Source organism: Trichoplusia ni, chromosome 3 (assembly GCF_003590095.1).
Source record: "Trichoplusia ni isolate ovarian cell line Hi5 chromosome 3, tn1, whole genome shotgun sequence".
Lineage (NCBI taxonomy): Eukaryota > Metazoa > Arthropoda > Insecta > Lepidoptera > Noctuidae > Trichoplusia > Trichoplusia ni.
The window spans coordinates 20315771-20456601 of record NC_039480.1 but is presented as its reverse complement, the minus strand read 5'-3'; the positions used below and the strand labels follow the sequence as shown (position 1 = coordinate 20456601).

At 36.7% G+C, this 140831-nt stretch overlaps 16 protein-coding genes across 24 annotated transcripts in view; 11 read left to right on the top strand and 5 right to left on the bottom strand.

Moving 5' to 3' along the window:
• The first annotated feature begins 8384 nt into the window (after positions 1–8384).
• Positions 8385–18672, top strand: LOC113492372 (homeobox protein Hox-A4). Its single transcript, XM_026869853.1, has 4 exons — positions 8385–9818; positions 17451–17529; positions 17994–18135; positions 18543–18672. Exons 1-4 carry the CDS (start codon positions 9362–9364, stop codon positions 18660–18662), a joined length of 798 nt encoding a protein of 265 aa, XP_026725654.1. The 5' UTR covers positions 8385–9361; the 3' UTR covers positions 18663–18672.
• Positions 18673–23039: 4367 nt separating this feature from the next.
• LOC113492371 lies at positions 23040–27398 on the top strand. The gene is made up of 3 exons (XM_026869852.1): positions 23040–23222; positions 25974–26064; positions 26585–27398. Exons 1-3 carry the CDS (start codon positions 23204–23206, stop codon positions 26844–26846), a joined length of 372 nt encoding a protein of 123 aa, XP_026725653.1. The 5' UTR covers positions 23040–23203; the 3' UTR covers positions 26847–27398.
• A 3672-nt stretch (positions 27399–31070) lies between these two features.
• Positions 31071–33775, top strand: LOC113492370 (serine hydrolase-like protein 2). Its single transcript, XM_026869851.1, has 6 exons — positions 31071–31358; positions 31804–31935; positions 32038–32175; positions 32480–32630; positions 33082–33219; positions 33442–33775. Exons 1-6 carry the CDS (start codon positions 31307–31309, stop codon positions 33755–33757), a joined length of 927 nt encoding a protein of 308 aa, XP_026725652.1. The 5' UTR covers positions 31071–31306; the 3' UTR covers positions 33758–33775.
• A 399-nt stretch (positions 33776–34174) lies between these two features.
• LOC113492369 (serine hydrolase-like protein 2) lies at positions 34175–42903 on the top strand. Of its 2 annotated transcripts, XR_003400492.1 has the most exons (8): positions 34175–34729; positions 35336–35497; positions 37674–37781; positions 38553–38716; positions 39342–39457; positions 39988–40089; positions 40665–41540; positions 42268–42903. XR_003400492.1 is itself a non-coding variant. In XM_026869850.1 (7 exons), the coding sequence occupies exons 1-7, from the start codon at positions 34666–34668 to the stop codon at positions 40969–40971; spliced, it is 1023 nt and encodes a 340-aa protein (XP_026725651.1). In that variant the 5' UTR covers positions 34175–34665; the 3' UTR covers positions 40972–41877. The 2 variants fall into 2 exon arrangements, 1 of the variants encoding a protein (XP_026725651.1); XM_026869850.1 differs by lacking the exon at positions 42268–42903 and having other exon boundaries at positions 40665–41877.
• Positions 42904–44575: 1672 nt separating this feature from the next.
• On the bottom strand, positions 44576–49541 carry LOC113492367 (serine hydrolase-like protein). 2 transcript variants are annotated; one of them, XM_026869848.1, is made up of 7 exons: positions 49460–49541; positions 48896–48949; positions 48279–48349; positions 47640–47909; positions 46777–46976; positions 45382–45479; positions 44576–44984 (listed from the first exon to the last, which is right to left on the bottom strand). In XM_026869848.1, the coding sequence occupies exons 2-7, from the start codon at positions 48928–48930 to the stop codon at positions 44690–44692; spliced, it is 969 nt and encodes a 322-aa protein (XP_026725649.1). In that variant the 5' UTR covers positions 48931–48949; positions 49460–49541; the 3' UTR covers positions 44576–44689. The 2 variants fall into 2 exon arrangements, with proteins under 2 accessions (XP_026725649.1, XP_026725647.1); XM_026869846.1 differs by lacking the exon at positions 49460–49541 and having other exon boundaries at positions 48896–49074.
• A 464-nt stretch (positions 49542–50005) lies between these two features.
• Positions 50006–55040, top strand: LOC113492368 (serine hydrolase-like protein 2). Its single transcript, XM_026869849.1, has 8 exons — positions 50006–50125; positions 50215–50294; positions 51405–51521; positions 51729–51881; positions 52476–52575; positions 53230–53317; positions 53966–54066; positions 54435–55040. The coding sequence occupies exons 2-8, from the start codon at positions 50240–50242 to the stop codon at positions 54742–54744; spliced, it is 924 nt and encodes a 307-aa protein (XP_026725650.1). The 5' UTR covers positions 50006–50125; positions 50215–50239; the 3' UTR covers positions 54745–55040.
• Positions 55041–57034: 1994 nt separating this feature from the next.
• On the bottom strand, positions 57035–63096 carry LOC113492364. 2 transcript variants are annotated; one of them, XM_026869841.1, is made up of 7 exons: positions 62821–63096; positions 62161–62358; positions 61309–61452; positions 59554–59617; positions 58479–58565; positions 57778–57852; positions 57035–57289 (listed from the first exon to the last, which is right to left on the bottom strand). In XM_026869841.1, the coding sequence occupies exons 2-7, from the start codon at positions 62350–62352 to the stop codon at positions 57075–57077; spliced, it is 777 nt and encodes a 258-aa protein (XP_026725642.1). In that variant the 5' UTR covers positions 62353–62358; positions 62821–63096; the 3' UTR covers positions 57035–57074. The 2 variants fall into 2 exon arrangements, with proteins under 2 accessions (XP_026725642.1, XP_026725641.1); XM_026869840.1 differs by having other exon boundaries at positions 62829–63095.
• A 166-nt stretch (positions 63097–63262) lies between these two features.
• Positions 63263–74564, top strand: LOC113492362. Its single transcript, XM_026869837.1, has 6 exons — positions 63263–63526; positions 64802–64882; positions 66333–66541; positions 71060–71245; positions 72118–72289; positions 73034–74564. The coding sequence occupies exons 2-6, from the start codon at positions 64802–64804 to the stop codon at positions 74543–74545; spliced, it is 2160 nt and encodes a 719-aa protein (XP_026725638.1). The 5' UTR covers positions 63263–63526; the 3' UTR covers positions 74546–74564.
• A 3444-nt stretch (positions 74565–78008) lies between these two features.
• Positions 78009–84163, top strand: LOC113492365. 2 transcript variants are annotated; one of them, XM_026869842.1, is made up of 4 exons: positions 78009–78163; positions 78968–79080; positions 79414–79546; positions 83973–84163. In XM_026869842.1, the coding sequence occupies exons 1-4, from the start codon at positions 78141–78143 to the stop codon at positions 84100–84102; spliced, it is 399 nt and encodes a 132-aa protein (XP_026725643.1). In that variant the 5' UTR covers positions 78009–78140; the 3' UTR covers positions 84103–84163. The 2 variants fall into 2 exon arrangements, with proteins under 2 accessions (XP_026725643.1, XP_026725644.1); XM_026869843.1 differs by lacking the exon at positions 78009–78163 and adding an exon at positions 78467–78666.
• Positions 81678–85404, bottom strand: LOC113492363. Its single transcript, XM_026869839.1, has 3 exons — positions 84939–85404; positions 83558–83650; positions 81678–83014 (listed from the first exon to the last, which is right to left on the bottom strand). The coding sequence occupies exons 1-3, from the start codon at positions 84952–84954 to the stop codon at positions 81804–81806; spliced, it is 1320 nt and encodes a 439-aa protein (XP_026725640.1). The 5' UTR covers positions 84955–85404; the 3' UTR covers positions 81678–81803.
• Positions 85405–85473: 69 nt separating this feature from the next.
• On the bottom strand, positions 85474–89352 carry LOC113492366. Of its 2 annotated transcripts, none has more exons than XM_026869845.1 (3): positions 89091–89352; positions 86710–86837; positions 85474–86103 (listed from the first exon to the last, which is right to left on the bottom strand). In XM_026869845.1, exons 1-3 carry the CDS (start codon positions 89148–89150, stop codon positions 85983–85985), a joined length of 309 nt encoding a protein of 102 aa, XP_026725646.1. In that variant the 5' UTR covers positions 89151–89352; the 3' UTR covers positions 85474–85982. The 2 variants fall into 2 exon arrangements, with proteins under 2 accessions (XP_026725646.1, XP_026725645.1); XM_026869844.1 differs by having other exon boundaries at positions 85474–86115; positions 89091–89347.
• A 452-nt stretch (positions 89353–89804) lies between these two features.
• Positions 89805–95208, top strand: LOC113492361. The gene is made up of 7 exons (XM_026869836.1): positions 89805–89926; positions 90947–91075; positions 91836–92052; positions 92391–92564; positions 93164–93256; positions 94160–94255; positions 95000–95208. Exons 2-7 carry the CDS (start codon positions 90975–90977, stop codon positions 95123–95125), a joined length of 807 nt encoding a protein of 268 aa, XP_026725637.1. The 5' UTR covers positions 89805–89926; positions 90947–90974; the 3' UTR covers positions 95126–95208.
• A 400-nt stretch (positions 95209–95608) lies between these two features.
• LOC113492359 (glycerophosphodiester phosphodiesterase 1) lies at positions 95609–109327 on the top strand. Of its 3 annotated transcripts, none has more exons than XM_026869833.1 (9): positions 95609–95921; positions 99133–99347; positions 101451–101629; positions 102681–102786; positions 103366–103458; positions 104202–104302; positions 104950–105078; positions 105598–105733; positions 106408–109327. In XM_026869833.1, exons 1-9 carry the CDS (start codon positions 95771–95773, stop codon positions 106513–106515), a joined length of 1218 nt encoding a protein of 405 aa, XP_026725634.1. In that variant the 5' UTR covers positions 95609–95770; the 3' UTR covers positions 106516–109327. The 3 variants fall into 3 exon arrangements, with proteins under 3 accessions (XP_026725634.1, XP_026725635.1, XP_026725636.1); XM_026869834.1 differs by having other exon boundaries at positions 95610–95921; positions 107712–109327; XM_026869835.1 differs by lacking the exon at positions 95609–95921 and adding an exon at positions 98737–98877.
• Positions 109328–112584: 3257 nt separating this feature from the next.
• LOC113492358 (dihydrolipoyllysine-residue succinyltransferase component of 2-oxoglutarate dehydrogenase complex, mitochondrial-like) lies at positions 112585–120839 on the top strand. 2 transcript variants are annotated; one of them, XM_026869832.1, is made up of 2 exons: positions 112585–112691; positions 118995–120839. In XM_026869832.1, exon 2 carries the CDS (start codon positions 119027–119029, stop codon positions 120440–120442), a length of 1416 nt encoding a protein of 471 aa, XP_026725633.1. In that variant the 5' UTR covers positions 112585–112691; positions 118995–119026; the 3' UTR covers positions 120443–120839. The 2 variants fall into 2 exon arrangements, with proteins under 2 accessions (XP_026725633.1, XP_026725632.1); XM_026869831.1 differs by having other exon boundaries at positions 112602–112892.
• Positions 120840–121126: 287 nt separating this feature from the next.
• On the top strand, positions 121127–132343 carry LOC113492357. Its single transcript, XM_026869830.1, has 13 exons — positions 121127–122035; positions 122476–123295; positions 123704–123926; positions 124422–124602; positions 125093–126031; positions 126643–126805; positions 127284–127433; positions 128278–128791; positions 129217–129349; positions 129640–129742; positions 130619–130717; positions 131355–131519; positions 132179–132343. Exons 2-13 carry the CDS (start codon positions 122498–122500, stop codon positions 132281–132283), a joined length of 3573 nt encoding a protein of 1190 aa, XP_026725631.1. The 5' UTR covers positions 121127–122035; positions 122476–122497; the 3' UTR covers positions 132284–132343.
• A 1337-nt stretch (positions 132344–133680) lies between these two features.
• The window catches only part of LOC113492356 (UDP-glucuronosyltransferase 2B2-like), an 8500-nt gene continuing 1349 nt past the window's right edge, over positions 133681–140831 (bottom strand). Inside the window, exons 3-10 of the mRNA XM_026869829.1 lie at positions 140345–140435; positions 139492–139657; positions 138151–138345; positions 137523–137742; positions 136762–136981; positions 136095–136314; positions 134484–134587; positions 133681–133935 (exon numbers count right to left, since the gene is read on the bottom strand). Of these exons, the coding sequence (XP_026725630.1) occupies positions 133757–133935; positions 134484–134587; positions 136095–136314; positions 136762–136981; positions 137523–137742; positions 138151–138345; positions 139492–139657; positions 140345–140435 (1395 nt within the window). The 3' untranslated portion in view covers positions 133681–133756. The remainder of the gene's footprint in view (positions 133936–134483; positions 134588–136094; positions 136315–136761; positions 136982–137522; positions 137743–138150; positions 138346–139491; positions 139658–140344; positions 140436–140831) is intronic.

The following is a 140831-nucleotide window of genomic DNA, read 5'->3' as shown; positions in this document are numbered from 1 at the left end:
AATTATGACCTTCAATGCACATACACTTATTGTCGCTATCGTTATTGATTCAAGTAGTTATTTGGAAGTTTTCCGACTTTAAATAGGAGGAGGTTTTCAATTCTGTTGTTTGCTTGTACTTCGGGCTGGATGACTAGTCTCACGTCCCATCAATTTGGCTCAGTAGTTTTCATTTCAAGACGGTTGTGGGTTTTGTTGATACGAAAGAAATATCATTAATTCATTAAATAAATCTACATCTTTGACAGTCGTTACGAGTAGTCAGAAGCTAGAAAGTCTGACAATCAGTCCAACTAAGGGGTATCGTGTTAGACTGGAAGCCGACGCCAACATCGTTCGGCAAGGGCTAGAATGATGATAAATCAATATGACCTATCGTTGTCTACTTCTGGACATAGGCCTCCCTTAATTTTCGCCACGACACCCATTCGTTCACCTTTCGCATCCAGTTCGAGCTAGCTACCTTTTCGAATATAGGTATACTCGTATTATCATCCCAAATTCTAGAATTCAAGTCAATCGATTTGATGGCAGTTTCAATTATCCAGAATACCTATGTTATCAAATCATGGCTGCATCGTATATATGGATTTGTCCTCAAAACTAAAAATTATTAGAAAAATACACAACGAAAGCAAAAATACCATGCCATACGAAGAATTACAAAGATCTCTTATATTCTGAGTACCGATTACTGTATCTATATCTACAGATGGACAGAAAAGAAGATAATTTGTTAAACATAATAAATGTACTAGAAATTGAGATTTTATCACCCAATACTTGATAAAAAGCCGTCGGTTACGATCCAGACCGAATTCGGAAAATATCATCAGCCTAGGTTTTTCCCTGTTTGTTGGGCTCCAGCTACCGATCTCCTTATTAGGAGAATGCAATTCAGATTGTCAGAAAACAATATTAAGGTCTAGGTAGCATAGTTATATTATAGTTAATTCAGTTTAATGATAGTTTGGTTTCATATTCTATTCAAAATCAAAATTCACATATTCAAGATAGGCCACAATGTGCCACTTTTTAAACGTCAAGTATTATTTTCCACAGACAGCTCCCCGTATCACCCACCCTTCACCGTTTCCTAAGTGTAGAGGACTTAGAAAACTGCGAAGAAAAAGCGGCACAGCACTCCACGGCATATTGTCTTTGTTAAACAATCCGATTATGGATTGAGAGACCTCCAGGTGCCTCTGTGGTGGGATAGACCCCACAACAGAGGTGTCTACAAACAATTGTTGAGTTTATGAGACAATAAAATATATTTATTTATACTCATCATAGAAGTTATATCCCCTCCGTGGTCGAGTGGCGTACGCACCGGTTTCAAGGTGTCGCTAGCTCTGAGGTACCGGGTTCGATCACCGGTCGGGTCAATATAAAAATTCACATTTCTACATTGTCTCGGGTCTGGGTGTTTGTGTTACCTTCGTTGTATCTGCATTCCATAACACAAGTGCTTTAGCAACTTACTTTCGGTTCAGAACAATATATGTGATGTTGTCCGCATTTATTTATATTTATACTAGCTGACCCAGCAAACGTTGTTTTGCCTAGTAAATTATTTCTAGTTGTATGTACTTTTTAGAGACACATTATAAAAAATAAAACAAAATATATTTTTTTAGTGTGGGCAACCCTTGTACACTGACGGGTATAAAAAATAGATGTTGTTCTATTCCCAGACCTACCCAATATGTATACAAAATTTCATAAAAATCGCTCGAACCGTTTCGGAGGAGTACGGTAACTAACATCGTGACACGGGATTTTTATATATTAGATAAAAAAAACCAACTCAATAATGTTTAAAACACCAGTGATAAAGCAATATTATACCACTTGAATAGATCAATAGTCAAACGTCCTGCCTACTCCAAGCTCAAACGCCGTGAAGATGTCAGACGCTACAGATAACAGATAAAATCAAATATTCACAATGAAAAGCAATATACCAGGGCTGTCAGATACGCCGATTACGCCACTTAATATATGATCACAAATATTAGCAAGTGGAATTTTAATCACCGCGCAGCACAACCCTAAGTGTGCTGGTTGACAAGAATCGTAAGTTAGGGGTGGCACATACAAGATACGTTTTTTTTTATACACAAAAATGTTGATTAGAAAATATCTTTTAAATTTAAATGGTTTAATAAAATTTAGTAAATGTTTTGTTGTCCCTTTTCAGTTAAATATAAACCATCCGTATGTAACTCTGCAATAAATTACTCATAAAGTATTTAAAAGACGGATTACTAAGATAATGTCTACCTATAAGATGACAAATTAAATTGTAATTAAATAACTTAGAATATAAGGTCTTAGCATTAAATAACATCAGAAATACATTCACACTTTTAACCCGTATAAAACATTTCTTACAGTGCCAACCCTAATACAGGGGTGCCACAATCAAAAAGCACATCATCCGATTGCGGGGCTACTTTTTGTGCGGAACCCCTGCACTCACAGATTCATTATATCAAACAGAGGGTACCGTTTTAATATTGTTGGCCTCTTCCGAATCGAGGACTAGGGATGTTCTGATACGTGACCGAAACTTGCCGATGCTTGCCGATGCTTATCTATATCTATACTAATATATAAACCTGAAGAGTTTGTTTGTTTGTTTGTTTGTTTGTTTGAACGCGCTAATCTCAGGAACTACTGGTCCAAATTGAAAAATTCTTTTTGTGTTGAGTAGACAATTAATCGAGGAAGGCTTTAGGCTATAAACCATCACGCTGCGACTAATAGGAGCGAAGATACAATGGAAAATGTGAAAGAAAAACAGGACGGGTATAAATCATAACTTACATCTTCTTCTACCCACGGGAACGAAGTCGCGGGCAACAGCTAGTCTTAAATAAAAAGGTATGGGATTTGTTGCTAACTTCTTTTCGTATATATACGTATTCTTCTCTGAAATAAAAAAAACAATGTTTGGATACAAATGTCACAATAACACACATTACCTAGTTATAAAGCAAAATTCAGTGGGTGTTCAATTTAGTTGGGAGGATATTGCCTACAGAATATATGAAAATGTGCAAATATACGAAATTTTCTCAGACAAAGTCGCGGGTAGGTAATTTTAGATACAATAACAATTTAAGTATTTTCCGCTCTCTTATTCTGAAAAACTTGAAAACCCTAGCTGTTCATAATTACACAAAACAACCAAATTACCCAAAAAGGACTGTTGGAAGAATTGATATATGTGAGTTTATCACATATAAAAATTTTCGTATAATATCCGAAATATCCGCACCCCATCCCTAGTGGGCACCCTAGTCATTGACTTTGACAATTGTTTCGTTTCTCCGTCAGCGTCAGGACGGACAGACAGACAACAATTGATGCACGTTACGTTATTATTGTCAAAGCTATGGTTGTAATAAAATAAGGGGTTACAAGTGGCTTGCTCTTGTAATTATATGATATTTTATGTCATTAATATAATTTATTTTAAGGAGTTTGTTGTGTTTATTCCTTTTCTTATGCCTAGGAGCATATAAAATAGGGTGTTGCGCAAAAAACGACTGATTTCCAAAAAATATTGGACACATATTTTTTCTGTTATCTCGTAAGCAAAACATGAATGGGATACAGTGAAATAAAATCTTGTACGGCGTCTTTTAACAGTAAACTTTTCAATAGCAAGTCACATAATTCTTTAACAAAAAATAGTTCACAACGCATTTCAAATTACGTAAGTCCACCAAATATTACATAATGTCAAGTTTATTTTTTTATTAATCTTGGTCTAGAGCGCAGCGGCTTAAGAATTACACTGTTGCCCGCGACTTCGTCCGCGTGGGTACAAGATATAAGTTATGATTTTTACCTGCCCCGCTTTTTCCACATTTTCCATTGTATCTTCGCTTATATTAGTCGCAGCGTGATGGTATATAGATTAAAACCTTCCTCGATGAATCAATACAAAAAGTTTTCTCAATTTAAACCAGTAGTTCCTGAGATTAGCGCGTTCAAACAAACAAACAAACAAACTCTTCAGCTCTATATATTAGTAAAAGTATATAGATAAAAGATTACAACTATCACCGTTTTTTTGTAGCTCCTGACCGACGACGAAGGACCAAAGAAAGATGTGATTTGTTTATTTTATGTAAATTTTGATCAAGAGAGTTGTGTTCACAGGCACACTTCCCGGTTTCCGATAGAGCTGATAATTTTCATGCATAATGACTGTATGCTACTCGCTACAGTCACTACACATACATATTATTTTATGGCTATTAGCTTCAATAGAACCAAGCAAATTTAACGAGCTTAGTTCGTTTAACTAACGAGTAATACTACTTATCATCATCGGCCTAGCCTTTTCCCAACTATGTTGTGGTCAGCTACCAGTCTATCCGGATTCAGCTAAGTACCAGTGTTTTACAAGGAGCGACTGCCTATCTGACCTCCTCAGCCCAGTTACCTGGGCAACACGATACCCCTTGGTTAGACTGGCAGTCAGACTTTTTCAAGCTTCTGACTACCTGTAACGACTGTCAAAGATGTAGGAATAACAGCCGGGACCCACAATTTGACGATTATTAAATAAATACCACAATCACACTTGTTTAGTTTTTGCGGACTTAGACTTGACTTAGCAATAAAAAAAGCACAACTGCTTATCCACCTAAAATACAAAGGATTTAAGAATGCTACAATATATACTAACTAGCTGTTGCCCGCGACTTCGTCCGCGTGGTTAGAAGATATAAATTAGGAATTTTTGAACGAAAGCCCTCGAAGATTAATATTTTTCCCCGTTTTTGCCACATTTTCCATTGTATCTTCGCTCCTATTAGTTGCAGCGTGATGTTATATAGCCTAAAACCTTAATTAATGGTCTATTGAACACAAAAATATTTTTTTAATTTGAACCAGTAGTTCCTGAGATAAGCGCGTTCAAACAAACAAACAAACTCTTCAGTTTTATATATTAGTCTAGATATAGATAGTATAGATTACCCAATAGGTACAGCTAAATTTCTGTTAGCATTTGGCATCTCGTAAATCAGTTGTCATTAAAATGGCGCGGTTTTAGAATTTATTCGCGCTATCGCGCCGCCGCCATTGCGATGTTGGTGTCGCTGTTATTGGATATTATGACAGATGGGTATCTATGGGCACCATAAACTATAGACGGAATGATTCTATTGGTTTAGCGAGATTCGTTTAGCTAAGTTTTATTAATGTTTAAACTGAAATAAAATTATGAAATCGAAGAATTCGTCACAATATTTTGCCTCCAACATAATCCCTACTAATATTGTAAATGGGAAAGTAACTCTGTCTGTCTGTCTGTTACGCTTTCACGTCTAAACAACTGAACTGATTTTAATGAAATTTGATACAGAGATGGAATTGGCCTTGAGAAACGGTAGTTTTTATCCCGGACTTTTGAAGACTTCTTTTGGAAACGCGATATAACAGACCTCGACGCGGGCGAAGTTGCGGGCGAAAAGCTAGTGCTTAATAAACTCTAAAGCAATTGTGGAGAAAGAAATATCAGCCCGGTTGCTCTCAAATCTAATCGTATTTTTAAACATTTTATTGTTCCTACAAAAAATCATAAGTTCATTATCTATCTACCCATTATAATAATAATAATTAATTAGGTGTCAATCGTATAAAAATAAGAAATCAGCGTTTCAGATAAAATTATCCTAAACCTAAACCTTTTTATAAACTACCTTTGTCTGATCCCACTACTGGGCAAAGTCCTCCCCCTTTCTCTTGCAAACCTCTCCATCTTTTGCTTTTTAGCCATCATAAACCGAAACACAATCATCTTATTTCAGTCAGACAAATTATAGTTTTGTGTAACTAAGTCATGATATTTTATATTAAAAACTTTTATTAATGTAACCTATTTTGTATTTGAAATAACAATTAAGTCATGAAAAAATATATAGGTACGAAATATTTTTTTTAATCTTCCAGACGAACTCATTAGAAACTTTTGTCATTATTACCCGATAGAAAAGGATCATAGGTATAAAATGATTTGTATTATCAAATACAAATTACAAATGGGCTTAAAAAAAATATTAACAACAACAATTCTATCAAATTGATGACTCTACATCTAACACCTTTACATCTCTACATGACTCTACATAAATTAACTTTAGGACACATCATCTGTGGAAATTACAACTCATTACCTTTAACGGTTTATGAGATACAGGTTGTATAGTGTAAGATTACGTTTGGATATAGATCCCCAAAAAACGTCCATTATTATATTATCAGTGAAATCGCGTAGCAAAGAAATCGTCATATTTTTATAATAACTATCGGTTGGGTCCGAAACTAGTCGGGCACCCCCGATAAATACGCGTGAGTAAACCGTTGCCTCATTTAATAATAATAAAAAAAGCCTTTTATTTCTTGCTTCCAGTATCACAAATTCCATAACAGTGTGCATGCAAAAAAAAAAAACAAAAAAATTAATAAAAAAAAAAATCATTTAATAAATCGTCGTTTATGAAACCTAAAAAAAAACTATTGAAAACAATTAATTATGTCATATATCTGCATGTATCTATTTCAGCCATCGCTACTTTTATATGAATCTGAGCTAAACCTAAAGGTAGATCTAGATATTGCTAGACATTGCCTACAGTGAAGATATCAAAGCAGACCACTCTGGCGTCCACACACGAGGATGTGAGAAGGGATTTTAAAATAGAGCGTAGAAATGAAAATTCTTTTTATTATATCTAAGCTCAGATATTTAATTATTTATCTAAATATATCATATTTTGCATAAGATAAAAAAATTGACAAACTGACAAAGAGTAATATATTTCTGTCGTCACAGTTGAATAATTTCAAGAAAAACAGAATTTAGTTGAAAATTATTCACCACCTGCGGGGTTCGAACCTCGACTTTGCCGTTGCTGACTATTGAATTTAACACAAAATCAAAAAAAGAGTTTGATTATTTAGGGATCAGTTTTATCCTATACTAGATGTTGCCCGCGACTTCGACCTGCCCTGTTTTTTTCACATTTTCCATTGTATCTTCGCTCCTATTAGTCGCAGCGTGTCGCAGCGTGAAGAGTTTGTTTGTTTGTTTGAACGCGCTAATCTCAAGAACTACTGGTATAAATTGAAAAAATATTTTTGTGTTGAATAGACCATTCATCGAGGAAGGCTTTAGGCTATAAACCATCACGCTGCGACTAATAGGAGCGAAGATACAATGGAAAATGTGAAAAAAACTGGACAGGTATACCTATATCATAACTTATATCTTCTCCCCACGGGGACGAAGTCGCGGGCAACAGCTAGTTGTTAATATTTAGTTTGCATATCCAATAGGCGCTTGTGAAACGTTAATTACAAATCCAATGTCTAAATGACTATAGGAGCGCGATACCAAAATATCACATCACTGGAGAAGAAGACAAGGAACGACAATGGATACCCATTTAACTTAAAATTGATTAAGTACAAAACAAAAATATAAGATTGCAACTTTACTGAGCATGAAAAGAATAACCAAGTACTAAGTCCGTCTGTAGGTCTAGTGGTTAGTGTTGTCGTGGGTTCGATTCCCACCTGAGACAAATGTCTGTGTGATGAATACAATCATTTGTTCTGTGTCTGGGTGTAATTTATTTATAATATGTTTGTATTTAGTAATATATAATTATGTTTATCAGTTGTCTAGTACTCATACAAGTACTGTTGATTAGTTTGAGTCTTGATGGCGTTGTGTAAAATTTGTGAAAAAAAAAACAGGATTCACAAAAATATTGAAAACATGTTTCAATTTATCACATCATTAAAAAGTTAGGAAGTTTAAAAGCATTTAAGATTTTGCAATATATTGTAGTGGGGGCTAGTAACATCACTTGCTAGTAAAACGCGTACTGGTAAGTGACGTCACACGACATCTTATTTCACTGTAATCCCTTCATTTTTTGTTTACGCGATAAAAGACAAAACACGTACCCAATATTTTTTGGTAATCTGCATATCGGTCTAAACAGTTTCTATTTGTCAAACAAATAAATAAATGCGGACAAACATCACATACATACATTGTTCTGAACCCAAAGTAAGTTGCTAAAGCACTTGTGTTATGGAATTCAGATACAACGAAGGTACCACAAACACCCAAACCCAGGACAATGTAGAAATGTGAATTTTTACATTGACCCGACCGGGGATCCATCCCGGGACCTCAGAGCTAGCGACACCTTGAAACCGGTGCGTACTATTAAGATCTGTGTCACCTCCATTTTGACCAGTATCTAAGTAGCTCTGTGGCGCACAAGTATTGGACACAGATTATGATATTAAATTGTTTCATGAGAGACGTTAGGGAGGGGGCGGAGGCGGCGGCGCGGGGCGGGGGGGGGCGGTGAGGGACGGACTCGGGGAAGCGAAGGTGAGAGGAGAATACAACTCTTAATGGATGTATATTGATCATTTTCAGGCTTTTGAATTTGCATTAAGGAAATTTTCAAAGAAAAATGGGGAATGATTTCTTCATTGTGGAAAATAGGTTCAGTTCAGATGCCATTTAATCATTCACTATAATTCTAGATGAACTATAGTGTATGAAATAGGATTCATACAATATTTAAAAAACAGTGACTGAAAGCAATACAGTTTTTTGAAATAAACATTCAATAAATGAATTAATTGTGATGTTAGACTAAAAAAGAATACACCGAGAATAATTATCGATAGCTCAATTAGATATTAATCGGCGAGTATAGGAAAAACTCGAGTAAAATTAACATAAAAATAAAAAATACAGCTCAGGGAAAACAGGTGTTTCGCCGCCATTTTCCTCAATGAAGAGATGTTCTCTAATTGTTTTTCTCATTAAGCTCGGCGGCTGGAGCCGTGCCTGCCTCAATCAAAGGCTTCGCCGACCGCAAATCACGGCTAAACCACACCCCTCCAATCTGCGCGCGCCCTCACCGCGCATGCGCGCACCCAGCCAATGGCAGGCCGCGCCGCGCACCCCCGGCCGCCATACTACACGCCACCCCAATTGACCGCTTACAATGTCATTTTTTGCGCGCCAAACCGATAGCTGCTGCCACGCCCTTACAAATTTAAAATGTGCCCCTTTTTAAATCAAAACCACAAGCCAATACCGTTCTGCAAGTCGCTGCGAACAGTCGCATCATATCGCACGGTTATTAACTAACTAATTAACCATTAAATAAATTAACCTAATCAAATCAACTGACTATTAACAGTGAAATGTGAAATAAATGAGTGTTAAAAAACAAATGACAATAAAATAATGATATTTAAATATTTTAATGTTAATTAAAAACGAAATTAAAATCGAACGATGATGGAACAGAGGCCGACCCCCAGTCTCTATCCGGCGAACCTGACGGATCTGCTGGCGGTGTCGGCGTACCAGCAGAACGTGGACCGTCTGTCGGCGATCTCGGACGGCGACGAGAGGTACAACGCCGACAGGTTCGCCGACAACACCGACACGTTCGCCGACAACGCCGACAGGTCCTCATCGCCAGTTTCAACCCTCGATGACGGAGACAGTCAGTCGGCTTTTGGAGTGGATTTAACGGGGAAGGGAACGAATTTGGCGGGCAAGTCGTTTACTATAGCTGCTATCTTGGGGCTGACGAATGCTGAAGAGGATGTGATGAACCTGAGCGTGCAGGAGCGGCTGCAGAGCCAGCGGCAGCTGCAGAGCTACCTGTACGCGGGGCATGACGTGCAGCGGCTGAACGAGGGCTTCTGCAGGAGTATGGGGGCCGCGCCGCCGGGGCTCCGGCAAGGTAGGCCTTATGAGCGATCAGCATACTGCCGCTGTTAGTGACCGGCTTCGATAAATTGCTCTTATTTTTAACTAACGCATAGCATTTAAAATACACGACATAATCACGAATTACAGTGAATGTGCTTTTACTAATTAATTCTTGTATAGACCGGCGCCAAAAAAGTGTGCTTGCGACCACGGCATACTTAATAAGCCATTTAAATTAAATGTTTTCATTAAAACCCGTTGGCATAATCTAACTATTCCGGGATATAATTTAATTTGCACACTGGTTGCACACATTCAGATATAACTTGAAAGATAGGATTGCACTTTATTGACGAGATATTATTTGATTACACATTTTTGACTATTTTGGAGCCACAACAGCTTTACAAAGTTATTTGTTCCTATTAAATGATTTTATCTTCTTAAACGAAAAAAATCTATGGAGACAGCTAGTAATAAAAAACCAACTCCGGGAACAGAAGTGAAAACTTCAGTATTAATATTGTGAATTTTTGCTATTTTGGAATAGTCATCATTTTACATGGATTCAATACACGGTGATTTTTTTGTCGTCTTACAAAAGCAGCCCAGTTCGTGTATCCGACGTAAAATACACCTAGGCGCGATTATTATTTTTTTATCATCAACTAAGATAATAAGTGACGGCGTGGCGATGAGTCGATAGAGCGCCTAGTAGTGGAGGGCAAAGTTGAAGGCACTCGGGCACGAGGTAGATCGCCTATGAGGTGGACGGACCAGATAAGAGCAACTGTGGACAGTTCCCTGCACGTCTGCACCAGAAAGGCGGCCATCAGACAGGAATGGCGGCGTATAGTTAGGCGAGCCACTAACAGCTGAAATGACGACCACGACCACTCTGCCAAGAGAGCAACGACTAAGAAGAAGAAGATAATAAGTACGAAGAAAATTAAACAAGAGAAATCTGAAATATACTCTTAAAAATGATAAAAACGCCGCCGCCCGCGCCCCTCACCATTGTTACAAGGCTCGGACCGCACTCGCAACAGAGCTGTGTTTCTAAAAAACTACGAATAGCATCATAATATTGAATAAAAATTGCATTGATTTTTTTTTCAAATCTCATAAATACCAATTTTTTTATCATGAACGTGTTCTAGTCATTGGATACATGAACTGGGCTACTTTTGTAAGACGACTAAAAAATCACGGTGTATAAAAGTACCTATTTATAAAATGTGGTAGGATACAATAATTATTTAAATATTGTGTACACAAAAAAAAAGATTTCAATTCAAAAATGACATTGTTTAATTGCTATTAACTTTGCCTTTTTTAAGAAAAAGGGAAGTCAAAATAAGAACGAATGTTGAATACTAGATTCAGCGACTAACAATTGATTATAACCAGAGTTACCGTCTATTTAGTTTATAGCTGTCACTGAACAACTGATAAATTAAGGTCCAGTTTCACCATACTCTGTTAAATATTTAACGGTCTGTTAAGACAGATAACGGACTGTTAAAGTTATCGAGTGTCCCACCACGACTAAACGTCTGTTAACTTCGCTTAACAAGGCATTAAATCTAATCACCTGTCAAGACGTCTGTTAGACACTAACAGATTGTCAAAGTCACGTCAAAATGGACGCTGCATATAATTTTATTTTTGCAAATAACTTTTTAGAAAATTTAGATTGCTTAGATGGAATTGTACGACGTCCCAGAATTTTTAAAGATCGTCATTGCTATTTCGAAGAATACGATGATGTCGATTTTTGTACCAGGTTTCGTTTATCAAAAGATATGACCCTTGATATTCTCCAGTTGATCGAAGATAAATTAGAATATCCATCAGATCGGTAAGTCGTCTATTAATTAATTAAGACCATCATGTACGTTATGAAATGCAAGAAATCATTGAGTAGTATTTTTATGCACTTATACAACCCATCTTATCATGTGTGATATTTTGATTATATCCACCTACAACCTTATAACTTTACGAACACAGATTTACATAATACAGGTAAGATTTATAAGGCTTATTCAATACATGAATGTTTTATAAAATTAATCATTTATTTTGTTTCAGAAACGAATCAATTTCACCCATAAATCAGCTTCTTTTGACTTTGAGATACTATGCGACTGGCTCCCAACAAATATCAGTTGGTGATTATTGCGGTATAAGTAAATCGTCATCTCACAGAATCATACACAGAGTCACTGCTGCAATAGCCTCATTAAGCCGCAATTGTATCAAGTTCCCAGACACAGTGGAAGAGATAAGGAAAACTCAGTTGAATTTTTATAATATTGCAAAATTTCCAAAAGCTTTGGGTGCTCTAGATTGTACACATGTACGGATTCGTTCCCCTGGTGGGGTAAATGCAGAATATTTTAGGAACCGGAAAGGCTACATGTCCATAAATGTGCAAGCGATTTGCAGTGCAAATTTAGAGATTTTAGATTTGGTGGCAAGATGGCCTGGCAGTAGCCAAGACCAAACTATTTGGAACGCTTCCTACAGGAATGCTTTGTTCGAAAGCGGCAAGTATAGGGATGCTGTATTATTGGCTGATAGTGGGTACATGAATCGGCCTTATATCATGATGCCACTGGACAATCCACAAACCCCAGAGGATATACTATATAATGAGGCTCAAATCAGAAGCAGAAATCCTGTTGAACGCATGTTTGGGGTGTGGAAACGAAGATTCCCTGTACTTGCCTTGGGGATGCAGATACAAGTGAAAAAATGTCTTGCTGTTATTGTTGCAACGGGAATACTGCACAATATTGCAATAAAGGGAAAGGAAGAGTTACCACCAGATGATCCTGAACTTGAGTTAATTATGCCATGGGAAGATTTGTTCCGTCAGGGCCATATCAGGGAACAAAGAAATAATGGAGTTATGAGAGATATAAATCCTAAGCGAAGAGAGCTAATAAATAATTATTTTAAAAGTTTACATTTAAATGCATCTCATAATTGATTTATAATTATTAGTTGTTATGATGTCTTTATTTTAACTGCATTAAATTTTATAGACCGAAAACAGTTAGTACCTTAAGTACAAATGAAAAAATCTTAAGTACAAATAAAAACATGATTCATAAATGTAACTAAAGAATAAAAACATAATGTGGTGTATTAGTTTAATTAAATTCGTTTGTAAAATAAAATAAAAAGTCGAAAATCATATATTTTTTTTTAACATTTCAAGTTCCATTTCCAATTTCTCCGTTCTAATTTTTTCTTGTTTTAACTGTTCTCGTAAAATTTCTTCCTTTAGGGCAGCTTCTTTTTGGGTATTTTTCAACATGTTCTCAATAAGTAATAATTTGCTTTGCAGGACTTTGTCCTGCAAAGAAGTCTTTGGCCTTCTTCGGTGCAGCCATGTTGATGTCGAAAGTTCTTTATTGCCGGAAAGTGTAGTCGACACTTTAGTTTTCAAATCTCTTGGAGTCCAACTGCTCCACTTTTTATTTTCCACTTTCTAAAAAAAAATAGAAAAATTATTGTAATTAATTATTTCATAATTATAATGGCCATAAAAGCCACTTGTCTGCCAGTACCTACATAAATATTTTTACCCACCTCAGTTGGAATAATGCCTTTGTTTTTCTGAGACATACTGGAATCTTTAAATATTGGTGAAGAAGGCGCATTGGCATTGAGTACTGTCTGTGATCCCAGAACGACCCCAGACTCGATATCATCCTGGTAAATAAATAAAAAAATTACCTCGTATAATATTATGTTAATTAAAGTTACTATAAAAATATAACACATAAATATACTTTTTTATTAAGAACTTCAATTTCAGTATTTGAATTACGAAGTTCCTGATCTGAGAAATGTATATCAGAGTCATAAGGATTATCAAGTCCATCCAAAGTTGGGCCAAGTAACATTTCCACTTGTCCTTGAAGTGGTCCTGGTGGTGGAATATCAGGCTTGCCTCCTCCTGCAAAGAAACACAATACTTAGCACGACTTCTCGGAATAAATCTATACACTTTTCTTTTTAAAAACGACTATTGCTCTAAGGAATTTAATCCCTGTGTCGTTGGGTTTCACAAACATACAATTCACATGCAAAAAGACACCCAGACTCAGAACAAGCATTTGTGAATCACTCAAAATAATGCTTGTACTACGCGGGAATCGAACCCACGACACGCGGCGCACAGTGGGTTTGGCGTGATGACCTTAACCACTCGGCTATACCGTACAAGCATTGGATGTGCCTAGCTGTAGCATATTGTGTTCTTCTTGTTTTCAGGCCTAGCTAGTTCATGTTTTAAAACAAATAGCTGTGTCACCTACCAGTTAAAAAAATATTTTTTTTGGCAGCGGTCTTTCCGTGTGGTGCGTTTGATGTTGTCCCAGCAGGTTTTTAATTGCTCAACGTGACGCACGTGAAAAGAACTTAAACAATTAAATTCTTCTGCCAGTTTCTTCCACCCTTCATTTTTCGTTGCACTGGTCACGGCATCCGTTTTTTTATTTTCCACGATATCCTTATGCCGTGAAATTAATTCTATCAGGAGTTCTTTTTCGTGTGTGGTAAAATTCGGTCCACGTGTCTTCTTCGACATTTTTTTATTTCAAAAAATCGCGAAAAAATTACACCGCAACAAACCGAACACAACTAATCAAAACGTAAACAACACCTAGATACCTTGACATTTCATTTCAAACGACGTATTATACGACTATGTAAAATGTTAAAATAAGAGCGAATGACTTGCCCGTCATTCAGTTAAATGGCAGATTTACTAATGCCTTGTTAAATTTTTGCCGTGGGACACATGACGACATAACAGACCGTTAACTATTAACAATCCATTAGTAAATGACCGATTATGATTTAACAAACAGAGTATGGTGAAACTGGACCTAAGTGTTTTTTTAATTTCATTTCTAAGTTTGGTCAATCTCCCTTAGAAATGTATTTTTTTGTATATTTGGGTGAAAATATTCTGCGGTTCATACACTTACCATGTTTCAACAGCTTAGTTGTTATAGTTTCAGATAAAAGTGTGTTGTGATATACGTATAGACAGACAGACGACGAATCCATAAGGGTTCCGCTTTTTGCCATTTGGCTACGGAACAGTAAAAATATTAATCATAATTATGTTTGATCACATTTCAAGCTACCATAACTATTTTGAGGCGATTTCATAAATAATTATTCATTAAATAATGATTTACTCACGCGTTTTTTTCGGGATAACCTCACTAGTTGCGGACCCAACCGGTGTCGACTCCCAACGCCGCCGTCGCGTCAGCTCATTATTAAGGACTCCGGTCGATACCAAATCTGTCTTTGTATCTTTTAATTTTTTCGTATCTGGGCGGCAATTCTATAAATTATGCTGAACTTAAAGCTATGAAATAGTAATTAAAAAAAATAGTTTAAAAATCTGAATGCCTACGATTTTCATTCAAATTTCATAAAAATCGGTCCAGCAGTTTTTATAATTGTAGATTGAATTGTCATCGGGTTTGAAGCTACCCTGAAAATTTCAGCCTGCTAGCTTATAGGGGAGATGCGTCAAAATTGTGTTGCAAAAATCCAACCGGACAAACAAACAAACAAGAAAAGTGAGTGTATAAAAACGTGGAAAAACTAGATAACGCTATGTCCACACACAGTATTTAGACCTCCTTAGAGAACGGTGAAGCCAAAATAATATTCAAAAAACACTGCTACAAATGCTAGTTCGCCTAAAACGAAATCAATGATTTAGCAACAGATATTACTTAATTAATTAGCAGAAACTGGTCTAAATAGAAGAAGTTCTTTCAACATGTCTTTGACATTAACGTTTTCCGACTTTGACAGGGATGGAGATGTATTTTTGACGCTATGTAAATAATTCTAATACTCATAGTTTTAAAACATAAATATTGGGTACTAAAGGTGTTTCGTGGCTCGTGGCTAAGCAATAACCGCATAAGTGAAGTAGATGGGTGACCATCTGTATCATAACGAGTTCCTCCGTGTTTCGGAAGGCACGCTAAATTGTGGGGCCTCGGCTGTTATTCCTACAGTCGTTACAGGTAGTCAGAAGCTTGAAAGTCTGACAACCAGTCTAACCAAGAAGTCTCTTGTTGTCCAGGGTTGAGGAGATCAGATAGGCAGTCGCTCCTTGTAAAACACTGGTACTTAGCTGAACCTGGTTAGACTGGAAGCCGACCCCAACATAGTTGGGAAAAGGTTAGGCCAAAGGTGTTTATCGAAGTATAATTGTAGAGACATTGGATGCAGTGCAAGGCTTGTGCAATCTCCATCTTTACACAGTGCCTATTTTAAAGTTGAAGATCCCAACTTATTAAATACTAGCTTGTTGCTGGCATCTCCGCCTGCTAGTAATCGAAAATTATCCCACGGGAACATTAAATTGGCCAAACTACCCTATATTTTAATCCTTCTTATTTATAAACTATCTGTGTACCACAAACATGGTTTACAGTTGTCTAGTACTCATAAAAGTACTGTTGCTTAGTTTGAAACTAGATGGCATGATGTGAAAGTTGTGGAATATCAGTTACTAGCTGTTGCCCGCGACTTCGTCCACGTGCTTAGAATTTTCCCCGTTTTTTTTCCACATTTTCCATTGTATCTTTGCTCCTATTAGTCGCAGCGTGATGTTATGTAGCCTATAGCCTTCCTTGATAAAAGGTCTATTCAACACAAAAAGATTTTTTCAATTCGAACCAGTAAGTATTTCCTGAGATTAGCGCGTTCAAACAAACAAACAAACGCTTCAGCTTTATATATTAGTATAGATATAGATTTTATTTTCTATTTTTCATTCAACATTTTTTTTTGTAGAACTCAATTGTATGGCAAAACAATGTTTGCTGGAACAGCTAGTTTTTCTAAATAAAAATATATAAGTACTTAAAGATAGGTAAACAATAAATAGAAAATCATCAATAAAACAAACGTGCCCAATTAAATTAAAACTGCAAGTTAAAACAATCCTAAAATTCCCATTTCACCGTTTAGGGATGTCCTCATCCCGGTCCATCTAATGGGGTTAATAAGAGGGGTTTAATTAAAGTGACGTCACGGGCTCACCCCCGGGACGCCGGGGATTAATTTTATTCAACCCTCTTTGTACAATTGATGCAGGTACAATTGTCAACCGATCGTTATGGGTGTAAAGTGCGTTTGTTTATCCGACTTCAAAAAGGTTGGGTTCTCAATTCGTCTGAATTTTTGTTTGAATAGATAAAAATAAATAAAATAAATTTATTAGCACCTTCTCGATAATTTGCAGATATAGCAGAAAAAATAATAACAGTTGTAAAACAGTGCTGCCACTGACACATTGTGGTTCGCGGGTGTTAATTAAACATCTTTGACGGTCGTTACAGCAAGTGAGAAGCTTGAAAGTCTGACAACCAGTCTAACTCGTATCGTGTTGCCCAGGTAACTGTGTTGAGGAGGTCAGATAGCTGCCCATCTGACCTCGCTCTTTGTAAAACACTGGTACAACTTAGCTCTATCCAGTTAGACTGGAAACCGACCTAATGATGATGAACTCTACCATGATGGCAGTTATTAATGTTACATATAGCTGTGGTACTGGCCGCGTGTGTGTGTAACCTGTTTGGTAAATAAGGGTGTTTTGTTACAGACAGTCCGAGAGCCGAGCCGCGACCGCAGGTGGGACAGATGAAGAGCTCCAGGAGTCATCCCATGACGTGTTCCAGCAGGTATACATATAAACATGTCACATTAAAATACTTACTCCGTAACAATGGCCGATGGATTAATTTTTAAAAGAAAATAATTGGAAATTCATTGTATTGACCGTGAGTGTTTTGCCTGGTACTGAATTTTCAATGTTGACAAATGCTTAGAATAATACGAATAGAATAGAGGTCTGATAGGCAGTCGCTCCTTGTGGAACACTGGTACTTAGCTGCATTCAGTTAGACTGGCAGTTATTGATGTTACGTATGTGTTGCCAATTTAAATTTAAATTTAAAATTTCCATTCATTCATCGGCCATTGTAAATAGCAGAATTTGGGCCCTGATAGGCACACACTTTAGCAATTTGCGAGGATTATAAGTGTATCAGTTCTCAGTTGTCTAGTAGTCATAATACAAGCTTCGCTTAGTTTGAGACTAGATGGCGTTGAGTGAAAGTTGTGGAATGTTATTATTATTCCATAGTTCTGGCAGAAGTAAGAGGATACGCACGATCTTCACGCCGGAGCAGCTGGAGCGGCTGGAGGCGGAGTTCGAGCGGCAGCAGTACATGGTGGGCCCCGAGAGGCTGTACCTCGCGCATGCGCTGCAGCTCACAGAGGCACAGGTGAGGAACAACGGCTTCCAGATACCAGCAGTGGGGTGCTTGTTAAATATGTACTTGGGATACAATGTGGACGAATATTCAATACACTTCAAAAAGCTTTTGTTTGTTGTTTGTTACTCCAGAACTTCGGATGAACCCATTTTGTTTATTTTTTTTTTTCATTTGAAGTGACAGACTTAGCTGTCATTATTTTGGTTCCATAAAATGGTCAAGTTTGGCTTATTCTAGGCTTTTATTATAAAAATGCATGTTAGAAGAGAATTTTCGAAGTCTTAACTTTCATAATAGCTTAGATTGTTTGCGAAAATTCCGATTCAAATATAAGTACATAACACTTTTATACACTCAAAAGCTCTTACTCATATTTCCTGTTAAGCTGATCTTCTAACCACATTCCCATCATTCAGGTGAAGGTGTGGTTCCAGAATCGCCGCATAAAATGGCGGAAGCACCATCTCGAAGTGACACAACAGCGGCTGGCAGTGCTGCAGCGACACCAACCCCACGACCGAGATGATGACATATAAGACAGAGAACCGTCTAGAAGACATCTAGAACGACAGAGGAAAGGAGAATGTAGGTCATAGCAAGAAGGAAGAAGTAAATAAGTGTATAACTGAAATAAGGACTAAAGTGAAGACTATATTTCGTGTAGTGGCAAAAATTATAAAACAATGTCTTTTGAAAACGAAGTGAATTTGAAATGGATATTTTAATTTGTGGATCGGGACGATTTTGAAAATTAGTTCGGTTTTGGATTGGGACTTAAAATTGATAGTGATTCAATAAAATTTGAATGGAGAAAAGCGAAAAAAAATATGAAATACTATTCAAGCCTTACAAAAAGGTGATGGAATAAACTTAGATTCGTGATCTCAGTGAAATTTAACTATGAGGTAAAAAAACATAAGTATGGAAGTTTTCTAATCGTATAAAACGACTATTGGCGAGATAAATGACTACGGCAGAGCGCGACGTGTCGCGAATACCATTCCCGTGTAAGACAAGCATTTGTATGTTCCATGGATGCTTGTCCCGAGTGTGAGTGTCTTTGTACACGTGATTCAAATGTTTGTGAAAGAAACCCCTCACGACACAAGGATTAAAATCCTTGATGATGGAGTCGTCTTTAAAAAAAAGGCTAACAGAATCATTTTACGCGAATGTTAAATAGGAAATCTAAAAGTGATTGCAAGAATAGACATGATACATAGTACCACAATAGAGACTTTAACGAGAGCAAATGATCACACGAAGTTTTATCATTGTGTTTAAAAGCTTTTGTAAATGATTACAATAATATAGAACTGAATTTCCTAAGTGTGGATCATAATTGAAGATTTTGTTGTGTATGAAATGGGCAAAAGGCTGGACTGAACTAAAATCGGGCTCATTGTATGATTTCCAGAAAAGGATAGACGGAAATAACTCACTCAAATATAGGGAAATACTCAAAGGAACGTTTTAAAACCTGTTCACAACATAACCCATATGTGTTATCCTGGTTTCTGGTTCCTCTTGAAAGAGACGGAAAGGCATTCAAGAACGTCTTAAATATAAACGGCGATTACTTAAATGTAGTCTTGAGTGATCAATTCAAATGGTTTATAAATAAAACACCTATAAAATAAGCTCCACATTTTTGTACAAACTTTTACTTTTAAGTAACACAGTCTGAGTGTAAAGTAACAAAACCGTTGCCATGGAAACACATAAACTAGTCTTTTTGCGTAGTCATTTTGAATTCTTTATTATAAGTGATTTTTATAGCAATATATCTGTTGGTGTGTATAAATGATTTTTTAGTTGCCTGTAAGAAAAATGACAAATGATTTGTTTTGATAGTTTAGTCGATGTCCCACAATCAGACATTTTAACTTCAACTTTAATTAACCTTAACGAGATTTTAACCCCTTCCCCATTTTTTGTTTAAATCGCTTGACTGAATCTTATCAAATAGAACACAATCGATGCCGGTAACTATACGTGTCTATCAACGTTTTATATTGTACAAATGTTAATTAGCGGACACAGACCATAAAGGATTGTCCATGGGCGTCGGTAATAATTCTTCTGCGATATCCCTAACTGTGGTATATTGACTTAAAATTATAGATTGGAAAAACAAACACATAACTACTTTTTATTTACACCTAATTACTTTTTTATTTTTAATCTCGTTTATTCTTGTCAATGATTGTTTCCACTCAGACTGTCTATAGAGTATGGACTATGTGTAGTCTCAGACGTTTATGTAAGTGTGTATTTTAAATATATCTCTAAGTGTACATTGTCTAGTCATTAAATAAAATCAGTTTTAAATATATTTGTGAGTTTTTTATTTAATTGTATTAAATCTCTCGTCTCGCGTCCTTTTATCCCAAACATGCAATCATGAATGTTTTATCTGATATTTAGATTAAATTAATCTTGACATCACGAATGTGATAAAATTGAATTTAACCGAGTATGGCGTGTCGCGGGTTCGATCCCCGCGTATGACAAGCATTTGTGTGATCTAGGAATGCTTGTTCTGAATCTGGGTGTCATTGTGCATGTGATATGTATGTTTGTGAAACCCCCCGCGACACAAGGATTAAATTCCTTAGGGAGACGTATTTAAAAAAAAAAAAAACTTGAATTTTTGTGAAGCAAGGCTTAAATTCCTTAATGCGATAGTCGTTAAAAAAGCCTTGACACCAGGTTATACTATAAGACATACTGAAAGAAGTAGCTAGGTCATTTCTTTTAAAATTATAATATTTATGCAGTTGTACATTGATTAAATGACACATGGCATTGCAAAAGTGGTCGACCTCCAAGAAATTGCATCAACTAAAGTTGTCTTTAAGAAATTACACTCTCTTCCGCATACGGTGTCTTTATTCTGAAAACTTATTATTGTAAAGTAGCTCTTCTCTCCTATTGCCGTGCCTGACAGAGTCCATGATTGTAACCACTCTTTATTTAAGACCAGCTGTTGCCCGCGGGCCTTTTTAATCCCACATAAACATGAAATCAGAACTAAAACTATCCTATGTGTTAATCCCGGTTATAAACTATCTGTGTGTCTAGGTTCGTCTAAATCCATTCAGTAGTTTTTGCGTGAAAGAGGAACAAACAACTATGCATACAAACTTGCGGGTTTATAATATGTATAACTAGCTGTTGCCCGCGACTTCGTCCGCGTGGTTAGAAGATATAAGTTATAATTTATACCTGCCTTCTATCTATCTATCTGCCTTCTATCTATCTTGTAGGATTCAGTCAACGTTTGCAATGTAAGCGCAAAAAATGTGTTTTTTTACGACCTCACATTAGAAACCTCAAAAATGGTAGCCTATGTGTTATTCTGATGTATAAGCTATATTGTGGTAAAGTTTCATTCAAATCCATTCAGTAGTTTTTACGTGAAAGAGTAACAAACATCCATACATCCATACTTACAAACTTTCGCCTTTATAATAGTAGTAGGATTAGGTCTGTAAAGTGTAGTAATCGATTGAGTATAGCTAGAAATACAAAATACAAAATGCTTACGAGTAAAGATTCATTTCTCGATAACCAGCCAAAGATGAAAGCTTAATCCAACCTCTTACTTAACCAAGTCCATTAGAAATAATACCATGTTAAATAACCGGCCAAGTGGGAGTCGGACACCTGACAATACGGGTTCCGTCGAAATAGGCTTAAAAAACAAATATTGACTTCACCAAAATTATGACCATTAACCAAGTTTAATTTTATAAAATAATATTTAAAGAAATTTCACTTTTCTGCCTATCATGGTTTCTTAGAGACAGCCTATACATACGGACAGACAGCGGTGTTTTAATAATTGGCTGTAGTAATCTGCTGGGGAGTTTTTTTCACCGTTTTTTTTTCTCTTATAGCAAAAGCATACAGCAGTGAAGGGTGGGTGAAACTGGGTGCGGTCCAGTGTAATGTGAGTTTTTTTTAATTGACATTCTCAAAGTTTTTTATACGTATTTTATTTTTCACACAACGCCATCTAGTCTCAAACTAAGCAAAGCTTGCACTATGAGTACTAGACAAGTGATACACATACTTTTATAAATCTAAATATATACATATGATAAATTCCACCCAGACGCAGAACAAATGATCATGCTCATCACACAAACATTTGTCTTGGGTGGGAATCGAACTTTCGGCCTCCGGTATAGCAGTCATGGCTACCAAGCACTAGACCATCAGGCCAGTAAGTGGTACTTAACTTGCCTAATTTAAATAAATGACTTTCGATTTTAATTGGGTTCCGTATATACCCTTTTGGTAAGTAATCCTAAAACCATTCCATATTCTAGTGACGAAACGGTTACAAAACGTAGCAATATGACGTAAACGTTGTGTTGCTAGTGTGGGTCTTAGCTAACAGAGAAACTGGCTGGTTGCAGAATAACCGTGTGACGTCACAGCTAGTGCTGGGATGAAACATGTCGATATATCGATAATTTTTTTATCATGGTGATTATTTTAATATTGTTTTTTTTTTTCAAAAAGGTGTCAAGAAATTTTAGTTAAAGGAAGACTAAAACTATAGTAGATGTTAATTAAACCTTCGAAGATTCGTAAATTTGGATTTAAATAGAGTGTACCTAATATTTATGTCACAATTGTAACAATATCAAATTGAAATAAGATTTAAGTTTTAAAAAAAATACGCGCAAATGTTATTATAAACTCTCTACAGAGATTATAAAATCATAAAAATTTCGAAAACGATTGTCACTTGAACAGACAAAGGAATCCCTACTAAAGATAACTTCTCTTATCACGCTGGTTTTTCTCAAAAACTTCAGCTACGTGAAGCAATCTGACATTATCTCTCGAATATTTGCGATAAGATCAATCACGGACTTTTGATGATATCGATATTGTGTCTACATCACTAGTAGTCGACCGTCGTGCCCTCTCTATCGGTGCGCGCGCACGCTGCCCAGCACTATTTGTTTACACGCCGTATCAACAATAACAAGTTATTGTTTAAATATTCTGTTTTTGTAAGATAGTGTTAATAGTGAAGTTATGAGATTCAGTTGTCAATATGGATGTTAAATATAACGGTAAGTTATATTTTTAATTATTTCTATCTATTTTAATTCACGAGAAAAATCAAGAACAGAAATGCGGTCATTTTTAATTGTTTAAATTTTTGTGTATAGAAATAAGGAGTTGATGCAAAAATCAAGTGCCATCCAAAACAAGAAACAGATGTTAGTCCTAATATAAATATATCGCTAAACCGAGTCATTGTTTAAAGGGGAAATCACTTTTTTATTGATCTAGTGTTTCATACCCAAAGGTTAGAAAAGGAACCCCGTCTGTTACCAGGCTAAATCTCATGAACCGTGATATCTAGATAGGTTAAATAGTGGTTTCTTAGGTTTACGCGAATGTTAGACATTGAAATGAAACTACTTTTACGTATTTTATCGCGTTTATAATATAAAATTAAACCGCGATAAAATCCGTAAAAGTAGTTTCATTTCAATAGATAGATATGTTAAAATTTCATAGCAAGGTCATATACTTAATGGGTGACTACCCTATTTGAGCGGAACCCTCAATCAAAGCACTAACCCAACTGTTTTATTTATCATTAGTTTGATATCGTACTGTCACACGACTGAGCAAAGTCCTCAACTCCTAGCGAGCGACAAACCACTTGTTTACAAGGTTTTACATTCAAATATTAATACTTAAAGACTTTTTATATGGAGAACAATGACAAACTTATATACCGGACAGAGCATGGGAAAAAACATACTACATCGTAAACAACTTTATATATTTACACTAGCGACCTGCCCCGGCTTCGCACGGGTGGACATTTATTTTTTAAGATTATTTTCCGGGATAAAATATAGCCTACACCGCCTACACGGATATTTCGGAAGAATCCCTCTAAGTAATGGTAAAAGAAATTTTGAAATCGGTTCAGTAGTTTTTGAGCCTATTCAATACAAAGATACAAAAATACAAAGGTTTCCTCTTTATAATATTAGTATAGAAGAAGGTATAGATTTAAACAAGTTACGATAATACTTCAAATCATCATCATCGGCCTAGCCTTTTCCCAACTATGTTGGGGTCGGCTACCAGTCCAACCGGTTTCAGCTAAGTACCAGTGTTTTACAAGGAGCGACTGCCTATCTGACCTCCTCAACCCAGTTACCTGGGAAACACGATACCCCTTGGTTAGACTGGCTGTCAGACTTTTTTCAGCTTCTGACTATCTGTAACGACTGTCAAAGATGTAGGAATAACAGCCGGGACCCACAATTTAATTAGTTAGAAAACTCCTATATAGTTAGAAAACTAAAAGTCGGTGATACTATATTCATCAATTCATCATGTGGAAAAACCGGTTTAATTAAATGCAACTTGGATTCGTAATTCTAAGAGTGTATTAGAAATAGGCTAAAGAAAAACTTTGTAATTGAAATTGTGTCAACCTTTTATTATTCTAAGATGTTTATATTGTGAATATTTTCTAGAAAATATAATCTGTAAATAAATCTACTGCCTAGCTATTACGGTGCAAGACATTTATTTGGGTAGGGCAGCCTAAAAATAATAATTAGGGACTATTTACCAAAAAGGTTTACTTACGAAAGTATTGACAGATGGAAACTTAATTCGTAAAGCCATTAGCGATAAAACCGAATTTCTTATCATGAAGTAAATTAATTAAAACCGGACCTTTGCTATAAGAACGAAAAAGGAGGTCCCATAACTTCACACAGACAGGTATATTACAAGTAGCAGAATAAGGCGAAGTCTGTAAAGTTATAGTTGATTCTTGGCAATTATGATCGCACGGATAGCCGAGTGGTATACTCGTAGGTTCCGCGCACTAACGCCAAACCCTCTGCCCGCGACGTGTCCAGGGCCAGATCTAGGGGCCCCGAGGCCTCGAGGCAACAAAGGAGTGGGGGCCTCCTTGGTTCAAGTTATTTTCTTTCAGTGGAAAATTTATCGAGCTTTTTTTAGATGCATAGTGTCAATAATGTGGGCTTCTACCGTGGTTTCACATTGGCACTGGCACTGGCCTAAAGTGTCTTATGGATAATACTGCACTGGACGTGTCGCGTTCGAACCCCTCGTAAGACAAACGTTTGCATGATCCACGAATTTTTGTTCCTGAGCTCGGGTGACTTTCTATCTGACTTGAATGTTTGTGAAACCTCCCGCGACACAAGGGTCAAATGATTTAGTACTGGACTATTTTTTTTAATATACTTGCCATGATTATTTCTTTCCTTTGCCCTGTTGGTGTAGGTGTCACCGGATAAAAGGGGTTTCAATCCGTGTGTACATAATTCATCCATAATAGAATTGGAAGAAATATGAACTGAGAACTTTAATATAAGGCTCAAGTGTGCGACAGTTTACAAAAAATCTTTGAATATTTATTTTCTTTGTTATGCACAGATTAAAAGGCATTCAAAAACAGGTTGTTTATGATAATGGCTATCATCATCAGGAACAATAAATAAAGATAAAAACACGATTACCCTTAAGAGGCGAAGTCATTTGTGTTTCGTATTGTCATCCTATTAATTGTTTACCATATTAATTTTATTATATTACTATCTCTCCCAGGAAAAGTTGTTTTGCCATACAAATGAGTTCTGGAGCAAAAGAGTGGAATGAAAAATAGATGTTCGATTCTAAGAATTACCTGAGCTCAAAATTTCATGAGAATTGGTCGAGTCGTTTCGGAAGATGGCAATGCAATTTACAACTATTATTTTTTATGATACAAATTGTAAGCAACGACCATCTAATAGTACATATCTCTTTATTTCCAGAGCCACGTGACACAAGCACGACCAGCCTGCACGGGCTATACACAGACTTCGACGGATGGGTGACCAGGTTTACCGCGCAGCATTATAAGAAGTAACTATTGTATCCTTCTTTTCCGTTTTATTACTAGGCTAATCTTTTTTTTTAAACAAACGACTTCAATATTAAGGAATTTAATCCTTGTGACGCGGGGTTTTCACAAGCACTTAAGTCACATACAAAGACACAAGATACCTACTAATATTTATAATATTTAATTATTTTTAACAACAAAACTAAACTAAATATTTACATTTTTTAAACTATATACATAATTTACAAAGCGTCAAAAAAGACATCTTCATCCGTTGTATGGCCATGCTAATTCTTTGAGCAAAGAACAGAGCAGCCTTCTGTTCATGGTTTATGAGACACAAGATTATTACATTCGAGGTTTAAACCCTTAACAAGTCAAACCAGAAGCAAAAACTTGGTGGAATTTCACATCAGACTATGACATTATCAGAATGTGTCGTCAATGCAAACCTCAACAGTTTTTCTGACTTGCCTTGACCTGTGAGGAGATCTGTCAAGAAGAAAATTTCGTTTAACTTTATTTACGTATTTTTTTCAGATCAACATGTCTCTCTCAAGAAACAAGTACGATGGATCTAATAAATACCGCTCACCAAAACGACGCCATCATTGAAAAAGATTACGTATTCAGAAACTTGCTGGCGAGGCACAGGCACACTCAACATACAGCCAGAAAGCCGTGGTTTGGCCTTTGTAAAGACCACGAAGGTTTTATTTTCTACGATCACGTATTTTATGGACTTTTAAATAAAAATGGCGACAGGCGGATAGTTTATCAAATAATTCGATCGAAATTATAATACTTTTGGAAGTCTGGACACAACATTGCCTAGACAGGTTCCGTTTTTAAAAAAAGCTAATGCTATTGAATCGTTCCAATGTTTTGAACTGACAAGTCAAAGTCACATCACTTTTCGAAAAGGAATGTCATTCTCATACATTTGATTAACTATTAACTTATTAGATGACGAATTTTCTATTCGTTAATATCTGTTAAGTTACTTTGGTGAATAACGCGAAGTCCTAGCAAATATGATGATTATTAAATCAAAAATATTTGTTTCTTGCCATGATGAATTTAAAAAATTAAAACAAAACCTTTGATTTATGTGATAATTATTTTTATGAATAATAGTTAAGATATTTTTTATTATGCCAAAAGGCTACAAAAGCCACTTAAAATTCTGAAATTATAAGTACAATCATTAAAATATAAGTTTTTATAAAACATGTTTAAAACCAAGAAAATGTAAGTACATATTTACTAGTATAATGATGAAATTGAAATACATGAAATAATATTATATTCCACAATTTTCACTTAACGCCATCTAGTATCAAACTAAGCAAAGCTTGCATTATGAGTACTAGACAACTGATAAGCATACTTCTATATTTCAAAATACATACATAATATAGAAAAATTACACCCAGACACCAGAACAAATGATCGTGCTCATCACAAAAACATTTGTCCTGGGTGGGAATCGTACCCACGACTTTAGGTATTAGGTATGGTATAGACCTGTCAAGTCATTTGACTAATTACCCGAATGCGTCAAAAGGAAGATAATGCTTATTATTATATAAGAGAAAACGTGAATTTTTAACAAATAAACTTAATAAGTTTATCTTGTTGAGGTCTTGTAAGCTCAATTAATGAATCAAAGAAATCGCTCTTACAAAGAATGAATTATTTTGTGGGAAAAACACAACTAGATTTATGTAAATAGGTAACTTAGAAATAAGATTGTAATTATAAATGTACAATTAAGTCAATTATGGTGCTAATAAATTCAGTTTTTTTTAATGAAGTACGTTGGTTTCATTTGAATCGTATTGTCCGTGGTAATTGTGGTTTTGTCCACCGTATTTTCCATTGAATTAATTAATTCCATCACAATTTCCACACAAAAAATTAATAGATTTGAAAAATCTAAATACCCACGTTTTTAAATGTCTATGATTTTCAATTTTATCAAAAGCGGTCACGCCGTTTTTTTAGTTGTAAATGGCATTGTCATCGAGTTTGAAGCTACCCCGAAAATTTCAGCCTTTGGTAACTGCCTCAAAGTTGAGTAGCAAAAATCCAACCGGGACGACAAACAAACAAATAAGAAAGTTAGTGTATAAAAACGGGGGAATAAATTAAATACTCCTTTTTGTGTCACGCATAAAAGTAAACAACACAAGCAGTAGGTAACATAAAAAAAACATTTTATAAGTCTATGTTATCAAACATTTAGGATTATTACAATCTCTACTAATATTATAAATGCGAAAGTAACTCTGTCTGTCCGTCTGTTACGCTTTCTCGTCTAAACCACTGAACTGATTTTAATGAAATTTGGTACAGAGATAGAGTTGACTTTGAGAAAGAACATAGGATAGTTTTTATCCCGGACGTTTGACGAGTTCTCTTGGAAACGCGATATAACCAACCTCGACTTGGGCGAAGCCGCGGGCGATAAGCTAGTAATATTATAATCTTTACAACATGTCAGTTGATTGTATATCATTTGACAGCTGTCCTTTAGTGCGACCCTGCGGTCGTTGCACTGATTGAGTACGAAAACAAGTGATGTTATTACTTATATCTAGTTTTATTTATTAACGAAACTGGTTTACAAAAATAAACAACAAATGTATACTAATGAATTGAATGTTTTATCGACTACTACCTACTGACTTTAAGGCCGTTGAATTATTGTACTTCTTTTAATTTGAAGTTTTATATTTTGTTCTAAATGGAACTTGGTTGCTTTAGATCGATAGTAGCGAATGAAAATGAGTACCTCGTGGCTAAACCATAACCGCATAAGTGATTCGATCACAGGTTAAGCTACGATTGACGCGGTTGGTCCGTATATGGGTGACCATCTTTGTCATAACGAGTTCCAAAGTGTTTCGGAAGGCACGTTAAATTGTGGGTCCCGGCTGTTATTCCTAGATCTTTGACAGTTGTTACAGGTAGTCAGAAGCTTGAAGTTTGACAACCACTAACCAAGGGGTATCGTGTTGCCCATGTAACTGGGTTGAGGAGGTCAGATAGACAGTCGCTCCTTGTAAAACACTGGTACTTAGCTGAAACCGGTTGGACTGGTAGCCGACCCCAACATAGTTGGGAAAAGCCAATGATGAATAGCGAATGAATAAAATCCGGATTACTGCAAGTCTAACCTCAGCACGGGATCCGCACGCAAGAAGAATCGTTCAGGAATCTTTTCACAGAATCCGGAGACAAAGGAGGCTATGTCTTTTAAAGACATTATAAACAAAATATTTTTCAATGTATACTCGAGCTCTTCTGTATCCTTTTGAACTAGAAAAAAAATATGATTTATTGTACACCATAGAATAATATAAAATAATATCAGTGAATCTAGAAACTTCAATTTGAAATATCCACACTAAATATGTTAGAAAATTGAAACACTTTAGCGTCCCAGATTTTATGTGGGGGCCACTGGAACTGGAACACTCTGGAACCGAGCAACTAGAGTCAGTAAATTAACGTTTTAAAAGTGCCTGAGAAACGGCCTATTTGAAATAAAAACTTTTTGATTTTGATTGACTTGACTCGGACTCGTTTTCTCGTTCGTTTCATTTATATGCCTAGGTATGAAGACAAATATCTATCGTAGGTAACTACCTACTTAAACGCTAAGATCAAGATAATATAATGTTTTCGACTTTGACCTGGGACAATAGAATTAAGTATTACAGATCCTGTAACACATAATCACTTCTAATTATCTCGATAATACTGCATTTTCCTCATTTAAAATATTTTTAACCGCTTGTCAGTCACAAATGTTATGAAATTGTTGCTTCGTCAAATAATTGTATGTTAATTATATATTTGACCCAATTTGTTATTCAATGATTGAGTAAGTATATTCGTGTGGAATTCTGCGCCATAGCCTTGAAGATAACAAATTTAAGAAATTAACTGTTAATGCAAATAATCTGAATTTAAGATCAAGTGAAATTTGTCTAGTAGTGACATCTAGTAACAAATTTAGAAAGCTGTTTTGTTAAGTTATGTAAAATGAACATAGATGGCGCTGTTGCTAGACGACTACAAAAAAACTATAAGCGCCATCTAGTATGTAATATTCAGAGTAATTACTTATTTGTTTATCGCGTAACCGTAGTAACAATTACTGGCTAAAACACAAATTTGTCTACGTAAAAAGTTTGTTTTTCTTTTTCACAATCTATGTACCAATAAATACAAAAAGGGATGCTGTGAATAAAGCAAAAAAAAAACATGGAGAACATGGTATAACAGTTTTTATGAAGCTAAAGTAACCTTTGTACCACCTAATCTGTGGAAAGAGTCTTAAATTGATAAAACAGTCGAGACATTTTTATGAAACATTGCTGATAAATGACGATTAAACACGCAAGGAAGACATAAGAGAGTACAAATATTACAATGACTCGCAAAAAAATATTACGACTATTATTAGATATGAATCAAGCTGGACTGGGCAAGGTTCAAGGTAGAACTTATTGGGTACAAGGAAATAAAACCTGTTACAGTAATTTTAATATGCGACAGAATAGTTTACAAAATAAAAGCGACTCTTCAATTAAAGAAAAAGCAGAAATAAATTATTCAGGAGGAATCTGTAACGCCCGTAACAAATTAACACGTTAAAATGCACTGCAAAAAATGCAAAACTAAATCGTAACTTTTTCGATTATTTTGCATGTTGTACATATATGCCAATTTTTTAACTCGATCCATTACCGCGAGCGCCCTAGAAGTCGTATAGTTGAAATTCGAATATATGCCAAGACGTCACAAAAATGATAACAATTTTGCCATGATATAGACAGAGAAACTGGAGTGTAATGTTTTATAGCACCTAAAATTAAGCAAGTTTAATATCATAGTCGGCCAAATCATGATATAGATGAGTAGGTATTTAGTTCGCCTAATGCCCTAATCATTAAGTCAGTAGGTACCTACAATACAAACACATATTATTATGGTGTGTTGCCTGTAAGTCAGTAGTTAGAAGCGCCGCGGCGCGGGCGCCCGTAAGAGAAGACAATAAACTTGTCAAACAATTCATTTTTTAATTTTTAGGCGCGAATCATTTCGAATAACTATTTTTAGGTTAGGTTCCATGTTTATTGGTTTATAAAGATAGGCTCTGATAAACCTAGTAATTACTTGATAACAATTCATGTTAAGATTATGAACTAAATTTATACGTACCTCTGCCAAAGCTGTGTTTTTACCAATATGAAGAGTAAAAAAGAATGGAATGTCAAGTCTCCGTGGGGAAATATCGCTTGTAAGTAATATTTTAGTGTTTATTTATGCTCTTAATACAAGTTTTATAATTTAAGGACCATTTTTTGTGATGATTTAGTCCTTAAAGTTTTTTAGTTGTCGTTGTTTACATTAAGCACTCTGGAGGTCGACGAATGGTATGAGAGAGTTAATTTGGGAAAAGGTAACTTGTAGTTCTGAGAAACATAAGAACCTCATTAAAATATTTTCTTTTTTATAATAGTTCAATATTTTGTATGAAACTTATTTACATTTTATGACAGCAGCTGTCAAACTATTAGACCTATAGTGATGGGACGTTTACTGAAATATGGAACACTGTTACTTAAAAAGTACTGTTACTGTTACCTTCACTATGCATTTGACAGGTACTTTCATTTTGAAAATTGGTCTCACGTAAATTTGAGGAGGCCCTTTTGTAATATCCACATTATGTAATTTTTCAGTGGTATCATGGGGTGATGCAAAGAATCCACCTGTACTATTAGTACACGGGTTCATGGATAGTGCGGCTACTTTTGCTCTTCTAGTGGAGCAACTACCTGATACATATTACTATGTAGCTTTTGACATTCCTGGTAAGAGTTAATGTAGTAAATACTAGTGTTAAGTTAGTAACAGATACATTTATCAAATAAATATAACATTTTCCTGTTTTTATGTGGGTTACTCTATTACAGGTCACGGTAAATCGGATCCCTTTCCACCCGGTTTAATAGTGTCTCAGATAACTGTTGTAGAAGTGATCCGTCTGATTGTAGAATACATGAAATGGGACAAATTTATATCCATCGAACACTCAATGGGATTTACCATAAGTAAGTATTTTTTGATTATTCAAACAGCTAAAGTGCCTTCGTCAATTTTTTCTGGGCTTGAGCAGTTTATTACATGCCAGTTTATTATTGTTGAGAAGAAAGTGGGAAGAACTCAACTTCTCTGCACCGTATTGTTCTTAAATAATTAAAGACATTAGAACGGTTTCAAAAAGAAAAATGTATCGAGGCAAAAACCTAAGGATTTTCAGTTAAATCTTAGCCTTTCTTAACCCAACTTGCCATCACTCGATGGCCCATTTTACATTGTTAGTCGGACTTAGCTAAATCTTTTTACTGTTTCCAGGTGTATTCTACAACCACTTGTTTCCTGGAAAGATAACTAGAATGGTACACTTAGACCCAGGCCCGCCTATATCTATGTTTTACTACTCTCACCATAAAGTTAGCTATTGGTACCAGTTTTTCTATGACTCCTATTACAGTGGATTTAAAAGGTAAGTTCAGAATAAAATTACTTTAGCATATAAATAAATAAATGCGGACAACATCACATACATTGTTCTGAACCCAAAGTAAGTTGCTAAAGCACTTGTGTTATGGAATTCAGATACAACGAAGGTACCACAAACACCCAGACCCGACCGGGGATCGAACCCGGGACCTCAGAGCTAGCGACACCTTGAAACCGGTGCGTACGCCACTCGACCACGGAGGTCGTCTAAATTATCTGGTTTTGTGGTCATATAATAATGTTTTCTTACCTTAATTTAATTTCTGTCAATGTCCACTAAATCGAAACATCAGTATGTCAGAAAGACTGAAATATATGTACAAATTTTTCAATTAAGCGCCATTGATCTAGGCTGAATCCTGCTCTACACACTCTACCCAGCAATGATAGGCTGACATTATGTTATAGTTTTACACATTATGATATCATTTTAGATGGAATGCAGGAAGTTCAAAGCGTTTAACTCTAGACGTGGCCGTGAACTTACTAGTAAGGAGTAGAAGTTTATCTGAGGATCAAGCTGAAGTGGTACTGTCCAGGTCATTGGTGCCTGTCGGTGATGGGAAGTTTAAGTAAGATATTTTTAAGGTTTTTTCCAAAAGATATAATGATTGCTCTATCTGTTTTGATCACTTGATGCTAATTTTTGTATAGTATTAGCTTGAGAGTGTACTATCGCAACATCAGTCCTTCTGTTGTGTTTCCCTCTGTATTTTCTTATCAATTTGCAAGCTATAGCTTATACCTATTAACCAAACTTTAAAACTCAGCTTTACAGTAGTAATATTTTGCAGATTATCTTGGGACACACGGATGAAGAAACTAGCTACAATACCAGTCTCAGAAGAAATACTATACACAATTATAACGCAACATGCACCTCCTTCGCTTATTATCGAAGCTGCAGAGAATAATTCGTCACCTCAGGGTAAAAAGTTTTCGAAAAACGTTTTGGAGAAATGTAATTTGATGGTCCCAGACTTTTATACGGTGACTGTGGCAGGAGGGCATGATGTTCATATTACAAATCCTGAAATTTTAACACCTTATATTGAGAAGTTTTTAAAATCCGACATAAAAGTTGTACAAGCATGGAAATCGAAATTGTGAAATAAACATTGTCATGAATTTGGTTGTTTGATTTTCTTCTTACTACTGTTTACATACAGTAGAGTGAAATCATGTTAACATAGAGAAAGTTTTTTACATCGTTATGAGGACTACCAAAAGTGAAATTAAATTAAATCAAACTTTATTTGTATTTATACGATGATACTCCCCCGAACCAATAAAGGTATAATGTACACTCAAATAAAATAAAACAAATAACTTTTTGTACTCTTTCCGAGTACAGTAAGATAATTACATATTTTTACAGGTCGATTGTTCAAATACTGAGCATTTGTGAGCATTACATTACACTTTCTGTACTATTTTTCATAATTCCGGTACTAGGTATCAGTAACAGTTACCAGAGCGTATTCCTAAGCCTTCCACTACTCATCAAACATCTGATTTTGACAGTCCATCTTGTCAAGATATAGAAGATCATGGAACGATAAATGTATTGAACTTTGATCGAAGTTTGTATGTTTAGCTTATTGCAAACTATGCATCTCTTTTACACCTGTACGAATGCAACAAGTATTACCCTACGTCAATATTGACAATGTTTAACATCATAAATATCGAAACAAACTGGAGACCAGGATACGAATACGATATTCTGTACTGTATATAATAAATATTAAGTGTCTTGATAACTTAATCTTTATTTATGTAAATCCAAAGGTTACGAATAATGCTAGATTAATTTGAATAAAACTAATAGACTGAATGTTTATAGGTTAAAATGTATACTTTTCGGGGTCTTTGTTAGGTTTTGGACGGTGCATATTTGAAATCAATAAAGTCGGACCGGGAGGCAATAACTAGTAAATCTAGACTTATAGGTCATTCTAGGGCGTTCCTGCGGGCCTTGCGACTAGACTGTGACTTCTGGACTATTTTGTGATAAAATGGCAAAAAAATTGAAATTTGAGACTGAATGGAAGATTCCTGTGCCTTGGGGAGAGTTAGTTTGTAAGTATTTATCCTTTTTTTCAAGTTGTTATATATTTTGATAACATAAATGAAATAATTAATAAAATCACAGAGTACCTAACTATAGTCAATGGGTAAACTATGTATTCACTCTTTGATACAGGAGTTATATATGTTTAGATAAAAGGATCCAAATAAGATGCTTATTGAGTCCACACTTATATAAAATACTAGGTTGAATTTGTCAGTCAAAATGTTTTGAATCACTTACAGTTTCTTATGACTTAAAATTGTAGCAAAGAATCAGTAGATACCTTTTAATGTATTGAGATTATGTGTATGTATTGTTGTAGTGAACATTGAAAAACAGTCAGTTTTTATGCTTGTTCTGGCTTGTGATCCATAGTCCATCTATCATCAAAAAGTCTGGTTAGGCAGTTAAAGCCAGCGGTCAGGCTAACTGCAAACTCCACTGAAATAATGATAGCAAATTCACAAAGGAAGAGATTCTTAATTTGTCTGTATTTTTTTAATGTTTTTTTTTTCATAACTTAGCCAGAAAAAATGGCTTAGTAATTTCTATTAAAAGTAGATTGTATGTATTTGTTGTTAAAAAAAAACTATTAATTCTGTTCCTCTCTTCAGTGCTTCGTTGTGGCAAGCCTGACGGTGAGCCAGTAATGCTGATTCATGGACGTCAAGACAGTTCTACTGTCTTTGCCCCGATCTTGGAGTACATGCCAGATAAATACAATTATGTAGCCCTGGACATGCCGGGGAATGGACTGTCCACACCTCTGCCAACTGGTGAGACAGAAATATATTTTATTTCATTTATTATTAGAGGTTTATTATATAAGAGATGTTGAATATATTAATTTATTATTAGAGGACTTTTATTGTGGTAGCATTATGCAGCATATCCAAAAAAAAATCTATATCAACAGACAAATCTGCATTACCGGGCAGTCATCTTCAATAACAGTAAATATCTTTAATATGTGCAATATCTACTACCTGAACATTTTCTCCTTTAGAATGAAGTCCATTTCAAGACTGCTCATTAAAGATCACTCTTAGTTTAGTTATAAGACTGAGAGATTGAAGAAACATATCGAAAACTGTTCATTTTATAGTACAGAATCAAAAATAAAAACTCCCAACATTGTTTTTTGTCTTTTGTACGCTGTGCACACTGAATACAATTGCAGGGGATAACTTTTTCCATTTCGACGATTATGGCAACACTACTGTGTTGGATGAGGCCCCTGTGGCTCAGTTACCTTACCTAGAGTTCACTAGACAGCGTCCATTATACCACCGCACTGTGGAGGACGGTGGTGAGTAAAGGAATAAAAAGCATGAAGGCCTTTTTGTACTGGCAACAGTAGCAATTTTTTTTTTGTTATGGCAACATTTATTTTTTACTACAAGGTTTTTTGATGATGCAATTAAGTTTGTATTCCAAAATTAAATTAAAAGGTTGTAATTGTTTATTTTAGGTTTTACGTCACTTTTTGCTTTTGTTGTAGTTTAATCATTTACTAGTAAAATAGATTTTTATATATAGTTACGTAATTAAGTTGGAGCTCTAAGTAGGTTGGCAATTTTTATTCCAGCAACATTGATTATGTTTTCAGAGTTACCCGTCATCCGCTTTTATTATTATGGTAGTTTTATTATTTATCTTGGTATTAGAATAAGAACTATTGTTGTTTTGTAACTTTCATGAAATTCCTTAACACTTTTATAAGAAAACGTTACTCATCGCGTCTTTATTAAATCAAACCTGATAAATACGCGTATTGCTGCGCACCGACAAATTGCGGTTGACGTAGCACGGCGGATTCCTCTCCCCAAAAAGGTGGGTGTCCATGAGGATACCCGAGCCTAACCGAAAGAAAAAAGTTCCCAGAGATATTCTGCCATCTCATAAAAAAGAATCTTGAAGATGAGGAATAGAGATCCGCTCTACGCCCTATATTGTTACGTCTCTACAACACAGTAATCTTTCTTTAAGGGGTATTGATATATAACCTTTATCAAAAAACTAGCTGTTGCCCGCGACTTCGTCTCCGTGGGTAGGAGATATAAGTTATGATTTATAACTGCCATGTTTTTTTTTTCACATTTTTAATTGTATCTTCGCTCCTATTTAACACCTTTGTATACCATGTTTAATGCAAATAAACGATTTATTATTATTATTAGTCGCAGCGTGATGGTTTATAGCCTAAAGCCTTCCTCGATGAATGGTCTATTCAACACAAAAAGATTTTTTGAATTTGGACCAGTAGTTTCTGAGATTAGCGCGTTCAAACAAACAAACTCTTCAGCTTTATATATTAGTATAGATTTAACATAAGGTATGCTAGAAAGAACCTAAAACCTTTCATCATCCGTCATCATCCAACTGTTTTCCGAACTACGTCGGGGTCGGGTTTCAGTCTAACGGGATTCAGCTAAGTACCAGTGTTTTACAAGGAGCGACTGCCTATCTGACCTCCTCAACCCAGTTACCTGGGCAACACGATACCCCTTAGTTAGACTGGTTGTCAGACTGTCAAGCATCTGACTACCTGTAACGGCAGACAGAGTTATGAATAACAGCCGGGACCCACAGTTTAACATGCCTTTTATGACAAAGATGGTCACCTATCCACAGACCAAACGCGTCAAGCAAAGCTTAACCAGTGATCCATTAACAATTAATGATGATAACTTATTACAAGTTAAGGCGTTAAGCATGGATGTGGCCATCCACATAGGGGAAGAGGACGGATATAGGGGAAGAGGACGACCAAAGAAACGATGGATGGATTGTGTGAAAGACGATATGGCTGTAAAGTGTGTTTCTTGTGAGATCACGGCCGATAGGAAGGTATGGAAGAAGATGACATGTTGCACCGACCCCAAATAAAATAATTGGGATAAGGGCAGGGGAATGATGATGAACTTATTACAAGTTTGCAATATGTTTTAGGTCCAAAGTTGACTCGGCTCCACTTCCTGAGCGCAATGGAGTTCGCTGTGAGCCACCTCGGATGGAACAAGTTCATCTTTATGGGGCATTCCATGGGTTGTGAACAGGGTAAGCTATACTTTATACAACTAACCCGGCGAAGAAGATAAATGGATCTGAAAGCAGCGCCACCTACTGTAATCCAATGCACACTTTATCCCATCCAAATCGGTTCAGCTGTTTAACAGCAGTTATGCACATACACATACACACGTATAGAAAAATTGTCTACGTATATTAACGCTTACCTGAGTAACGAAGACTCGCCATTTTGTAACGACTTCAAGAACCAGTATCTTAAGTAATTTAAGATTAATAGCATTACGTATATTCTGTTCTTCAGTCTAGCCAGAACTCGAGAGCGGCTGGACCGATTGGGCTTATTATTGTCCTGAAATATTCGTAAAAGTCCAAGAAAGGTTTAAACGGTAACAAAATATGGAAAGTTTGCAAAAAAAATGTATTTTTGTATGCATTGTTACCATCGACTGTTAGGCGGTACGTAGTTCCCCGTAACAGCTAGTAGTCAATCCTTACTAATATTATAAATGTGCAAGTGTGGATGTTTGGATGTTTGTTACTCAATCACGCAAAAACAGCTGAAGGGATTTAGATGAAATTCGGCATGCATATAATCATTGACATGGAAAAGAACATAGGCTACCTTTTATCCCGATTTTTGAAATAGTTCCCGAGGGAAAATTGAAAAGGTGTGTAAAAGCTATAAGATCACTAAGGGGATGTATTCTCATGGAAGCGGGGACCACCGAACGCTGTAAACTGAAGTCCACGCAAACTGAGTCGCGGGCAACAGCTAGTTAATAAAAAGTCCTATTCCAGGGTTATTCTACAACACAGTGTACCCTGGCCGCATCACTCGCATGATCCTGCTGGATGCAGTCCCGACCTTAATGCGAATGCAGATCACCGACCCCGCCGAGTTCCAACGGACTTACTACGACGAATACTATAAAAACTATGCTAGAGACAACTTTTTTAAGAAGGTAAATAGTTAACGGTAAGGAGGGTGAATAAAGGTGGAAAATTAAAATTAATATATAAAAACAAGTCTAAAAATCTAAGTTTTTAAATTCACTCCATTAAATTTTTGTCAAAATCGGTCCACCCGCCTTTATAATTGCAAATTGCATTGCCATCGGGTTTGAAGCTACCCTGTAAGTTTCAGCCTGCTAGCTTATCTGGAAGTGTCTCAAAATTGAGTTGCAAAAATCCGACTGCAATAAAACTGCAAACCAAACGTGTCGTCTGATTACACGCCGACTGCGATTGAACTGCAATTTTCAGTGGATTGCAGTCCCGTCTATCTAGAGCCTAATAACCGATCACAAAGCTATTATCTAGATGAAAAATGTTAAACCATTTACATAAAATTTAGACGTTTTTTTTTGTTATCAAATATTACACTTTACATTATTTTATACACTTTACTCGCATTTTAAAATTGTCTGGACTTTAAAAGAGACTGCGGCCCCTGAGTTTGTTTCGACATTTTCTCTCAGGGTAGCCAGATAGAAAATGTCGACTCCAGCGTTCTCAAAAAGACATGTAAAAGTGATGATATAATCCTATATACAGAATAAATGATTTCATTTAATTTCGCGCTCGCAGTGTCACACACGCACGTCGGCTATGAGCGCGCTGCGTCGTCTGCGAGACCTGAGCGAGGCGCAGGCGGGGCAGCTGCTCCAGAGGAACTTCCACCCGAAGACCAGCGAGGAGAAGAGGTATAAAACATTTTTTTTATCTAGCCAACTGTGTCCTACAGCTGGGCAAAGGCCTCCCCCAAATCTTTCCACGATTAACTGTCCTGGACCTCATGGAACCAGCCCGATAAAACATACACCTTAAAAATAACGACTCCCGCATTAAAGAATCGTATCGTGGGTGCTTTCAAAAACATTCAAGTCACATGCACAAAGACACCCAGATTCAGAACAAGCATTCGTGGGTCACACAAACGCTTGTCCTGCAAGTACGCGCACAGTAAGTTTGGCGTGATGATCTAAGCCACTCGGCTATCAGTGCAGTCAGGACAAGACAGACTGTACGGATAGTCGAGTGGTTTAGGTCACCACGCACACTGGGTGCAAAGTTTCCCGGGTTCAATCTCCGCCTACAAGCGGCGTACCCACGACGAATATTGGTGTAATGGATAAATGCTTGTGGCCTTCCTATCGGGCTATAAGAGTGCGGTAACAGAGAGTGCACTTGTGTGATATTATTATGAATAAATTATTTATAATAATGTTCTCAGGGAACAGGAACTTCAAGAGCAGCAGCGGCAACAGGCCACAGACGCTGGCTTCGATCGGATGATCGCGAGGATCAACCATCTGCGCGAAACTGACCCTGAGGGGTGAGTCCACATACCGATTAGGTTTACGCGCTACAACTGCAATCCAACTGCAAATTGCAGTTTGATGACACGACTCCATTAGAACTGCAAAGCAAAAGTGCAGTCCGATTGCACGCCGACTGCAATTGAACTGTAGTCGGACTGCATTCAGACTGCACTTGAGCTGACTGCAATTTGCGGTTGGATTGCAGTTGAAGTGCGATCCCTCTGTTTAGAGGCTTAACGTTCATTAGTGAATCCTAAAAGACACGTCTTTGGAGACTGAAGTAGGTTTTATTATTTAGTATTTTCCTTTTTTTTTGCTTATTTTCTTTTACGAGTATCCAACACCACGCCAATTAACTCTTTACCCGATGTACAGCGGGTCAATCCCCGTGAAGTACATATATTTGTGGTCGTAAAACAAACATTAGTCGATCATGAATGCCTTTTCTAAGGCTGAGTGACTTTTTCTTTGAAATTTGAAAGTTTCTCTCACCTCATAAAAAAACAATATTTCTTGAACTAGCTTAAAAAATATTGCAGAAGTTGCCAGATAAATAAAAGAGCCTGTCTTGTATCAAACCCTGTTACAGATACCTATCCTGGGACAATCGCTTAAAAAACCTAGCACCAACCAACTTTGGAAACGATTATTACTTCCAACTCTTTAAAACGGTGCCCCCAACACTACTAATCACAGCTAGTGATGGGGCAAAGCACGTGCCAAAGAAATGGCATAAAGGGGCATATGAGTTAGTCGATCGATTACGAACACTTAAGAATTTTCGAGAAGTGAAAGTTGTTGGTAGCCATGATGTGCATTTTACGCATCCAGAGAGGGTCGCGCCACATGTGATGAAGTTTTTGGTCGAAAATAATAACATTAGTAGTAAATTGTGAATGTGAGTTGTCAATTTTCTTGAGGTGGTGGGAATATTTTTGATATTTAAATATATTTTTGAAAGTCTGGTTAATTTATTAATGTTTAATGTTTATATGACTGCACGGATACGGTGCGAGACTCATTACGGGCTCGGTCTCGCAGGACAAGCATTTGTGTGATCCACGAATGCTTGTTCTGAGTCTAGGTGTCTTTGTACATATGACTTGAATGTTTGTAAACAAGAAAAATTAATCCCTTATCAGTATATTACTCTGATATATAATAATGTACAATTGTTGATTTAATGCCCTGAGGCATAGTCAAATAAAGTCTCTATGGACAATTGTAATTTTTTGACCACAAGTTTTGGCAAGAAATTTGACAGATTCATTTTTTATGACCAATATAACAACAACAGTGATTCTGGTTTTTATCAAAAATGAAGTAAAATGAAAAGAAATAATTTATTCTGCAAGTAGGATATATCATCACTTAAACATGTCTTCTTTGAGAACACTGGAGTCGACATTTCCTATCTGACTACCATGAGAAGAAATGAAACAAAATAGGAACGCGATACCAGTAGGTAACACTTTTTTTCTTTTGTTGCCATTTATTTATGTTAATCCTTATTTGATTATAAGTATAAAACATAACCATATTTTATCCGACAAATAATGTCTATGGTTACTGACCTATATTATAAAACGCTGGACGCTATTGCATGATAACTTATAAAATGGCGATTTATAAATACAATACAAAATTTTCTAACCATTATAATTATAATAGAGGTCACCACGCCAAACCCACTGAGCGCGACGTGTCAGAGGTTCGATCCGCCCCTTACGTAGGACAAGCATTCGTGTGATCTATAAATGCTTGTTCCAAGTCTGGGTGTCTTTGTGCATGTGATTTGAATGTTTGGGAAACCCTGCACGACATAACTAAAAAAATATACAGGGTGTCCCAAAACTCAACGATAATCTGAGACCGGATGAAAGGCCAAGTGATAACAGATCAGGGAAAAAAATGAATAAAAATCCATATCATATGCATCGTTAATGAAGGTCCCGAAATTAAAAAATCGGAGCGAAGTTGTTACATTGGTGATTACAGGATTTAAAAATGCGACGAGGGATGTCGAATTTCAACTTTTTAAATGTCTCTTATCGCTGAACTTAGTGATATGGATTTTTAATTCCCTGATCTGTTATCACTTGGCCTTTCATCCGGTCTCAGATTATCGTTGAGTTTTGGGACACCCTGTATATTGCTTTTAATGGATTTTATACTTGTTATTTATGTCTTAGGTCTCTAGAAGAACGCATGTGTCTTCTATTGGGCGAACCGGGACTCTATGAGCAGAACCTTTTTACTGATAACTTTTAAACTACTTTAGAATATTCGAAATTGTACTTAATGTCTGTACCCTTAAAGTCGTATTTCGGTAATCTGTTTTACATATTTTTTCGTTTAACTATAGGTGTTTTGACAATAACAATCTGTTTAGTCCGTCAGATTGATTTCCCAAATATATTTGATACATAATTTTAAAGACATATCTTTGTATTTTTTGGTGTTCATAAAAGGTAAAAATGCGTGTCGTTTTACCCAGCCTTCATCCCTATTCTATTTACTATAGGTACGTGTTTGTGTCACAGTACCTCCTAAAAGGCTGTTTCGATTAATATGTCTTTCTTAGGCGTTTGTGTGGCGCCCTCGATGGTTTATCACAAATCAACCCGGCCGAAACAAAATCGCCGGATTAGCTACTAATGAGTGAAAAGGATCGTAGGCAAGTCTTCCATTAAACTTTTTTATTATTTGACGTGTCATACTATTATAGTATTCCTACTTCATATTAACAGAAATTCTTATTTATTTTTAAGTGTAATTTTGAGGATCGGCGATTTTTTTTTGTTACCTCCGTGTTCGAGTGGCGTACGCACCCGGGACCTCAGAGATAGCGACACCTTGAAACCGTCAAGGTGTCGCTATCTCTGAGGTCCCGGGTTCGATCCCCTGTCGGGCCAATGTAAAAATTCACATTTCTACATTGTCTCGGGATGGGTGTTACCTTGTGTGTGTGGGTGGTACCTTCGTTGTATCTGAATTCCATAACACAAGTGCTTTAGCAACTTACTTTGGGTTCAGAAGAATGTATGTGATGTTGTCCGCATTTATTTATTTATTTATATTTATTTTATTGAATGAATTTTATTATTGGTATAGGTCAACTCCACGCTTAGAATAAGCATTTATATCAGTCATAAATGCTCGTTCTGTGCCTGGGTGTCTTTGTGTATGTGACTTGAATGTTTGTGAAAACCCCGCGGTATAAGGATTAAATATTTCAAAAGTTAATAATTTTAGGTTAATATGAATTGGTGATGGATCATTCCAATACTCTTAGATGTAATAAGATATTTATTTATTTAGCATTGTTGATAATAACATGTTTAAGTTTGTTTCGAGTAAATAATATAATTTGTGTCCGCGTGATTGAAGTCAGATTTAGACCTTGGTCTTCTTTAAACGAACGTCAAACTATATTCTGTGACAGGGCTCCAATTTTGCTATTTAGAATGGCCGATCAATGAATGGCAATTGGATTAAAGACAATTATTGGAAATTCATTGTATTGACCGAATTGAATTAAATTTCCAAGTTTTGTGTTGGAAAAATGCTCAGGTGAATAATTTATAAAATCATCGACCATTGTAAATAGCAGAATTGCGGCTCTGTCACAGAATATAGAATTGTACTTCGGCCCTGCTAATGTGACATTGAATTTGTTAAACATTGAATTTAGAATCTCTTTAACTGCAAATAATTAGAGTGGGCTTATGTACCTATATTATCAGATCGTCTATATGATTCCTAGTCTAAATATTTATGAATTTTATAAGTGTCTAATAAATGGTAGTTGTGAATTATGTTCTTTATTTTTGTTGTATTGGAAAGCTCCCTTAATTAAGCCATTTATGGTGTTACTAGCTGTTGCCCGCGACTTCGTCCCCGTGGGTAGAAGATATAACTTATGATTTATACCTGCCCTGTTTTTTTCACATTTTCCATTGTATCTTCCCTCCTATTAGTCGCAGCGTGATGCCTTATAGCCTAAAGCCTTCGTCGATGAATGGTCTATTGAACACAAAAATAATTTTTCAATTTGGACCAGTAGTTCCTGAGATTAGCGCGTTCAAACAAACAAACTCTTCAGCTTTATATATTAGTATAGAGTATAGATATAGTCATGCTCATTAAAACAAGGTAGGTACATAATACATATGAGAGACTTACCACTAAAAATCTTTTAGCTTTTGCAGATTTTGATCACTATATTCAGTGCGGGTTAACGATTCCAGATTCTAATTTTAGGAATCTGTGTTGTAATTGTTCCTTCACTGTGTGTCAGTTGTGACAAAATTAGAATTAAAATTTTGGTAGTAACTATCGTGAGAATGATTATTAAATGATGTAACTGAGTGACTTTAAAAAGAGATTTTCAATTCATCTGTATTTCATCATTTCAGAACTTTGTTCTGAACCGATTTTGTTGATTTTTTTCGTTTAACATAAAATAACTGTTATTTGGTCCCATAAAAACACATGAAGTTTGGCTCAGCACTTTTTATTTCAAATCGGTTATTATATTTTTGTTGTTAAAAAAATATATTATGCCATTTTTAATCCCTTGTCCAAATAGAACCTATACAAAAAGAAACTCCATCACAATTTAGCCTTAACATCTTCTAGAAGGAAGTTCGCTATATCCTCAGCCATGCAGTCTGGATTGTCTATGTGTACGTCATGGCCGCCGTCGACAATCTTATACCTATAGTTACCGTTGGGCCAAGCCTTTTCGTCCATCACAAACGGTACAGCAGTATACATGCCGAGGTCAATCATTTTTTGAGCGAGAACACAGAACGTCGGAGTGGTTGTTGTTGTGTATATTTTACCTAAACTCTCGCCAGAGAATGGCAACACTGGCATTTCTTTCATGCGCTGGTCGAAAGTGAATCTGTGGAAAAAATATTTATAACTATGTTTTTTAAGTGAAAGGCTATACCTTTCACTTAAAAACTGGTAGACAGAGATGTCCACATTAATTTCAGTCAGCAGCAAATCTTTTAAATGTCCGAGACCGAGATATAAAAAGAGGATGAAAGGTCTTAGACCAACAGTGGTACTGAAACGGATAGAAAAAAAGGTTTTCAAACAATTTTTTTGAGCTACTATAACGTCGGGTTGTTTCTTTATCTTATAGATAATATTTCGGCTTCGATATTTTTGTAAGTTAGGTGCTTTTACATTTTCTAACTTCGTTTTTCATATAAAATGACAAACGATGCAAATACTTGTCCTAAAAATTTGCCTATCATCAGCAAAACTTGAAGAAATATAAAAATCGCAATCACCTATAGAGTCCATCTCCGGCGGGCTCCAGACACCTCTCCAAGACATGTACTGTCGCCTCTTTAGACAACCCTCGAGTCTGCATCATCAAATGCTGAGCCTGCGAAATGTGAAGACAGGAATACAGGATCTGAAACAGCTCTTGATAACTTGACTGACCTTGACCCGACTTTGACTGCAACGATAGCCCAGTGGTTGAGGTCGCCAAGCGAAACCCGCTGAGCGCGACTTGTCGCGGGTTCGACCCGCAGAACAAGCATTTGTGTGATCCACGAATGCTTGTCCTGAGTCTGGGTAGTGACACGGTATCGAATAGAAAGTATCGATACTGTACTCATGAGTAGTATCGATAAAAAAGTATCGTACTCGTAAAAGAATCGACACAAAAGTATCGATACCTCAAAGTATCGAGTTCTTTGCTCAGGCAGGGCCTTCCTAACGTATGGACTAACGTATGGACGTTAGTTTGTCAATGTTAGTTAGTAAGTATTGTCCGTACTGTACCTTCATTCAGTAAGAGAAAATGAAAAAATAGCAAATGGTACATAAATATAAGATAAATAAAAACTATCTGTAAGTAAAGCCACAATTTTTTAGTCTAAAATATTATAAATCCCATTCCTCCTTTGTACAATCGCTCAAGAAAAGAAGTTTGTCGAGCCTTTCTGGCGATAGGCGGTTACGGGTTTTAGTAATTGTACTTCCAGCTACTCAACTTGTCAAAAGTACTTGCTAAGTAAAAGTATTGAAAACAAAGTATCGAGTACAAAAGTATCGGTATCAAATGGAAACCTACTCGATACCATAAAGTATCGATACTTTTTTCGTGTCCCTAAGTCTGGGTGTCTTTGTGCACGTGATTTGAATGTTTGTGAAAACCCCCGCGATAGCTTGATTAAATTCCTTAGTGGACTTTAAGTTGTTGGGACTAATGACGCGACAGCTTCTGATAAAGGCTGACCTACAGGAACTTTTTATTAATAATATAATATAATATTCCACAACTTTCAAACGCCAACTAGTGTCAAACTAAGCAAAGCTTGTATTAAGAGTCCTAGATAACTGATAAACATACTTATATATTTCTAAATACACCAGTACAATTGACATCACACAAACATTTCTCCTGGATAGAAATCGAACCTACGACCTCGGGTACACTTGATAGTTGATAGTATTGCCCAAAATTAAAAAGCTCTAATGAAATAGTTGTATATTTCTAAATACATACATAATATAGATAAATTACACCCAGATACAGAACAAATGATCGTGCTCATCACACAAACATTTGACCTGGGTGGGAATCGAACCCACGACCTCCGGTATAGCAGTCAGGGTCACTAACCACTAGACCAAAAATAGTGGAATTAGAATCCTCTTCGACCATAATCTACCTTTTCATAAGTATACTTCGGCGCTGTGTCCATGCCACTGTTAAACTTGACAAATTTCTCGTCATCGTACATTCTGTAGTAGCTGTGGTACCAGTCGTGCATGCCCGCACGGTCGCATGGCCACGTGTGGTGTGCTGGCACCGGGTCTATCTCCACAACGCGGGTGATATAGCCAGGGTAGGCTATGTTGAAGAACTTCCCTGGGGAAACAGGACACGTTTTTCTGTTTGTTTTGGGTATTGTCCCAAGATGATTTTGTAAACTCTGGTAACGTCTATTGTTACTGTTATTGATTTTTGGATTAACAAGGGGACACGATGAATTAATTAAAAAAAGAAGATTGAGAAAGTTGGTAAATTATTTTGGTAGGTAATAGAAAGTTAGTAAGAAACTTTTTTATGTAGAAGTAGGTAATTGTAAAGATACATAATCACACTAATAATATACATGCGAAGTGTGTGTATGTTTGGTACCTCTATATCTATTTTCACGCGAAAGAGTTTTATAATAATGTTCATATAAAGTGTAGTAAAATGCGTCAAAGTAACGAGAGTTAAAATAGCATATATTTTCAAAATGGCCCCCAGAAATTAAATATAGACGCCAGAGTTTTCCATTAATCAGCAACATGGTTATTAAATGATGCAACGGCTTACTCGCGTGTATTGATCGAGACTGCACGACTAGTTTCAGAACCAACCGGAGTCCTTTATGATGAGGTGACGCGGCGGGGTTCAACTCGCGATCCCGCTGCCACCGACCCCGATAAATACGCGTGAGTAAACAGTTGTATCATTGAATCATTCTCACTTTACTATCAAAATATAGCAACATGGTTATAAAATAAAAGTGAAACCACTCACCAATAGGCACGCCCAACGAATGTCCAATATAAATAAACTTGTCCCATTTAAAATGTTTGACTACAGTCACTACAGTTGGTACAAAGTCTATTACAGTGAACCTGACGCCCTTAGCGAAGTGGTCTGAGCGGCCATTGCCGGGCAGGTCCACGGTGACGTAAAAGAAGGTGGGAGGGAGACGGGAGACCAACGGCCTGAACCCCGTACATACGTCCAACTTCCCGTGACAGAGCAGGACAGGAGGATTCTTTGGGTCGCCCCATGTTAAGGCTGGAAGATGGAGGGTAGTGATAATATTCCGCTACATACAAACAACGCCATCTAGTGTCAAAGTATGCGAAGGTTGTATTATGAGTATTAAGCTACTGATAAATATACTTATGTAGTACTAAATACATAATCAATATAAAAATTACCACGTAATTGAATACGGAATCAGTACACGAATGTTATTCTTCTATTTTAGATGCACAGTTTGACAAGTTTGTTATGTACCACAAATTTACACATTTATATTTTAAACAAATTTTCAGATTCATGTGATTTTTATTATTTATATTTACTACCGTTTTAAAATACCAATGAGCTTGAATTAGATAAAAAAAATAAGATTAAAAATATCGTTAAAAAGTGGCTTACCAGCTAGATTACCCCATGGCGCCTTTATTGTGAGTTCCTTTTCCGGTAGTTTCATCATTGATTTTATGGCACTGAAAACATTATTATAAATATGAATTAAAATAATGTTAAGTTAATAATTAAATAAAAAATAATAATTACTCTATAAGTGATTAAATAAAATCTCATATTAAATGAAAACTGCGAAAAGTTTGCGTAAAATTCAAACATGGCGCCATCTTAGGAAGATATAGGTAACTACCAAGTACTTTTTTATAATAAACATAATAAATATTTTTTCCCACTTGCCTATTTTTGAATAAAGAATATAATTAAATAAGACCCTATTTTTTATACTAAAAACCTTGTAAACTAAACAAATAAAAAATAATAAATTTCTTTTAAATACGATTAGGTCGTGACGTCACTAGTTAACAAATGATTGAGGAACCAAAACAAGATAATAATAACGTTGTTATCTTGTAATCTCTCGTCAACAGAAACGTAACAGAACTATCAAATAAATAAACTATAAAGAGGTTAACAAAATCAATTAAGTGTTTCCAAACAAATATTATCAAACATTTTGTATCAAATACATATTTTTTATTCATAAATATTATGTTATGTCAACTCACGTGCTGAACCGCCACAGCTGTCTCGTCAATTTCATGCCGAAAACCTGTTATCAACTTGATAAAAACATAACCTTCATAAATGGCGGGAATACAGAGTGTTTAAACTGTGCAGTAAAAAGTTTTATACCACTTTAAAAACTGAACGTAATTGCAATTGTGATGTGTGTAAAACATTACACAGTCATTATATTGCTTCTTACTAGGTGGTAGTATTTTATTTAGATAAGTTTAATATTGACTTAGATTCTAATATTACGACTTTATGTTTGAAGGACGTATCAAGCATAGTGTTGTAAATTTAATTTATGCGTATACTAGGACTATGCGATTAACAATAAAGTATTAATGAGACAAGTAAAGTGACTTTTCTTAAACGATTAAGCTTTTCTTAAGCGGTTTCTGCTTATAAACTTCTAAAATATAAGTAGCTTTAACATAAAAAATAAAGGTTTATCAAACATCCTGTTTATTTTACATCTTCATAAATACTTTATTACTATGAGTGCTTAGATAAAGACGTCATAATGACGAAACAAGTTTTAAGTGCTTAGGTCCTTAAATTACCTTTAAATTTTAAGCCAACCGTTCTGTCACTTTTTTTCAGTCGATATCTTTGAATCCTTTTTGATGTTGCGGTTGGTTCAAAATTGTACAATAATTCATTCAACTGTCTGGAAACAACGAAGTTATTAATTGATTATATAATTTGTATAATAACAATCAATTTACATGTATCGCGTGTGGAAGATAAAATTCAGATAAAACTGATAAACTTTGATAATATCCCGAGTGTAAGTGTCGTATGCAATAGGTGTTTCCAAAGGATATGAAGTGACAAATACTTTGTCAACTCAAGCAAAATAATAAACTTTTTTAATAGTATATTCTTTATTCTCTCTACGAATACTACTAAATTCCATTTTATTATTATTTTTGGTGTATCGTATTTTCATCGTAAACATTTCTTATATTACATAATTCCTAGATTTTTTTATGTATCAAAACCGCTCATAAAATAATAGGAGTATTCTATTATTATTTTTAAAAAGTATTTCTGATATCAATCACGTCACTATAACAATTGATAACAAGACGTAAAATGACAGTAACGTCACTAGATCTGTCAGTCATTTTCTGTGCCTCCGACTGTCAGCTGCTCTTATTGTAGACTCGACTTTCGTTTATTTATAGTAAAAGAAAATAAGTGGCTTCAAAGTTTACGAAAATACTGTAAGTTAACTTCACATTTTTTGGCATAATATATCTTTTTTAGGAGACTGTTTTAGATGTATACTTAAAAAACAACCTTGATTTTTCAGAAAAGTGGTACCATAATACAAAATAATGAGTTTATTGGAAAAAGAGTGGTATATAGAAGCTCCGTGGGGCAGGATAGCAAGTAAGTACACTGACATTTATAACTTTATACTTAACTAATACATTTTATGCAAATTAACATTATAAATATGCAGATTGAACTTTGATCTAAATTTATTGCATATTTAAAATATTTATAACTTATTCTTTATCAACGTTTATGGCGGCAGATAAAAAGCGTACGAAATTGATCTAGAATAGTAAATTAGTAACGACTATTGTAATTTCTGAGGATGTTAAGATAAGGAGATGAAACTTATTATAATACATAATTACTTTAAAAAGCCTTGTATTGTTATTGCTATGAGAGAAATAATGCATGATTAAAAAAACACTACTTAACAAAAAAGTTGGGATGGTGTATGCAAGCAACTTTTAATATAATTTCAAGTTAACAAAAGCTTAAAAATAAATGTTTATTATCTAAATCTCTGCTTAGGAACAGATTGTTGCAAGTTTGATATCAAATAAAAAGAAAGAGGTTTATTTATTGTGACATTAATATCATGCAACAATCAACCTTAACAATAATAGAGGAAACAGTTCTCACAATTGTCTTACCTCAAAAATAGAGGTCTGACACCAAACCCACTGAGTGAGATATGTCATAGGTTCAATCCCTGTGTAGGACAAGCACTCGGTGATCCATGAGTGCTTGTCCTCAGCCTGGGTGTCTTTGTGCATGTGACTTCAATGTTTGTGACCCAGTGACATGAGGATTAAATACCAAAAGTTTTATTTAAAAAAAAAACATTTTTAAATAAGAAAAAAAAGGTATAATTATTAATTAAGGCTTCCTGGAAGAGAAGGAGGTTCCTCTTGATGATCTAACCACTGGAAGCTTTTTCCCTGTTCCGGTTGCTGGTTAGACACTACTTTTCCACGTTTTTATGAACTCACTTTCTTGTTTGCATGTTTGTTTGTTTGTCATTCCGGTTGGATTTTTGAAACTCAATTTTGAGCCTTTGGTTTGCTTCAAGCCTGATGACAATGCAATTTTTGATAAGATTTGACATTTAAAAACATGGGTATTTAGATTTTTTAATTTATTAATTTAAGTTTATATTGTTGTAATTAATAAGTATACTTTTTAATATAAGGAATACCATTAAAATATTAATATGATTTTCAGTAATAGCATGGGGTAACTGCACGGACCCACCGGTGTTGCTATGCCACGGCAGTATTGACTCTGCAGTAAGCTTCAGACCACTCGTCAGCTTACTGCCAAAGAACTTTTACTATATCGGTAAATATATTTTGAAAATAATAATTACTAAATAATAGTAAGAATATTAAGGGTGAAGGTTGTGTGATGATCGTGTAAGATATGTAATTCGCGAGGCCCTGGGCGATTGCCCTGTTTGCCACCCCCCCACTGGACACAAGGATAAAATTCCTTAAATCGGGAGTCGTTTTTTTTTAAATATATCTTTGTATCTCCCTTCTTCTTTAGCTTTAGACCTCCCCGGTAACGGCAAGTCGGACCGGTTCCTCCCCGGGCTCATGGTCAGCGTGTTCGACCTGGTGTACTCGCTGCACGCCGTCGTCACGCACTTCCGCTGGAACAAGTTCATTTATATTGGTCACTCTTCCGGGGCTTACTTGGGTAAGGCAACTAAATAAATAAATAAATGCGGACAACATCACATACATTGTTCTGAACCCAAAGTAAGTTGCTAAAGCACTTGTGTTATGGAATTCAGATACAACGAAGGTACCACAAACACACAGACCAGAGACAATGTAGAAATGTAAATTTTTAGCTTAGCAACTTACTTGGGTTCAGAACAATGTATGTAATGTTGTCCGCATTTATTTTTTATTATTATTTAAAAGGTCACACAATCTTGGTGTTGTTTCTGTCTCAAATTTCAGTTTAAAAATTTAACTCTTGCTTTTATGTTTTTAGTATAGATAGCATCATTTCCAAGTGACTGTCTGGCTGATTGACATTTTAGAAACGAAACGGTTCGGAAGATAATTTTGAAAATATAAAATAGGATACCTAATTGCAAAGTTTTGTTTCAAACATGATTATTGCTGCTTTATCTAATATACATAATTATAATCTAATGCAATGACGACACAGTTCAAAATTGCTTAGATATCGGACCCATATTGACGTAGCTAGATGTTGTCCGCATTTATTTATTTACGAGTGCTTTAAAAAAACTCCTATGTATTGTATATAATATTCCAGGTAAGCTGTACAACCTGTGTTACCCAGACGAGATAGACCGGCTCGTAGACCTTGACGCTATCAACTTCACAGCTATTGAACCAGAAAACTTCACCTTATGGTAAGCATAGATAAAGACCACATGTCATAATGTTTGTTACCGTACTCCTCCGAAACGGCTCGACCGATTTTTATGATTTTTTTATGCAGAGTTCTGAGAACCGAATGTTATAAATTTTCATATCCCTGTAAGTGGTGGTCTTGTAGTTTCAAAGTTATGTGCTTCCTAATTTATTAATCTAAGACCCCACTGACAAATGGTGAAGGAATCGCCATCCAGCAGTTAGTGCGGTTGTCTTTGTGTATCTATATAATCAGTGGCGGCCTTAAGGGGTGGCGAACAGGGCAATCGCTCGAGGCCTAGAGGTCGGAGGGGCCTCACGCCCCTAAAATTTTTGAAGTTTATTTAACACTTGTAACGGCAAATTCAAATAAAGTTAGTTAGTTAACTAATTCATAAGTATGACTATCTAAAAAAAAAAGCTCGTTGATTTTTTGAAGTAGCAATGATCTTAAGACCTCGCTCGCTCGGGGCCTCGCAATGGGAGAGGCCGCCGCTATTCAGAAATATATAAGTATGTTAATCACTTATCTAGCACTTATCTAGTACTCATAATACAAGCTTTGCTTAGTTTGATACTAGATGGCGTTGTGTAAATATAGTGAAATATTGATATATCTACTATTTATTATCAAAACCCTTTTCACATTACAGGTACAGAACATGTTTCACAGAGTTCTTTGAGAATTACGAGAAGTTTAACGCGCCCAAAGGGAAGGCGCCGAGGATTAAGTGGACCGAGGTTAGTTATGTTCATCATCGGCCTAGCCTTTTCCCAACTATGTCGGGGATTCAGCTAAGTACCAGTGTTTTACAAGGAGCGACTACCTATCTGACCTCCTCAACCCAGTTACAGGCAAACGATACCCCTTGGTTAGACTGGTTCTCAGACTTTCAAGCTTCTGAATACCTGTAACGACTGTCAAAGATGTAGGAGTAACAACCGGGAACCACAATTTAACGTGCCTTCCGAAACACGGAGGAACTCGTTATGACAAAGATGGTCACCCGTCTACGGACCAACCGCGTCATGCGTAGCTTAACCGCATATGTGATCGATTCTCATATGCGGTTATAGCTTAGCCACGAGCTCAGTTATGTAATTGTCGAAGTGAAACGAAGTTAATAACGAATCAACGATCAAAATAATCAAAAGTTTTCATTTCATATCATTAATATTTTTTGCAAGTTAATTTTGAGGCACTTCTCGATAAGCTAGCAGACTGAAATTTTCATGCTAACTTCAAACCCGATAACAATGCAATCTACAACTATAAAAACGGCTGGACCGATTTGGATAAAAATTCAATGTATTGACATTTAAAAACGTGGGATTTTAGATTTTTTAAAGCTATAATTTATTTTTATTATATGTATCTTTGCCCCATAGGCTCTTAAGACGCTACGTGAGAACCGCCCCACTCTGTCCGCGGAGCAGGCCTCCGCCGTACTGGAGAGACTGACGGAGCCAGCCGGCGAGGGACACATCAGGTAACCATCTAATATGACTTCATGTCCTACTGTTGACGATAAAACCTTTGATAATAGTATTACACTACTTTCACATAACGCCATCTAGTGTCAAAAGCTTGTATTATGAGTACTAGACAAGTGGTAGATACTCGTATTCTTTTTTCGAGATTCGTAGTTCTAAATAGATATTAAAATAGATAGATTGCATCTAGACACAGACATAATTATCGTGATCATCAAAAAATTGTCCTGGGTAGGAGTCGAAGCCAAAACCTCTGAGATATGAGACTTTTTGAATAATGTCATTAGCCAAAAAGAAACACCAATACTGCAACTAGATGGCGCTGTCCGCTCACTTTATTTGACCACCTTATTATAACTTACAGGTACACTTACGACCTCCGAATGAAGCGGTTGATGGCGCCAGCTTACTCGCCAGAACATATTCGTAGACTATACACCAACGTTAAGACGCCCATACTATCTATAGTGTCCAAGGAGTCTCTAGACGCACAGCTGTTTAGAAACACAACCTTCTTACTCGACGAGACACAATATCCCGCCAAAAACCTCAGGTATAGGGAAATTATAGGCGGCCATGATGCTCATATCAGCAGTCCAGAGAATATAGCTACCTTTGTTGGGCAGTTTCTGCTGTTTGGATTAGAGGGTCTCGATAATAAAGCTAAATTATGATTAAGATTTTTTTAACTTAGAAATATATATTGAAAATATTGTCTTTCTTGGTTGTTTAGTGTTGGTCTGGCACAAGAATTTAAAAATAAGACTTGACATTTGACAGTTAAGAATGAGTTGCAAGCAAAGAGGTTGTTTTAAGTTTTTTATATTTCAATGTCTAATGTCCAACTTATATAAATCCTACTATTGGGCACAGACATTTGCCCATGTAAAGAAGATTTGAGCATTTATCTATATATGAAAAGCATAGTCAAAATAACAAGGAAACCCATAGAACACACTCTTAATACTGTCTAGGTCTACGGATTGTCGGGTCTGACCCCTTGCTTCGAGGCCTTATTGCTTTGTTTAAACTACAATTTAGGCCTAGATGTATATATATTTATTACTCTATGCAAGATTGTGTCAAGCATTTTTTAATTTCTTTTAATTTTATTGTGGTCTAGAGAAATAGACCCCCACCATGCCCTCTGAAATGACATATCAAGTGATTTTGTTGTAATTGATAATAGGAAAATAAATAAAGTTACTTAATACAAAATAAAGTCAATTAAATTAGTTCTAAAACAAATATTTGTAAATAAAAGTCGAAGGAATTATGAACATTAAGTAGTTAAGGTTTTTTTATAATTTTTTGGTAAAGGTGATTCAATATATGTGTGTTATATTTATTAATAGAAATATGTTTAACGCAATTATCCTAAAAACAACTACAAGAAAATATTATTGTCTATAGTAAGGCCAACCAGACGAGATAAAGAATGTAAACAAATTTTCAGATGTTCATAACATTTTTATTAGAATAAAATATTATAAAGTTCCAATCTTGACAAAAATGAAGGAATGAACTTGTTCACAACATGACGGACCAAATGTTGACAACTGCCGTACTGACTGCTCTCTTGTACCACGAAACACATAACGACAGCTGTCATCGAACAACTCACGCCTCATGCGCGTACGAGTGATAAGGACAGGGATATTAATCCCTCGCTATCGCAATGTAACTCAGTAGCGGTCCGCTTGTTTACGTTTTTTATCTCGTCTCGTTGGCCTTAGTATAATTAAGTATTAAAAAAACACTCTACATTCCCTTCCTCTATATATTTCTACTTATTATTGCATTTCTTTGTACTTAAGGTATAAAATATATGTTAAATATAAATGAGTGAAATGTTTTATACTTATAATGTTTTATAAAGCAGTGTTTTCACTGAACTTATACATATATGTGACAAATTGGTGGATGTACAGGTTTAAATTGTTATAGGTACAATAAAGTTATCAAAAAAATCATGTTTTTTATTGCTAATCTATACTAATATATAAAGCTGAAGAGTTTGTTTGTTTAAACGCGCTAATCTCAGAAACTAATGGCTCAATATGAATTTTTTGTGTTGAATAGACCATTCATCGAGGAAGGTTTTAGGCTATATAACATCACGCCGCGACTAATAGGAGCGAAGATACAATGGAAAATGTGAAAAAAACGGGGAAAAATATTCATCTTCGAGGGCTTCCGTTCAAAAATTCTAACTTATATCTTCTAACCACGCGGACGAAGTCGCGGGCAAAGCTAGTATTATATAGTTAGTCTTCAAAGACACGCTATTATATACAACGTATTAGAAAGGAATAATTGGATGGATACTCTCGCCTTAAGGAATTTAATCCTTGTGTTGCGGGGATTTTTTATCCTACCTCTCTTATATCATCATCATCATCACCCCATATTCGTCCACAGGTCTGCCCAACTGCACCCCATCGAGATCAATCCTTACTAATATTATAAATGTGAAAGTAACTCTGTCTGTCTGTTTGTCTGTTACGCTTTCACGTCTAAACCACTGAACCGATTTTAATGAAATTTGGTACAGATATAGAGTTGACCTTGAGAAAGAACATAGGATAGTTACTATCCCGGATTTTGAAGAGTTCTGTTGGAAACGCGATATAACCGACCTCGACGCGGGCGAAATCATATATATTTACTACCTGTTGCCCGCGACTCCGTCCGCGTGACCGTCGGTAAAACAGTGCAACGGTATTACAGTACCTACTCAGGTTTGGAACTTCATTAGTGAACCGCTAGATGGCGTTGAAAATATATTTTTTTTTTCTTAATAAAAAGTATCCTATGTTACTCCTAATACCTCCAAGAATATGTGAACGAAGTTTCACGATGATCGGTTGAGTAGTTTTCGCGTGAAAACGTAACAAACAAACTTACATTCACATTTGTGTATTAAAAAAGTAAGGATAAGGTTAAACTTAATAAAACAACTTCTCAACAACAAATCAACATTCGTATAAACTTTATTCCTATCCTACTGGTTATTATTCCTGGGCAGCATGGCGGACAACTGCCCCACAACCTCTACAACCTTGTTCATGACGTCAGTCTGTCTGAGCGCCGCGTCAGCGATCTTGTTTGCCGCGTTAACCATTAACAAGGCCGCGTCCGCCATCTTGTTCTCCGCGTGAACCCTGTTCCTTTCTAATTCTATCACCCATTTTGGAACAGGACTTGTTTGCGGTGGCCCTGAAACAAAACAGCAATTTGAAAGTTGATTTAAGAGTATTTAACAAAAAACTGTTTAGTTTGTAAGATAGATTTCCAATAAAATAGTGGATACGTATTTTTTATTTTATTTCATAAACAAAAAATGAAAAGGATACAGTGATTTATAATCTCGTGTGATGTCACTTAGTAGCAAGTGTTGTTACTAGCCTCCACTGCCATAGATTTCGTCATCTTAAGTGCTTTTAAATTTTATTCTCACTAGAACGCGCTAATCTCAGGAACTACTGGATCAAATTGAAAAATATTTTTGTGTCGAATAGACCATTCATTGAGGAAGGTTTTAGGCTATGTCACTATACCATCACGCTGCGACTAATAGGAGCGAAGATACAATGGAAAATGTGAAAAAAAATAGGGCAGGTATAAATCATAGCTTATATCTTCTAACCACGCGGACGAAGTCGCGGGCAACAGCTAGTTTATAATATAAGTAAGGATTTACTTACTAGATATAGTTGATCTGCATCTTTTGAGTCTTAGTCGCGGTCTCGTTCTGCTAGACCGGGTCGCTTTGGTACTCTCTAAGAAACAAATAATAATGTTTTAAGTAGTTTGACATAACATTTTTTATTCCATTTTTCATTTTCGAGAGGTAGAGGTCACCAAGCTAAACCTACTGAGCGCAAAGTGTCGCGGGTTCGATCCCCGTAGGACAAACGAATGCTTGTCTGAAATCTGAGTGTCTTTGTGCATGAGACTTGAATGTTTTTTATTTTTATTTTTGGGACTTAGCCCGCCACTCATGTACTTCATTGCAACTCCTGTAAGCCAGGATCTACAATGAAACCAACGAAAACCACCGAAACACTTAAGTTTGGTGTGCCCCAGGGGGAAACAATTAACCGTGGTTTCTTAGGTTTACGCGAATGTTAGACATTGAATTGAAACTACTTTTACGGATTTTATCGCGGTTTAATTTTAGATTTTAGCTGCCCGTAACCATGACACCTGCAAAGGTGTCGAAACGTCGGGAACTAAAATCTAAAATTAAACCGCGATAAAATCCGTAAAAGTATTTTCATTTCAACAATTAACTGCCTTGGAACCCGTAACGAAATTAAATAGAAATAGTAAAAAGGGGGGGGGGGGTTCCTGTATGGCAAGAGTTGTTTTTCTTTTAAGATAAAGATATTATTGTGATAATCACCTGCATGTATTGAACTGGTTTCCTCTTGTCCATCATTCGATTCTAAACTGGCGACAGAATTTGATGGTGATAGTAATTCTGATTTTTCTGAAAAAAAAAAACATTGTATTTCTTCTATTAATTATATTCAATTCAAGTTGACTGAATCATCACACCCCTGGACAGAAATCGCAAAAGATGGGGAGGTTTGGAAGAGAAAGGTGACCTCTGCCCAGCAGTGGGATCTAAAACAGAATTATTGAATACTCGCGCGTCTTCATAGGGATTGCCCTTCTATGTCAGGATCCAGTTGGATTCAGCGTCAACTCATTATTATACAATATAATAAAATATTCAACAACTTTCACCCAACGCCATCTAGTCTCAAACTAAGCAAAGGTTGTATTATGTACTAGACAACTAATAAACATGTGTAATGTTAAAGAGTTTCTGGATGAAAAAATATTTGATTAAGTAAATGTTTAATTTTTCTTTTTATATTTATATTACTTAAAATTTTGTAGATTCATAATTATTATAATTCTTTTTTTTTGTATACAAATATTTGCATGCCATGGCAAGTGGCAAACATGTTTTTAAGCACATACCTAATGTAATGTCATCCTACATGCATGCACCTGCGTGTGTATGTATGTATACACATGTTTATCGCAAATAAATGATTCTTATTCTTATATATTTCTAAATACATACATAATATAGATAAATTACACCCAGACACAGAAAAAAATATCGTGCTCATCAAAAATATTTGTCCTGGGTGGGAATCGAACCCACGACCTCCGGTATAGTAGTCAGTGTCACTAACCACTAGACCAACAGGCCCGTCATTTAAGATAAAGATATATTTATTTGTAAGAATATAGTCATTAAGATGTTACAAAAATTTCGCTCCATAATATTCTACCGTTTCCGGCGTACAAATATTAGGAATATATGTATAAGTATGTTTATCAGTTGTCTAGTACATAATACAACCTTTGCTTAGTTTCAGACTAGATGGCGCTGTGTGAAAGTTGTCGAATATTATATTAATGCTTTTGGTAATTTAACCTGTTATAAATTAAATACTTACCTATAACGACATCTGAAGTCATTAGATTATGTTCTGACGACCCGTAGACTACTGGATGCGATTCCTGAAAACAAAATGATTATATCTTAATCAGCGTAGACAGACAGACAGCGTAGACAAAAATCCCTCGTCTGCACATACCCTTAGTATGTGCAGACGAGGGATTTTTGTCCGCGTACTTTTTAACCCCCGACGCAAAAACGAAGGGGTGTTATAAGTTTGACGTGTGTGTGTATGTGTCTGTCTGTGGCATCGTAGCTTAATGCGGTTGGCGTAGATTTTAATGCGGTTTTTTTTTGTTTTAAAGGTATATCAGTCGAGAGTGTTCTTGGCTGTTTAGCGGAAATCAGTTTAGGTCGTTTGTTAGATGTGATAGGAATGTAACAAGCTCAGTTTACTTGCAAGCATCATTCTCATTATTTTCATGTTTCTAATTAGGTCGGGGGTTTTAAATTTTTCAATTCGCTAAAACAGATCGCTTACAACTGCATCGAGTAAAGCAAACGGGGGATTAAAAGTACCGCGTACAAAACGTCGCCCGAATAATTGAGGGCATGCCGGGAGCGGACCGGACCAAAGTACGGGGCAGGGCCGGTTTTATGGGCCCCGGGGCAACAAAGGAATGGAGGCCCCCTTGGTCCAAATTATTTTCATTCGTGAAAAAATAATCGAGCTTTTAGATGCCTACCAATAATTTGGGCTTTAAAAAAAATCGGGAGTGGCAGAGGCACTGGCCTAAAGTGCCTTATGGATAATACGGCACTGGTACGGGGGAGTCCCCGAAAGAAATAGCACTCTTGTGACTTGGCGAAGCAACGCACATGGAAGCCTTTAGTCTGCGTTGCTTCGCCTTGTTTCGGGCAACATATGATCGGACGCTGCGTGCGTTGAGCTCGCTGTTAATTCGCGGCGAACTTTTTATCCGCGGAGTACCTATATTCTTTTCTACACCGAGGAGGAAAGTCCGTCGTCGCGGCCATAAGAGTCTGACACTACCCGTTCCCTCCCCCGAGGAGGCAGGTGTCCATGAGGATACCTCTAGTAACTAAAAACCTTCATACACACATACCTACATACATACTCACAGATCAAACTCAGAACCTCATTACACGCTTTTTATTAGCTTCACCTGTATGTTTGTAACCGACTTCTTTGGGCGCGATTTTGACCCAATTTAAACGGCCAGATTTCGTTCAAACTTTGTAAAAAGCGTGGGGTGCTTTTTAAGATATTATCGAAATGATAATCACTCTACTCATATCTGTCAATAAAATATCTACATATAACCATTGACACCATGCAACCCACGCTTTTTTTTAATTTTTTTTTTTACTCATTTACTATTATTAACTATTATTTTTTACTATTATTAATTTATATTCATTGAAATTTTTAACACTATTTTCTTAATTTAAATTTATTTTCTATTTTTTAGTTCAGTTTTCTCTAAAAATCGTGATGTGGATATGTTTGGCCTGTTGGTCTAGTGGTGAGTGGCCCTGACTGCTATACCGGAGGTCGTGGGTTCGATTCCCACTCAGGACAAATGTTTGTGTGATGAGCATGATCATTTGTTCTGTGTCTGGGTGTAATTTATCTATAATATTGCATATAATATGTACATATTTAGAAATATATAAGTATGTTTATCAGTTGTCTAGCCTGTACCTATAATACAAGCTTTGTTTGCTTAGTTTGAGACTAGATGGCGCTGTGTGAAAGTTGTGGAATATTGTGGAATATGACTAAACTTACAAATACAGGTGGTCCTCGCTCTCCGATGATGGCCAACACCTTCTTGTCAACATCTGACAAGTCTTGGTTGTTTGTTCCGTCTAAGGAGGCCTGCTTCCATCGTGCCAATCTCGTTTTGCTTTTATGTTTTAAATCTGCCCAGTACTGAAACAAAATATATAAGTCTAGGTATAGTTACCGGCACGGATCTTGAGCGCTGACCTTCACCTGCGCAGAAGTGATTTTTTGGGTCCCTTTTGACGTATGAAGAATGGCGCGGGGCGTACTAAAGTGCAGTGATTGTCCCGCAGCGCATCGCGTCATAGCCGTCACTCGTGATTGGTTGAAATTCGTTCTTTGCTGCAGTTGCATGCATCACAAGACGACGAGTACGCACATTTGATTGGCGTTTTATTTTACGATGCGCAAAGTGATCCCCACTCTCTCGCCGAGCGCTCAAGATCCGTGCCGGTAACTATAGTTACAGGTGGAGTATACTTTAGAGTAAATATACGACTCCTGCAGTGAGGAATGTAATGCTTTTGTCGCGGGGGTTTCACAAACATATAAATCACGGTCACAAAGACACCCAGACTCGGAACAAGCAGTCGTGGATTACAAATGCTTGCGCTACGCGGTGATCGAACCCGCGACACGACGCGCTCAGTGGCTTTGGCATGATGACCTCAATGGACCCCAATTGGTGCCAATAAAACTCGTCAAAATCGGTCCAGCCATTTCAGAGAGTAGTCGTAACAGACCGACAGACACATATTGACAATAATTTTGGTGCATATAGATCACGCACATAGTAAAATCAGTTATTTCCGTATTACAAAAAGACTCTCCAATATTATCTATTGTATATTTTACCTTTTTCCATCGCTCACCAGACTTAGACGAGCCAGTTTCGTACGAATTAAGTTTTTTGGCTAAATCGTTCCATTGTTTGTCGACTATTTCCTTAGACCGTGTACCACGACATTCCCCGGAGACCAGGCCGGAATGCTCAGCTAGATATTCAAGGAGTTCGTCTAGCTGTGCGTTTGATACTCTGTGCTCCATATTTTACTGAAATACGTAATTTTTTAGTTAGATAGAAGAAAAATAGAGAGAAAACAGTTTCATTTCAGACTTTTTAGCAAACATCAAGTTTTTGCTTTGCAGGTAGGTAAATATCGATACGATATACGTCGATCTTTATCGAATTTTCCCACCACGAAAGCTTATTTAAAAAAAAGAGGCGCGAAAAAAAGATCGATTACACAGACAAATGTGCCTTTCTCATTTAATAAATATGAACTAAATGGTATTTATATAAAAAAAATAACTTGTGACCTAAAGTAGTATCGATAAAAAAGTAAATAAACTACTATTATTTTATTCAAGTACTTTACATGCTACAAAAAGCATAAAAAGCAGGCTACATTTTTATGCCGAAAATCATCGATTCGTCCACAGCCATATTTTGTTGTTTAAAATCAATACGCATGAAAAATGCCGAAGAGTTTGTCAAAAATAATACAAACAAACCTTATTACCTATTCTGGTTACAATAATTGCTACTATGTTGTTCCGAGCGCTAGCATCGCAGCGATAACTGCATACTAGCAACTAGCCATCGGCAGACGATTTTTAGATTGCGATACCGATCGTACGATGATTGCGCGACATACACGCCAGTTTTGTTGATTGATAACTTAAATATTGAAAACTGGTTTAAAACATAATATGTGTTCTTAAATACAACGCTGAGGAACTCACAAATGCGATATCACAATCGATTTGCAAATGCAAACGCAATGCACACACGTAGTGAAACTGTGAAAGTGAACGAAATCTCATTGCTATTTGTCAATTTGTCATATTTCGTTTGCGAAGAACGTTACTTTGAGTTATCTACAGACATTTTTTAGTATCGGGTATTGTTTATTCTATATAAAACAACTAGTTTTACTTCCAATTATTATTGTTGTCTTATAATTATTAGTTAACTTTATGAGGTTCTGTAAATGTAATGGAAACAATTATTTTGGTTGCGTTCTTATACGCAACGCGAGCTCCGTAAACACAACGAATGTGTCATAACAAGTAAAATAAATTCGTGAAATGCATAAAATGTAAAAATAAATGTTAAATACCATTATATAACTCTTCAACTTTATAAATATACTTAATGATAATAATATTGAATATGATATTGTTCCTTTCCACAATTTGAAGCCGTTGTTCCAAAAAGGTAACCTATACCGGTGACAAGTTCGCTATATATTTTGATTTCCTCGGCTCTCTATGCCTCTTCTATTTAAGATTTTATTTGTGACTACTAGTGAAAACCACATAAAAATATATTATTATTTTTTCTATATAAAGATTTACTGTAGCTAGTTAAAAAACCTTTTTGGAGGTAACTTTTGCTATCACAAACTACTTTTCAAAAGATTTCCTTCTGTTTTACATCTGTTAAAATAAAGCGTACCGTAAAACGGGGTGAATAGAGGGTTTTTTGGGGTGGATAGAAACAGAGTTTTTATTAAAATTTGGACGTTTAACTAGACAAAACATAAAGATTATACGCAAACTCACAAGTATTTCATAATGTAACTGTGTCTAAGCATTTTAATGTAGGAAAATATTCATGTAACCCCCTAAAAAACACTATTCTCTATTCACCCCTTGAAACTCTATTCACCCCGTTTTACCGTAGTGTTTATAAGGTTTATTTAAATGCTTTAGTTATTATAAATGGCTATTTATTTAGATTTGTACAAGGATTGAAGATGTACAAGGTTTTAGGTTTCATACAACAAGGATTGAATTCCATTACTTATATGTATGCAATCAGTCTGGTTGTAGGATAATTTTTAGTTCACTTGATTGCTGAATGAAATACTGCCACCTTTTTAAACACATTATATTTAAATTATGTTTAAATATAATTAAATTATAATTTATTATATTTATTATAATTTATTATATTTAAATTGTGATTATTATAATTATTTTTAACTTGTTATTCTAATTTTAATTTTACTTTATTTAATTAATTATTTTTGTAAACTCTAACATAAGTTTATTTCAATTCTAATTGAAATTCTAATTGTGTTCGACTATGTCTTTCGCATGATGTGATTTCCTATAAATAAGAAAGCATAGAGTATTGTTTAATATGCTACACATGTAAGTATGCTTGTATTATGTTATTCTTGTTGGAAATCCAAATAAATAAATAAATAAATAAATAAATAAATACTAGCTTTTCGCCCAAGGCCTAACCCTCGTTGAGGTCGGTTATATCGCGTTTCCTAGAGAACTCTTCAAAAGTCTGGGATAAAAACTAGCCTATGTGTTAATCGTGTTTATTAACTATCTGTGTACCATGTATTGTTTTAATCTGTTCAGTGGTTCTGGTTCAGTTTTTTAGTGAAAGAGAATCAAATGTCGATACATACAAACATTTATGATTATAATATTAGTAGTATTAGTTCTCAACCAAATGCTTAATTTATTTCAGATGGCATTGTCTATGAAACAAGATTTTAGTCCGCCTATGTTGTCCAGGAAATGGATTGCCATGAAATTCAGGCCTAACATGGTAAGTAAAAATTATAACAATTAGATTTATAATAGACTGTCTATATGAATGTTGCTCCTTCCTTATGAAGTCTGACCAATAGTTGTTTGTAAAATATTGCTCTTAGTGATAAGACTGCCCATTGTATACTTATGTGGTGTACAATAAACAATATTCTATTCTATTCTATATTTGCTTACATAACAAGGTGGTTTTAATTAATTGAAATGACGACCTCCGTGGTTGAGTGCGTTACATACCGTTTTCAAGGTGTCACTAGCTCTGAGGTCCCTTGTTCGATCCCCAGTCGGGTCAATGTAAAAATACACATTTCTACAATGTCTCGTGTTTGGGTGTTTGTGGTACCTTTGTTGTATCCGAATTCCATAACACATGGGCTTTAGCAACTTACTTTGGGTTCAGAACAATGTATGTGATGTTGTCTGCATTTGTATATTTATTATTAAATTATGCAGCAATTTACATCTCTAATTATTAAAAAAAATGTATTTTTTTTATCAGTAAAATATAATACAGTAGTGGACTGTATGCGATGGGTTCGAGTGAAACGCTTCTTCAGATTTCGAGCTTGATTCATTATTAGTCTTCTTCTTTGCCTGGATTCGGACTGCCCCAACCTCAGAAAACCATTTTCAATTTATACATTAGCCTGGCCAATCAGAGGGCGCCGAGTCTGCACACGGCACTAATCTAATTAGCATTAGCCAATCAGATCGCATCAAACTTTTGTATGGGAAAACATTTTTAAAGTTTTCTGTGCTCAGATATATTATATACAATGTTCCAACCGTTTTCTAAATGTGGAACTTTATTTATCTTTAAATAATACAAATAAAAACAAGTTAATATCTACTGAATTATGCTTAAAAATAGCAGAAATGTTAAACGGTTCTCGGTCGGGTAAAGTTCTGTCGTATTTAAGCGTACGTGCAGGTCTGCACCAGTGCTGCCGCCTGGTGCGAAATAAGTGAAAAATTTGTTATGAAATATAATTCCACGTCACAAACATTTCAGAGGCGCTGATAACTGCGCAAAAAACAAGTGATAATGGGTGACATCGGGAGACTGTTAATTCATATTTCATGTAGTCCCTATGGATTGACATTTAAAAACTTTAAATCTATTTTTTTAATAGTGGTTTCTTAGGTTTACGCGAGTGTTAGACATTGAAATGAAGCTACTTTTACGGATTTTATCGCGGTATTTATTTTAGATTTTAATAGAGCTCAAGACACTTTGAGCTCATACTGCGTATGTCGGACAACAACTAATTAATTAAAATATGAAGGTAGAACTAGCAACATCTTCTGTCAAGACGAACGCCCGTGACCATGATACCTGCAAAGGTGTCGAAACGTCGGGAACTAAAATCTAAAATTAAACCGTGATAAAATCCGTAAAACTAGTTTAATTTTAATGTTTAATGAAATAAAACGAACTAAAATTGTAGCTGCTGTACAGCCGAGACAACATAGTCTGGATCCTGGAGAGCGGGCTCCTGTTTCGTGAGGACAGTATCGATGTGGAGCAGGAGTCCCCGGCGCCGGAGGCGGTGTGGCTGGCGGCGGGCGGCGGCCGCACCGGCTGGCTGACCCTCGGGGAGAAGGTCGCCTCGGTGGCCGGGGTCACCGCCTGCGTGCTCGCTTTCCCGCCTAGAAGGTAAGCTCTGGATAGAGGGTGTTTTAAATTGCCCTTTTTGGGTATCTTAAAACGGGGTAAATAGAGTTTCATGCTTGTGTATTTTAGATACATATAATATTTTAGTTTTGTCTTGTTAAACATCCAAATCTTATCAAAAACTCTTTGGTAACTGGACGACAATGCAACAGTCGCGTTTCTGTACCACCCGGATTTTTAAATTTCTTTTTTATTTTGTCAAAAGGTAGTTTCAAAATAAAATCAATCAAAAACGCGTTACGGCTTAAGCAATAGCAAAAAGGCGTGTTACAAAGTATGATCAAAAGTAAAATTCATTTTTTTTATTCTATTTTTCTTTACAATGTTTGCACCGAAAATGTAAACTCTTAGGGCATAAACTGCGTTAAGCGTGCCTCTCGCGTGTCCATACAAAAACGACCCGCGCGTGCCCATGCGCGTGCACACGCTCGTGAGCCCGTCGCGTGATACTTCCGTGCAATGGGGCACGCATGCACGCGACGTGATCACGCATCACGTTGGACGGGTCCACGCGCGAAGCCCGCTAGCGGGTGCACGCGCGTGCTTGTTCAGTTGACAGCGCTATCTCGAACCGACCGCACGCGCGTGCCCGGCCCATAACAAAAAATTACAAATTTTGATACAGAAAGGGTAATTGTTGAAGTTCAGTGTCGTCCTGCCATATGGGACCAATCAAGCGAAATAATCGTCGTCGCCGTCGTCTTGATAAATAATACAACATTAATTTATCCATAATTACTCGACTGTACACCTCCAACGTCAAAATTGTACTGAGAAAACTGCGTTACGCGGATGCACGCGCCGATGCCCGCGCATAAGCACGCGAACGTGCTCACGTGCGTGCACCAGAAGCGTGGCCCGCGACGTGCTCACGTGCGTACACACGCGTAACGCAGTTTATGCCCTTAGTGCGGCTAAGAGATTACATTTTAACAATAAGAAATCGAAATTAATATATATAACTTTAAAGAAAAACCCTCAAAAATGAAGCATTAGACAGACCAACAGGGTAAACAACTTAATTTAAAAATTGCAATAAATATATACTAGCTGACCCAGCAAACGCTGTTTTGCCGAATATTTTTTTAGTGTGAGCAACCCTTATCAGTTAGGGGTATGAAAAATAGATGTTGTTCTATTCTCAGACCTACCCAATATGTATACAAAATTTTATAAAAATCGGTTAAGCCGTTTCGAAGGAGTACGGTAACTAACATCGTGACACGGGAATTTTATGTATTAGATTATATATTAGATGTACATATTAATATCATATGCGTTCTATTCGCCCGATGCGATAGACTAGTGCACTGCAGTTATCGGTAAACGCGCGGCCGGCGTGACGTATCGCGTGTGTGACATCACACTGCTTATCAAGTGTCCTTATTGTATGATGTGTATTGAGTAGAAATAAATATTTATTACATGAACGACCTTATAGATTTTTTGCTCGCCTGCGTCGTGTGAAGGGGGATGGTTCTCCTCTTTATTATACAGGGTGTCCCAAAACTCAACGATAATCTGAGAGCGGATGAAAGGCCAAGTGATAACAGGTCAGGGAAAAAAAATAAAAAGAAATCCATATCACTCAGTTCAGCTATAAAGAGACATTTTTTTTAATTGCATCAATTTATAGTTGCAAAAAAATATCTTCAACGGCACAAGAAGTGAGATGTAAATGGGTGCCAAGTTCAATGGTCAGTCATAAAATATAATTTCTTCTTATAACTTAAGACAATATATTATAGCAAAGTCTGACTTGGCTTGTTCTCATACTTGTCATACAAATGTGAAATAGTTTTTGATTTATCAGAAGTCAACTTGGCTCTAAATGGTTGGTGTAATATTAGACACGGTGCTTCTCGCTATCTCTGACTTGAACTTGCCTCGACACTCTACCGCGTGTCTAGATCGGCACCGCCCCCATTGCTATTGGTTTAAATAAGAGCGCTCTGAATGGCCGACCAATCAGAAGCCCTTGATTTCGTTATACGATTCCGTATAAATATCGGACTTGTTTGCTGTGCCAGCGCAGACGGCGGGCCACAGGACTAGAAGAAAGAACACTGAAGAAAACTTTCAAGATTCAAGAGCTCTGAAGATTTATAATATGTCCATCGATTCAGCGGTATTAAAAGCGCCATTGCACATGAATTGTGACGCTAAAACAGATTGGGTGGCCGCGTACCGCCGCGGTCGCCTCCCTTACGGCTTGTCGGAGCGCGATCCCGCCGCGGAGTCCGCGCTGCACGCGACAACTACGCCCCGAGAGAGTCGCGCCTGTATCCAAAGATACTTATATAACTATCCCTTCACAGTCAATCGTTCCTATGCGATGTCAGAGTATTTATTTCAGCCTGGCGCATTCGGTACACAGATACACAGATTATTGTATGAAATGGATCTCGGTTGATATGGTTATGAAAAAAAAAACGCTTTTGCAAATGCTAGGTAATATGTCAGCGTTCATTTTTATTCTATATTGGTAATGGTTTGTATTGTTTTTTTTTTTTTTTAACGACATCCGCAATAAGGACTTAGTCCTTGTGTCGCGGGGTTTTACAAACATGCACAAAGGCGCGAGTATGATTCATTATTCACGTATGAATCACTGATAACATGAACCCCTCGGCTAACACGTGCAGTCATTTTATTACTGGTATAGTATATTCTAACAGCGAAAAATGGAGGCAAATATTATAACATAGGTCAGATAGGATAGTTGCTCATGATAATTGCCTTGTTCGATCTGGGCCCCGATTCTGCTATTTACAATGAATACGAAGTGTCATTAAAGCAATTTTCATTACATTCGTTACAGGTAGTCAGAAGCTTGAAAAGTCTGACAACCTGTCTTACCAAGGGGTATCGTGTTGCCCAGATAACTGGGTTGAGGAGGTCAGATAGGCTGATATATATATATGTATATATATTGATATCTATATATGTATATATATTACTAGCTTTTTCGCCCGCGTTGATGTCGGTTATATGGCGTTTCCAAGAGAACTCTTCAAAAGTCCGGGATAAAAACTATAAAAATTTCATTAAAATTGGTTCAGTGGTTTAGACGTGAAAGCGTAACAGACAGACAGATTTACTTTCGCATTTATAATATTAGTAGAGAAGTAGGGATATATATTGATAGGTCAGATAGTCGCTCCTTGTAAAACACTGTTACTTAGCTGAACCTGGTTAGACTGGAGGCCAACCCCAACATAGTTAGGAAAAGGCTAGGCCGATGATGACATTGCGACCGGCGTTGTCGCTCCCGTATAGGCCTTGTTAGCCATCAGCGCAAGTGCCAAAGTCATCCTTCACAGGCGTTAGAGACCATGGATGATGATGATGATAGTTTATTCAGATCATTCTTTTCGTTCTCCCTAGACTTGTCACAACGTTTAGTTAGTGAGACAAGTATCTTTGTATACAGGCGCGTCACTCTCGCGTCGTAATCCTCGCGCGCAGTTCGGACTCCGCTCGGATCGCGCTCGGACAAGCCGTACGAATTTGTATTAGTATAAGATTAATTTCTCTCTAACTGGTGATGGGCTCCTATTTCCGCACGTAGGCTCCAAGTCGGCCCGTTGTGCGTAATTTCTCTCTTATTATACTTTCTGATCCCGTAAGGCATTTAGTTTAATAGCTGTTGCTCGCGACTCCGTCAGCGTGGACTTCAGTTTACAGCGCGCAGTGTTTCTCAATTTTTTTAAGTAAACAATATTTGTGTCAAAAAACAGTTGACTAAAAAGTAGCATATATCCTTTCTCAGGCTCCTGACTATCTGTGTACCAAATTTGAAAGCGAGACAGACAGAGATACTCTCGCGTAAATAATACTAGCTGTTGCCCGCGACTGCGTCCGCGTGGTTAGGAGATATAAGTTATGATTTATACCAGCCCTGTTTTATCCAAATTTTCCATTGTATCTTCGCCCCTATTAGTCGCAGCGTGATGGTATATAGCCTAAAACCTTCATCGATGAATGGTCTATTCAACACAAAAATATTTTTTCAATTTGAACCAGTAGTTCCTGAGATTAGCGCGTTCAAACAAACTCTTCAGCTTTATACACCGTGATTTTTTAGTCGTCTTACAAAAGCAGCCCAGTTCATGTATCCAATGACTAAAACACGTTCATGATAAAAAAAATAGGTATTTATAAGATTTGAATAAATCTAAAATGCAATTTTTATTCAATATTATGATGCAATTCGTAGTTCTTTAGAAACAGAGCTCTGTTGCGAGCGCGGTCCGAGCCTTGTAACAATGGTGAGGGGCGCGGGCGGCGGCGTTTTTATCATTTCTAAGAGTATTTTCAGATTTCTCTTGTTTAATTTTTCTTCGTACTTATTATGTTAGTTGATGATAAAAAAATAATAATCGCGCCTATGTCGGGCTACTATAATCGGGGTATTTTACGTCGGATACATGAACTGGGCTCCTTTTGTAAGACGACTAAAAAATCACCGTGTATATTAGTATAGATATTGTTGTACAGTGCCAACCGTGTAGCCCTGCTGAAGCTGGCCGCCTACCTGTCCGTGCCGGGCCTGTTCCGCTGGTACCACCGCAGTCGCTGCCGCGGCGCCCTGCCCCCGCTGCTGGCCATCATGAGGGAGTACCTCGCGCTGGCGAGGAGGACCGCCGCCTGTCTGAAAGAGTATGCCGCACTCCATGCTCAAATGTAAGTTCTATCTCAGAGGAAAAGGAATAGAGATGATGACAATTTTTTTTGGCTAGCCCACTGTGTTCCACTGCTGTGCAAAGGCTTCCCCCAAATCCTTCCACGATTCTCTGTCCTGAGCCACATGGAGCCAGCCCGCGCGGTAAGCGTTAAGATCGTTTCGCCACCGCTTCCTAGGCCTCCCACGGCGTCGCCGTCCATCCGCTGCCTCCCATAGTGTGCTGACTTTGGCCTAACAAGGAATAGGGATGATGACATTTCTTTCCAGTGTCCGTCTTGTAGTTTATTGTATTATAATGGATACGTACGCTTGACTGCACGGATAGCCGAGTGGTTGAGGTCACCAAGCCAAACCCACTGTGCACGTCGTGTCGCGGGTTCGATCCTCGATTCCTCCAGAAAGCGTAATGCTTTCTTTAATTTAATGCTATGCTCCCTTAAAAGCTATTCTTCCCTTAACTTCTTCTTCAGCACATACTCATTTTATTTTCCTCTCTTAACATATCTCTTTTATTAAATACTAGCTGCTGCCCGGGACGTTATAAGTTAGGAATTTTTGAACGGAAGCCTCGAAGATGAATATTTTCCCCCGTTTTTGCCACATTTTCCATTACATCTTCGCCCCTTTTAGTTACAACGTCATGTTATAGAGTCTAAATCCTTCCTCGATGAATGGTCTATTGAACACAAAAAGAATTTTTCAATTTGAACCAGTAGCTCCTGAGATTAGCGCGTTCAAACAAAAAAACAAACTCTTCAGCGTTATATATTAGTATAAGATATGTTCTCTAGCCCTTCTTGTGTTATATTAATTCTCTATTATACATTTATATAGTATAATTATGATGTCATAATGGCATTTGTGTGTCCAGCGGGTCGCTATGCTCTGTGATCGAGTCGACCCGCGTGTTGCTGTGCCGGCAGCAGGGCGCGCTGTCGCTGCTGCTGTCGCGCGCGAGCTCCGCGCTGCTGGGGAACGCGCCCTGGCTGCGGGCCGACGTAGCCTGGGACGCCGTGCAGGAACAGAACAGCGATAACCTTATGGTATGACAGGATTACTGACTACACACCATCACCATCACCACAATCATCATTAAATGATGCAACGGTTTACTCGCGCGTATTTATCGGGGGTGCCCGACTAGTTTCGGACACAACCGGAGTCCTTAATCATGAGCTGACGCGGCGGGCGAGCGAATCGAACTGACGAAAGAATCGATAAATGCTCGTGAGTAAACCGTTGAATCATTTAATAATTAATCAGTCTCACGATAGTTATTATAGAAATCATTATCATCGTCAGTAAAAGTCTGACACTACCCATCTCCTCCCCCGCGGGATTGGGTGTCCATGAGGATTCTCCCGCATTAACGCGCACTTAAAGACATTCTCATCAATAAAAACTATTACTCGATAAATGAATACATGAATGATAATAATATAGTACATAACATACCAAAAATTACATGAAACACTTCACACATAGATATTTTAGTAATTATTTTATGTTTTTAATACTGATACTACCTGTTTATTTACTGTTTAGATTAAGTCCTATGTTCCTGTTTATTTTTAAGTAAGATACCTATTTAATGTAAGATATATATGTTATTTAAATAATTTTAGGTATAAGATTAATTTGCTGTGCCCCTACAAGGTCCGCAAATGCTCTAACCCATTTTGTAACATCTGTGTAAACTTTGTGGAATGCAAATAAATAATATGAATATGAATATGAATAACAAAAGAAAAAGGTATTCTAATCATCTTAAATATTTGTATTTTCAGAAAATCCACCACGCCTTTCTGGTCGTCCAATCGACGTTACTTAAACACATCGCCATGGCCCACTATGTCCCCTCGGTACAAGCGCAGAGGTGCTATAAGAATCACAACGAAAGAATATATTGGCTTCACACAGTCGTCATCCCTCACCTCACACAAGAATTCCAACTCAATTATGATTCTCTTGAAAGAATGTATCGTTTGCTCAAAAACTCTGGCACCAAAGACAGTGACAATAAAAAATTAGGTACAGCATTCAATGATAACTGGATTTATTCCGAAGTGCACACAGGGATCGCGAAATCCTGTCTAGAATTGAAACTAGCGCTAAATAAATCCAATTGTTTAGACGTTTTTCTCGATTCCTGTGCTATGAATAAGCAGGAAATCGATTTGGAGGTCCTAAATCGAGATATAGACGATATTATAGATAGTCTCACTGACTGTTTGAAAACCGTACAGAATTCGCAGTTGAGGTTGAAGAAAATTCAAAATAAGAACGTAACCCATAAAGAGTTTGAAGACAAAGAGGTTATGGTCGAAACCGCGGGAATTTTGAAAATAGAAGACCGAGAACCAGAGTGCAGAGATGAAGTTTTTTATTTCGTGAGAACTGATGACGACGACGATTGTATACAGCCAGCGGATGTAACAACAGCGCCTGGTAAAAAAGAAAAGGATGCAACGAAAGTAGTTCTGTGCGAACTGAAAAGGAAGTTGGGGAAGAGAGAAGATGTTATGAGGGAAAGAGAGAGGCAAGCTCTGGCAAAGACGATGCCGGAGCTGAAAGACATACCCGAGTTCCCGAGACAGATAGATCTCGAAGAATTCATCGAGAAAAAAGGTTATATATGTAAAATAAGGAAGGATATACCTAAGAAAAAGAAAATTAGTCTTACAACTAAAAAAGTAAAAACTAAAACTAAGAAATATACATTTAAAATAGCTAAATATTATCACGAAAATGACATTAAAGGCGAGGTTTACGAAGCAAATGCGAAATTGAATGTGAAAAGCAAACTTTTGACAATCAACCCGAATAATTGTATTACAAAGTGGTACAAACGCGTGCAGACAGCCAAACGGGAAACAGACTCTAGCGGGCTATCGGAAGGGAGCGACGCCGAAGCCGCCGACGTCGCCGAAACCGCCGAAGCCAGCAAAACAAACCAAATCAACAACGAAATACGATTCACAAGAAAAGACCTTGAACTAACGCCATCTACGTCAGAAAGTGATTTAGAATTTCACAAAGAAAATGAAATGGAACTACTCAAAGATGTCCGCCGTCATCGCGCGGCCAGAAAAAAGAACCATCCCAACCATAGACCGGCGAAAGGCACAGACAATGTAGACGAGAGATCGAAGCCCATAGAGTATTCTTTCGGGACGGGCTTGGCTATGGCGTCTGTGCTACAGATTAACAGAAAAAATCCTAATTATATTGCTGATGAAGAAGTTTTTATTGGTGACGGAGAGGTTTCGACGGATAGCGGGAATGACGAAGATGCATGAAATATCAAAAAAACTTTAATATTTGCTTTTACTTGAAACACAGGCTTTATAGAAAAGAAATAATATAATATTCCACAACTTTCACACAACGCCATCTAGTCTCAAATTAAGCAGAGCTTGTGTTATGAGTACTAGACAACTGATAAACATACTTATATATTTCTAAATATGCAATACTGTAGATAAATTACACCCAGACACAAAAACATTTGTCCTGGTTGGGAATCGAACCCACGGCCTTCGGTACAGCAGTCAGGGCCACTTAGCACTAGACCAACAGGCCAGCCTAAAGAGATGTCGCTACAGCTGTCCCGCTCTCGCACGTCCTTGACTGACATTGCAAAGTCTTCTTACTATCCTTGTATTGCTGGGTGTTCCACAAATATTCAAGTCACATGCACAAGACTCCCAGTTTCAAAACAAACTCGTCAAATCAAAGCCCTCGTTTAAAATTGTGTTAACCAATGGGCAAGACGACAATTTTCGAAAATGTGTTTTAAAATATAATATTTCTGTAATTCATAAAATAATAATTGAAAAAATTAAAGTTTAATGAAACGTTCATTTATGCGCGCCAAAACGCAGTCACCGGCGTTGACATTGCTGTGACGTCAACCCTCAGCAAACTTCTAAACAGTTGTAGTCGAAACTCGAAATAAATTCGGTGACAGCGACAGTATTTACTGAGGGCTGACGTAACACACTTTGATTAGCGTTTTAAAAAGCATGGCGGATGGCAGTATTTTGTAATTTTATTTTCTAAAATAAAATAATAATCTCGTCTTAAATCTTAAAATGGAGATTTTTTCCACAATACATACACAATATTTTATCAGTTAAACACGATATTTTAATATTCCGTCTTACTGTCGTCTTGCCCATTGTATGCTTTATGTTACTAATTCAGAAATAATTTAGATGTGATTATTGGTGGTAATTGTTCGCTTCACTATAGAGTATTCGACTAAGGCCCGATTTTTCAATCGTCAGATAACTTTTATTTGAGGAATAAATATGGCCGTTTGACATATTTTCTATACAAAAGCTGTTAAAACGTCAAAAATATTCGTCGAATAAAAGTTATCTGGTGATTGAAAAATTGGCCCTAACTCTTATAATATAAAACTGTTTAACAATAGGACAGTTTTACAAAAAAATATTAAATACGAATTTTTAATTTTATCATATCATTAAAAAGTTAAAAATTAAAGGCATTTAAGATGATCAAATGTATGGCAGTGGGACTAGAAACATCACTTGCTAGTAAATAGCGTACTGGTAAGTGACGTCACACGAGATTTAAAATCACTGTTTTCTGATGAAAGTAAAAATACGTGTCCTATATTTTTTGGAAATCCGTCTTAAACAGTTTTTTTTTTTGTTAGATAGACTATTTAGGCTCTGGCACGGTGCAATGGCAGATTAATTCTGAGATATAAGAGATATTTAATTTAGTAAGTTGAGGCTGTCCGATGAATTTCTCAATAAAGAGTTCCTAAGTGTTTCGGAAGGCACGTTTAATTGTGGGTCGCGGCTGTTATTTATACATCTTTGACAGTCGTTACTGGCATTCAGAAGCTTATCTAATCTATTACCACATCGAACCACTTGAATACCACTTCAATCTACCGCGCCGTGTTACATCGGAATTAATTTAGATCTGCTTACATTTGAAGTAGAATTTTCTCTAAACAAAATGTTATTTTCGCGAATAACGTTTTGTGAAAATGATCTTTTACTTCAAGACAATTTTATTTCGCACCTTGAACAAAACTTATCCAGTAAATTGCGAAATTCTACACCGACAAACTGTTTCTTTGAATTCAATATATACCTTAATGATAATTTAAATAAGAAATATTTATTTAATTGTAATGTAATTGCATTTGTAGATCAAAAGTAGTTAACTCTATTAAAAACTGTGATCAAAAGTCATTTCAATTAATAATTATAATGTATTTTTATTGATAAATGTGAATAAATAATTTGCTCATTAAAAATGTTCTTTTATATCTTTCTTTCAATCTATCAATAAAGTTATTGCATACCATAATTGTGTACAAAGAATATGTACATTCTTCTTTGAAAAATCCACATATGTACTTCATATGCATTGGGATCGAACCTGCACCTCATGCATATAACCGCAAATCCACCAGGACATTTTGAAATAATTCTAACAATCATAATTAATAGGGATGATGACAATTTTTTTTTGCAGTGTCCGCCTTGTGTAGTTTTTTTTTGTATATAATGGATGCGTATTTTTTAATTTGTCCCGCAAACATAAATTGACCTAATCACAGTGAATGAAACCTACGCCTGACGTCACGATTGAGTATAAATTGTACTCTATCCTTACGTCACAAGCCCCCTCTCCTAAACTTTAAAGCAGTTAATCTTTGTCAATTCTAGTTTTTCTGAAAAATACATACATACTTTTCAATTATCTAACTGAGGGACTAATGAGATTTTTTCTTTTTATACCCAGTCATCATCCCTATTATCTAATCTTTTCCTATCACGCTAAGTACCGTCGTAATTAGAATTCCCTAAGGAGTGTTTATTTATTTATCGTAATAAGCAAGTACTATGTAACGATGCTATCTGTCCCTGGAGAAAACGATAATAAAATGAATCACTCGATGAAGAGAGGTCACACATGCATAATGACGGTGTTGGCGCAAAACGGTGTAAGTAAATTGTCAGTTTAAGCTAAATTTCATTCATTTATCGGCCATTGTAAATAGCAGAATTGGGGCGTTGGGCCTTGATTCCGATATTCAAAATGGCCGATGAATGTAATTCGTCATGTAATTCGTATTCTCTTAAGCATTTTTCTACACAATAATTGGAAATTTAGTACGGGGTGGAACACTCAATGTGAATACAATCTGTTCGTCTAGTTGTTAGTGGCCTTAACTGCTTACGTGAGGTCGGAGAATCAATTCTCATGAGGAGAATTGTTTGTGTAAAAAGGGCCATCATTTGTTTGCTCTTATATGTATACCTAATTAATTTATTATAAACTACTGGACCGATTTCAATGTTCTTTTTTATACTTTGGCCCTGGATCGTTCCGATCACAAACAGTATTTTGAAAAAACATTAACGAATGTTATTTCAAAATAGAGTATAATTAAATAATTATAGGTACTTAGGTACATATTATTTCCTATTCAGACTTTGTTTAATATCCTAATTAGTTGAAATATGTAGGACAAATTTCTAAATATAAGGTAAATCTGGGGGCGCGGCAGTGCCCCCGCCAAGACGAGCCAAGCAAAGTAAACGGGCACTACCTACCTTTTCTCGAAGCGCTTCGTCGTTTTTTTAACTCTCTCATATGCATTTAAACCAAAAAGAATATAGAAACAAACAAGTATGACATTAAAATAAGTTATATTAGTTAATGATTAATGCTCATTAACAAAATGACTCTATTAAAGTAGGTAGTTTATAATAATACATACCTACCTACTCATCATTGAGCAGCTTAGCCGCTATGCGGTTGTGCTGTAAAATGTTTAATTAATAGTATTTTAATGAAGATACATCTTGCACTAAGTTAGTTAGTTCTGTGTTTCATAACAATATGGACTGCACTAAATATTTTACGTAAGTTAATGAATATTTGTTTTTTTTTTTGAATAATTTAAGTTGTAGGAATGTAAACATAAGACCAAGTAGGTGGATGCCATGGCATAGAGATTTAAAAAATTAGCTCGCGTTTCGTTTTAGCATGATTGAATAATTTATTTGATGAAAAAATTATGATTTATTTGTGTATATATATTTAATGTAGTACCTACCTACAAATTGTTTCATGTTTATATATTTGGCAATTATCATAAAAGGTAACCTACACATTTTTTTATGTTCCACCCTAGCAGTCGATATTTTTATTAATGTGTACCCGCCAAAACTTATAACACTTGAAATGCCCTCAGCGTCCAGCTAATTAAAATAAATCTTACCATTATACTGTTGTGGTCTGTGTGCAAATGTTTGATAAGATAAAATCAGCAAATAATATTTGCATTTAAACAAATTCTGAGTGTATCTTCATATTCAACGTTCTTCTAAATACTTGCCATACTAGCGACTGATTTATTTTAGTGGTAAATTTTATTTGATAATATTTAGTATTGTTTTTAGCCGTAGGTATTTTGTTTTTTAACAGAGTTATTAAACAAAAAAATAAAAAGATTGTTTACCTTGTTTCAAGTACCTAAACGATGGTTTTCAAAAAAAATCTCAAATATTTGAATCTGAAATCGCAGTGACGTAGCGTGGTGACCTATGCTTATTCCTTTTTAACCTTCACTATATGAGGTGGTCTGTGCCTAGCAGTGGGGCATCTATCAGCTGGTAATTAGTTACAAATACCTCTGTTTTCATTCCAAAATTATTCATAACCAGTGAATTCGTGATTCTGCTCCTGTCATGCCTGTTGGTGTCCAAAGAGATGGTGGCTGAGCCAGTCATAGAGTGCCCCCTCGTCGATGTCGGCAATAGTACGGATTCCGTCACGGGTACGTATCGTAATAATATATTATTGTAGGTATACTTATTTTTCAGGATTTCAAGGGTTAAAAATTAAGACTCGGTAGAAAATACTTGATTCATTATCTATATTTGTTTACATAACAAAAACATACAAACGCCTTTAAATTTTTTAAACACTAGTGAGCCAAACTTGGATGAAATTTTAGGAGCAAATGCTATTTCACGTTAACAAAAATAATCAACAAAATCGGTTCATCCAATCCTAAGATCTACGTAAAAAAAAAAAACATAAAAAAGAATTGACAACCTCCTTGGAGCAGTTGAAAAGAATAATATTGTTCATTGTTATACCGTTGCAGTACACAACATCACGCGCTCAGCGTCTTGCAAGACCGGCGGCGGCTTACTGGGATGCTGTGTTGAGAGAATGTATTGTGAGTTCAATACTTCGAACATCGATCTGACATTGTATGGTCCGCCCGGGTTCCGTACGTAAGTATCGACGTTTACTACCAACATACTTAAAATCCTCTTTTCTTTACAAAAAAAAAGACAGATGTCAGATATCCGCCGACACAACTTTTAAAACTAAACACACGGACAAAAAGTTTTTATCTAAAACAATCTTCTTATTATATATAAAAAGGAATCGCTGTTCGTTAGTCTCGCTAAAACTCGAGAATGGCTGAACCGATTTGGCTTATTTTAGTCTTGAAAAATTAGTACCAGTCCAGGAAAGGTTTAAACGGTGAGAAAATATGGAAAAAAGTAAGCAGCAAAGAAAAGAAACAAAATATACTACGCGGGTGAAACCGCGGGAAACAGCTTGTCCTATATATAAAAAGGAATCGCTGTTCGCTAGTCTCGCTAAAACTCGAGAACAGCTGAATCGATATGGCTTATTTTTTTTATGTAGCCTGCTTTTGATCCCACAGCTGGGCAAAGGCCTCCCCCTTTCTCTTCTACACCTCTCTATATGGCTGTTATGGCTATATGGCTTCTATGGCTTATTTTAGTATTAAAATATTCGTAGCAGTCCAGGGAAGGTTGAAACGGATTTAAAATATGGAAAAGTTGCGAAAACAATTGTACGTCATCTATTAGGCGGTACATAGTTCGCCGGGACAGCTAGTCTGAATATAATAATAATTCTTACTTGTTAAAAAATATTTAAATGTCTGTCTTTTCAAATTAAAATGTCTGAATAACTTATTTTCTAAAAGCTCAATGTAAATGTGAGAATCACAGAATTTTTTTTGACATTAATAAACTACATAAAAATACGTAATGATTTTCACTGTCCATGACACATTAATAATCGGCTAAAGTTGCTATTGAAATCAGACCCAGTTTTTTGACTGCACGGAGAGCCGAGAGATTGAGGACGCTACACCAAAAACTATGTGTGCGACTTGTCGCGAGTTCGATGCCCGTTTAGGACAAGCATTTATTTTGTGACCCACGAGCTTTTGAGTCTGGGTGTCTGTGTGCATGTTTCTTGAATGTTTGAGAAAGCTTGAGATTAAGGATAAATTTATTACAGCGGGAATCGCTTTTTTTAACATTTGTGAAGGTAGGACACATCTCATCACATCAGGTATCTAAAAAAAAGGCCAGTATCGTTATAAATTGTTTTATATTCTCTGAGCTTTTTGTACTATCTTATTACTTAGTATCAGTCCTGGTCAAATATTGCCGAATATTACTCTCTTACCCCACGACACAAAAATAGAGGTGTTATAAGTTTGACGTGTCGGTGTCTGTGGCATCATAGCTCCCGAATAGCTTGACCAATTTCAATTTATTTGTTTTGTATTTAAGGTGTATTATAAGATTGTTCTGAATCAGACGCACATTTAAAAATTGTGAGGGGTGAAAGTTTTTACTCTCGGAGATTTTTCATTTTGTCATTTTATGTTAAGGGTCTTCTTATCGTATAGTTTATTTACATCCTGTGGACCGCATTTAAGTCGCCTTGCCTCTGACGTGGCTTAATACATGGCAGAATTATTCTCAGCATATATTATATTACATATAGTTACCGGCACGGATCTTGAGCGCTCGGCGGAAGAGTGGGGATCGCTTAGCGCATCGTGAAATAAAACGCCAATCAATTGTGCGTACTCGTCGTCTTGATGTTCATGCAACTGCAGCAAATAACGAATTTCAACGAATCACTCATGAAGGCTATGACGCGATGCGCTGCGGGACAATCACTGCACTCTAGTCCGCCCCGCGCCTCACTCCATACCAAAAAATCACTTCTGCGCAGGTGAAGGTCAGCGTTCAATATCCGTGCCGGTTACTATACATAAATTTGATAGGACATCAGTGCATGCCAGGGCACGATCCTACGATCTTTGACTTGGCAGTCCAACAGTCTTATTACTAAGATGTAAGGGCTTATAATAGACAGAACTGAGGAAAATACGGTACTCTGTTCGTACTTCTGCTATGCATGCATAAATGAAATAAGGTATCCGGTTTTTTTTTAAATCGCCTTGCTGTACAATCATATTTGAAAAAATATATTTTTTGTGTGCTAAATTTAATTTGACATTAATTGAAATATCATTTTATTCATCAGTTATTAATGAAATTAACAGAAAATTATCAAGAAAAATATATTTGATGCTGTTTTTTTTACAGTACAAATTTTTGTAGTCCAAACAAATAAAATAATCGTTCATTGGAAACAACACTGCCAAACATTTAAACAAAACCATTAAAAAAATATTACATAGTCCTCTCAACATGTATGCATAAATCTATTCCGAGCTAAAAACTCTACGGAGAAAATCTTTTTACAATTCATGCACTGCCAGTCAGGATCATTCTGGTGACAGTTTGTATAATGTAGCAATAATGCTTCTTGTACATTCTGTTCACTAATTTTAACCGAACACACCGCACACTCAATCCGGAACCAAGCTCTCGTTGGCTTTTCAGTACAAACTTCGGGCATTTTCTTCAAATGTAGTTGGTACATCGGTGACAGCGTTTCTTCCAACTGCAAATCATATCTATCATCTCGACTCTTTGGGTTATCAACGAAGAGATGTCTAACATACTTGTATTTGTTCATATATTTTCTGTACGGACTCTGTACCCGTATTGATTTGGGTAAATGTTTCAGATCTCTTATGATAGCGTCAAACACAGCGAGGGCAACCTCGAAGAACAAATCGTTTTCACTCTTACACTTTTCTAAGATATCGGATATAGTTTTTAGAAGGAAGTTCTTATTGCAATACACGGCTTTCGATCTCGCCCGCACTTGTAGTCCGGTGTTCAGGAAAACGTTTTGTGGAGGACTGTTGTGTATACGGGCTTTGTTAACTAATACATGCTTTAGATTGTACAACAGTTCCCTTGTTAGTGATAGGCATGGTCCATTAACTGTTATTTTTATAGGTAAGTACCCAAATATCATGTCAAAGGGAACACTTCTTAAGGATATTTGTGTCGGTTGCTCTGGGCTCATGTTGAAAACTGTGTTGTTAAGATCTAGCCGCGGTTTCCTGAAGAATAAATGGTTTAATTGTTGTCTTGTGCATTGTATCTCCATGACAACATCGGATTCTGTATTTTCCTCAGATTTAGACTCTCTCGTTGTAGCTATACTTTTTACTGCTTCACTAGCTAAAGGTTTTGCAGCTTCTAGCATAACTCCAAGGTATTCTTTCAAATTTTTGTATTTATGGTCCAGAACTTTTGATACAGCTTCAGAATCATTTATTTTATTAAGTTTCGTTGACATTCGCTCTAGTTCCTCCCACTGTGGCCAGTCTTTTAGGTATTTCTTTATTATTTTGATGTATATATCAACTTCTAGCTCATGAATATCATGAACGTTAATATTAAATTCTTTGTCTAGAATGTCTATGATCTGAGCGTTTGTCATGACTGTATTTTGTTTGTTACGGATGAGGCACCGCAGTAATAGCATGATGGGACGTTCTGAAATGTAAATATACAATTTATTATGTTGATCCAATATAGCCTTCTTAAATGATGCTTCGTAATGCGTATTTATCTGATCGCTGGACTGGTTACGAGCCTAACTGGACTACAATGCATCATTGGATAAGTCAAAAGATAATAATATATTACAGAATTGAACATGACAAGAGAGAGAGAGAAGAAAGGCATTCAAAGAAATGCGTATTTTTTTTTCTTTCGTCCAGCTTACTTTAGGTAACAGCAACAACAAGTATTATGAAGCGGCCTATCTTTACTAGAATTTACAAAACTAGACAAGAAAGTAACTTATAATATGTAAATTGTATATTTTTGAAAGTCGCACAAAACAGGTTATAAACAGGAATTTTTCGTAACATTTCCATTTAGAAATTGCCGAAAGCAAGTAATTGCTGACATACTCTCACATGATGTAGTTCGATTTCAAGCTTAAATATTAAAGTTCGCACTTTAGCGCGCTATAAACAAGAAAAATATGGCAAAACATAAAAGTTTGTTTACAAAACGAATCGCAGTACTTACTTTCGCCGCTGTCTTCGTCCTCGTCGACGCTGTCTATATACTCGACGACGTCCGTATCGTTCGACATATCGTCGTCGACGTCGACTAATAAATCTAGAATTTATAACAATAACTTTATTACTAACACGATTTGAAATTTCGAAAAATTAAAACTTCGCCCACTCGTAAAAATATTGACGTTTAACATTTTTAATATTCTGCCAGACAGATTACATATTGCTGTTGCGTTTTGTTACGTCTATAACTCAGATAAAGAGCCTAGTTTATGTGAAATAGGTACTGTGTTCCAAGTGTCATGTAACTTTATTGCTTTGTTTTAGATCCAGGCACAGAACAAGTGCAAGCGCATCACACATAGGTACACTTATCGTAGGTGGGTATCGAATTAACGAATAATCTTTAATTGTATTTCCAGGTCTTGCAGCTGGAAGGAAGTTTGCTGCCCCGCACGGTACCTCCAGCCAATACCTCTCTTTAACAGTACGCAGACGATTGATGACAACGATATAAATATGGACGATGCTTTTTTTAACGAAAAATTCTAATTAAAAAAATAGCTAAGCCTGTATAAATAAATAAAACCGGAGTGTGTCTTCCTCATTTCATTATGATTGTACCTATTTTAAACAATACTATTAACAAAATGTTTAATTATTCCAATCTTCCTGTCGGTTTCTACTAATCTACGAAACGGATGACGGGGTTACAACGGATGTACTACTGATAGATTGCCAAAACTGTGAATTAATATAAAGAAGTATTTAATAATAATTAAAAAGCCGATAAAGAAACTGGCTTACACGGGGAAGTATATACGACTAGCAAGACCTTAGTAAGTAACATCAATTAAATAAATACCTATACAAAGTTATCGAAAACTCGTGGGTAGAAGCAAAATTCGCTATCAGCAATATAATTTGATGTCACAGCAAACGTAAAAAATTTAGTATGGCTATATGACCCTTGCTGAGATTAGGCAACGAAATTGTCTCATTGCAAATAATTGTTCTTACTGACATGTTCAATTATGTAGTTAACAATATGCAGTATAGACATTTATAATATAACAAGTATTGTATACAAGCGTACCTATTCATCACAAATAATATTAATCTGTTTTATCAAATCTAGTTGCTGACCGTATTTACAGTATATTACTTTAGCATGACTAAATTTTTCTGTTAACATTATTTCAAGAAACAAACAATAAATTAAAAAACAAAACAAATCTAACAGTCGCACTACAGAATAAAACAGCGCTTTCGTAAAATCGCTGCTGTATTCTTGTATTATTTTATTTCACACAGACATAGTTAGAAAATCAAACATAGATTTAATCACCAGTATTAATGTTAGGTTTAAGTAAATCTTGTTTATTTACCTTTTAAAGAGGCCATCTTTGTTGTAGCTCGTATGTCACGCGCGCGACCGTTTGACAGCTGTCTAGTACTGACTGTAATGATTTTACAAACTTCACTCAGGGGTTCACGGCACGCATGCGCACTGAAGTAGCGTATTGGACCAATCACAGGAAGTTTTATGAAAGGGGAACTTGGCGGCCATACTCTTTTGTTTTGTAATAAGTTTACCGCGAATCCATGGGTTATTATTGGCGCCAAAATGAATTTGATTTTGATATGCCTCTGAGATCGTGTTATGTGAAAAATTTACTTCTCAATTGCAAACCAAAATGAAATGTGATTGAGGTAGGTAGATAATGAAGAAGATATTTAGAATTGCGGGCGCTAAGACGAGTTATAGCATACCTGGAAGTACCACAAAGAAAATATACGAAAGAACGAACAATAACGTCGGTAATAAAACTACTAAAACATAACACACATTATTTATATAAAATTATTTAATCAAAAATAACAAAATATAAATAAAACGCGGACAGGTACAACAGATAACTTTGGTTTTAAATATTTTTTTTTTGCTGAGGTTTGGTACCAAGGAGGTTTAAATATAGCCTTAAGCGCGCGTTCAAACCAAACATACAATGAGACGTCGAATGTGAGCCCGATGCGGTCGTAAAATTATACGATATATACCCGTAGCTATTGACTACACGTAGTGTTAAGAATAATAACTAGACATAGCTTAAAAACTTCGCGTAGTATAGTGTCTACACGTAGCAGAGTGTCTACGCGTAGTATAGTGTCTACACGTAGTAGTGTCTACGCGTAGCATAATAGTAAAGTGACTTTCGTCTGATCATGACTCGGTAATGACTACGCTCAGTAAATTGACTTTCGTAGCATGGTGATTACGCGTAGCACAATAACTACGTAGTAACAGTGTACACACTTTGTACGGTCTACGCGTAGCACAGCGCTACTGTTGTCGCGTGACTGAAATGTTCGTGTCGTACTCGGCCACGGCCGGCAGCTCACTATACGTTTGATGTGAACGCGGCTAGTTATTACTGTTCACAATTACAGAGGCTGCAGTCTGGGCATCTCCGATGTGCTTTACGTCCTCGGCGACCATGTTTCGAATCTACCATTTTGTAATCGTGATAGTTGCCGGATCTCGTTCGGGATCTTGAGCATGACCTGAAAAATGTAGAATTTAATGGGGTAAATACTACTAAAGAGCTAATTAGTAGTGGGTAAGAGAAAAGCGAGGCCTATGCCCAGCAGAACAAAGGCTGTAGATGATGATGATGATGATGATGAAGATGAAGATAATATTATTATAATAACTATCGTGAGACTGATTCATTAGTGATCAGCATGAGCAGACGCGGCTTTCGACTCGCGATCCCGCCGCGTCTGCTCATGATTAAGGAAACTAATCGGGCAATCTTGGGTCCGAAACTAGTCGGGCAACCCCGATAAACACGCGAGAGTAAACCGTTACATCATTTAATAAAGATAATATTAGTAACTGTTATTTTAATTACAATAATAAGTGTGGCAAAAGCATCTGCAAGCACAGACATTTGTTTCAGTGGAAACAAGATACCCTTTTCTTTTTTTTTCGGTAAGGCAGGGGTATCCTCATGGACACCCCCCTCGGAGGAGGAAATGGGTAGTGTCAGACTCTTACTGACTAAAACTGAACCGCCGTGCTACGTCATCCGCGTTTCTGTACATACATCGGAAATAAGGTCCTGATAATAAACAAGGGGACAACGTTACAGTTACCTGGACCGTGACCTCGAGAGGCGCGTGGAGTGGCGGCACTCGTCATCCTCTTCCTCCTCCTCCTGGCCCTTGAACAGCAGGCCCCAGTACTGGTACACCAAGTACGCCAGGGTTAATATCCCTGCCAACTGGAAACAAAAACGACTGTGTTAGAGAAAAGAATGTAACGGACTAAAATGATCGTATAATGATCGTATCGTCACACAACATGGGGGCAGGTGGGCTTCTATAATAGCATTCTTGCCTCACCTTTAACGGACGAGGCTAGAATACTTTATCGGATCATTCTAATGGGCATAAGATTGCGGGTAGACTAGTAATTATATGTGAGTGTTTAAAATATTTGTATAAATCATCGGGGTAACATTTTCTGTACAGAAAAAGACCCTCAAATAAAACACAAAAAAAACACTTTCACACAACGCCATCTAGTCTCAAACTAAGCAAAGCTTGTATTATGAGTATTGGACAACTGAAAAACATACTTATATATTTCTAAATATACTCATAATATAGATAAAATACACCCAGACACAGAACAAATAATCGTGATCATCACTCGGTGGGAATCGAACTCACTCGTGCCAGTAAACACTAGTCTAACATGCCAGTCATATATAAAAAATATAGACATACAACTAGGTCTTAAGGCATGAGTCTAAGGTCTTCTATACGTCAAGAAGTAGCCAACTACATATGTACCTAAAGTTATTCTAGTGCCCTATACAAGCTTGCTCGCAAGGCTTTAGCGTCACATAATATTATGACACTACGTCCGTCAATTGAGACTGAATCATATAATTTCAGACCACCAGCATTTCGTACTACTTTATGGTTTATGATGGAACAAGCGATTGTGTGATCCACGACTGCTGGTCCTGAGTCTGGATATCTTTGTGTATGTGACTTGAATGTTTGTGAAAGGGAAAAGAAGGGAATAGGTATCGTTATTAAAAAATAATAATTTAAAAAAATTAAAAATTAATATTGAGGAGCTCGTGGCTAAGATATAACCTCATAAGTGAATCGATCACAGATTAAGCTACGCTTGAGTTCCTCCGTGTTTCGGAAGGCACGTTAAAATGTGGTCCGATAACCAGTCTTACTAAGGGGTATCGTGTTGCAGGTAACTGGGTTGAAGAGGTCAGATAGGCAGTCGCTCCTTGTAAAAACACTGGTACTAAGCTGATCCCAGTTAGACTAGAAGCCGACTCAACATATTTGGGAAAAGGCAAGGCCGATGATATTAAAAAAAAATTTCGTTCAATTAAACAAACTCATATTATATAACCTTATGTTATTCAAATCAAATAATAGGTTAATTTGATACATTACAGTAACGTTTTTGTGTAATAGCATCAATTAAGTCAACAAAAAGATTCCATTACCCGCTATCGGTGTCTAAACACTCCGATAGTATACTCCGTAGATAACTTTAATAATAATTGTTACTTTACTAATGCACGAAATAAATATCAATAGAAACTGAAATATTTAACTTTGAGATCTGAGGAAGGTAAGTCAAGTAGAAAAAAAAACTGTAGTAATTATTTCTAGTGTTTTGGGGGGAACAAAGTATTTAGTATACTGTTCTTCTAGATAAGCTACAGGGCTCCAATTCTGCTATTCATAATGGCTGATGAATGAATGAAAATTGGCCTAAAATGACAATTTTCGTTTTTGAGCTTTTTCTGCACAATAGTTATAAGTTTAGTACGGGACGGTATACAGTTAATTTCCAATTATTGTATTGGCAAAATGCTTAAAAGAATAGGAATAATTTCAAATTTAATCCAATTGCCAATCATTCATTGGCCATTGTAAAATAGCAGAATCGGGGCCAGAATTGCCTGTGTTTAGAATGGACAGGAACGATCCCCTTGAATAAGTGTAGGTTCAATTTATGCTCGTGTTCAAATAGTATTATTTTTTACATTTAGCTTGCAAAATTTCAATAAAACAAAGAAAATAAAAAAATAACAAGAGGTAAGAAAAAACTATAATTTGGTAAAGTCTTTGTGTCGAAAAGTGTGTAGTGTATGTCAAATTAAACTGTTCAAAGTATATCTAAAACGATCCACCTGTTTATTTAAAAATGTATTTTTTATCACACAACGACGCTTCGCACTTGGGTTATTAATACAAGACTGTGATGCATACTGGATAACTTACACTGGTTTCATGACAGAACAACTATTTGTTAATCTGACAGTTGCTGACGTAAGCACATCTCAATGATGATGTCAACTTTACGTCCGAAACTACATGCATACATGGTAACAAAACTTGTGATGTCTACCAGGACTAGCCATGGTGCACTACTGACCGTTCTACGCGTAGAAAATGGCGAAGAGGAAACGTAAAGGGAGAAGGGAACCCACCGCTATATTCAGCTGTCTTACTCGCACGAAGTCTATTATAGAATCGATCAGAGTTTCCATTGCCTCCGCCTACAGTATATACGTAGGATTTTGCCAAGAGACCACACTACATGGACTGAAGCATACTGTTGAGAAGAAACTGCACTGGTTCGAAAGGTATTGAACAGAGAAACTTAAATTTTAATTTGTTACACTTGAAATTTGTTAGATACCCATAATTTTACATGTCCAAATGACAGATCGGTGTTGAGATGACGTGTTCGTTTTATGAATTTTTCTTTTTCCGTCACGTGTTTTTTTATTGGTTGGTAGTAAGGAGGTTTTGTAGGTTTTTGGTCGCCATGATCTTGTTCTTGATGTTAGGTTTTATTCCGTGAAAGCCTAGTCGCAATCGTTGGACTGCCAGATCAAAAGTCGTAGGTTCAAATCCTGGTACTCACTGGTGTCCTTTTTAATTTACGTGCATATTAAACAGTAATGTTATATTACTTTGCTAAAACGTTAAAGAAAAGTTCGTAAGGAAACCCTTCACGGACCAAAAATTTTGCCGACCTTTGCGGAAGTGAAATAGATGAACAAAATACGAGTTAACATTACAGATAAATGCTGTACTCGCTATGAGCATTTTGCCAAACATACGAACGTTACATTTTCAGGAAATGCTCTAGTGTCACCTCTATGAGAAGACAAAAACTCAAGGGTTAAGACTTTCTATTCTCCTTTGAACTAATAAAACCTTTCCTAATTATTTATTTTGTTTTCAGACTGCTCTGGCTTGTCCTAACACTGAGTGCGTTCGGTGGAGCTGTGTACTGCGCGCTCAGTCAATACACTCGGTTCGTATACTTCGAAATATATTGTTCATAACCATGCTTATGTACCTATTCATGGCTGTGATAAATTGATATCATAGATCTGAGCATAGTATCACAACTCTCATACTTCAAATGTAAAAATACGCTGCTCCCTGTACCCACATAACGCAGTAGACGGCCTAAACGATATTTGATTAAATCTATCATCATCATCATCATCCACCCACTGCTGGGCATAGGCCTCCCCTTTGTCGTGCCAATTTCTACGGTCCTGTGCTAGCCTCATCCAGACTCGACCCGAGACCTTTATAATGTCATTGACCCATCTTGCTGCCGGACGACCGACGCTTCTTTTGCCTTGTCTTGGCCACCATTCTGTCACCACCTTAGTCGACCTGCCATCACTTTGTCTGGATTAAATCTACAATAAAACAAATTTAATCTTTCGTGTTGCATAATTATACTTACACTAGCTGTTGCCCGCGACTTCGTCCACGTGGTTAGAAGATCGCACGCAACGGAAGCCCTCAAAGATGAATAATTTCCCCCGTTTTTTCCATTGTATCTTCGCTCCTATTAGTCGCAGCGTGATGGTGTAAAGCCTAAAAACTTCCTGAATTTTTCAATTTCAACCAGTAGTTCTTGAGATTAGCGCGTTCAAACAAACAAACAAACTCTTCAGCTTTATATATTAGTGTGTAAAGTAAGTATAGATATAGATATATAGATAAAAGAATCATAAGCTGATCAAGGTAAAATCTGCTTGGTCCGTCAGACAGATTCCCAAAAAATGTGGAATATTTTTATCACATATTTTTATCAAGATGATGTTTTGGGACTACTGGTAGTGTGGGCTAGTAAAAAGCATACTAGTACTTAAGTGACGTCACACTAGTTTTAAAAATCCCTGCGTCCTATTCAGTTTATGTTTATGAGATGAGAAAAAAACGTATCCAAAATTTTCCGAAATCTCTCTGACATGATGGACTAAGCAGTTTTTTTTGTCAAATACCCTGTTACATAACTATGTTCTTTCCCAAGGTATAATTCGGAGCCGGTGGTGGTGTCGATGCAGAGGGACTACAGGAGCTGGTGGACCACCTTCCCGGCGGTGACGGCCTGCTTCCTCGAACGAGTGCAGCCGGATAAGGCCAAAGACGTTATCCAGACGTGAGTGAAGAATGTTATGTTACTTGGCGACATTTTAGTGTTAAGAAACGCAAAATATATGCATAGACATAGTCAAGCGGAAAGGCTAAGATGATAATTGTATATAATTACTTCGATCACAGGTTTAGCAACGCTTGACGTGGTTAGTCCGTAGATGGGTGACCATCTTTTGTTTTGGAAGGCGCGTTAAATTGTGGGTCCCGGCTGTTATTCTGAATATATCTTTGACAGTCGTTACAGGAAGTCAAAAGCTTGAAAGTCTAACAACCAGTCTAACGTGTTACCCAGGTAACTGAATTGAGGAGGTCAGATAGGCAGTTGCTCCTTGTAAAACTCTGGTACTTAGCTGAATACGGTTAGACTGGAAGCCGACCCCAACATAGTTGCGAAAGGGCTAGGCCGATGATGAGTTTTTAAATATCGACTAAGTTGAATTTAAATACTTTTAATATCAACACCTGTGTGTCTTCCCACCTCTGGGATTGAATCAAAGACCTGAACTAGATTCCTGATCTAATTAATCACCACTGGCCAGCCTTTTACCGCTTCCTAAATACTCTAGGTATAGAGAAAAACGACGCAACAAAATACGCAAATCAAACTACTTATTAATTTCCATGGTATATTAAAAGAGTAACTTATGGAGTTCCTTGCCGGTTCTTCTCCATATAATGACGTGTTATAACGTCTTAAAAGTGCCTGGAAAAGGGCCCATTTGAAATGAACGCTTTCGATTTTGATTTCGACCTCTTTTCTCCAGAATATGGAACGTGACAGAGGAATCAGATGGCGAGAAATACCAATACTACTACGAGTTCGTGGAACTGATAGCTGACGTGTCATTCCGGGATAACCTCCAGAACTTCTGGAAGTACCAGTCCGATGACACTGTGAAGGGTATCGACCTCCTCCAGCTGGCCATGTCTGTGCATCCTGAGCCCACGCTTGAGGTTCTACTGTCTAAGAACGACTATGCGGTGAGTTGGCTAAAGTCTGCCTTCGAGAACGATGCTGCGTTTGATTAAAAAGTCTAAAAAGTCTAACGATAACGGATAAACCATCAGCTCTCTTACAAAATAAATCAAGCTACTGATTTTTCCTACGCCTTTGCTATTCCCTTGCTAGTCTTCAACGATTCCACCGGATTGGCAAGATTTAACAAACTAACCAGAGAAAAATAATGATATACCCTCATTTGAACCAAAAACTAACACTTGTCAAAACTGCAATATCTTCAAAACTGTACGACAATTAATCTGAGTAATTTAAATCACACACACAGATAAACAGCTAAGCGCTTTCGTTAATTGTTCAGGTCCACTGGTACCAAGTGATGACAGAGGTGGGCATCTGTCAGACATTCAACTCTGCGTACGCGCAGTTTCAAGACGTCCTGCAGGACAGCTGGCGGCCACAGGAGCTGCTGCAGTGCCATTATCACAGCGGCCAGTGCTTTGTCAGAATAGACTCTAAGAATAAGGCAGTCAGGGTGAGAATCGCTTAACATGATGCTTTAATTTTTGCAATTTTGTTTCTTGGTTAACGAATCCAAGTTATCGTTAATACCTAACAATTTTGGATTAAACTCCTCTTCAATCATGTGTTTGGTTCGTTGAGTTTGATATGAACCATTTATTAAAGTGCTTCAATGAAGTTTTGATATAAAGTGTCATGAGGAGCATTAGAAATGTGTGTGTCAGAACAAACAAACAGATTTCGTCGTTAACAGAGAGAGAGTGCTGTTAAAGAGATCGCTCGAATCTGAAACATGTTTTGTATCAAATGAGCAAAAAGAGAAAACACCAAACAGGCTTCAACGCATGTATTTTAACAGCTTTCAAACCAACATTTACTACGATCAGGCTAAAATCCACTTGGTTGAGTTATACATGTATTTGGCCGTCTTTGAGACCTTTTTCTGACGGGGTGAAATGCTAATTAATGACTTCAATCCACGCCGAGGGCATGGCGTAGGGATATGTCGGACTCACACCTACTAAAGCACTCCGGACTCTTTGCAACTGTCTGAGCCTGAGCCACGGGATCGTCTTTGAACCTTACCATGTAATACCTAACCTCGTTTCACAGTACTTCATACATTCCCCGTACGAGATACCGACGGCGATATCCAATCCGACCGGGGAAGTTGCTCCTGATGTTGAGCTCATCGTGGATTTCAAGGTAAGACTTTAGGTAATCCCTACTAATATTATAAATGCGAAAGTAACTTTGTCTGTCTGCTACGCTTTCACGTCTAAACCACTGAACTGATTTTAATGAAACTTGGTGCAGAGATAGAGTTGACCTTGAGAAAGAACAAAGGATAGTTTTTATCCCGGACTTCTGATGAGTTCTCTTGGAAACGCGATATAACCGACCTCGACGTGGGCGAAGCCGCGGGCGAAAACCTAGTATAATAAAAGTAAAAATTTAATTATAAAAATCCAACCGGAACGACAAACAAACAAGAAAAGTTAGTATATAAAAACGTGGTATAATCTTTAAATACTGTTGCGCTATTTTGATTTCCTTCTATCAAATCTCTCTATCACTCTAAGGTTTCCTGTAAGAGAACCCAATTCTGGGTGAAGCTCGCCTTTGTACATGAACTTTCCAAGAACATATTGTCCAAGTGTGTATTTATGTGCAAAAATATAAGAAAAACTTTTGCAGATACTCTGTTTTTCTTTATCATTCGAACACATCCAATTTTGATCCTTGACTTCAGAAGCATAGTCGCTAAAGCGGTATGCACGTATAGCCAGGCGTCGCAGGTTCGAGTCCTGTCCGCGGTTTGGATGTTTTCATTTTGTTATTTCAAATATTATCCGATTCACAGCGCTTTCTTCAGAAACTCTAGTATATTCAGTGTTTTTTTTTCACTGCCGACCAAACTCCACATTTTTTTATCTGTATAAGGTATAGCTGAGAACAAAGTATTATTTTGATCAAAATTGTCTGCACGATACTTAAGGTAGAAAACAAAATGTATTGCTAATTTTACTTATACATTTATTTTCTCCTTTTTTCTTTTCTTGCCACTTCTAATTCCGGATATTTTTGGGTAATTATACTTTATCTTAGGCAGTGGAGATCCAGGCGTCTGCGAGCGTCAAGCACCTCCGTACTGAGCAAAGGCGCTGCAAATACCCTGACGAGTGGATTAGCGACAGTATACGGGTAACGATATCGTTAAAATTCCTTTCCCTCAATTTTGGGGTGTATTGCTTTTCGGGGTGAATCAATAATAGCTTCACACCACGTCGAGGGCACGGCGTGGGATATGTCTGACTTCCACCGAACAGGCCTCTTCTGCTACTAAAACCAGAATCACGAGATCGCTCGTTATTCTGGCGATTCGTCTAAATTCCCCTTTTTTTCAACAAATCAATAGATTAAACCTATTTCGGTCCCCTGCTGGACATCTAGGCCTCCACCTTCCGCGATTCTCGATCCTCCGCCTTCCGCATTCAGTCTGAACCAGATACCATATTTAGGGAATCGGCATATCAGGGTGGCCGGCTCGACCTGTGGTCACCGTAAGGTCGGACCTGTGGGTGGCGGGGAGGGCACCCTGTCATTCGATCAGCTAGCAGGCCAAGAAGGAGACGGGTGCGTCGTCTTGCGCATCCGTTCTTATGAGGAGTGAGGGGTGGGCTTTTTACACCTATCCCTTAACAAAGGGTCCAAAGGACTAGAGCCAGCCAGAGTCGCGCAGAGTATGCGCGAGCGATCCCGTGACTCTGGCTAAAGCAGTAGAAGGGGCCCGGGGTGTTTTTAGTCGGTGGAAGTCCGACATATCGCGCCGTGCCCTCGACCTGGGTTGAAGTCATTAGCATTTCACCCCGGAAAAAAATGGTGTAGGGCTACTTTATTAAATCTCTTTAACATATCCAAAGATACCTTCAACTGCATTTTTTCCAGGCTTATAGCTTCTCGCTGTGTCAGATGCACTGCAGAAGTCGGATGGCCGTCATGTTCTGTGGTTGTAGACCATACTTCCATATAAAAGGAGGTGAGGATATTATATTATGGGTTTTAAAAGACTAAACTTATTGTGTAAAGAGCCAACTGCTTATTTTTGTACTTTGATGTGAATAATTATTAGGCGGTCCTCTGAAGTCACACTGGACTATCTCGCTATTTGTCAATAACGGAAGAAGACGTTCTCCACAAACGCTGGTTTTGTAATAATGATATTTTTTATTTGACATACATGAATGACGAAAATCGCCTTATTAGTCCTGATAGAAGTTAAGTCTTTGAAACAGAGGATTTTCTTTTAACAATTGCCAGTCATTTATTATCTAATGGCATCAATAACCTTTGCGAAATATGCTTCATAAACCCAACAGCATTTGTTGGGTCTATGAAGTAGAAGCAGTGCTTATTTTGTAAAAAAAAAACAAGTTCTATTCAATACATATAAAAGTCCAGAGAATTCAAAAGGAGGTTGGAGAATGGCATTTTCACTGCAGTTTAAAAAGGAGGTTTCAAACAATCTTATTCTTAAACAGGCAACCAACAAAGTCAGAAAATGCGATCATAATTAAACGTCACCAAAAGAACTGTCAAGAAATTTTTCATCACACATTATCTACAATAGTTAAAAACATTTTCATTGCGTAATAATTAAATAATACCGATTTAATTTAAATTTATCCTTTGGCCATTTTGTTTTCGGTGTGATTCAAGATGGCGACGTGTGCGATGCGCACGGCATGGCATGCATCGGGCGGAACGTTGAAATCCTCGTCAATATACCCAAAAACCTTGCTAAATGCACTTGTCTGCCCCAATGCGCCGAACTCAATTATTATTCACACACAAAAAAGATCGTTATTCGGTAAGTTTTTTCATATATATAATCTTATAGACAAGTCCGCTTAGACCTCCTCAGATTTCAAGCTGACTGAAGAGACATTGGCAGAACGACTAGAATCCTGTTAACAGAAGTGTCTTAGACAAAGTTATATAAGAGGGTGGAAAAGGGATCTTCCTGCAGTAGAACAGATCAGTAGTTTCGAAAGTACGGTTCTGAACTAGTCTGGTGATTAGAAGTTTGAACGTGCTAAGCTTTGAGAACTTTTCAAGTAACAATGATTGTTCAGTTGTATCGAACCTAATCCAAAGTAACCGCGAGGAATACGATTTAAAGTTAAAGTATGTTTTAACACTAAAAATTCATAAGTCATAACTTAAAAAAAGTTAAACTTTAAAAAAACCTGTATCCCGCAGGCCCGCTAGCTAGAAAATAAATAAATGATCCACGGGGATATAAAATTTATATAAAAAACTATAATGTATGTTAATCCTGTTTATAAACTATCCGTTTACCAATTATCGTCTAAATCCGTTAACTGATTTTTGGGTGAAACAGGAACAAACATACATAACACAAATTTTCGCGTTTAGTATAAGCCAGAATCAGTTTTATTTAAATAAATTACGATTTACTTTTAAACCAACATGAATGGGACCTCGGAGGACGATGAAGATCGCGTCTCAACGACTAGGATTAACATGATGCCGCCAAAGATACGGCTCAATCGTGACATCATATTCACACTAGAGGACCTCTTTGGTGGGTTTGGACACTAGTATAGTTATCGGCAATAAACTTTGGGATAATAAGTATTTTTAGGCCAAGTTTGCTATCGAAATGGAATAACTATTACCGCGTTTATACCAATACTACACGAGAGTGAGACGGCGACAGTGAGCGAAATTTTTCTAAAGTCATTTCACTACTCGTAGACAGTTCACTACCCGTAGTCATTACACTACTCTATGCCATTACACTACTCGTAGTCATTACACTACGCGTAGTCTGAAAATATCGTGTCTCATTTATCTGGGGTTCATAGTAAGCTTTCTCACAATAAAATTGTAATATACGCTTGATTACAATGTAGCATTGGTGAAGTGTGGAAATAATTAAAGAATAAGCCGAACCCGATTTTCTGAGATTAAAAAATTGAATTGGATGAGTCGATTGCCGATAGCTATATAAGATTAATATTCTGTGTGTATTTTTTTTGTTTTTGCATTAAATATGAAGGTAAGTTGCTTTTTTGCTTTCACTTGATGCAAATATTTATCAATTAGTACGTACGATGTAACATTTTGCGACAGTTATTCCCAATTCATGGTTTCTATTTTTTTTAATACTTGACGGAATAGTGTTGAGGAAAAAGTAAAATGCTTTTTAGACCATCAGATGAAAACATAATATGTTTTTATTATATATTGTATAATTAGAAACGTCTATAATTTATACACAGCAGTGACGTCATGCTTAGGTTGTATTCACTGTAATTTCATCCAATAATGTTTCGCTGTAAAAAATATACGAACCTATCCAATATTATACATAGCACATAACAAAATGTCTTCATCCCTATTTTTTTAATAAATACTCCTTTGACAAACTTGAAATGCAAGGCGGTCATGGCCAATGTGATTCACGTACAATATTTTACAGTTTATTCGTGTAAATAAATTGTCACAAAATTAGAATACTTGCGATCACAGGCACTCTTAATTATTAATTCTGAATTAATTAACTCCATATTTTCATTAATGGTGATCCCTAATTCCAGTTTGTTTTTTTTAACTTCTTATTTTGTGTCCACTGCTATATTTACTTGCGTAGCGACATATTTGCTTATGCAATTCATTTTAATTTTAGCTAGTGTGATTTTTGCTTTCCACTGAAATTCGAAAAAAATATAAGTATTGTTTTATGTGTTGAGAAATTGTTTTTTTTTTTATATTGTCCTGGATTTTTAATGATATTCTGTGTCTTCAGAAAACTTTCCAACAGACCTAGGTACATATTGTATTTCGATTGCATATTGATCCGGCCACCAAATACATAATGTTTAAAGGTTTATGTTTTATTGCTAAAGAGCTTATCAAAAGATTAACTCTAAAACAAAATGACATAATTGTCTTTTACTTTTCAAAAATTGTTATGGCCATTGGAACGAGGCAACTTGGTTTATATTCAATGTAATTTTTGGTCATATCAAAATTCGGATTAGCTTATTCCATTACTACCAAAATATTCAAGATTTTAAGTAAATTCTGAAAATAATTCTCACGGTCTATAATCGGAGTCAAATTGTAGAAATTTTCTTTTATTTTTGGCGCCAATAATAGCCGAGCTTTTTTCATTTTCCCAGCTTCTCTAGGTGGTACCACGGCCCTCTTCGTAGGGGCCAGTGTCCTGACTGTCGTTGAGACGATTCTGTTCATCATCCGGAATATCTTCAGGGTGGCTACCAGGAGGGATCGAGTTAGAAGGGTTGCTTTTAAGCCATAACGAGACCTTTCGTTCAGAATAGAAGTGTTACTAGCTTTAAATATGAGAAGGAACCGTTCAAATGATGTATAGGTTAATATCGGTTCTATTAGGTCAAAATTTAGAACACATATTTCTAAAAATAAAATTGGTTAATGTTAGTAGAACAATGATAAATAAAGTATAACTTGTACGGTGTTTATTTTTATTTAAATGTGGAAAAGCATTTAAAGTAAATAAGTTTTAGTGAACCAAGAACTATTTGAAAAATAAAATGTGAATAAATGAAGTTTTATTTTTATTTTTTAAATAACCTTGCCTTTTTCATTATTTTTATGTGTTGGTACAAACATAGCAATACTGAAAATAAATAACGCTTTCTTTAAAAGTTGCACACACGTAACGAAACGTAACTGCAAAAAAATTAGTTAGTTATCTAATTTTCGAATAACGCGTGGCATTGCATTGAAGACGACCATGAGAAAAAAGATATTTTGTGAGTATCAAATTGATGCAACCAAACGCATTATCAATTAATTGCATCTAAACAATAACGAAACGCAGCATGCTGTCATAATGCCCCTCCCACTTTACAAATGTATTTATTTTCGAAAACTCTAACCTAGTTTAAGCTAAAATTATAACAACGAACGATCGATAATCATGTTTATATCAGTGCTAAAGTTATTACTAAATAGTTCTTATTATATATTCTCTTTAATTTATTATTTGTTTACGTTTTGTCACGCAGTTTTACCATTCGGTTTGGATGTTGGTTTGCTGGGCTTATCAGCTTATTATTTGACGAGACTGAGGAAACCAGAGCCAGAGAATGTTATCAACATATTTGGGCCAGAGCCCTGGAGTAAAGAGAGCCAGACGTGCCCTGATAAAGTGGTGCGATGCATCGCGCATAGGGGTGCAGGTTTGGACGCACCCGAAAACACTTTGGAGGCATTTAAATATGTAAGTACATGATACTGGCTGATACCACAGTAAAAATAATAAAAAAATATATGTTCTGTCTATCAAAGAGGTTGTATACCTATTTTTTTAAGATACTATTTAAAAAAAAAATAGAATGGAAAATATTGATTATTCTCGAGAAGTATTGTTTTTATTGCGTATGTAGTTGTATTGCGATTGGAATTCATTGAATTATATTTACCACAACAGTTTATCCTTACATTTAGAGTAAATAATGGTAGTAGTTGAGTTAGATCTATAAATAAATTTCATATAACATTAATATTGCCTTGAGTTCAAATATAAAATGTTAATTATGTTCTGCTTTAATAGATTTAATAAGCCATTAAGTACCTACTCTTTCTTGTTCTCAGTCATTTACCTTGTATTATCACATGCATTAGTAATTTCCCTAATGAACTCTATCTCACTTCTATCTCGTCTCGTTGGCCTTACTGTGGACATAACATTTGATTTTAATAACAGAGCAAAATCTAAGCTCTATAAAAATATTAATAGACTTCTTTTCTTTAATATTATCAGTACTGATAATTTTGTAACAGATGAATATAAGATTGTCCAATCTCCACTTTATACAATAAATAATTCTACATGTAATAAATTAACTAATAATAAACAAATTAATAATTCACATAAATACTTAGACATTCGTTTGGTCCTAGCTACCGCATTAGGTTAAGTAACCTGTAATGGTAGATTAGTGTGATAATTAAATAAATAAATAAATTAAAAATTATACAATTCAACACTATCTTTCATACTCTGATTGCACTTTTTATTTTGTCAAGTTTAAATCTTTTCTTTGTCTCCTGATTCCAATCGACATAAGTGGACTTTTTTCCTTTACTTTTCCTTCTAACTATTTCTGATTGATTTTGTTGTGGGTTTAAGTGTATCGGAGTTTTGTCAATTTCATTAGAGATCCATTTTAACTGGAGTTGCAATGGCATAGCATGGGCACGTATGTATACACGGTGATTTTTTAGTCGTCTTAAAAAAGCAGCCCAGTTCATGTATCCGACATAAAATACCCCTAGGCGCGATTATTTTTTTTTTATCATCAACTAAGATAATAGGTACGAAGAAAAATTGAACAAGAGAAATCTGAAATATACTCTTAAAAATGATAAAAACGCCGCCGCCCGCACCCCTCACCATTGTTACAAGGCTCGGACCGCGCTCGCAACAGAGCTGTGTTTCTAAAAAACCACGAATTGCATCATAATATTGAATAAAAATTGCATTTTAAATTTATTCAAATCTCATAAATACCTTTTTTTTATCATGAACGTGTTCTAGTCATTGGATACATGAACTGGGCCGCTTTTGTAAGACGACTAAAAAATCACGGTGTATATATAATATGTAACAGGCTCATCCCAAATCCTTATCCACAAACTACACCATTAATTACTACCTCTGTAGTAGTACACTAGACTAGATCGTCAATCTACCATTTTCTTGTCAATAATGGGAAGAAGCCTTAACTGTACCAATAGCCCAGTGGTTGAGGTCACCACGCCAAACCCACTGAGCGCGACGTGTCGCGTTTTCGATCCTCATAGGACAAGCATTTGTGTGATCCACAAAATATGCTTGTCTTGAGCCTGGATGTAGGTGTACATGTGTTTGAGAAACAAGGATTAAATTCGTTAATGCGAGATGCTACAACTAGCTATTTCTTCCTTTGTCTCCCGCTTGCTATGGAGGGAAGTGGAACATTTTTCTCTTACTCCTCCTTTTTACAATTTCTGAATAATTTCTTTGCGGCTTCCAAGGCAATTTTTTTTTAAACGACTCCCACAGTTAGGAATTTAGTCCTTGTGTCGCGGGGGTTTACAAACATACAACTCACATGCTCAAAGACACCCATTTAAATGATTCAATTAATTTCTTTCTTTCTTTTATTCAATTAATTGTTTTTTTTCCCTTCGAGACACCGAACTTAAGTGTTTCGGTTTTCGTTGGTGTCATTGTAGATCCTGGCTTACAGGAGTTGCAATGACTGGCATGTTTGCAGAGGCGGGCTAAGTCCCAAAGAAAATGCGGGCGTTGTCTCTATAAAGAAAAATGTTCTTGCAGTGTGTGGAACGCGACTGCCACATAGTCGAACTGGACGTGCGGACCACGAAGGACGGCAAGCTGCTGCTGCTGCACGACCAGGGTCTGGAGCGGCTGACGGGGAAGGACATCACCAACGTACACAACATGGAATGGGACAAGCTTAAGGACATTGATGTGGGGGCTACGCATCCTAACAGGTAAGGGATAAAAGTATTTTTTGTAGATTCAGGAGTTTTTTAATAATACGTTCGAAAATTGTCATTTAAATCAGGTTGTACATCGCAATTTCTTTGCGATTTATTGGATCAATCTTTTTCAATGTTTTCTATTTCCAGTGTCACCATTAAAACCCGTCCCTTACTGGAACTTCTCCAGTTTCACGTAACACCTACAGTCTGTGATGATGGGTGGAATTGAGGTTAAAACGTGTCCTCGTCTTATCCTTCGTCTTTAGCAAACCTCCTTTATTGCCCCAACCTACACCAAGCTTCTTCACTGCGAACCTTCACCAACTTATTTTCAACCGACTTAAGACACGACGAGTTTCTCAATTCATGTCTTTTTTTTTATTTCCGATCTCAAGCTTAGGCCTGGATGAACGAAATGAGAATCAAATACAACGGATGATTCTTTTTTCCTTTAACGTGGAGTAACAATTATTTACGATTTTAACACTTACCGCGCGGGCTGGTTCCATGAGGCCCAGGACAGGGAATCGTGGAAAGCCCAAATCTTTCCACAGCAGTGGGAGGCCCTTGCACAGCAGTGGGACACAGTGGGCTAGACAAAAAAGGCCTCAGTAGTTTTATTTCAAACCCTCAGCGGTCTCGCCGGGCGCTGCTGCTGGAGCCGCGGAAGCCCTAAAACGGCGGAAATATAATAACCTTGTTGGTAATTATATTTTTGAGCCGTTTGGGGTCGAAACGTTCGGGACATGGGGAACAGGTGCACGAGTTCTTTATAAAGAACTCGCAAAGCGTTTGGTCGACTCTACACGTGATCAGAAGGCTGGTCTATATTTTGCCCAAAGAATTAGCATTGCCATACAACGTGGCAATGCAGCCAGCCTTCTGGGCAAGTTTCCCGACTTTGGCAGGGATGAGGATATCTTTTTTGACGCTTTGTAAATAATGCATATTTTTCTTTTTATATTATATAGCTTTCAAAATGTAAATATTAGTTTAGTTTAGTTCCTAGATACTACTAATTTTAGATGATTAAGAAGGTTAAATGAAAATACTTTTTCAGAAAGCAGTTTAAAGATGTTAAACTGTGTCTTCTGGACGATGCCCTGGACTACCTGATGGCCCACAAGGTCAGGGTCATCATCGATGTCAAGGGAGACAACAGAATGGTATGTTGTAACTGTATTGTTAAAGAAGAAATACGTTTCCAATATTTTTGGAAATCTCTCTTACGGTCTAAACGATTTTTTTTAAGCGACTTACAAGCGCGATACAAGAATTCAATTAGTCAATCAGGAAATAATCTCAAAAAAATTGGTGGCGAAATTAATTCATACTACTTAATTAATTTAATTTACACTTAGTAGGTGAATGACTTACGTGTGTAACCAATTATGTTTTTTTTTCTTTCTAAATTTCGAATCAGCTACGTAGTTCTGGTAGTTTGACGGGCCTGTTGGTCTAGTGGTTAGTGGCCCTGACTGCTATACCGGAGGTCGTGGGTTCGATTCCCACCCAAGACAAATGATTGTGTGATGAGCACGATCATTTGTTCTGTGTCTGGGTGTAATTTATCTATATTATGTATGTATTTAGAAATATATAAGTATGTTTATCAGTAAGTTGTCTAGTACTCATAATACAAGCTCTGCTTAGTTTGAGTCTAGATGGCGTTGTGTGTATGTTGTAAATAAAAGGTTATTCCTAAAACGGACAATGTGTAAATGCTATTGTTTTTATGCTTACAGGTTGTAAATGGTATCCTGAAGACGTTTGCTGCGCGGCCCACGCTTTATCAATACGCAGCCGTCACTTGTTTCAATCCATTTATACTTTATCAGGTATGTTTCTACAGTAACTGTACGGTTTCTGTATGATACGAAAAAAATATTCATTATAAAAATCATCATGGTAGTCCACTATGTCGGGGTCGGCTTCCATTCAGCCTAGTACCAGTGTTTCACAAGGAGCGACTGTCTATCTGACCTCCTCAACCCAGTTACCTGGGCAACTCGACACCCCTTGGTTAGACTGGTAGTCAGACTTTTCAATCTCGACCGCTATTATCGCCAACAAACTGTTATACAGTGTGGCGATTTTTTTACTATTGTTTGTTTGTTTTTTATTTGAATGCATAAATTATAACGGTGAGGGCCGCACAGCCTACCTGTGCGGCCTTCACCGTTACAGTGGCGCCCAACGTGGGGCAATTAGTAAATTAGCAGACAATTAGTAAGTCGGCCGTAGACGCAACGTTACTTCGTCCGCGTGGTTAGAAGATATAAGTAGGGAATTTTTGAACTGAAGCCCTCGAAGATGAATATTTTTTCCTGTTTTTTCCACATTTTTCACTGTATCTTCACTTCTATTAGTCGCAGCGCGATGGTCTATAGCCTAATGCCTTCCTCGATGAATGGTCATATCATCATCATCATCATCTCAGCCTATCGCCGTCCACTGCTGGTCTATTCAACACAAAAAAAAAATTCAATTTGAACCAGTAGTTCCTGAGATTAGCGCGTTCAAACAAACAAACTTTTCAGCTTTATATATTAGTATAGATAATATTGCATTTTGTCCACAGATACGTAAGAACGATCCTCAGATCGTGGGTGCGCTCAGCTATATGCCATACGGGTTTAGCTCACAGGATTATAACGCAGAACAGGGACCGAATAACCCAAGGTGAGTCTAAACATCATTCTATTCCATTCTATTCTAATATTCCCTACACCAAACCCATTGAAAGTGACGTGTCGCCTTTTCGATCCCCGCGTAGGACAAGCATTTGTGTGATCCACGAATGCTTGTTCTGAGTCCGGATGTCTTGTGAGTGGAATATGTGTGATCATATTGGAAGTAACCCACTTCCAGGTCCCTTTTTTAAGGCGTGTGTGGGGACAGTTTTAATATGCAGAGGCCTTTTTGGGAACTTTAATCTTAAATGTGATGGTGAATTTCGCTATTGTAATGTAGGATCCTCCGTAAAAGACAGTCAAAACTGCCTTTTTACCATAATACAGTTCCTCATAGATTACTTTTATCAATATATATTTATGGGAACAGGGTTCATGTTACTATTGGTTAGGGTTCTAAAGTGAGGAATCCTTACTATTATTATCATCAAGTCCTTCAAACGCCCAATGAAAGCTTCTGCTGAATCTACTATGACTATGACTACTAGGACTATATGATCTAATATTATTTACATTTCATCGCCAACTGATCTATGCTCAAACCTTCCCTATACGCGAAGAGGCCTGTGCCTAGCGTTGTGACTTATACAGCTGACATTATAATATCCATCCACTCTGTACGTGCCCCCCGCGCAGGTTCGCGGACAACCTGGCCCTGCACGGGCTGCTGCGCGCGGCGGACGTGACGTACGGCCTGCTGTGGCGCTGGTGCGCGCGCTGGTGTGCCGTCAGCGCCGTGTTGCTGCACAAGGACATCGTCAGCCCGTCAGTATACGTGTGTGTGTGTGTGTGTGCGTGTGTGTGTGTGTGTGGGTGTGTGCGTGTATGTGTGTGGGTGTGTGTGTGTGGGTGTGTGTGTGAGTGGTCGAGTGGCGTACGCACCGGTTTCAAGGTGTCGCAAGTATTGTTCAGATATTTTTGTTTTGTAGTTTGTATAGAAATTATTGACAAGCATCTGCTCAGATATTAACGAGATAATAAATGTTCAGATATTAATGGTAACTTGTAGCGAATAGAACTTATTGACATTTGAAATTGTTCAGAAGTATTTGGTCACCTTGTCTGCTACGATATATCTGATGGCGACTGTACTACGTAACACATAAGCTGTCATCGAGCAACTCACGCCATAACTGCGCGTACAAGTGATAAGGACAGGGATATTAATCCCTCGCTATCGCAATGTAACTCAGTAACGGTCCGCTTGTTTACGGTTTTTATCTCGTCTGGTTGGCCTTACTTGTAGTATTATATCTTTTGTTTTTGACCGTCGTGTCCCTCCAGGAGCGAGGTCCAGTACTGGCGCTGGTTGGGCGTGCGCTGCGCGGGCTGGTGCGTCAACCGGCCGCTGGAGAAGCTCTACTGGCGCGGCGTGCTCAAGGCGCCCTACCTCGCCAACACGCTGCTCGGGGAGCCCGACGTGAGTATACCATACACACACTCACACACACTCTCTCACAAACATACACTCACAGACAGTTAAACACGCTCCGATATACAGACATTGTGTTAACACACATACACTCACAGACAGTTTAACATGCTCCGTTATTGAAACTTACTCGCACTGATATAGTTGATGATAGACACATACACACACTGACAAACACATATACACACACACATACTTACAGACAGGTTAACACGCGCCTCACCCCCTGTAACATAAACACTTGACGCCGACACATACACACAATCTGAAACAACTTTCTACGCATTGACACACGTACACACACTCGCTCGCACATACTTATGCACTGACACAGAGATTTACGTCTTACGCATTGACACTTATAATGACGCGCTGACAGTGACACACTTACGCACTGCCACAGAAGCATACTCACGCATAGACACTGACAAAGGTACAAATAGTGATTCTCAATTCAGTCCTGACATGCTAGTACGGAACCCAACCAACATCGAGTTGAAATGAATCGAATCGAACAATCGTTATCCGTCGAGTAACCGTAGTTCCAACTTGTGCCGCTGCATGAATTGGCGCTAGCGTCGGGCTGTCGACTTCAAATCGATTTCTGTCGGGACTAACCCTGCAGTATCGAATTGTGAATGAGTATTATAAATAAATTACAGATGGAGAAAAAGTATGAAGAGAACAGTTACAGCAATTTGGATCGCGCCGGTACTATCGTAGACCACCTACTAGAGTCCGATCGCAAAATGTCGTCCGGACAGAATTGATTTTTAATATTTATAAACAAAAACGAATAAAAAAAATATGACGCCATTTTTGCGCTGTCAAGCGGTGTGAGTTTCGGGTTATTTTTGTTTTGTTTTTCGTTGCGTTTTGTGATGTTTTTGAGTCTATGAGTCGTTGTTTAAATATACAAAGTTTTAAAGTAGTTGTTCGGTAGTCAAGGAATATATAAAATGAAAGGAGATCTTTCTTTTTCAATCGAATGGTATCGATATTTCCTTATTGACTGGAAGAAATGTCGAAACATACTCATTACCCTCTTTTAAAGTCCAGATAACACATTATTCAAGGTCTGGGCAAACATATGTTGACAGTTTTGCACATTTTCCACTTTTTAGCCTTGATTTCATTTCAAGTTGACTAGCATTTTCTACTTCTTTGTTTTAATTGGAACTCTTTTCATGATACTGTCATATTGTCGGTACTGTAATACAGTAAGGACAGCAAATTCATTTTTGCCGGTGCCAAAAATTTTATCTATATTTTTCCTTATTTTGACAGCTTTTCCAGTACATGACTGCGCTGCTAGCGCCGCTGTCGCCGCCATTAATAAGTTTGTAAAACAATAGTTTTAATACGACTCGACTGACTCAAAATGTCTTATTTTTTTTACTAAATCAAACCCTTGACATCGAAAAAACGGCGTTTATTAAACGATTTGTACAAACGAAACCAAATTATTCGTAGATATAGATTTTTTACGAACTTCTTAGGTTAGAAGTTTGCAATTTAAGTCCGAAATTCGTTACCAGAGGGCGGTATCATGTCAAACAGAATTGTAATTGTGGAAACAAAAAGCATACATGTACGTATGTGTATACACACATGGGCGTATCCAGCCTTGGGCTCAGGTTGGGGCATCAGTCAACTTATCCCCGTATTTTTTCTTCCCATTAATTATACCAGCCTCACTTGGGCAAGTTTCCAAAACTGGGCACAGACCTTCATCTTGAGGATTAATGCGTTGTAAATTTTTCTGGTGTAACTTTCTTACGGGTAATGTGAGGGGTCAAGTGCCCCAGCTCGCCCCAGTGTGGCTACATATAACTGCGTCTCGCTCCCACAACTACAATTCTAGTTCACTTGGTACTAAGCCTTCAGAACCAAAAAGGTCATTAATATATTTAAAAGAAAATTTCATCATATCTGTATTCGGGTAAAAACATTTTCTTCTTCTTAGATCAACGAATCTTCGCGCCACTGTAACGTAGAGTCGCCTCGCAAAATGAAAGAGTCTGAATAAGTGGAGATGAGAGGCAGCGGTGAGGCTTCCGCCTCTTATGGAGTCGCCTGCCCCGAGTGCAGCGGACTTGACAATTTATATACCTTACGACCTGTTTTACCGACCGCGACGTCACAACTTTCGCACAGCGCCATCTAGTATCAAATTTAGTGAAGCTTGTATTATGAGTACTAGACAACTGATATACACACTTATATATTATTATGAGTACTAGACAACCGATAAACACACTTATTTGAACCCCAGGTTTTTTGACAATGTTTTGGTTCACAATTTTGTCAGTGGTGTCTCGAGACTTTTAATGAAAGAACTTACCAGTTTTCGTTTAAACCACATCACGTTTCTACCCATTTTTATCATACTTGACCTGGTTTTCACTTTTCAAGTCTTCTAGACTATGTTAAAGTTACTTGTTTCAACTTAAAAAATAATTCTCCTTTTAATTAATATTTAATTTAGCTGTTAGCACAGATACTATAATGCATAGTTCCTCTTTGTCTATCCATTCATATTTACAATCATAGAGGCATGACGTAAGATCCTTCAATCCTGTCTATCTTAGTTTCAATTCAATTTATAGTTACATATTCGGCAAGATTCATAATAATACTTTATTAATTTATCTATTCAAGGTCAAAGAGGTATTATAAACAACAAAAACCGAGTTACCGTCGACGTTTAGCAATAGGTAAAATAAAACATATTAGCGGTAAAATAGGTCGTAATTTTCCAAAATTTCTTATCCATCGTCAGTGAGGCGTCTGTAAGCCTTGCCGCTGCGCTCGAGGCTCCCTTAAGGTCAGTTTGAGGTCATAAGGTCATCAGCTGGGACCAATACATCATACATCGAAGTTAAGACCACGTTCACATCAAACGTATAGTCATATGCCAACTGTGAACGACCATTAAACTGAGAAATTAATTCTTAATTATTAACAATGATATAAACCAAAGATAAAATATAATATTTAATTTATTACGTATGAAATTTGTTTTATAAAAATAATAAATTCGATTTTTTGGATATGGAACCACGCTGATGGCCCGTTATGATTATAAATTATGATATAATCTGTGTAAATATATATTTGTTTTTGTTTTTGTAAATTGATTGCAATATTTATTGATTATTTATTGAGTTGGTGACTATTTTTCTTTGGCCTCTATTATAGTATGCTTCACTTGTGACGTTTTCATTTGTGTGATAACATTGTAATATGTATTCTTGTTTAACATTGTGGTGTGCAATTTTGAATATTAAGATGACATTGCTATATTGACGTTGTAATAAAAAGAACTTGAAAATTATATATGACAATATTGTTAGTCTTTACACCAACGCGACGGTGTTGCTTCGAATCGTGACGAAAAATGTAGCTGTCATTTTGCCAGTCGAGCGTACTATAGTACAGGCCAATTGTACTTTTTTCCGTTGTTATATTGTTTAAAACCTGTTGTTTTTTTTGTGTTCGTTTCTCGAATATCCACATTAATATAGAGATATATTTTATTATTTTTGCAATAAAATATATTCTAACGAACAAATTAAGTGTTAAAATTAAAGGTTTATTTATTTTTATTTTTAGTAAATTATTATTTATTATATGAAGAATGGCATCTTTTTTTAGAGGTGCTATATTTAATATATTTAGATTGTTGGCAGTATTTTAGGTTTGTGATAGTCTTAATTCCATACGAAGTTAATATGAGCTAGATTTCATCCTGAAAAAATATAAAAAGAAGGTAACTTTAATTTTTACAATTTAAAAAATATATTCTATTTGAAAAAAAAATACATTAATTTTAGAACCATTCTCGAAACGAACAATTCATAGATAATGATTTTTTTCTTTGTGGTCTATGAAAAACAGAAGATATTTTGATTTTTATGTGACACTTAGGAATCAGCTACAGAAGAGGCTACAGATGACTGTATTCGTATATAAATAATTTTATTTACAAAATTAAAGCAATAATTAGATAATAAACGAATATTGCACGGAATTTATTTTTCAAGCTTTATTTTATAAGTGCACATGCATACATAATCTAGTTAAGTTTCCACCGCTTTTTTCTATAATTCTCTATGGCCAACACTTGCCTAAGAGACGAATTAGTACATTTTAAATTGTAAGTAAATACAAGCCTTATAATAAACAAAATTTCGTTGTGACATTTATCGTTGCGTCCATAATAAAGTGATAAACATTTAATAAGCATCAGTTTTGCACGAAAAAATATTGTTTTATAAATCTTGCCACACTCTAGCTTTACGTGAAGGCGACGATATTTGAAAATGGAACGCGTCGCGTGAAAAGGGCGCGAATTTCGTTGTTTTGATCTGTGCTCGTATTTTTTTTTTACTTTTTTTAAGTATTGTCTGTGCGAAGTGATTGTTAAATATAGGGAGTACGCTTCATAAAAATAAAACGCAAAATACTGTTTTAATGTAATTTTGAACTTCAATGTAGTGTTGTCTCTTTCTTCGTCTCTTGCCAAACAAGGACGGAGCGCTATGTTGTACGTTCTTTATTAAAAAAAATGAGGAATACTTTTATGCTTATAATGCGGACTTCCTATATTATATCTAGGTAGGTCTTGGATACATAGGTATTGTACACGAATGATGATTTATTCGAGAAAGAGTATTATTTTACCAAAAATATATTTATTTCGTGTTGTTTGCACAAATTCATGTTGTTTTGTGTACTTGTGGCTTTTCGCTTGATGCATTTTTTTACGACCGTAGTCTTATGCCAGTTTTTTTTTCTCTAGTCAAATTTTTATTGTAAAAACTAGCATTTATACCTCAAGGAATCATCGAATGAAACAAACTCTGTGCTCTGGCTAACCGCAAATTACGATTAAAAAGATATAATTAGGTTTTTGTCGTGTATTTCTGATTACGAGTTATTCTGCCCTCAAACCATAACCAAATATTATTTGAAATTAAAATAAAATTAAATGTATTCCAAAATGTATTTTTTACTCCTGGATTTTTGATAGGTTCATATTGATAGGACACAATTTTTTAGATTCTGGATTTCAAATGCTTTAACATTTGTAAGTAGTATTATAAATCAGCGAAAAGCCGCTCTGTAATGTACAAAGTACCCGTAAGTTGGTGTCTGTGTGTATGACTGTACCATTTTTAGCTTGTTTATCTCAATAAATATGAATATTTTATGTAATTTGTATTATTTTACTATCCCAACCATCCTTATTATTTGATAAAGGTTAATACACGCGTCTACTTTTGTATCGGGAATAGCAGACTAGTTTCGGGTCTAACCGACTGTCAACTTGTAATATTCTTGAATTTCAGACAACTGCAGAAGTTTGTAAACACTTCAAGTGCCATTGCAAGAAGTAGGCTAGGTCACCACGTCAATCTCTTCGTGTATACCTTATCGCGGGTTCGCCCCGTGTAAGACAAAAGCATTTTGCGTTCTACAGGTGTATTGTTTGATGAAACATCGCCGTCGCGACATGAAGTTCTTAGTGCGGCTGTAGTAGATGATTTCGAATCGGACAACAGTATCTCGCTTGCGCGAGTTCCAAAGTGCTATTTTAATGTTGTCCATGACTATGTTGTCAATAGAGCTACCTACAGCCGCCACTTGTTTAACGATTGATTCTTAACATTGTGGGAATTTCATTTATTTTTTGGAATTATCTCACTACCTCATCATCATCCTGCAATCCAGAATCTAAGGTATGTCGCAAAATTTAAGCTCGGTGTGTCCTAGACGAACCATTTGGAACCCTTTTGGCTGTCTTGGCTTCTAGACTCGATCTTCAGTGAAGTAAAAGAAAAGACTAACGTATTAAAAATAATCATATAACAATAAAAAAATATCTGGTTTTCAATAACTAGGTACTAGAGACGAGGATAAAACAAACCTTGAGTTTTTGTAAAATCGTAACAGCGCCATCTATCGTCGAATAGATGTAGGAAATCTTTCGTAATTATTGAATTCAATCAATGTTCCGGTTTTTATCGGTGTTCTGTTAAACTATAATACCTCAAATTCATCTTTGTAGTAACACAATACTTTTTATCATTAATTCTTTATGCAAATACCTTCGAAGAAAAAATTAACTACAGTAGGATCTCGACTTGGGTGCAACTTGGAAAATGTCAGTTTCTAAACTAATTGGGCATTCGTAACACCGACTCAGATTGGATTAAATAGCGAAGGAAAATAAAACGAAAATATAATTATTCTAACATAGTTTTATTCGAGCAAAATTAATTGTACAAGAAATATAACGACAAATTATAACTAAATGATGATTATGCAACGATTTTGAAGAAAGTGGATTGAGGGACAATTAAATAACTATTTACAGATGTCGACATAGCATAAAAACTTTTTACAACGCCCAAAAACCCCAAAAACACAAATCACATGCTAAAGACGTTTAGTTAGTGCTTAATCGATTAAGTTTCGGTTACGAGCTAAACGCTTTCGTTAATAACAATCGTACTCTGTACAACAGGCGTGCCGATCAAGCTTTTCATTTTTAAACTCACCCAGTGTATAACAAATAAATACATTTTCGTAAAAATCCGCAATATTAGCGCACTCATCGTGAATATTCAAATTGGGCAAATTAATCAATACTTCAAACCAATGCAGTTTCTAAACGCAGATTCCTTTCGTGCCGCAGCGTTTCAGTTCTAAAACATAGACATTTATAGCTTCACAAATGGCTAGTCGCTTACACTAAGGGGTAAGTGCATAAGGCTATCTCGTTTTAGTGCTAAGTATGCTGTATTGCTGAAAAGCTGAAAAACGCCTTGACAGGTGCCACCAACTTGATTTCAATGCAAAAGAAAAGACCAATCGAACCAAGATAAATGTAGGTCTACGGGCCACATCTTAAATATCAAAAAGCAGCGTCAAAATATAAGTGAAGTATCAGTTCAGTACGTTGTAATATCAGTGCGAACACGCTATGCATTGAATAACGCTTGTAACTAGCAAAAAATACTCGAATATTTAACACTGGTCGTGGTTACGATCTGTCATGAGATCTAAGCTTATGTAACATTTTATGTTCGTGAAATAACGTTATAAATACCTGATAGCGGTCGTTTACCTCCACCAGAAGGTAAGGGGTGTAGTTCACCAGTATTTCTGCATTTATCTGTAATCGCTTCTGTAGATAACCTTGAAATGCATCGTGTAAGTGTATACCGGCCGTGTGCAGTACTAACTCACTAACCAATTAATCCTTTAATCTCTATGTTTTCTTATTTAAGCTTGCTTGAATTTAGTTAGTTGGTTTCGTAATTTTCAGTTATATTTTATCTGATAATCCCTTGCACCACTTTCTGTCAGTCTCCAAGAAATGTCACGAGACTGGTGTTCTATGTTTAAACTTATGTTTTTAATACTCTATGTCAAGAAGGAGGTGCTAAGCTTAGAACCAGTATTATCCGAAAAAATTGGCTGAATGAAAGTTGTGCCAGGGCATTATTTTTGCCATTCATCATTTCACTTTTACTTATTTCTTCCTTATTTTTCTCGAAATGGATTTCCCAACTTTCAGTATCGTAATTGACGTAAGAAAGCATGCAATTGTAACAATATATTAGATCATAGATAAATGAGATTAAATTTGATAACAATATCAATTGCGTCCGTGATTTCTATTGTTTACTTAAACTCTGATAAGATAATAACTTGCCAAAAACATGTGTAGTATTTATTACTGTACATAATATCATTCAGTATGCTGTGTCGTCTTATTATTCAAAAGTCTTGTTACCATGCAGATATAATACAGCATTACAACCTTTGAATTTAATAGTTTCTCATAAAAAGGGAGATTTATCATCATTACAAACATCTATCATAAAATAGAAATTAATGTAACAATCAAAATTGATATTAATCAATCTATTTTTCTATTTAAGACATTTTTTTTTCAAATGATGTCATATTCCCTGCCTTAGTCAATTAAAAAAGTATAGTTTGCTTATGGTATAAATCTTAACTTTTTTTCAGACATTGTTAAAACCTCCTTATTAAAACTTTTTTCTTTACAAGCACTTTTATTAAAATGAAAGTATTGTAGTCCAATGATTCAAAATTACATAATGCCAATACTCAGCTTTCAATGTTTTTATCTTTATTTACATTAATATTGTGCAAGTAATTGTATATGTACATTATTTAACTTGATTATTTTGATAACCTTTTTATGTATTTAATAATAAACTAGCAAATATATTCTGTTGCATACACTCTCTTTATATTGATCAATAATTGGGCAATATTGCCTTACAATGTAGATTTTTTTAAAGTTTAAATAATACTATATTAGTATTAGCATTAGGTATTAGCTTTAATAGCATAAAGCCAAAAATGTTCATTTTGAAAACAATAAATATATTAAAGTACACAAATTGAGCGGAATCTCTCTTAAAAACCAATAGTTAAGGTTCTGCTGTTGTCAGTCTGGCCGTCTGTCCATCTGTCGGTCCATCTCCGTATGAAAAATCTTGGTCTTGGATATTAATTTTTTCCTCAATATTTAAAAACATTGTTATATTGTAAAACATCATACAAACCTTCAGAATAATTTTCTATTACACAATTTATACATATTAACATAATCAGTAAAGTTTGTTGTAGAATTTGTTCAGGCCGAAGTAGGACAAAAAATATTGCTGTCTCTTTCACACGCTATGAATTCGCTCTGAAAATATTTTGTCTCTTTTCTGTAGTGGTCAAGATATGTTGTGCGTGGTTCACGACTCATTTACATAATAACAAATTAGTTTGGTAAAAAAAAGTTTAAATGTCAATTATTTTTGTGTTACTGGCAAGTAGCGGGGAGTTTCGTTATCGCGTGACGTCTTTATTATTCCGTATAAGGTTAGAGGCATAAGCAGACAGCTTCGTCTTTCTGTGATATAATATGATCACAGAATATGATATGCAACCATGTGTCAGAGGTCAAATCGACACGCCCGAAAAAAAAATCAGCTGTTTTTTCATCACAATATTATTTTCTTTAGCAAGTGGTAATATACAGATAACATTTTCATTAATCAACAAAATTTTCGCACAAATGTAGGTACTCTATATCCATTTTAATAACATAAAAGCGAAACTAACTATAAAAGTCTGTTACACTTTAACGGGCAAACCACTCGACCGATTTTGATAAAATCTACCATGAAGTGGTAGCACTCTAAGCTAGCTAGATTAAAGGTTATATCGTGCCGCGATAGGGCTTAAATGACCAGTCAAATATACCGAAGTCGTTCATATTAAACTTCAAATAATACGCGGGAAAACAAATGCAATCTACTTCTGCGTTTTATTGCCGTAACAAATATATTGGCTAGGCCTACACGCTGTTTGCAATAAAAGAGCAATGATAGCACATCGGTTTGCCTTTCAAATCAAAGGTTGTAGTTTCAAATCCCGGCACACACCTATATATTTTCGAATGCATGTGCGTACTAGCTGTTGCCCGCGGACCTGCCCGGTACATATCGAAAATGATCCAACGGGAACATAAAATAGGGATAAAAACTATCCTATGTGTAAATATTGTTTAAAAACTATCTGTGTACCAAGTTTCGTCTAAATCCGTTCAGTGGTTTTTGCGTGAAAGGGGAACTAACATCCATACATCTATACATGCGAACTTTCGCGTTTATAATATTAGTAGGATAGTAGATGATGGCAAATATATTTGTAATATGACAAAGTATAGTATTTTAATCCATGTGCTGTTATAATCTTGAATAATATTTGTTTATACCCTTGACTTTTTGACCTCCAAATAATTCGCTAATCCATTAGCTTATTGCTTAATAAACATTGCGGTAGAGATGGCGCCTAGATACTAAGTAACTCGGTAATAAACGTAGATTAAAACAAACATGTAAGATATGCAACGTATGATGTCCCTGAAAATGATAGAAAACACATTGAAAAGTATTTATATTAATTGCGTTCATCATTTAAATTAATTTATTAAACTGTACGGGCTCATTTTTAAGGTTCAAAACGGAATCCTGCCTGTCCGTCGAATAGTGTCATTTTGAATCAATTCCCTTTAATTCATCGGCAATTATAAATAGCAGAATTAGGGCCCTGTCTGTATCACAAAACCAGTGATACCTAGACAATTGACATTCTTGCTGATGATGTATTTCTGTTGCTACTACAACAACAAATAAAAAAATCAAGGTTAGGAACACAAATTTCAGTAAAAAATGATCCGAATTTATACATCTTGATCTAATATGTACGGATCACTCACGATTGCGAGTCAGTATGCTTTAAATCAGTTTTATTTCTGAGAATATCACGAGATTTAGGACAACGCCGGTAAAATCGTAGCTTTAATATAAATAACCTAAATTTTTATACTTTTACACTTTTTCACGGTGATTTTTTAGTCGTCTTACAAAAGCAGCCCACTTCATGTATCCGACGTAAAATACCCCTAGACGCGATTTTTTTTTTATCATCAACTAAGATAATAAGTACGAAGAAAAATTAAACAAGAGAAATATGAAAATACTCTTAAAAATGATAAAAACACCGCCGCCCGCGCCCCTCACCATTGTTACAAGGTTCGGACCGCGCTCGCAACAGAGATGTGTTTCTAAAAAACTACAAATTGCATCATAATATTGAATAAAAATTGCATTTAAAATTTATTCAAATCTCATAAATACCTATTTTTTTATCATGAACGTGTTCTAGTCATTGGATACATGAACTGGGCTGCTTTTGTAAGACGACTAAAAAATCACGGTGTATACGAATTGTATTTTTAAAGCTATTTGAGCGTCAATCGATCCCGAGTTTTGGCAATGTTCCATTGTTTATTTTCTCTGATTGATAACGTATGTCGTTTTTGTCGATATAAAAATTAATTAGTCAAGAATTATGTAATGAGGTTTTATTTATAACAATATTTTTGGACCTACCTCAACAGCTTAAGAAATATAGTATGTATTGAAAACTCTGTTCGATCCTTGAAAGACATAAAATCAAATTTCGTTGTACCCATACTTAATTTTTCTTTTAAGAGGTGGCTGAAGGCTTCTAAAATGGGTATTTATCAATAAAGATGAAATTAAGCAATGAAATTAATTTAGCATACTAATTAGTAGCTAACTAGTAATAATACTAGCGGATTCGTGAAATCTTGTGTGATGTCACTAATCAGAACACTTACCGACAAGTGACGTCATTACTCATTAGCGCTTCCAGTATTCACCATCTCTGATGCGTTTTATCTTCGTATTTTTTATTGATATAACTAGCTTTTCGCCCGCGGCTTCGCCCGCGTCGAGGTCGGTTATATCGCGTTTCCAAGAGAACTCTTCTAAAAGTCCGGGATAAAAACTATCATGTTCTTTCTCAAGGTCAACTCTATCTCTGTACCAAATTTCATTAAAATCAGTTCAGTGGTTTAGACGTGGTCTAGGCGAGCGTAACAGACAGACAGACAGAGTTACAAGGATAGGGATAAAAAAATACATCCAATTTATTAGTTAAATCTATTTGGCGGATTAGTTATTTATTTATTTCCTTTTCACTGTCGAAAAATTTGTGAAGTTCGCGTGAAAGTGTTACACATCTACGTATTATCACAGCCTACATAAAAATCTTAGAAAAATAATAGTTGATTTTTACCGTTTCCATTCTTATGTAATTAAGCAAAGTAATGCCAGAGTCGTAAAACGTCTAATGTCATAATCTTATTAACTGATGCGGCTAATCAATTCACGGGAGCTATTACCGGTAAAGATTAATTTATTAACGATAAATTATATCGGCTTTAAAGACTTTAAGAGTAAAAGAAAATATTACTGCGTTATAAAACTGTAATGCATAGTTTTGGAGATTGTTAGCCTAGTCGGGTATAACAAAAATAAGAGGAAAACGGCTATTTTAAATATTTACATTTACATTTTTTTTAAATCAAGAAGTACAGATAAATACATGTAACAGAGGAAGGCATGAACTTGATTAATTATTACTACAAATTTAATTACAACAAAATTAAATTATTATTATCTTTGTTTCATTTTCCAACTAGTCCAGACAGCATATAATAGTTTTCTCTCAGTTATCGACTGATCTTTGACACTTTATCTATAGACTATGATATTAATCACTAACGCTAAAACTAATGAGTCTCGTCATTCACAGACAGTACAAGCTATTAATTACGATAACACGTGCGGAAACATTTCTTAGTAAATCATTAATCTGTTGATTATCATCTGTACATGTGTTTGTTAAAAATTTCTCGTTTTAAACCTTTTCTGTGCCTCTTTGCTTCTTTATTGAGTCGAAAGCTGCATTATCTCGGTCCAGAAATGATGTTATAGAAGAGCTTTTGTTAATAATGAATGCTCAATCTTTCCCAATTTGAGAGACAGTCGAAAAATCAATTTTTAATTTAAATACACCCTTTTCTTGGCACTTTTAAAACGTTATAATAATGTAGTGCCAAAATGTCATTTGTCTGGAGAAGAACGGAATAACTTTCGGGAGGCAGATTCTTAATTGTTAAAAACGGATTTCACGCGTATTTATCGGGATAGCCCTACTAGTTTTGACCTAAACGGAGTTCTTAATCATGATCTGGCGCGGTGGGGTCGCGAGTCGAACTCTTTTCGAAAATAGTCGGGCAATCTCGATAAATACGGGTGAATAAACCGTTGCATCATTTAATAATACATAAAAAGGACGGATGCTAACTTTAGCGGGTATCTGAGACTTACGTTTCCTTGTATATAAATCATAGTATATTTTTACTAACTTTTGAATGTTGTATTTTAAATCACATATTCTTTGATCTCATATCATATCGTTACAAATATAATAGTTTGCTAGTTTCGCGTCTTCATTCTAATATTTTCAAGTGGTATCAATTTTGGGCGATCGTTTTCGTCGCACGCTCACCTAGAGCCAATTTAGTCAATCATAGTTTTGTTATTCAATTGCAATGTTTTATTTAGAAAGAAGTTTTTATTCTTTCGTCCGAAATGAGACCTTGACTGATACGAATTTTTACTGCTCAATACTTTTATGAGCGTTAAAGCTGAGCGAAGATGTATTTTTCCTCTTTCTACCTAAATGTTTCTCTGACTAAATATTAGGTCCAAACACAAAATATTACCTTTATAAAGACTATATACTAATTAAATGTTTTTTCTCATTCCAGGGTAAAACCAAATCTCCACTAAAATACTCACGATGTTACGACGCTGCTCCAAGCATTTACAGGGCCTGTACCGGCGGCAGAGCCAGTCCATCCGCTTCAAGTCGGAGGCCCCGCGCGTGTGCGGACCCTCGGCCCTGGCCCAGGCCTCCGCGAGGACCGCAGCACCTCGCGTCATCTCCGCCGCTCACACCCAAGTGGCAAGCATCCACTTCACCAACCCCCTCCTCGCTGAACAAGATGTGATGACCCCATCCTTCCCCGATTCCGTCTCAGAAGGAGACGTGAAACTCGACAAGAAAGTCGGCGACGCTGTGGCAGCTGATGAAGTCGTGCTCGAGATCGAGACCGATAAGACCGCGATACCTGTCATGGCGCCCGGACACGGTATCATCAAGGAACTGTACGTGAAGGACGGAGACACGGTTAAGGCCGGTCAGAAGCTGTTCCGTATGGAGATGACTGATGCTGCGCCTAAGAAGGCGGCGGCGGCTCCGGCCCCTGAGCCTCCCAAGGCCGCGGCTCCTCCCCCCCCGGCGGCTGCAGCTCCTCCCCCGCCGCCCCCTCCCCCAGCCGCGGCTGTCCCTCCCCCACCTCCCCCGCAGGCCCCTCCCGCACCTAAAGCGACTCCTCCCCCCGCGGCCGCCCCCATCTCCTCCATCCCAGTGGCGGCCATCCGTCACGCGCAGGCTATCGAAACAGCTACCGTGAAGGTCCCGCCCACTGACTACAGCAAGGAGATGTCCGGCACCAGGGCGGAACAGCGCGTCAAAATGAACAGGATGCGCCAGCGCATCGCGCAGCGTCTCAAGGAAGCTCAGAACACTAACGCAATGTTGACCACGTTCAACGAGATCGATATGTCTCATATAATGGCGTTTAGGAAGAAGCATCTCGACGCTTTCACGAAGAAACACGGAGTGAAGCTCGGTCTCATGTCGCCGTTCGTGAAGGCCGCCGCCAACGCGCTTATGGACCAGCCCGTCATTAACGCAGTCATCGAGGAGAACGAAATCATTTACCGCGACTACGTAGACATCTCAGTCGCCGTCGCGACGCCCAAGGGGCTGGTCGTGCCGGTGGTGAGGAACGTACAGAACATGACGTATGCCGACATCGAGCTGACCATCGCTGGGTTAGCGCAAAAGGCTAAGAGCGGCAAGCTTACGATCGAAGAAATGGACGGTGGTACCTTCACTATTAGCAACGGTGGAGTGTTCGGGTCGCTAATGGGAACCCCGATCATCAACCCCCCTCAGTCAGCTATTCTTGGTATGCACGGCATCTTCGAGCGCCCCATCGCTCTGAACGGTCAAGTGGTCATCAGGCCCATGATGTACATCGCGTTGACTTACGACCACAGGCTGATCGACGGCCGTGAAGCTGTGCTCTTCCTCAGGAAGATCAAGGAGGGAGTGGAGGACCCGGCCACCATCGTCGCCGGCATGTAAACTTTTTAGAGACCGACCTCAATCTAGCGAGTTACCATTACGAACAAAACTTCGCAGGTCGGCGGGTAATTTGAAAATGGAAGATCATGTAAAATATTGCGAATTTCATCAGTAGCGTTTTAGAAGCCTGAAGTGTTGCACGCGTCCGTCAGCTATTTTGTTATTTATTGATGTGCGCTCGTATTCTGTAATTATGTATTATTATTTATTCAGTCGTAAGTAATAACTGTCGAGAAGTACATAATGTTACTTATATGTGACCACATAAAGATTTGTTTTATTTTTCTTGTTTCAGTTACAAACTTTGATTTTGGCACACTCGGTGTAAAAGTTTACAGTATTTTATTTTTTAATGTGTAAAGCATTAAAATTTAAATATATCGGTTTAATAACAGTATTCATTATTTATTATTTAACCTTTTTGAGACTGAAATTTATTTTATAATACGTTGTAATGGTGTGCCTATTCATTCAGAATAAGTAAGCGATTGGTCTAGTGGTCAGTGGCGCTGACTTGATTTCCACCCTGGACAAAGTTTGACCAATGAGCTAGAGCAAATTAAATGTTTTTGTTATTATTTTAGGCTCCCCGCAAAATCATAGCGGGGATAATTTTAGTAAATGAATTTTGATTGCACTTTTAGCTGAGTGGTTGAGGTCACCACGCCAAAACCACTGTACGATCCTTGTCGCGGGTTAGATCCCCGCGTAGGACAACCATTTATGTGATGACGAATGCGACCACGACTGCTTGTTCTGAGTCTGGGTGTCTTTGTGCATGTGATTTGTATGTTTGTGAAACCCCCGCGACACAAGGATTAAATTGACTGGAAAGATTGACTCAAATTTCTGGGACCTTTGGAAACTTATCTCTTCAGACTTTATTATATTTATTGCCGAATTTAGGCTGTATGGTTCCTATCTAACAATTTCCTTTAACTTAACTAATAGCTTATTTACTAAACTATACCTTGGAACTTAATAAATTAAAGTGCCTAAGTATAAAATGTCACCCAGAACCACCGTCGTTAATAAATTGGTAATTCAATAAAGTGCTATACAAATAATCTACACAATACATTCAAATTTTATGTAGGTACGAAGATAACAAGTAAAATAACTCCCCCTGTTGTGTTATCTTTAAATAATTCGTTACACTAAATCTTTGAATAATTCTGACTTAGTTGACTAAAAGATGGCGGTATCTAAATAACTTCAAGTCTAGGTCACAACGTTTATTTTACTGCCATTATTTATTTCAGCCTGTATTTAAATCAACCATAGTGAATATAATATATTTTAGCATAGCCTAGGTAAATACTAGGTCTGTGGTTTGACTTAAATAGTCGTCACTCGGCTAAAACAATGTTTGAAATAACGGTTGCCATAGCAACGCGAAATGTGTACAGCGTTGCACGTATTTAATTCACAACGCGCTCTATACAACAAATAGAAGTATTTCTTTATTAGTTTTGTATTAAAAATAGATTTAACTTAGTTTATTTTTTTGGAAGAAATCTAGTTTTTAAAAATACCTATCTTGCGAATGTAGGTCAGTGGGGGAATGTTCCTTCATTTTTCAGTGATGTCAAGGTAAGGTATAATTGGTTTATTATTTATTCACATGTGTTTTGAACCAACATATGGTATTGACAGACAGATGCATCGATCTCTCGTCCATATTTTACGCATTGACGTATTATTTTCATAAAAAAGGTCCAATATTGTAGGTTGTCTATAAATTTATTAACTCACAGGTGGTTTTATGTTGTAACGTGATGAAGAGGCGTGGCGGTACAAAAAAAATCTTTGTGTATTGACTTTGCGTTGCATGAAGTAATTTTTGGTCATTATTTTTCTTAGCTCTTTTAGTTATATCTCACAATAGGATCACAGTTAGCGTTAAAAGAGTCTCTGTGTGATAAGAAAAGGATCGTATGCAAGTGACCTAATTTTAGGAATAGAACCAGTGTTTAGTGGGAAGGAACCCTCCCCATTTCTCTAGTCGGTTAATTAAACAGATTTAATTTCAGCCAATATTAAAAGCTAATAAACATGGATTCGACATCAAAAAGGTCCAGCGAGAAGCCAAGACGAGAAAAACAAACGAAAGACGACTTATCTAAAATAACGCCAGACGATAAACTCAAAAAGTCATCATTCACAATTTCAACACCCAGGACCTTCGTACAAAAAACTACAACAGCTGACATTTACGGGCAAAAGAAAAAGAGCGCTGTCCAAAGCGTGAAAGCTCCAAAGAAGTCACCAACAGCTTCACACTCGACGAGCAATGTATCACCAATGAACGACTATTTAAAAACGACGCCATCTTCCAGCCAAGTCAGCTTACGGAGTGAAAAAAAACTGACATCCACAAAAAAAGTTGAGGCTAAGGTAACAAGACCTTCAGCCACGCCGCGAAGCAAAATAGCTAATGTCATCGCTAACTCGCCGAACGTAAAACGAAAACTGAACATGGATTTGGAAAAAGAAAAAAGCTTTATAAAAGATATGGAAAGGAAAGAGAAAAGTTTCATAAAAGATTCAAAGAAAAAGGTCGACCGCGAGAAAGAAAGGAGTTTCATCAAAGAAGTTCCTAATACAAAAGAGCGAGGAAAAGAAAGGAGTTTTATAAAGGATACCGGAAAAGATAAAAAGGAGAAAGCTTTATCTTTTGGCGAAAGGCAAAGAACAAAAACAAGGACTCTGGAAGAAAATGAAGTGAAAATATTAACGTCTGAGGCAGTGGATAATAATGCTGAGATGTTTAATTTATCGAGACGTCTTGGCGCCAATCCGAAAGCGTATTACATTGATTTTGAAGAAGGGAAGCCGGGTCAGAGTAAAAAGGTATGTATTTTAGAGTACTCTTTCGAAAAATAGGAATTTATCGGATTATTAGATGACACAACGGCTTACTCACGAAATTATCGTGTTTATCGTTGCATCATTTGATAATGAATCATCCTTACGAAAGTGACTATAAACATTTATCAGATTTCTACTCAATTTTTTTAATCCTAATTGGAGTTACTTGAACCAGATATTTTTAAGATCTTACTGGATCTGGACTGGTTCCATGTGGTCTAGGCTAGAGAATCGGCACAGTTGGTGTTTAAAAAAAACAATGGTACTATCTGTCTGAGAGTTGAGTGCATGTCTAGAATGTTAGTAAATCCCCCCGCGACACAAGGATTCAATTCCTTATTGCGTGAGCCGTAAAAAGGGTAAAGCAATCCATACTTTTTTGTCATTCAGGAACCTCCCCATAAGCCCAGTAGTGATGAAGACGTAAGCTACGAGGACGATTTTGAGAGCTACGAGTCGGACTTCGATTCCTATCACAGTTCTGCACCGAGTGAACAGAACGCCAGTGATGAGACAGGTGATGGTGATGAGAATGATGATGGTGATGATGATGAGAGTGAAGCGGTTGAGACTATAAAGGAGGTCAAGGATGATGAGAAGATGTTGGATTCAGGTAAGTGTAGTCCTAATAAGATCAGACGAAATTGAATTTGTTTTTGAATTTAATTTAGACTAAAAAAGTCTACTGCTGGAAATATTCATCTTTTAAGTTGTCCTGAGGGAATTAGATGGAAAAAATCAAAGGAAGAAATGAAATTATTTCTTAAATTTCTTTTTTTGCTTAAAATATGACGCAACGTCTGTTGGGTCCGCGAGATAAATGTACCTTTTTTGTTAAAAGGCGCACGGGTAGCCGAGTGGTTGAGGTCACCACACCAAACCCATTGTGCGCGTCATGTCGCGGGTTCGATCCCCGCGTATGACAAGTGTTTGTGTGATTCACGAATGCTTGTTCTGAGTTTGGGTGTCTCTGTATGTACATGTGATTTGTATGTATGTAAAAACCCCCGCGACACAGGGATTAAATTGCTTACATCGGGAGTCGTTTAGAAAATAAAATCGATCAGAAAGAGTTCAGTTTTAAAAGCAAACTTTACAAATATATCAGGCAGTTTCGATCTCCGCGACCAACGCTCAGCTACCAAGCTGAAGCCAGCTTTAGCCTTCATCTTCGAGACGGCGGAAGGTGTGGAGAAGCCCAGCTCCCTCACTGATGAGGGCTTCCAGGAGATGAGCAGTTCATCAGCTGTCTCCAGCATGAGGACTGTACACATCGATGTCTTGGACAGGTATTTTATTTATTCAATTAGAGGAGCTCGTGGCTAAGCTAAAACCGCATAAGTGAATCGATCACAGGTTACGCTACGCTTGACGCGGTTGGTCCGTAGATGGGTGAGCATCTTTGTCATAACGAGTTCCTCCGTGTTTCGGAAGGCCGGGGGTTAGCTGGACTGATTGCCTCCTAAAGCCATCGCGATTGTATGCGACCAATTTGGACCTTACGTGCGGAAAAAGGGAGCGTATCCCCAAGTACCAAGTGTTGGCCGGATCCCCATCTAGTATTGTGTGGAGTAAACTAACATACATCCTGTATCTGTACATCTATCTGTAGTGACATAATTTCTAAAAGACGAAGACTGACATATCCTTTTTGGAAGTCACGTTTGTGTAATGACAAGATTAATTAGTTTAATCTGTTTTTAATCACCCTACGTCTACTCGCTTTACGCACCATTGTAATCCCAAACTCGTATTGAGATCTCAAACTCTTTGTTCCAGACCTCTTTTCATAGACTTCACAAAATCCAAAGAGAATAGACGTAGAAAGCGAATCGGAGACAGACTGAAACAAAGAGCCAAGGATTTACTCAGCATCATAACTCTGCACGAAATGTCCTACGTTCTATTCGAAATGAAACCTATTTCATACGACCTGTATATGGCAACATTCGGCAGATCAAATTACACCCAAAGTGCGGCTCAGACATTCGACGATGGTATCACCGAAGAAGTCCAAACGGATGAGATTGAAATCGAAAATAAATGGACACAACACCCAGTGGAGTTTACAAAAAACGATATTTGCATTAAAGAAAAAGTAGAATCTCGAAAATATAGTAAAAATATGGATGATTATTTAACTAAGTTTACATTTTTGACAGCTCAAAATAGTGATGTGGAACGTAAGAATGCGATTAATATCGATGAAAGTTACAAAACGGATCCGTTAAGAATATATTTTGAACAAAAAGATGGCGTCGGCAGCGAAATGTTACCTTACGATACTTATAAAACTAAATTAAAAAATGCTGAATACAATACTCAAAGATTGGGAAAGTTTCTAAAGAAGATTGAAAGTAGAATTAGTAATGTTTTGAATACTAACGCTGGCAACACTGAACTGTCAGAACTTAAAGTGACAAGCATGCCTTTCAGTAAAGGTTATGTTTCTATATCAACTAAGTTTATAACTAACGAAAACATTTCATTTTTGAGTAAAACGAAGATTACTGAGATGATTTTTTCTGAAACTAAATCGAATTTGATCATGACAGTACATAAAGACTCTTTAGATGTCGGGAAATGTACCATTTGTCTATGGGACATCAGTGTTGCCACTCGAGAACCTATTAAAATACTGATAGCTATAGACAATATAGTCGTTGGTAGATTAAGGGGAGCAACGGATGGATATTTTGTTGCTGCTTTAAATGATGGGTAAGTCAAAAATAGTTATATTTTATGTAAAAACAAGTTTCAGAGAAACGCCATCTAGTCATAAACTAAGCAAAGATTGTGCCATGAGTACTAGACAACTGATAAACATACTTCTATATTTCTTAATACCTTTAAACATATCATTGATAAATTACACCCAGACATAAAAGAAGTATTTATGCTCACAAGCGATCATTATTAGATGGAAATCGAACCCACGACCGGTTTAGCATTCAGAGCTACTATCCACTATTGAACAGTACAGTCAATTAATATTTACATATTAACAACATACCGTGTTTCGGAAAGCATGTTAAATTATTTGTCCCGGCTGTTATTCATACATCCGTGACAGTCGTTACAGGTAGTCAGAAGCTTGAAAGTCTGACAATCAGTCTAACCAAGGGGGCTCTTGTTGCCTGTAACTGGGTTGAGGAGGTCAGATAGGCAGTCGCTCATTGTAAAACACTGGTGTTTAGCTGAATCTAGTTAGACTGGAAGCCGCCCCAACATAGTTGGGAATACGCTAGGCCCATGTTCATAACGATAATCACATTATACAATTGATCAATACTTCCTTGTATTCAATATTTTTTTAATACTCATTTCAGCTCAATACACCTATGGGATTTAGCAGAGCAACCAACATGGCGGGACGATGTTGCTAGTAATGAAAAACCTACCGAATTGGTAGAAGTTAACGAAGAGAAGCTTACGAATGTCGAGAGAGATCGGGAGTGGAATAGTAAGAATAGTCTGTTGGGACACGAAAAGGTATGTTATAGTTTACTTGCTGATAGATTTATTTCACAAAAAATTATGTTTAATCCGTCAGACAGATTTCTAAAAAATATTGAATACGTATTTTTTCTTTATCTCGTAAACTAAAAATGAAGGATACGGTTATTTAAAATCTCATGTGACGTCACTTACTAGTACTTTTTTTTAACTAACAAGTGGTATTACAAGCTCCCATTATCATAAATTTTATATAAATCTCTGTTTCCTTACTTTTTAATAATGTGAAAAAATGAAAATTACGTGTTTTGTATAACTTAGGTTAGGCTTAGCTTAGGTTTAGAACTTTTTATCCCACTGCTGGGCAGTTTTTGAGCGACCCTTTATTTTTCAGACGTCTCTATAATTTACTTATTCAATATTTTTTTGGAAATCTGCCTGGATTAGTATCTTTCTTCTAAGAAAAAGAACATTCCAGAAGAAAGTATTCCCCAAATTTCTTTATCTCATGTAGCGCAGCTTACCCTGCCTGCTTCAATCTTGCGCCTTCACAAACAGCGCTCACAACATGAGTTGTGGGGACTCGGCTGGCGGTGTGGTGGGTCTGCAACTGGTGGGAGACCCTCAAACTATCAGCCAAGATGGCAGAAGGGTTGTGGGACAGGTATCATAGTATAAAATCTTATTATCTTCCTACTTTTAATAGAATAAAAAAGTTTGTGTGGATTTTTTGATGTTTGTTCCTCTTTTACGCAAAAACCACTGAACGGATTTAGACGAAACTTCGTACATAGATAGTTTATAATCAGGATTAACACATATGATAGTCTTTATCCCGATTGTATGTTCCCGTAGAATTATATTCGATTTGTTGCGGGCGAGCGACTTGTTATAAATATACAAATAAATTCAAAGGTTTTTGTGTAACAGAGTAAAAATGGTATGTCCAAATTACTCCCCTGTTATTTTAAATGCATTGATTTAATGACGGTTACTATCGCCTAATAACGGTTAACTCATGCAGCTTTATTAATATAAACTATCTTTTGCCCGCGACTTCGTTCGCGTGGACTTCATTCCACATTATAAACCTCAAAAATTGTAGCCTATGTGTTATTCTGATGTATAAGCTATATTGTGGTAAAGTTTCATTCAAATCCATTCAGTAGTTTTTACGTGAAAGAGTAACAAACATCCATACATCCATACTTACAAACTTTCGCCTTTATAATAGTAGTAGGATAACTATGCATCTACCTCACGAAATTATGTGTGTAATTTATATGTATATTTGTATGTGTGCTTTTAAATTGTACACATTTTCAAAGGGGATTAACTGTATTCTGATATACAGATCTCCTCCCAAGTTTGGATGCAAAGATTCCCAAATCCAATTACGAATAACCATAAATTCTATATTGGAGTCGCCTTAATAAATTAACTAACAATGCGTGTAGTGTATTTTCATTTAAATAAATAAATAAATATGAATATTTTACGCTTTTCAGGTCGTGTCATTGCAAACTACAGGTGTACTAACAATATGGTCGATAATACAAGAAAAATCTAAGACAGTGCCACCGGACATCGGCAAAGCTTTCTGGTCCAGAATGAAGCTGGAAAAGTCTCAAACAATATCAATATTAGACCATATAGATATACCTCTAAAACACGAACAAAATGGCGCCTCTAACTTCAATTTAAACGCGGCAAAACGCAGAATATTAAACAGAAAACAAGAACGCAATGTCATAAAAAAAGAAGTTTCTCGCCCAAAGTCTGCCATTAGCTTCGATTTTGACTTTGACAGACCGTCGAGTGCTGCCAGTGGTAAAATTAAACGAGTGTTGTCAGTCGAAAAATATGATTACAAAAGCTGGGAAAGTGGTTTAGTGTGTTGTGATCTCAAAGTTATGAGTTTTATGAATAGAGATAATTATTTGATAGCAAGGAATTGTGGTGAAGTGTTGTGCTGTAGGCGAATATTAGGGGCGGTCAAAGTGAATAAGTTTTGTGTTGGAGGTGAGTGAATTGTTTTGATAATTACTATCGTGAGAATGATTTGACAGTCGTTACAGGTAGACAGAAGCTTGAAAAGTCTGACAACCAGTCAAACTAAGGGGTACCGTGTTGCTCATGTAACTGGGTTGAGGAGGTCAGATAGGCAGTCGCTCCTTGTAAAACACTGATACTTAGCTGAATCCGGTTAGACTGGAAGCCGACCCCGACATAGTTGTTAAAATGCTAGGCCGATGATATAGTGAGAATTATTCATTATTAAATGATGCAACGGTTTACTCACGCGTATTTATCGGGATTACCCGACTAGTTTCGGACCCAATCGACTCGCGACCCCGCCGCGTCAGCTAATGATTGAGGACAGCGGTTGGGTCCGATAATGTACTAATTGTAATTATTAATTTACATAACGTACTTATTGTAAACAGCTGATGCATCATCAGTGACCTGTGTGGAGGTCTCTCCGCACCACCTCCCATACTTCCTCGCCGCCACCGATACTGGAACCATCAGCGTCTGTTCCATGATAGAGAACAGAGTCCTACTTACACTGGACTGTCGGTGAGTGGCGTAAGCCTTTATTGACAATATTTTTTTGAGTCACAAGTTTTTCTTCCACATGCAAGATCAAAGCAAAGTTTTAAAAAAAACCACTGTTCTCTATTATAGATTTTATTAATTTCATAATTTACTATTGGATACTTTTTATGGATCGGCTCTCAAAACAATATATTTTCCTGTTTTCGGGTTGGGAATTGAACCCACGACCTCTGACTGCTATACTGAGCAGTCAACGCATCTAAGCACTAGACCAACAGGCATGTAAATTAATATAGACTAACTCCTTCCAGGAACATACAAGCTCAAGACATGGAGAAGTACCAGTCGGACCACAAGGGTCGTTACGTCAGCTCTGTGTCTACTCGGTCACCACTCGACGGGGGAGGACCCAAGGTAAGGGCACATTTTACCACCACTGGGTATAAGACATGCCTTATCACCCCTATATTATGAGATTGGAATCTGTCTGAGACCGGCTTCCCATAGTGGATCGCGATACGCTGAACTCATTGACTCATTTAGTTTACCCAAAAATGGATCCCAGGTAAATTTTAAGCGGTTTTTTGATTCGGAATGAAGGAGACAATATTGAATCATTAACTTCTTCTTAATCAAAATTTTTGAAACTTTCCTTCGGGAGTCTATTTGGTCTGTCATGTTTTTTTTGCAAACCTTTTGTGAGTCAATATAGATTCCAATGTTGGAAATGAATCAGATAAGAAAGCTTCCTTTGATAACCACCGTCGATGCCCCATGAAGCCAACCTTGGCTTAGAAAAATAAGTTAAAATACTCCCTCCGTCCTTTTTTGAGGATGCCCAGCATCCTAGTCGACATTTCCTATCTACCTAAGCAAAAAAGTCGAAACCAACTCAATGTTTAGATATCAGCGCAAATATTAACTGGTTTTAATAAATACTAGCTGTTGCCCGCGACTTCGTCCCCGTGGGTAGAAGATATAAGTTATGATTTAGGTATACCTGCCCGGGTTTTTTTGACATTTTCCATTATATCTTAGCTCCTATTAGTCGCAGCGTGATGGTTTATAGCCTAAAGCCTTCCTCGATGAAAGGTCTATTCAACACAAAAATAATTTTTCAATTTGGACCAGTAGTTCCTGAGATTAGCGCGTTCAAACAAACAAACTCTTCAGCTTTATATATTAGTATAGATTTGTCATCATCATCCATCCTTTACTGTAAATTGGCTCCCCGAAACAGCTACATAATCCAATCTAGCTTATAAGTCTAATATAAATGAATGATGCAAGGACATGATGTGCTACCTAAGAGGCGGCCAGCTAATAATAGGGTGGAGAGAGGGAAGATCCAAGCCTGTTGCTATGCCAGATGGGAACAGCCTGAGAAATGTTAGTCTACCACCACTAGTTGAAATTTCAGTTAATAGTTTGAAATATGTTGCTAGACAAGTAAAATTGGTTTAAGTTTCCAAAAAACGACTCCCGCATTAAGGAATTTATTATCTGGGCATCTTGTGCTTATAGCTGCCTGAAATTCCTTTGTGTTAGAGACGAATTTAGAAAAGCTTTTCCAGTTCTAAGTAATGATGCCTTTTAATTCCCACGTTTTTATACACTCTCTTTTCTTGATTTTTGCAACTCATAAGCAATAAGCTAGGAGGCTGTAATTTTAGCTTCGAACCCGATGATAATGCAATTTATAACTTAGTATAAAAACGGTTTTAATGGAGTGTCATTCAAAAACGTGGGGTTTTAATTTTTTTAAATTAATCTATTAATTTTAGATTTTGTAGTTAATTTTTGAAGTTTACTTTGTGACTGTTTCACAAAGTTAACTTTATTTGTTTTAGTTATAACAGTAGTGTTATCTTTACAGATTCGTTTTATCTATAGTTGGTAAGGCTCTATTAGATCTCTCGATTTCGTTTCTTTAAACGAGCAAACGGAAATCATGAGGTAGCGCGGCAGCTTGTGAATCATAAATTAAAAAATAACCTTTAATTTTTACGTTTTTATCTGGTTTCAGCTATCAGTGACGTCATTATCTTGGTCGCGTGTGAACCCGTGCTGTTTGTTCGCGTCGCTCATAGATGGCAGCATTGTCGAATGGGAGTTGTCCCACAGCGACATCTACGCCAAATGCGCGAGAGATTCCGCGGCCAATGCCTGTATAGCGGGGGATAGTACGCTGGTGAGTTTTTTTCTAATACATTATTTTCACAAGGTGTGAGACACACACACATTTCCGTCATTGCAACTCCTATAAGCCAGGATCTACAATGAAACCAACAAAAACCACCGAAATACTTTAGCTCGGTGTGTCCCAGGGGGAACAATTAACTGCCTTGGAACCCGCAACGAAATTAATCAGAAATAGTAAAAATTAGGAGTAAGAAAAAAAATTCTACTTATCTGTATAGCAAGCGGGAGACAAGAGAAGAAAAAGCTAGTTTTAGCACAAGGTGTGACTGTCTATCTGACCTTCTCAAGCCAGACACTCCTTAGTAAGAGTGGTTGTCAGACTTTCTTGCTTCTTTTTACCCCTAACAACTGTCAAAGATGTATAAATAACAGCCGCGACCCACAATTTAACGTGCCTTCCGAAACACAGAGGAACTGAATATGACCTAGATCTTCCATCGACGAACCGACCTTATTAAGCGCAGCTTAACTTGCAAATGATCAACTTCTGATTAAGCTCCACAAAAACCCAATATAAAGCAACATAGCTAAAACACACACACACACTTAAACTTATATTTTATTAAATATACTTAAGATTACAAAGATTTTTACAGATTTAATATTCAATTCAAAATGACGTTTAACCGCGGCCATCTTGTTTCACAGGCACTGTTGACACCGGAAGGCGAGGTGCAAGTACACAAACTGACGAACGAACACAAAACCAAAGAGTATTTACTTCTATTCGAGAAGTATGTTGCACTTTTGTAAATGTATTTGTTGTATCTACAAGTTGTATCACTGATCTCAATAAATATAGATAGTTTAATATGTTTTTTTTTATTGACACAAGCTCATCTCACGTACCTATAATTGTATTCGTAACTCTTGTAAATCATGATTAATAATGATAATTAACGAAAACCAACTAGCTCTTGAGGTAAGACAGACGGGCTGCATTACATCTGCAATTTAAGCGCAAATTGCAGTTTGAATGCAGTTAACACAACTGCAAACTAAACTTGCAGTCCGATTGCACGCCGACTGCAATTGAACTGTAATTCAAATCTGGAAAAAGCTTGGTGTCCTTGGAAAACCATTTTAATTTTTAAACCAAAACTAAATAAATTTAACTTACTGTTACTCCGTTGGCTCAGCGACCCAAATTGTGTCTTGGCCTCTGAAACGACAGAGTGCCACTTTACCCGATCCTTGGCCACGTCTCGCCAGTCATCGGCATAAAGCACCCGAAGGTCCGCCTCAACTGTATCACTCCAGTGATACCTGGGTCGGCCAACAGGGCGTCTACCTGTTGGCCGACACAGATACGCTCTCTTAACACCGCGTTAAGAAATAAATGAAAAATATTTACTTAAGTAATCTTATTGATCTGTGATAAAGTTTTTATTAATTGCGTTTGGTGTCACGTTATTTGCCTACCTTTTTCGCAACCATGTTGGGGTCCACTTCCAGTCTTCCAGTCTATCCGTATGCAGCTAAGTACCAGTGTTGTACAAGGAGCGACTGCCTATGTGATCTCCCCAATCCAGTTACATGGGCAACTTGAAACCACGTGGTAGTTTGGTTGGTCGGATTTTCTGACTCTTGATTCCTTGTAACGACTGTCAAAGATGGTCGAAAATCGAGATTTAAAAACAAATTAACTAACCTCACCTTTTCTAAATAGGAAGAGTTATAAATGCCTAACTATGGGACATTTAGAAGTTGAGAATCAAACAAAATTAATTTAACAGCATTTTATTAAAAAATATTTAAAAGTTTACCAGTAGAAAACACTACTTCTTGTACCATAAAAAAAATACAGCTTATTTAGGTTTTGATAACAGGCCATATACTAAGGATTTTCGGAGACCACTCAAATCTCTGTTACCCGTTCCGTAAACTATAAGGCGGCGTTCACACTAATAGTAAAGATAATAAGTCACCGACTTTTTATATACTTTTCTTGTCTATTTGTCGTTCCAGTCGGGTTTTTGCAAAATTTTGAGGCACTTCCCGATAAGCTAGCAGGCTGAAATTTTCATGGTAGCTTCAAACCCAATGACAATGCAATTTACAACTATAAAAACGACTTGACGGATTTTAATAAAATTTGAATGGAGTGACATTTAAAAACGTGGGTATTTTAGATTTTTTATATCATTTTTTTTTCTCTGGGTATCTCATTAATCTAGCTTATAGTCAGTGGTTGACAACACTTTAATTGTAACGTGTTTAAAGCTTCTAATTGTTCTTCTTAGCTACATTCGTTGCCCCTCTACATTTACTTAAGACAAATCTTAATATTAGCCTCAGCAGCAGCAAAACTAATGTGACAATGGTCAGCAGAATAAGCACAAAATCTATCATCCAGAGCTCGTACCAACTGTACTGAAGTGTCTTCGACCGAAGGTGGAAAGCCCCTGAAACATGACAATCGTACTAATATTATCAACGCGAAAGTTTGTATGTACCTATGAATGAAACTACTGAACGGATTTAGACGAAACCTGGTACAGTAAAACAGAACAGTAGAGGATTTTTTAGGAATGCATAGAAACAGAGTTTTTATTAAAATTTGGACAAAATGTTATACGGTAAAACGGGGTGAATAGAGTTTCAAGGGTTGAATAGAGAATAGTGATTTTTAGGGGGTTACATGAATATTTTCCTACATTAAAATGCTTAGACACAGTTACTTTATGAAATACCTGTGACTTTGCGTATAATCTTTATGTTTCTTCTAGTTAAACGTCCAAATTTTAATAAAAACTCTATTTCTATCCACCCCAAAAAACCCTCTATTCACCCCGTTTTACGGTAATTATACGAAAATTAGTAAAAATGCTTAACAGAATACAAAAAAGGTCATTTCAAGCCAATTTTCATTCATTTATCGGTTATTGTAAATAGCAGAATTGGGGCCCAGAAGTAAAAAATGTTTAGGCAACTGAATATAATGAGTTCTTACCTTTGGTTTCGATCGCAAGTTCCACGGCATACGGAATCAGTTGCGATGGCTTCGTTGGTCTCGAGTGAAACATCTTTGACAGGTATTTTGCATTTTTATAGTACCTGAAAAGTAAATATTTTATAAAGAAACATTTAAAAAGTAGCAGTGATATGGGACCATTAGAACTACCACGGTTATAAGTACAAGGATTATTTTATACTAGCTTTTCGCCCGCGGCTTCGCCCGCATCGAGGTCGGTTATATCGCGTTTCCAAGAGAACTCTTCAAAAGTCCGGGATAAAAACTATCCTATGTTCTTTCTCAAGGTCAACTCTATCTCTGCACCAAATTTCATCAAAATTTGTTCAGTGGTTTAGACATGAAAGCGTAACAGACAGACAGGCAGACAGAGTTACTTTCGCATTTATAATGTAAGTAGGGATAGTTGTAACGAAATGTTATATTTAGCTTCCTTGCTTTGCATGTTATTCCATGATCGTATCTTATTACTATTCTCCCCATGATAACATACCATACTTGTTCGAATGCTCCTTGAATATTCAATTGTATGGCTTATTATCATAAATTTTCTTAAAGCAGACGAAGATTGCATATTAATCTACGACAGTGCGATGAAAAGCAATCAATTGATCAACTTTTAATAGGAACATTGGCGATTTCAAAGGAATGGAGAGGGTTATATTAGGTTCACATCCTTTACCCTTACGCTTCCTAGCCCAAAGAGGTGGGTGTCCATGAGAATTCCAAGCCATACCGAAAAACAGGCAGTTCTCAAACCCACCCTCGTCTTGGTAAAAATACCCATGATCTTGTAGGAGAATAAAGTATGAACTTAACCTCATGTAACCTGTGAATATCATATTTTTTCATAAAACCAACTCCTCAAATAAGGAATTTAACCCGTGTGTCGCGGGGCTTTCACAAACATTCAAGCCACATGCATAATGTCACCCCGACTCAGGATAAAAATCGTGGATCACACAAATGCTTACATTGGGTACGGCGTGGTGACCTATACCACTTAGTTAACCGTGCAGGAATACCATCAAAGATCACTCAAAAAAGCTGTTATAATCCACAACTGGATAAAAACCTAGATTTTCTATAGTTTTTAACATTGACATTCATTTAAATCATCAGAACAGACTCCCACTTTGACTGTTGGTCTAGTTCTGAGTGGCCCTGACTGCTATACCGGAGGTCGTGGGTACGATTCCCAACCAGGACAAATGTTTGTGTGATAAGCACGTACATTTGTCCTGTGTTTGGGTGTGATATCTAAAATATTTATGTATTTAAAAATCCTTACTAACATTATAAATGTGAAAGTAACTCTGTCTGTCTAATCAACTGAACTGGTTTTAATGAAATTTGGTACAGAGATAGAGTTGACCTTGAGAAAGAACATAGGATAGTTTTTATCCCGGACTATTGAAGAGTTCTCTTGGAAACGCGATATAATCGACCTCGACTCGGGCGAAGCCGCGGGCGAAAAGCAAGTATACAAATATGTTTATCAGTTGTCTAGTACTCATAACACAAGCTCTTCTTAATTTGAGTCTAGATGGCGTTGTGTGAATGTTGTCCAATATTACCGAATCAACTTACGTGTCGTTCCTAAGCATCTCATTAAGCTTCAGATCCAGATCTTTGACTAAGTTATTGTGGAAGTCTACTTTGAGCGCGTAACCAAGTTTCACCGCTCTCTCTGCGTTAGCCGGCTGGTCTCCGAAGACCGGTACAGCCAGCATCGGGACTCCGGCATGGATGGCTTCCAAACAGCTGAGCTGGCCTCCATGGGTTATGAAGAGGCGGAGGTTTGGATGTGCTGTAATCGTGAAGGTGAATAGAGGCTTTATCTAAAGCATGTATGAAATCTTGTCCAAGCCTTGTCCCAACTATGTTGTAACTTGTAGTCAGCTTCCAGTGTAACGGGTTTCAGCTAAGTACCAGTGTTTTACAAGGAGTGACTGCCTGTCTAACCTCCTCAACCCAGTTACAAAGGCAACACGATACTCCTTAGTTAGACTTTCTAGATAACTTCTGATTACCCGCAACGACTGTCAAAGATGTATGAATAACAGCTAGGACCCACAGTTGAATGTGCCTTCCGAAACACAGAGGAACTCGTTATGACAAAGATGGTCATCCAATTTTAAGGCTAATAACCACCTTTGCGATACCTGCTATTAAGTTAACCGCGAACTCAATACGTCTTCACAATTATAGAAAGAAATCTAAAATACCGAACCCTCTTGGCAAAACTTTAACTTACCAAGTATACTAGGCTGTGGCAGCCAAGGTCTAACGTGAACATTCGGCGGCAGATCCTTCAGCGTCTTCTCGAACTTCCACAAGACAGTATAAGGCAACTTTGCGAAGATCTCCAGGAGACCAGCGCGGGTGCTCTCCTCGATACCTGCTGACTGGACCACGGACCCCATGCTGAAGTATATCAAGCCGTTTTTGGAGTTGTCTAAGAGGTCTTGTAAGTCCTGGGAATATGAAGATTCAATTACTTTTAGGTTGCCTTGGAAAGATGATTTAATGATTTAAAGAGGATGAAAGCCAATGGCTTTTTCGGAGATATTTAACGTTTCTAAAGCACTTAACTTAGGTCGATTTTGATGTATAAAAAAGCTACGTGTTGCACTCCGGGAGGGCCAGTAGAAGTGAAAACTTTTATATAACGTTGTGCATTTTTGATATTCTGGAATGGTTAATGAATAATTTTGCACTTATTGTTTTAATTGTCATTATTAAATTACTAACATTTATGAGGTATAATACAATACTTAGAGGTATATTACATTACCAGAGAATACAATAAGTACTTATTTATTTCGCTATCGATGCAGTATTGTGCTAACGAATTTTTGGCCTTACGAATTTTCGATCAGGTCACGTGTCGCGAGTTTAACAGTTTTTACTCATTTCAAAAAAGTGTAGGTAGAACAACGCCGCTAAAGAAGTTTGGACGAAAAAAAATGAGTTTAATTTTGGACAAACATTAGCATCATAATTGAAATATCATACCTTGGGAAGTGGTGGAAGGTTATCATCAATATGGTAACCGGCAATATTCAGTACATTGGGCGGCAGACTGAGGGCTGGCGCGATGGACTCGTGGGAGTTCACAAAGAGGAAGGAGACGTTCTTCACAGCATCATAGTAAGAGGGGAGGGGAACCCCGCGCGCGGCCGCTAAAGGGGCGTAGATGTCCTCGTAGATGACTGCCTGACGGGGTTTGTCGAACCTGGGTGATAGCAGAGACTGTTAGACAGACGGTAGCCGTTTTATAAGACACGTGAGTCATATACGTATGATCATTTCTATTGTCTTTATTGGCGGGACAACGAAGTGGGTAAAATGCGTTTAGGAGTCGCAATGAGAATTTTAAGTCCAATAATTAAGTCTGTAGGCTTCATGCATTCTAAGATTGAGTATTTGGATAGGATGTCTAAAAAATAATGCATAATTTGTGACTTTAAACTTTAAATAAATAATATTGTTCTTTTATGCAAAATGGAATTTATAGCGATCCAAAGACCAACACTTGGGAGAAAATTATTCGATTTATACGACTCCAAGAACAAATCTAAACAATCTGCAATACCAAAAGATCAGTTAAAATACTTTCAAAATTAAAAAAAAAACTCCTCACCAGCCATCAACAGTCATGATCATATAGATGAGTCCATTGATCCATCGTCTCCAGGCACTCATGGGGAGATCACACTCGTTCACCATGAAGGGAATAGTGGGGATGGAGTGGACCTGGTCTACCATGCCTTCGAGATAAGGGTGGATCACCACCGAGCTGAGGAGCAGCCAGGGTACTTGCTGAACAGCTGCGTAACTAGAACAGACAAGGTTTTTTGAGGTTATGAAATAATATGAATGAGTTGATCGTCCTGGTAGTTATTTTTGGAAAGCGACAGCCAGAACTGTTTAATAATTGCTGTTAAATTATAATTTAATCTTAAAGATTCACTACTTTATGTTTCTAAAATATAAATAAGTATTTTGATAGTAAGTAACTATCGTAAGATTGATTCATTATTAAATGATGCAAAGCTTATTAAACATACGCGTATTTATAGGGATTGCCTGACTTCGGACCCAGCCGGAGTACTTAATCATGAACTGACTAGTCAGGCAATCCCGATAAATAAGCAGCCTAATTTATATACTGTAGCCTATGTAATATATTTGTTAGAATATGGTTGTATAATGTAATGATAATTCTTCTCCTGAATTTGGAGAACGGCAGGTTTGTATGGGCGTTTCGTACAGCTAAAAATATTCGTGTTTTGGGATAGTTTTTGTTTTAATAGTTAGTTTATATGACAGACAAGCTTTCCTTAAATTCTTATATTTTTAGAACTTGGGAAGTAAAAGTTATAACCAGTTTTCTTTTTTTGAGGTTATGTACTAGTTTACCAATGTAGATTATTACATTGGTGCAATGCAGGCTCAGTTGCATTAATAAGTGGTATAAATTCTATTACAGAACAACAATAAATGTATGCTGTACGAAATCTGCCGTTCTCCTTTATCTATAAAATATTTATACATCCTTTCGTATTATATAATTTTGGCCTATATTTGTTGTTTTTGTTAGTTTATAAGTTTAATATTTGTACACCAGTAATGGTAGAACAAGATAAGTACTAGTTTATAATTTGTTACATTAATGTACTGTTTTCTAACAAATAAACTTATCTTTCTTTCTTTATTTAATGCATTTGCTACCTGCCATGAAAGTCCCGTCATAATCGGCCGAACGTTTTCAGAGATTAGCCAGAACAAACAGAAAGGCAGACAGTCATTGTTGAAAAAATATTTTGGTCAATGTACCGCATATAATCAAAAAAATTTGTTCATCCAGTTCGAAGTTCTGAGGTAACAAATAGAATAAAATTTGTTCAATCGCCTTTAAGAAGAATCTCCTTTTCCACATAGGTTGAAAAGTCGGTATCAAATTTCCTATTTCACCACTCACCCCGCCTCATATTCGTTCATGAACCACATTGAGATGATGGCATCGTACTGTTTCTCTACCAGCGCTCGCTTCAGCTCGGGGGAGTCAGCTGCCGTCCGGGAGATGTTGCGAGCGAATGCCCTGATGAAGGACAGGCCACCGTTCTGTTGTCGGGACATGTCCACTCCTGGGGACATGGTATGGTTAGTTTTTATGGACTAGCTGTCCCAGGAAACGTTGTTTTGACAAAGTGCAGAAAGAATAATTTATTAAGAATGAAATAGAAAATTTTGCTAAAAAATGTTGTCCTATTCTCGGACCTACTCGATATGCACACAAAATTTCATTAAAAAGAGTTGAACCATTTCGGAGGAGGTCAATTTCGTGCATAGTGACACGAAAATCCTTACTTCCTTACTGTACTATATACGATATTATAACTGTGAAAGTAACTCTGTCTGTCTGTCTGTTACGCTCTCATGTCTAAACTGAACACATGAACCGATTTTAATGAAATTTGGTACAGAGATAGAGTTGACCTTGAGAAAGAACATAGGATAGTTTAGTTATCCCGGACTTTTGAAGAGTTCTCTTGGGAGAGCGATATTACCGACCTCGACGCGGGAGAAGCCGCGGGTGAAAAGCTAGTATTATATAATAGAGATTGTGTGTCACGATGAAAGAGATGTTCAAGCATGTTAGTGTATGGATGGAAACTAGTATTTTTTAAACAACTGCCGCATTATGGAATTTAATTCTTGTTCGTGGATCACACAAATGCTTGTCCTACGCGGGGATCGAAATTGCAACACATTACGCTTAGTAGGTTTCACGTGGTGACCTCCCCCACTCGGCTATCCGTGCAGTTTATTACCTTCAGTCAATTTTCTCGTCTCCTTCAAGTCTATGAGGTCCAGGTTTGGATGAGGATCCTTCTTCTCTGGAAATGGGGTCGCCCATGTCACCTGGAAATTTAGTATTGGAGTATTTTTTTTATTCATCAACTTTTTCTTTTCATCCTCAAGGGAAAAAGTAGTTAGTGGCCGACTCTTGGTTGAACCTGAACCGTCGTGGAATATAATGCTTCGTTTATTTCTTACTTTTCAGACCACTTTACTTTTAGTTTTTCTTCTACTAATATTTTTGGAACCACGCAACTAGAGTCTATAACGTTTGAAAATTACCGGAAATACTTCGTAGTATTTGAATTTTAAATTTTGAACCTGAAGCTATTTTATTTAATTATTATTACGAACCTTCACCTTCTTAAAAGCAAAACGGTTGGTGGACATCCAGATTTCGGGGGGAAGGGAGTAAGAGTGAAACGGATTGGACAGGGAAAGAAGAGTTAACAAAGCCAG

Coding starts and splice junctions, on each gene's coding strand:
- LOC113492357 (XM_026869830.1), top strand. CDS start 122,498: ATGGATTCGACATCAAAAAGGTCCAGCGAGAAGCCAAGACGAGAAAAA. Junction 124,603..125,092: donor CACATCGATGTCTTGGACAG/GTATTTTATTTA, acceptor TCTTTGTTCCAG/ACCTCTTTTCATAGACTTCA. Junction 129,743..130,618: donor TCGACGGGGGAGGACCCAAG/GTAAGGGCACAT, acceptor GAATGATGCAAG/GACATGATGTGCTACCTAAG.
- LOC113492372 (XM_026869853.1), top strand. CDS start 9,362: ATGATGGAACAGAGGCCGACCCCCAGTCTCTATCCGGCGAACCTGACG. Junction 9,819..17,450: donor GCCGCCGGGGCTCCGGCAAG/GTAGGCCTTATG, acceptor GTTTTGTTACAG/ACAGTCCGAGAGCCGAGCCG. Junction 17,530..17,993: donor CCCATGACGTGTTCCAGCAG/GTATACATATAA, acceptor ATTATTCCATAG/TTCTGGCAGAAGTAAGAGGA.
- LOC113492358 (XM_026869832.1), top strand. CDS start 119,027: ATGTTACGACGCTGCTCCAAGCATTTACAGGGCCTGTACCGGCGGCAG.
- LOC113492365 (XM_026869842.1), top strand. CDS start 78,141: ATGGACTGCACTAAATATTTTAC. Junction 78,164..78,967: donor GACTGCACTAAATATTTTAC/GTAAGTTAATGA, acceptor ATTCATAACCAG/TGAATTCGTGATTCTGCTCC. Junction 79,081..79,413: donor TAGTACGGATTCCGTCACGG/GTACGTATCGTA, acceptor ATACCGTTGCAG/TACACAACATCACGCGCTCA.
- LOC113492363 (XM_026869839.1), bottom strand. Junction 83,015..83,557: donor GGACGAAGACAGCGGCGAAA/GTAAGTACTGCG, acceptor TTTACATTTCAG/AACGTCCCATCATGCTATTA.
- LOC113492364 (XM_026869841.1), bottom strand. CDS start 62,352: ATGGAGCACAGAGTATCAAACGCACAGCTAGACGAACTCCTTGAATAT. Junction 61,453..62,160: donor CTGGTGAGCGATGGAAAAAG/GTAAAATATACA, acceptor ATTTTGTTTCAG/TACTGGGCAGATTTAAAACA. Junction 58,566..59,553: donor GACTTCAGATGTCGTTATAG/GTAAGTATTTAA, acceptor TTTTTTTTTCAG/AAAAATCAGAATTACTATCA.
- LOC113492371 (XM_026869852.1), top strand. Junction 26,065..26,584: donor ACCGCGCAGCATTATAAGAA/GTAACTATTGTA, acceptor TATTTTTTTCAG/ATCAACATGTCTCTCTCAAG.
- LOC113492368 (XM_026869849.1), top strand. CDS start 50,240: ATGAGTTTATTGGAAAAAGAGTGGTATATAGAAGCTCCGTGGGGCAGG. Junction 51,522..51,728: donor AAAGAACTTTTACTATATCG/GTAAATATATTT, acceptor CTTCTTCTTTAG/CTTTAGACCTCCCCGGTAAC. Junction 52,576..53,229: donor CCAGAAAACTTCACCTTATG/GTAAGCATAGAT, acceptor TTCACATTACAG/GTACAGAACATGTTTCACAG.
- LOC113492359 (XM_026869833.1), top strand. CDS start 95,771: ATGGCGACGTGTGCGATGCGCACGGCATGGCATGCATCGGGCGGAACG. Junction 101,630..102,680: donor GGGGCTACGCATCCTAACAG/GTAAGGGATAAA, acceptor ATACTTTTTCAG/AAAGCAGTTTAAAGATGTTA. Junction 102,787..103,365: donor TCAAGGGAGACAACAGAATG/GTATGTTGTAAC, acceptor TTATGCTTACAG/GTTGTAAATGGTATCCTGAA.
- LOC113492361 (XM_026869836.1), top strand. CDS start 90,975: ATGCAGAGGGACTACAGGAGCTGGTGGACCACCTTCCCGGCGGTGACG. Junction 91,076..91,835: donor GCCAAAGACGTTATCCAGAC/GTGAGTGAAGAA, acceptor TCTTTTCTCCAG/AATATGGAACGTGACAGAGG. Junction 92,053..92,390: donor TGTCTAAGAACGACTATGCG/GTGAGTTGGCTA, acceptor TTAATTGTTCAG/GTCCACTGGTACCAAGTGAT.
- LOC113492366 (XM_026869844.1), bottom strand. CDS start 89,150: ATGGAAACTCTGATCGATTCTATAATAGACTTCGTGCGAGTAAGACAG. Junction 86,838..89,090: donor TAAGACAGCTGAATATAGCG/GTGGGTTCCCTT, acceptor TTTTGTTTCCAG/TTGGCAGGGATATTAACCCT. Junction 86,116..86,709: donor CTCTCGAGGTCACGGTCCAG/GTAACTGTAACG, acceptor TACATTTTTCAG/GTCATGCTCAAGATCCCGAA.
- LOC113492362 (XM_026869837.1), top strand. CDS start 64,802: ATGGCATTGTCTATGAAACAAGATTTTAGTCCGCCTATGTTGTCCAGG. Junction 64,883..66,332: donor TGAAATTCAGGCCTAACATG/GTAAGTAAAAAT, acceptor CTAAAATTGTAG/CTGCTGTACAGCCGAGACAA. Junction 66,542..71,059: donor CTCGCTTTCCCGCCTAGAAG/GTAAGCTCTGGA, acceptor ATTGTTGTACAG/TGCCAACCGTGTAGCCCTGC.
- LOC113492370 (XM_026869851.1), top strand. CDS start 31,307: ATGAAGAGTAAAAAAGAATGGAATGTCAAGTCTCCGTGGGGAAATATC. Junction 31,936..32,037: donor TGTAGCTTTTGACATTCCTG/GTAAGAGTTAAT, acceptor ACTCTATTACAG/GTCACGGTAAATCGGATCCC. Junction 32,631..33,081: donor TATTACAGTGGATTTAAAAG/GTAAGTTCAGAA, acceptor ATATCATTTTAG/ATGGAATGCAGGAAGTTCAA.
- LOC113492367 (XM_026869848.1), bottom strand. CDS start 48,930: ATGAAATTGACGAGACAGCTGTGGCGGTTCAGCAC. Junction 48,350..48,895: donor CAGCTGTGGCGGTTCAGCAC/GTGAGTTGACAT, acceptor TAATGTTTTCAG/TGCCATAAAATCAATGATGA. Junction 45,480..46,776: donor CGAAGTATACTTATGAAAAG/GTAGATTATGGT, acceptor CACATTTCGCAG/GCTCAGCATTTGATGATGCA.
- LOC113492369 (XM_026869850.1), top strand. CDS start 34,666: ATGGCAAAAAAATTGAAATTTGAGACTGAATGGAAGATTCCTGTGCCT. Junction 34,730..35,335: donor GCCTTGGGGAGAGTTAGTTT/GTAAGTATTTAT, acceptor TCCTCTCTTCAG/TGCTTCGTTGTGGCAAGCCT. Junction 37,782..38,552: donor TTCCATGGGTTGTGAACAGG/GTAAGCTATACT, acceptor GTCCTATTCCAG/GGTTATTCTACAACACAGTG.